General features: G+C 41.5%; 3 protein-coding genes across 26 annotated transcripts; 1 reads left to right on the top strand and 2 right to left on the bottom strand.

Moving 5' to 3' along the window:
- Window positions 1-22,100: 22,100 nt before the first annotated feature.
- Window positions 22,101-40,818, bottom strand: LRRC42 (leucine rich repeat containing 42). Of its 2 annotated transcripts, XM_067726216.1 has the most exons (9): window positions 40,608-40,818; window positions 39,314-39,346; window positions 34,515-35,001; window positions 30,474-30,605; window positions 28,959-29,077; window positions 27,630-27,718; window positions 27,344-27,457; window positions 23,974-24,058; window positions 22,101-22,601 (listed from the first exon to the last, which is right to left on the bottom strand). In XM_067726216.1, exons 3-9 carry the CDS (start codon window positions 34,985-34,987, stop codon window positions 22,327-22,329), a joined length of 1,287 nt encoding a protein of 428 aa, XP_067582317.1. In that variant the 5' UTR covers window positions 34,988-35,001; window positions 39,314-39,346; window positions 40,608-40,818; the 3' UTR covers window positions 22,101-22,326. The 2 variants fall into 2 exon arrangements, with proteins under 2 accessions (XP_067582317.1, XP_067582316.1); XM_067726215.1 differs by lacking the exon at window positions 39,314-39,346 and having other exon boundaries at window positions 40,608-40,817.
- Window positions 40,819-40,857: 39 nt separating this feature from the next.
- IFT25 (intraflagellar transport 25) lies at window positions 40,858-75,844 on the top strand. 22 transcript variants are annotated; one of them, XM_067726225.1, is made up of 8 exons: window positions 41,246-41,434; window positions 42,085-42,158; window positions 55,545-55,615; window positions 56,314-56,426; window positions 69,243-69,349; window positions 70,963-71,031; window positions 73,221-73,264; window positions 74,469-75,104. In XM_067726225.1, exons 4-8 carry the CDS (start codon window positions 56,329-56,331, stop codon window positions 74,691-74,693), a joined length of 543 nt encoding a protein of 180 aa, XP_067582326.1. In that variant the 5' UTR covers window positions 41,246-41,434; window positions 42,085-42,158; window positions 55,545-55,615; window positions 56,314-56,328; the 3' UTR covers window positions 74,694-75,104. The 22 variants fall into 22 exon arrangements, 20 of the variants coding, with proteins under 20 accessions (XP_067582330.1, XP_067582339.1, XP_067582332.1 ...); XM_067726229.1 differs by lacking the exons at window positions 41,246-41,434; window positions 42,085-42,158 and adding an exon at window positions 40,858-40,922; XM_067726231.1 differs by lacking the exons at window positions 41,246-41,434; window positions 42,085-42,158 and adding an exon at window positions 40,946-41,005.
- Window positions 75,845-86,329: 10,485 nt separating this feature from the next.
- On the bottom strand, window positions 86,330-103,577 carry DIO1 (iodothyronine deiodinase 1). Of its 2 annotated transcripts, XM_067726214.1 has the most exons (4): window positions 102,635-103,474; window positions 94,525-94,668; window positions 91,362-91,561; window positions 86,330-89,560 (listed from the first exon to the last, which is right to left on the bottom strand). In XM_067726214.1, exons 1-4 carry the CDS (start codon window positions 102,969-102,971, stop codon window positions 89,492-89,494), a joined length of 750 nt encoding a protein of 249 aa, XP_067582315.1. In that variant the 5' UTR covers window positions 102,972-103,474; the 3' UTR covers window positions 86,330-89,491. The 2 variants fall into 2 exon arrangements, 1 of the variants encoding a protein (XP_067582315.1); XR_010940840.1 differs by lacking the exons at window positions 86,330-89,560; window positions 91,362-91,561 and adding an exon at window positions 98,449-98,668 and having other exon boundaries at window positions 94,559-94,668; window positions 102,635-103,577.
- Between the last annotated feature and the right edge of the window lie 1,470 nt (window positions 103,578-105,047).

Raw genomic sequence — 105,047 nt, 5'->3', positions numbered from 1 at the left:
CATTCACTGCCACGTTAATTCATTCACTCACACACTAAACAGTCTCTGTACGCCTGCTCTGTGCCAAGCCGGGCGCCAGGCACCCAGGAGTGAGCAGGCCTGGGTCCAACACTGGAGGAGCACAGGGTCCCACGGAGGAGGCACCTCACACTGGGAGGCGGGATGGGACAGCAGAAAATGCTGGGCTGAAGGCGCCAAGGAGGGGCCTTCGGGAGCCAGGACACAATCGCGTTTGGGGCTCTGATGACCTGAAGATCAGTTCCCGGAACGGGATGCCTCAGTGATCCTGCCTGGGGGAGGCTCAGCAATGGGCTCTGGCATCTTCGGCTGAGTTTCCCTCCAAGTGCAGCACAAGTGAGGTACTACGGGCACACTCAGGGCATCCTTGGTTCTGAAGACTGACCCAGAGCAGCCGCTCCTTCCCAGAGGAGGGGCATTTGGGCTGGCTCTGGAGGGCAGGAGAATTTCCGGTGGTACAGGTGGAGGAGAAGGCATTTCCGGCTGAGGGGCCTCCGGAAGAAAGGCGTGGGAATGCCCAGCAGACCACATGGCCAAAGCAATAGAACAGTAGGAGGTGAGGCGGTGGGCAAGGACATGGTCCTGGAAGGGCATAATGCGTCACACTTCATCCTAAGGGCAGTGGGTGTCATCAAAACATGGTAAGCAAGGAAGTCACCTGGAGCTAGTGACCTTTAATTACAAAAGTCCAAGAAGAACATGCCAGGGCATGACCAAGTGGGCAGAGAAGAGAGGATGATCAAGGGCTATTTACTGGTGGAACATGTGTGTGTGTGGGCGGCGGGGGAGGGAAGTAGGGAGAATGAGGACAGCAGGGGCCCCGAAGCCTGAGAGAGGACAAGAGAGTTGAGCTGACTGACCCCTGAGGAACAAGAAAAGTTTCAGAAACGCATTCCAGCATTCAAATACCAACATGTTCCTGACACCCTGAGCATCAGTCGTTGAAAACAAGGTCACTGGGGAGAGGCCAAGGAAGAGGGAGCCTATGTTTGCTCATGCTGAAACTGCACCACTCACATTGGGATTTGAACCCTCTGTCTTTTCATTGTGATCGCATACCTGGTCTCAGGACTTAACGAAACTCAGGTTCTTTATGTCTCTTGGCAGAAAGAATTCAGTGAGAGACAAAGTGATAGGTAACAAGTGGATTTATTTAGAGAGATACATATTCCATAGACAGAATGTGGTCCATCTCAAAAGTTGAGAATGGCCCTGGGAGAAGCACACTCCACAGACGAGTGTGGGCCATCTCAGAAGGCGAGAGGCCCCGAAATATGGGGTGGTTAGTTTTTATGCGCTGGGTAAATTCATAGGCTAACGAATGAGAGGATTGTTCCAACTATTTTGGGAAACGGGCAGAGATTGGTATCGGGCCACCGCCCACTTTTTGACATTTTATGGTTAGCCTTGGAACTGTCATGGCGCCTGTGGGTGTGTCATTTAGCATTTGCTAATATATTACAATGAGTGTATGATGAGGCTTAAGGTCCACTGGAAGTTGAATCTTCCACCATCTTGGACCTAACGGTTCTAACCAGTGTTTGTTCTATCCTCAAGGGCTATGTCAGTCTATTATAGGTTGTGCCCTGCCCACTTCCCTGCTGTTTCAAGATCAGTCAGCCTCGGTGGTTCAGGTGTAGGAGAGGCCCAGTTCCTGCCAGGGGCTGGTGGTGCTGCAGTTGGTCCCCGCAAGAGAGACAGGGAGACCTCAGTGGTCATCCATTCCTGGGCTTCTTCACTGGGCTGTGGCTTTCTCAGAAAAATGCCCAGAGGCACTGGCACCACGGGTTGCACATAATTCTGCCCTCCCCTCCCTACCAAGCCCATCTGTGGGCCTGTTGCAGGAAGGGGACCCCTTCCGGGGCCTGAGAGTGGGCCTCTTTTCTAACACTTGGAAATGAATTGTCTGAGGAGACATGTGTACTTGGAATAGGAGGGAAGGGGTTAGGGCACAACCTTTCAAAGAACAACATAGCCCAAGGACATGACATAAACTGATTAGAACCAAATGGGTCCAAGATGGAGGACCAGTCAACTTCCACTAGACCTTGAGCCTCAGTATACGCTCACATCAGAAAGCTAAATGACACACCCACGGGCACCATGACAGTTCCAAGGCCGACCATAAGGATCAAAAAGTGGGCGGTGGCCCAATTCCTGGAAATCCCCGCCCCTTCCCCAAATAGCTGGAATACTCTTCCCACTCATTAGCCTATGACATTGCCCAGCCCTATAAAAGCTGACAACCCCATACCCTGGTGCCTTTCTCACCTTCTGAGATGGCCCACACTCTGTCTGTGGAGTGTGTTTCTCTCTAAATAAATCCACTTCTTACCTATTCCTTTGTCTCTCACTGAATTCTTTCTGCGATGAGACATCAAGAAGCTGAGCTTCATTAAGTCCTGAAACCAGGTGTGTGATCTCAGTTGGAATACTATGGGTTTTGGCTGGGTTTGAGTCCCGGCAGTGTGGGTTCAAGTCCCAATCTGGGTTTTGGCAGGGTTTGAGTCCCGGCACATGGGTTCACATCCCAGCCTGAGGTGCACGGTTTCATACTGACAAAGCAAAACACTTTATTGGGAAGGGGCGCCTGGGCGGAGAGCAGGAAAGTAAGGGAACCCAGGAGAACAGCTCTGCCACGTGGCTCACAGTCTCAGGTTTTATGGTAATAGGGTTAATTTCAGGGTTGTCTCTGGCCAGTCATCTTGCTTGGCCCATATTTGGTCTGACTCAGGGTCCTTCCTGGTGGGACCTCTTGTTGTGAGACAACCCATGAGTAGTTATCACCGTGTCTGGCCAAGGCAGGCGGTTTCAGTCAACGGTTCCCTAACAGGCCCATGGGGTTAAGATTCTTCATTTTACAGGATGGAGAAACCAAAGCTGAGACCAACTTTCCCCAAGTCCATTCAGCGTGTCAGTAGCAGGGGGAAGACCAAAAGCCAGCTTTCTAGGTGCCCACAGTTGGCCCTTGCTGAGCTCTTACTGTGAGCCGGGCACTATGCTACGTAGGAGCTTTACCTCTCATCCTCCAACAAGGCTCTGAGGGTGGTACTGTGTTTCTATGAGGCTTAGAGAGGCCAGGCAGCTTGTGCAAGTGTGTATGGCTGGTAAGGGGAGAGCCAGGGAAACTGAGAAGAACCCTGCAGGGCCTCCCAGGAAGGGGAGGGGGAACCCTTTCCATGCCCCGCCCCCTCATTTCTTGCTTAGTCTCCTAGGCCTTCCCTGAGTTCCAAAGAGCAGATTCCAGCAGTTACTAACTAGGGATGTGTGGGAATATAGAAACACAGGAAAAGCAGTTAAACAGGAAAAGTAATGATAATAGTTTAGTGAAAACAGAGTCCTAGTTCCTCTTCAAGGAATATACGTAACAATCTGCTGCATATCTTTAAGTTGTTCTGCAGGAACTGAAAGCCCCCGAGCACTCAGGTGGAGGATGGCGACTACCTGCTGAGCACAAGCACTAGACCCCAGACTGTTCGGAACCAGAAAGTTGATGATTAGGATTCCTAAAACACCACACTGCTGCTTCACAACATATCAATGAGAAGAAAGTCATGAATCCTGCAGGCTTCACCCCCAAATGTTGCCTTTAAAAATGCTCCCCTGGGGCTTCCCTGGTGGCGCAGTGGTTGGGCGTCCGCCTGCCGATGCAGGGGACACGGGTTCATGCCCTGGTCCAGGAAGATCCCACATGCCACGGAGCGGCTGGGCCCGTGAGCCATGGCTGCTGAGCCTGCGCGTCCAGAGCCTGTGCTCCGCGACAGGAGAGGCCACAACAGTGAGAGGCCCACATACCGCAAAAAAAAAAAAAAAAAAAAAAAAATGCTCCTCTGAAAGCCATTGGGGAGTTTGGGCCTGGAGCATGAGCTGCCTGTTCTCCTTGCTTGGCCCTGAAATAAACCTTTCTCTGCTCCAAACTCTGTTTCCATTTGTCTGGCCTCACTGTGCCTCAGGCACATGGACTTGGGTTTGACAACACCAGGAGTCTGGGCACTTAGCCACGGCAGTTGGCTATTTCATGCTATGTCTCAGGAGGTCTGGGAAGCTTCCAGTGGCAGTGATGTCTGAGCAGGGTGATGAAGGAGCCAGGGACTGGGCAGACCAGGCTGAAGAGCCACAGGGGCCAGTGGAAGAGGGGCACCTAAGGGCACGTGAAGTTGTCCCCCATGGCTGGAGTATGAGGAAGAGTCTTGGATTCCGGGTTCTGGCCGAGGTATTCAGCAGGAGAAACACATATGATTCCTCCGTCTGAGGAGAGGCTGCAAAGAAGGCTCTCCTCTGTACAGCAGGAATAAGGATGTCATGATCAAACTACTTTGCAGGCATTAGGGGGAAAAGTGATGTCCAAAAGGTGAATGCCACTGGGAAACAGTAAAGCTTCAAGCAGAAGAAAGGAGAGGGCCTTTAATGAATATGACAATAGAAGAAAAATGCACAACTAAAAGTTGCAAGTTAAGTTGTATCCAGGGACCTTACTGAGGACTATAGCCCAAGAGACAGCCTCTCAGACAGTTCTAGGAACTGCTCTGAAGAGGGAAGGGAGGAACCAGGATATATAGGAGGTTTTTGCCGAAAAAACAAAAACATGTAGTCTAACACCAAAAGATTACTGCTAATCACAAAGAGCAGACATCAAAAATGAAAGATTTTGGCACTTTTCTATGTATGGAAAAATGAAAGGATCTGCGTTCATTGAAATTATTCTTTACATATGTATCTTAATTCAAAGCACAGAATGCTTTCTGGTTTTCTCCATCCTGAATTCCCCTCAGGGTACACCATTGGTGGGAGGTTGCCGTACCTAATGGCTTGATCTTTATAGGATTGGGATGGTGGGCAACATTCTTTTTTTACTGCACTGGCAGGCAACAGTCCCTGTTCACAACTATCATCAGGCAATATTTAGTGAGCATTTGGTACATGTCTTAGCTCTTGTATCCCATCTTCACTTATCCTCACAACCATTCCAGGAACCTGGTTTGGTTATTTGTACCTCACAGGGGCTAAGAGAGATGAAGTTGCTTGGCGAAGATCACACAGTTTTTAAAGGGTGGAGTCAGGATCAAAGCTTGATGGGCTCAAACCCAGAGCCCACCATCCCCGCTCCTTGATGGCTCGCTCTTTCTTAGCCAGGACGCCCTAGAAGAGGAAGCTGGAGTCCAGGCCAGGGGGAGGCAGCCTGCAAACAGGAGGTGGCTTATGCTGGCAGAAGAACGGTGTTTGTTCTCTTCTGCTTTATTGGTTCTTCCTTTCACAAAGAAGCAGGTGCTGTAGCAACCTCCCAAACAGCATTCCATAAGCTAGGTCCAGGAAGACACAGAGCCCAGGGCAGCCAGCCAGGCCCCTCCCTTGGTTCACATCAGCAGAGCAGGGGATTTAATGCCACAGCCTGCAGAGAGAACTTAGGTATAGAGCGTCAATATTTGCCATCTCCCAGCCTCCCTGGTCTTTGCGCCAAGATCAGTACCTTAAGTACAACAGGTTCTTTGCTGTGCAAACATGCAGGTACAGATGAATGGAATTTAAAGTGACTCAGGCTTCACCGCAGGGTTTGGACTGGAAATCTGGTCTGGTTTAACCTTCTGCCATCACCATTTCCCAGGACTCTCCATTCATCCTTAGACTAACGAAACCACAGACTTCAGAGAACTGGCGAGGAGCTCAGAGCCCAGCCAGACTTTTGATAGGCGGACATTGCTTCTCAGAGAGGCAGAGAGGGAAGGGACCAGCCCAAACTGGCACTGCCTGGTAGCTGTCACTGGGATTCTGAGGGTCACCCAGCAACTCCAGGTCAGGTAGAAGCGATTTCTTTGATTCCATTTTTTTAAAAAAACATTTATTGAGTTGTAATTTACATTAGTGAAATACACAGATCGTAAGTGTATATAGTTCAGTGAGTTTTTTTAAAACAGCTTCATTGAAGTATAATTGACAAACAATAAGCTACACATATTTAAAATGTACACTTTCATAAGTTTTGACACATGTATTGATAAATACCCATGAAACTATCACATAGTTTCATGTCCATAGTGAACATGTGCGTCACCCTCAAGAGTTCTTGTGTCCCTTGGTAATCCTTCACTCTCACCCCGCCCCGATCCTCACTCCCATACTTAGACAACCACTGATTTTCTGTCAGTATAGATTAGTTTTCACTTTTCTAGAATGTTATATAAGTGAACTCATACAGCATATACTCTTATTTTTTGGCCTCTCTGACTTCTTTCATTCAGAATAACTATTATGAGATTTATCCAAGGACTTCCCTGGCAGTCCAGTGGTTAGGACTCTGAGCTTCCACTGCAGGGGGCATGGGTTCGATCCCTGGTTGGGGAACTAAGATCCCACATGTTGAGAGGTGCAGCCAAAAAAAAAACATATAAAGATTTATCCATGTCGTAGCATGCCCATAGTCATTCCTTTTCATCGCTGAGTAGTATCTCATCGTGTGCATGTACCATGATTTTTGAATTCCAGGCTGAAGAAATGCATTCTTCACTTATCCATTCATTTGTTAACAGATTTTAGGTTATTCCAAGTTTGGGCTATTACAAGTGAAGCTTCTCTGAACATTTATACACAAGTCTTTACATGGTCATGTTAGGGGAACCGCTGACTGAATTCGCCCACCCTGGCCAGGCACCACAGCAACCGTTTGAGTTATCTTGCGACAGGAGGTCCTGGTAAGGAATGCGGAACTAACAAGCCACCACCAATCGGAAGAATACGGAAAAGGTCAAAAGGAGAAAGGAGAAGCCAGTCCATATGTCCTACCAACCTCTCAGATCCTCCTCACTGGAATCCATCTTGGCTGAGCGATGCGTGTGCCACCAGGAAGGTCCCTGAGTCAGAAAGATTGGCCAGAGGCAACCCGGAAACTAATCCCATCACTATAAAACCCGAGACTGTGAGCCACGTGGCAAAGCAGTCCTCCTGGGTTCCCTAACCCCCCTGCTCTCCACCTGGGCGCCCCTTCCCAATAAAGTCTCTTGCTTTGTCAGCATGTGTGTCTCTTTGGACAATTCATTTCTGAGTATTCGAGCCCAATCTCGGGCCCTGAAAGGGGTCTCCCTTCCTGCAACAGACATAGGCTTTCATTTATCTTGGAAAGTAAATGGCTGGATGTGGTAGGTGTATGTTTAACTTTTTATGAAACGACTTGTTTTCTAACGTGGTTGTATCACTTTACATTCCCATCATTGGAGTAGGAGAGTTGAGTTGCCCTATATCCTTGTCAACACTTGGTATAATCAGTATTTTTAATTTTAGCTATTCTAATAGGTGTGTGGTAGCATCTCATTGTGATTTTACTTTGCATTTCCCCAGTGACTAATGATGTTGGGCATCTTTTCATGTGCTTATCTTCCTTGGTGAAAGGTTTGTGTAAATATTTTAAAATTTTATTAGATTGCTTGTTTTTTGATTGTTGGGTTTTGAGAGCTCTTTATATACTCTGAATACACACACCCTTTATCATATAATGATTTGCAAATACTTCTTCCAGTCTATGGCTTGTCTTTTCATTCTTTTGACAGTGTCTTTCAAAAAGCAAAAGTTTTTTATTTTGACGAAGTCCCATTTATCAAATTTTTTCTTTTATGGATCATGCTTTTGGTGTTGTATTTAAGAAATAATTGCCTAACCCGAGGTCACAAAGATTTTATTTTATATGTTCGTCTAGAAGGTTTATAGTTTTAGGTTTTTTTTTTCCCTTTCCAATAAAAATTCCATTTTATCATGGAATGTTAACAATACTCCATTCTTTTGTTTAGATAAATTCCAATAGTGTTTATGCTGATTTCTCCACAGGGAGAAAAAAGAGACCATTTATCTGAAAAGCAACTGGCAAAAAAATATTCAAGTTCAATTTGGTTTCATCCTGAAGGTTTGAAGTCAAACAGTTCTTTGTAAGGATTTATAAATAAGACATTCATTAATTAAACTTCAAAATATTACTTTGAAGTGAATGCTACTGAATTCATTTAACCAGTGGTGAAATTCTGGCAAAGAAATAGAGTAATTAGACTTGTTCAGTAAAGCATTTTTAAAGCCTAGAAAAAGAATCCAGAAGTTTCCAATGCCTCATCCTCCATGTTGAATTACTCTGTTTTGGAATCAGATACTCGGTGTGTAGTTGCAGTAAGGGTATTCTGCTGTGACCTAGATAGAACTGTAAGTATAGTCTAAACAAACTGCTTAAAGTATCAGTATTTCCTATTTGGAATGGCTATCCAATACATATCACATCTGGAAGAAGAGGCTTCTGGGAAGTCCATGAGTGCTTTCAGAGTCTTTTCACAGAGCTGAACATCTGTCCTGACCTCTCTGCAGTTATGAGACAACCTTGGTGTTTTAGGTTTTGAAATTAGGTCTGTGATCAACTTTGAGTTCATTTTTTATATGGTGCAAGTAATGAATCAAAATTCTTTTTGTTTTTCTTTTCGCACATGGAATCCAATTGTTCCAGCACTATTTGTTGAAAAGACGATCCTTTTTTCTTTTGTGGTACGCGGGCCTCTCACTGTTGTGGCCTCTCCCCTTGCGGAGCACAGGCTCCGGACGCACAGGCTCAGCGACCATGGCTCACGGGCCCAGCCTCTCCACGGCATGTGGGATCTTCCCGGACCGGGGCACGAACCCGTGTCCCCTGCATCGGCAGGCGGACTCTCAACCACTGTGCCACCAGGGAAGCCCAGACGATCCTTTATTGAATTTTTCTTGCATCTACGTTAAGAAAAAAACGGTAACTCATATATTTGTGGTCTATTTGTCCCATTGACTTATTTGTCAGTCTTGTTGCCGATATCACATTGTCATGATTCCCGTTGCTTTACAATAAGCCTTGAAATCAGGTAGTGTTAGTCCTCCTACCATTTCCCTACCCCCACAAAGCTGTTTTGGCTATTCTAGCTCCTTTGCATTTCCATATGAATTTTAGAATCAGTTTGCCAATTCCTATAGAAAAGTTCTGCTCGAATGTTGATTGAGATTGCATTGAAATTACAGATCAAGTTTGGGGAGAACTGACATCTTAACATTGTTGAGTCTTCTCACCTGTGATTACATATCTCCCTTTATTAGTTCGCCTTTAATTTTTCTCATAAGTTTTCTCAAAACTATAATGTTTATAGTTTTATAGTGTACAGTTTTGTATGTCCTTTGTCTGATTTATTCCTATTTCATATTTTTTGACAGCAAGTCACATTTTTAAATTTTAACTTCCCATATTTCATTGCTAGTATATAAAAATACAGCTAAATTTTGTACCTTCTAGTAGATTTACATTCTAGTAGATTTTCTTTTTTGTAGATTTCATCAGATTTTCTATATATATAATCATATCATCTATGAGTGAAGACGGTTTTCTTTCTTCTTTCCAATCTGGATGACTTGCATTCAGTCTTTCACCATTAAGGATAAGTTAGCTGTAGGTTTTCATAAATGACCTTTATCAAGGTAAGAAATTTTCCTTCTTTTCCTACTTTGCTGAAAGTTTCTACCAGGATTGATGTCATATTTTGTCAAATGCTCTTTCTGTGTCAGTTGAGATGACCTATGTTTTATTTGTTTGTTAATGTGGTGAATTACATAAATTGATTTTTAAATGTTAAATTAATCCTGCTTTTGTGGGATAAACCCCACTTGGTTGCAATGTATTAAGCTTTTTATATATATTGTTGGATTCAATTTGCTAAAATTTTATTAAGAATTTTTGCAGGGCGGGAAGGGATAAATTAGAAGTTTGAAATTAACATATACATATTACTTATACATAAAGTAGATAATCAACAAGGATCTACTGTATAGCAGAGGGAACTATACTCAATATTTCATAATAACCTCTAAGGGAAAAGAATCTGAAAAAGATTCAGTTATATACATATATAACTATATATATATATATATATACATATATATATATAACTGAATCATTGTGCTATATACCTGAAACTAACACAACATTGTAAATCAACTATACTTCAATAAAAAATAAATAAAATTTTTTTTAAAAAGAATTTTTGCATCTGTGTTCATGAGGGATATTGGCCTGCATTTTTCTTTTTTTGTAATGTCTTTGTCAGAGTAACACTAGCCTCATAGAATAGGTAGGGAGCGTTCCCTCCTCTCCAGTGTTCTGGAATAGTTTGTGTAGCATTGGTATTATTTCTTTCTTAAATGTTTGGTAAAATCCATTAGTGGAGCCATATGGGCTTGGAATTGGGGAGGTTTTGAACTACAAATTCAACTTCTTTAATAGATACAGGAATATTCAGATTAGCTATTTCTTTTTGAGTGAACTTTGGTAATGTCTTTCAGGCAATTTATCTATTTCTTCAAAGTTGTTGAATTTATTGGCATAAAGTTGGTTGTAATACTCCCTTATTATCCTTTTAATAGCTGTACAATCTGTAGTAATACTGCCTCTCTCATTCTTGATATTGTAATTTGTGTCTCCACTCTTTTTTTCCTGATCGGTTTGGCTAGAGGCTTATCACTTTTACTGATGTCTTCTCTCTCTCTTTTTTTGTTGATCTTGGTAGAAATATACCATTCTGTGTGCACTTGAATAGAATGTGTATTCTGCTGCTGTGGGATTCTGTAAATCAGGTTGGTGGTGTTACTTACAAATTGGCACTTGCCATCTACCTCTACAAGGATCAAATTATGAGCCGCTGAAGCTGCTGACCTGCAACACCCCCTGAAAGGAGCTTAGGGTGGAGATCAGGAATGAGGCACTCTGTGCTCTGGGAAAAACTGGCAGAACAGGTCTTCAGATAGTTATTTTTAGGAGAGTATTTTATAAGCCCGATTCTTGCATCTCCTCATATCTAGAAAAGCACTAAAATCCTTCATGGTGACGTCTGCTCCTTGTGACTAGCAGTAACCTGTACGAGACTAGCAGAAACCTTCTGCAAAAAAATATGTGCTTGATTGCATCCCCTTCTCCAAAATCACATATACTGACTTTCCCCCCCACCTCTTTGGAGCAGTTTCTCAGAGCTATCAGTAACGCTGTCTCCTAGGCTGCCGTCCTTATTTTGCCCCAAATGTCAATAAAACTTAACTCACAGCTCTCAAGTTCTGCTTCTTTTTTTCAGTCGACAGTGGATAGCGTTGTTCAAGTCTACTATAAACTTGCTGATTTTCTGTCTACTTGTTCTATCATTTATTGAGAGAGGGGTAATGAAATAGCCAACCAGAATTGTGGGTTTGTCTATTTTCCTTGCAGGTTTATTAGCTTTTGCCTCATGCATGTTGAAGTTCTGTTATTAGGTGCATAAACATTTAGGATTGTTATATTCTCTTGATGAACTGACCTATTTATCACTATGAACTGATCTTCTTTATCTCTGGTATATTCTTTGCTCTGAAATCTATTTGTCTAATATTAATTTAGCCATACCAGTTTTGTTTTGTTTTGGTTTTTTTCTTTTTCTTTTTTTTTTTTTTTACATCTTTATTGGGGTATAATTGCTTTACAACGGTGTGTTAGTTTCTGTTTTATAACAAAGTGAATCAGTTATACATATACATATGTTCCCATATCTCTTCCCTCTTGACCAGTTTTGTTTTTAATTAATGTCAGTAAGGTACATTTTCCCATTCTTTTACTTTTAGCCTATTTGTGTATTTATATTTAAATTAAATATTAAATATAAATGTGTTTCCTTTAGTCAACATATAGTTGAGTCTTGCTTTTTTATTCAATCTCACAGTCTCCTCTGCCTTTTAATTGGGATATTTAGACCATTTACATTACATTTATTGTGACTATTGATATGGTTGAAATTATATTGCTATTTGTTTTCTGTTTGCCCCATTTGTTCTTTCTCCCCTTTTTCCTTTTTTTCTGATTTCTTTTGGATTAAATACTTTTTATGATTCCATTTTATCTACTTTGTTGGTTTATAAACAAAATTGTTTTGTTATGTTAGTGGTTCCTTTAGAGTATGTAGTATACATCTTTAATTTAGCACAGTCTACTTTTAAGTGATTTTAAACCAATTCACTTTTTCTTTTTTATAGTTTTTTTTTTTTTTGGCTGTGTTGGGTCTTTGTTTCTGTGCGAGGGCTTTCTCTAGTTGCTGCGAGCAGGGGCCACTCTTCATCGCAGTGAGTGGGCCTTTCACTGTCGAGGCCTCTCTTGTCGCAGGGCACAGGCTCCAGATGCGCAGGCTCAGTAGTTGTGGCTCACGGGCCTAGTTGCTCTGCGGCATGTGGGGTCTTCCCAGACCAGGGCTCGAACCCGTGTCCCCTGCATTGGCAGGCAGATTCTCATCCACTGTGCCACCAGGGAAGCCCACCAGTTCACTTTTAAGAACCTAATAGTACCAACAGTATAATTCCATTTCTCCCCACCTGACCTCTGTGTGCAATTATTGTCATACATTTTATAATACATTGCTGTTATTCTCATTTAAATAGCCAATTGCCTTTAAAGAGATTTAAATAGTAAGAAAGAGCCATTATGTATTTAGCATGTAGTTATTTCCATGTGCTCCTTATTTGTGTGTGTGTGTAGATTCATATTTCCACCTCATATTATTTTCCTTCTGCTTGAAGGACTTCCTTCAACATTTCATGTACTTTAGGTCTGCTGGTGATAAATTCTTTCAGTACTTTAAAAAGGTCATTCCACTGTTTGCATTGTTTCCCATGAGAAACCTACTGTCATCTTTATTTTTGCTCTTCTGTGTATGAGGCACTTTTTTTCCTCTGACTGCTTCAAGATTTTATCATTACTTTTGAACAATTTGATTATGATATGGTGCTTGGTGTGGTTTTCTTCACGTTTCTTGTGCTTACGGGACATTGGGCTTCTTGGCTCTCCTTTCATCAAATCTGCAAAAATTTTTACCATTATTTCCTTAAACATTTTTTCTGTCCCCTTTTCTCTTTTTCTTCTGGATTTCCAATTACACACATATTGGCTGCTTGAAGCTGCTTTGCTCATCTTTTTGAAGTTATTTTTCCCTATGTATATTTTGTTTTGGATAGTTTCTATTTTTATGTCATCAAATTCACTGATACTTTCTTCTGCAATTTTAAACTGCCATTAATGCCGACAATGCGTTTTTCATCTTATACAATGTTATTTTCATCCCTGGGAGCTGGACTTGGGTTTTTTCTGTATTCTCCATGTCTCTACTTAACTCTTTCCATACATGGAACACAATTATGACTTTTAATGTCCCTCTCTGATGATTCTAATATCTGTGTCAGTTCTGGGTAAATTTAGATAGATTTTTCTCCTCACTATGGATTATATTTTCTTTCTTCTTTTCATGCCTGGTAATTTTATTTTCATATACTGTAACAGCTATACTGTAGTATAATTTATATACTATTCAATTCACTCCTTCAAAGTGTACAATAGTCTTTAGTATATTTATAGAGTCGTGCAACCACCACTATAATCACCTTAAAAACGTTTTCTTCAACTGAAAAAGAAACCCCACACCCATTAGCAGTCAGTCCCCATTTCTCCCCGACCCCCCATCCCTAGGCAACCACTAATCTACTTTGTCTCTATAGATTTGCCTGTTTGGGGCATACTGTATAAATGAAATCATACAATATGTACTTTTTGTGGCTGATTTCTTTTACTTAATTATTTTTGAGGTCCATTTATGTTGTAGTATGTATCAGTACTCTATTCCTTTTTATTGTTGAGTAATATTCTATTGTATGGATATATCACATTTTGTTTATCAGTTCCTCAGTTGGACGTTTGGGTTGTTGCTACTTTTGGGCTACTGTGAGTAATGCTGCTATGAACATTCATGTATGATTTTGTATGGATGAACATTTTAATTTCTCTAGGAGTGGGACTGCTGGGTCATATGGTAACTATGTTTAACCTTCTGAGGAAGTGCCAGATGGTTTTCTACAGTGGCTGCATCATATTACATTCCCACCAGTAGAGTATATACAAGGGTTCCAATTTCTCCACATCCTCACCAACACTTGCTATTGTTTCTTTCTGATTATAACCATCCTAGTGGATGTGAAGTGGTATCTCATTGTGGATTGTGATTTTGATTTGCATTTCCCTGATAATGACGTTGAGCATCTTTTTATGTGCTTATTGGCCATCTGTATATCTTGCTTGGAGAAATGTCTACTCAGATATTTTGTCCATTTGTTTTAGTAATTTAACTTTTTATTGCTGAGTTGTAAGAATTCTTTATATATTCTGGATACTAGATCCTTATCAAACATATGCTTTGCAAATATTTTCTCCCATTCTGTAAGTTGTCTTTTCACTGCTGCCCATTGAAGCATAAAACATTTTAGCTTTGATGTAGTCTAACCTGTCTTCTTTATCTTTTACTTTTGGTCGACTGTGCTTTTGGTGTCATACCTAAGAAGACTTTGCCTAACCCAAGGTCATGAAGATTATGCCTATATTCTCATCCGAGAGTTTTACAGTTTTAGCCCTTACATTAAGGTCTATGATCCATTTTTCGTTAAATTTTGTATATGGTATGAGGAAAGATCTAACTTTCTTCTTTTGCTTGTGGCTATCCAGGTGCCTGACATCATTTGTAGAAAAGACTATTCTTTCCCCATTGGATTATTTTGGCACCCTTGTCAAAAATCAATTAACTGTAAATTGAGGATTTATTTCTAGACTATATATGGTAATTTTTTATTAGATACTAGACATTGTGAATTTTAATTTGTTGGGTGTTTGTTAGATATTTTTGATTTCCTATAAATATTCTTGATACTGCTCTTGGATGCAGTTAAGTTACTTGTAACACTTGATCCTTTAAGGTCTTGCTTTTAAGACTTACTGGGCAGGACTAGAGCTGTTTAGTCTAGGCTAATTACTATTTATGACTAATTATTCTCCACTACTGAGGTAAGACTTCTCTGAATTCAATACCCATGGATAATGAGGCTCTCCAGTATTCCCAGCCCTGTGTGGCCATCAAGCACTGTTTTCTCTAATCCCTCTGGGTGGTTCTTCCCCTGACCTGAGGTAGTTTCCTTACATGCATGTGCTGATCAGTACTCTACTGAATACTGGAGGGGCGCTCTCTGCATATCTCCAGAGTTCTCTGTGTCTGCAGCTTTCTCCTCTCTACTACTCTGTCCTGTGAACTCTAGCTGCCTTGCGTTCCCTGAACTCTAAGTTCCAACTCCTCAATGCATGGATTCTGTTAGGCTCTGCCTGGACTCCCTGTCTTTGTGCTGCAGCCTGGGAACTCTCTCTAGGCAGTAAGCTGAAGCAGTCGTAGGGCTCACTTTGTTTCCTGTCTCTTGGGGATGACTGTCCTTTATTGCCTGATGTCCAGTGTTTTTAAACTGACGCTTCATATATTCTGCCTGGTTTTTCGGTTGTTCCAGGCAGAAAGGCAAAGCTGGTCCCATTACTGCCTTGTGGCTGCTTTCTGAATCCTTTGAGCAAGGCAGAGGGAGACACTTTCCCAGAGTGCCCAGATTTGTTCTACGTCCTTCATTGAGAAGACAGAGTCCAACCATCATTATTTCATTTTAAAGGTTGGGAGACTTAGGCAATGACTCAAGTGGTGTTGAGTGGTATCTCATTGCAGATTCTATTCTCTTCAGATGGGAATGTGGAAGTGAATGAGATTAAGGCCTGCAAAACTCCATTTAGCCTGCTCAATGCCGTGGGGAAATACTGAACCTGAGAGTCAGTCTGAGATTACACCTTGACTTTCCCAGCAAGCCCCAATACCTCTGAGACTAGTTTCCCATCTGCAAAGCACACTGAAATTACAGAGCACTTCACCTGGAGGATCCTTGTTACCCTCATTCCACACCTTCATTCAGTTTCTCAAAGACAGTCCTGGGATCTGCCACATCAGATTCTTGGGAGGGGTGGGGATGTGTTGCTTAATTAAAATGCATTATCTCAGTGGTTCATAATTGGCGGGAGGGTGAGGGGGAAGCACACGTCTTCTCCCCTTTGAGACTGTCATGACGGCTATGGATCTACTGCACAGGGAGGGGGGAAGCCCACATGATCCAAACACACAGCATTTCTGCCTACAATTCCTGGTTCTTAACCTGACGTCTGCTCTTCCTGTGTGACTTCATTCCCACCCCCAGCTTCTTCCCAATCTTTCTCCCAGGCCCAAAGCTCTCTTGCCCTGCAGAATAACAGATCAGTAGTCTCCCGGACAGTTTCATCTGGCTGTACCACCTCAAACTCTACAAGCTCCAAAACTGAACTCATCTGACCCACGAACTTCTTCCTGCTCCAATGTTCCCATCTCAGTGGTTACTTACTTCAGGCTAGAAACCTTGAAGTCCTCTTTGACCCCTCCTCTCCTGTAAGTCAGTACCAAACCCTTTCAGTTCCACACCAAGCTCCACAGCAGCAGAGTCTGTGTCCATTATGGATCCCCATCGCCAAACAAAGTACCTGGCTCGGAAGAGATGCTCAACAAGTATGTATTGAGTGAATGATCACATCTCACGGCTGCATCCCTACGCCTTGCCTTAGGTCTCTCTCGGCTTCTCACTGGACTTCCCCTCCTGGTCAGCTTCCACCTAGTAGCCAGAGGCATCTTTCTAAAACACAGACCTCTGTCAACCTACTTTTTTTTTTTTTTTTTTTTTTTTGCGGTACGCGGGCCTCTCACTGTTGTGGCCTCTCCCGTTGCAGAGCACAGGCTCCGGACGCGCAGGCTCAGCGGCCATGGCTCACGGGCCCAGCCGCTCCGCGGCATGTGGGATCTTCCCGGACCGGGGCACGAACCCATGTCCCCTGCATCGGCAGGCGGACCCTCAACCACTGCGCCACCAGAGAAGCCCTGTCACCCTACTTTAATCCCTGCATGTCTCCCTATGATTTTCAGGATCAAGGTTTTCCCCTAAATGTTTCCTGCTCACTGCTCTGGCTTCATCACTCAACTCTCTCCAACTCCCATTGCTCCAGCCACCCAGAACTCCTAAGGGACTCACACGTGGAAATGTTGTCACTCTTTTCCACACTCTATAGAGCCCGAAATGCCTGGTCCCTCTCTTTGCTAACTCATATTCATCCTTCAAAACTCACTCAAGCATCATTCAGGAAGCATCTCCTGCCTCACAGGTCTTGGTTACCCATTTGAGCATTCTTTCACTGTGGTCCCAAAGCTCCCAAAGCACGCCCAAATCACAGTAATGATCACACTAAACTGTACTTGGGAAGTCACTAGTCTGCTCCCTACTTGAGGGCAGCGACCCTGTCTTATTTGCTCTAACAAAACCCACAGTAGATACCCAATAACTGTTTGTCATATGAATGAAAGAATGAATATATTAGTAAGAGTCCTCCAGACAGACAGAACCAGTAGGGTGTGTATGTGTATATGTGTATTCCCAAACAGATGGAGAGAGAGAGAAAATTTTATTCTAGGGAGCTCAGTCTTTTCTCTTAGGCCTACAACTCATTGAATGAGGCTCATCCCCATTACGGAGAGTGATCTCTTTTATTAAAAATCTACTGGTTTAAATGTTAATCATATCTATAAAGCACTTTCACAGTGACACCTGGACTGGTTTTGACCACACAACTGGGCATCACAGCCTAACCAACTTGACACATAAAATTAACCGCCATAATGAATAAGTTTCTTCTCTCTGAGCCCTAGCTTCCCTATCTGTAACATGAAGAGCTGTGGTAATGTTTTAGGATTCTACAAAGAAATAAATAATTAGATAACATCTGAATTAGACTCTATAGTTTAAAGCACTTTCACTCACATTATATCATTTAATTTCTATAACAATCCTATCAAACAAGTAAGTTTATTACATTCTTTCACAGATGAGGAAATCAAGGCCCAGAGAAGGGAAGAGATTTGCTAGTAAGCGACAGATCATGGACTAGAGCCTGGGTTTTCTGACTCCTAGTCTAGAGCTGATCCTTCACAGCCCAAAGAACCATCTTTGAGAGTTGATAGAGAGAGGAAGTTGCCAGGAACAAGAGGCTGAAGCAGAAGCAGAGGGGAAATTTTTGCTATAGATACTGAGAGCGAGACCGTAACAGCAGGATGTCAAAATCATCCAGGTCAGGCCAATCTAGGAATTCCAGGATATAATTTCTCTTCTCCAATTGAGAGGATACAGGTATGGCCAGGGCTCAACACTGATATATCAAGAACTAACTCAGGTTTTAGGATAAATTTCAAAAACTAAGGATGGCCAAAGACACATGGTTAAAGGTGGCCAGAAAAGCTGTGTCACTGCTCTTTACTACCCAGAAGTCATACTGCATTTAATGTTGCCAGAATATTCTCGTATAAATCTATTGCAAAGTTAGGCCTTCATGTTATCCCCAAAGGTATGGAAAAACCTTCAGTGGAAGGACTAGAAACAGAGCAAGGCCTTCTGGTAAGATGTTCTATTTATTTTGACATGGTATTACTTACAGGACTCTAGAAGATCAAAGCTAAGTTTAACACTAAAAGGCAGTGGGGAGAATCTCAAGACCAGAAAGAAAGCTGCAAGCTAACTCTGCAAGACTTGCCAAGAAGCTAAGTGTCCCAAGCACTTCCATTATTAGGAGAGCTAATTCCTTGCTCTTGAGCACTCCTCATGGTTTCTCATTCTCATGTATTTTCCCTCTGTCTGGAGGCTTCAGGGGAGAATCCATTTCTCTGCCTTCTTCAGCATCTAGAGGCCGCCTGTCTTCCTTGGTTTGTGACCCCTTCACTGTGTCACTCCAACCTCCTGGATCCGTCGTCACAACTCCTGCTTTTTACCCTGATCTTCCTGCCTCCCTCTTAGAAGGACCCCTGTGATTACATTGCCTATCTGGATGATCCAGGATAATCTCCCCATCTCCAGATCTTTAATTTGATCACATCTGCAAAGTCCCCATTACCATGTAAAGTAACATATTTCCAGGGGTTATGACCTGGACATTTTTTGGGGGCTATTATACGCCTATCACAATGAGTAACAAGCATGCTCTATTCTCTCTACTTTTAAATGTTTGAATAAAAATCTACAAAAGAAAATACTTCTTTGACCCCAAGACCCCAGTTACTACAAGAATTTGGAATTTATACTCCTTTACATAGTACGGATAGAAAAGAGACATGGTCTGAGGAATTTTTTCTGTGGTTCTTATTTCCGCTTCCTCATCTCCCATTCTCTTTAATCCACTCCGGTTGGGTTTTTAACATTCACCTCTCCCCCAAACCTAATCAAAGCCACAAACAACCTCCAAATTGCCAAATCACTGTCCTCATCCCATGTGAAGTACTTGACACAACTCACCACTCCCTTCTTACCGTAACATTTTCACTTCTAGGCTTATACTCTCCTGGTTTTACCTCTGTCTTCAACACCCATTCCTCCTTCGCATGATCTTAAGTGTGGGAAGGCCCAAGGCCCCGTATCTCTTTTCTATCTACACTCTCCCTAGGTGATCGTATACAGTCATGGGCTCCAAATATCAACTCTATACTGCGGAACCCCAACTTTATATCTTAGTCCTGATCACTCCCCTGAGCTCGAGTCATGTGTCCAACTGCCTGTTTGTGCATCTCATTAGGCCTCTCAAGCTTGTCTAAGACAGAAGTCTTGATTTCCCCACCCACCCCAAACCTACTCCTCTCCTGCATTTTACCATCCATTCAGTTGCTCAGGCAAAACCTTAGGAAGGAGTCACCTTTGATTTTACTCCCTCTGTTCCTTTACTCCCTGACACCAAATGCATCAACGTGACCTGTCAGCTCGACCTTCAAATTAGCCCCTGTATCCAACCTCTCATCATCACTACCATCGCTACTATCTAGTCCTAGCTGCCATCGTCTCTCAGTAAATATGGGTGGCGTACAGGAATTTTCATTTTAACAAATACCCCAGGAGACTCTGGGGCAGGGGTCCACAGACCATACTTTTGAGTAACACTGATTTATTCATTCTTGCAAGCATTATGTAGGTAGGTGGCCTAGTTTTAAAGAGGTAAATTGAGTGTTAGCAGAACTGAGTCACTTGCCCAAAGTTCATAATGAGTCAGAAAGTGAATTCTAAGAAGAAACAAGAAATTCTAATTAAAAAAATAAAAAAGTTAATCTTACATGTAAGTTAAACACACACACACAGATTACCTCACCTATTTTATACTAGTCATAATTTCTTGACCTTCATCATTTGTTTCAATCATTAAAACAAAGACTAGACTTTCATAACTCCATCTGAATGACTACAATGAATTGTTCAGATCAAACAAGAAATATTTGCTTAAAGGACTCACCAGCAGAGGAAAATGAGAACCTTGAAAGAAAAAAAGGATTAAAGAAAATGAAACCTTAGCTTCAAAAGTATACTGTGTTTATACGAGAGAAGTAATCATAAGTTGCTTTGAAGGAAGATTTGCCCTCCAAAATGATCAGAACAGGTGGGATGTTTGAAGAGTAATCAGATGCCACTTTCTGACATAGCATTGCACCACAGCAACAAGGGGGTGGTGATAGTGGGGGGTGATCAAATTAGACTCAGGTTTGACTAACAATATATGCTAAGTTTGACAAGTAAGGCTGCCTGTACTAGGAATTTGGCAAGCTGTGCTCCTGTTCACCCAAATGACATTTTAAAGCTCAACTCTACTTCCACAACAAAAAACAATCTTCACTGAATCTGCTTTTTCATTGGATAAATTTCAAAAATCAGAACTTCTGAGATGATCCTGGGCAACAGGCCACACTTACAGAGTAGCACCTTGACTAGCTCTGAATAGCAAATAGAACACATATCAGATCCAAGATCTACTTTTATTAAAATCCTGGTTAAACTCCAGAGCATTTCCAGATGTCAGATCTACCACAACGATGCTCTCAATTCCTCGAGGCCTTCTCTCCCTTCCTTTTACTTGCCAGTAAGTCTTGCTTTAAGCTCACCTTTTATGGATGGAATATGGTCTAGCGCAGCACTGTTCAACAGAAATATAATGCAAATCACGAATGCAAGCCACGTAAATATTGTAGTAGCCACATCAGAAAAATAAAAACAGATGAAGTTAATATTTTAACCCCCAAATTACCATTTTAACATGTAATCAATACTTTAAAATGGAGATTTTTTGGGCTTCCCTGGTGGCGCAGTGGTTGAGAGTCCGCCTGCCGATGCAGGGGACACGGGTTCGTGCCCCCGTCCGGGAAGATCCCACATGCCGCGGAGCGGCTGTGCCCGTGAGCCATGGCTGCTAAGCCTGCGCGTCCAGAGCCTGTTGGTCCGCAACGGGAGAGGCCACAACAGTGAGAGGCCCGCGTACCGCAAAAAAAAAAAAAAAAATGGAGATTTTTTCATTCATACTTTTGGACTCTGATATCTGATATCCAGTATGCATTTTACAGCACATCTCAATTTGGACTAGCCGCATTTCATGTGTTCAGGGGCCACATGTGAGCAGGGGCCACGGTACTGGACAATGAAGGTCTAGAGCCTTGCTACTCCAAGTGTAGCCCACAAATTAGAAGCGCTAGCCTCATCTGGAAACCTGTTAGAAATGTTCAACGTCAAGCCCAACGCCAGATTTACTGAATCAGAATCTACAGTTCAAAAAGATCCCCAGGGGACTTCCCTGGGGGTCCAGTGGTTAAGACTCCTCACTTCCAATGAAGGGGGCGTGGGTTCGATCCCTGGTTGGGGAACTAAGATCCCACATGCCACACAGTGTGGCCAAAAAAAAAAAAAAAAAATCCCCAGGTGATCTGCATGCACAATAAAGCTTGAGAAGCACTGGTCTAAAGTGAGTCGTTGGTCTCAGGTTCTTCATCTGATAAATGGACGTGATAATCCTTACTTGGCAGGACTATCGTGAAGATAATTGGTGGTTTACTTAATAGACCTAATATTTGAGATTTTAATGAATGGTAACTATTATTTAAGAAGGCCATGTAATAGAGTGGGCTTTACAGCTGGACAGAAAGAAATATAAATTCTGGTTCTTATAAGCTCCGGACCTTAAACAACTCACTTAACTTGAGGCTGGGCCAAACCGGAGTAGTAACAAATGACGCTAAGCTGCCTTGTTAGTTCACATGGCCTTTGTCCCAAACCAAAGTGTTACTTCCTGTGGCTCCAGTCTATTTTTCACAAGGAGAACCTAAGGACAGCAAAAACGTTTATTTGAAAAAATTACTATGTATTGAAAATATACATTAGAAATTATTACATACTTCCATAGCATTCCCCTCCCCCACCACAAAAGTAGAAATATCCGCTTGCTATGCTAATGCCATAGGTAAATTCAAACGAAAAGGAAAACATCATCAGCCCCCTTTCTTCGTACATTAGAGTTGGAGGGCAAAATGGTCAACTTATATCCGCCAATCAATAGGAATTTAACAAGTCCCAGTCTTCCACAGCAAGACACACATATTTCTGCTTTGAAGACTGTGAAGAGTTGCTCTGTTCCTTCTCTGGCTCCTCGAAAGCTCTCTTCTTGCTCTTCTTTGACTCCTGGCTTGAGAGGGCTTCGTGTTTCAACAGTGGTCCATGGCAATCTGGGGCTTTCTCTTTATAGAACTGGAGTTTCTCAGAAGAATTCATGTGGGCGTCTGCCAGGTGACACTTCACTGGGGCTTCTGTTCGAGCCCGCTTCCCATCTGTAAGGGTGACAAACGGAAGGGCAATGAGCTTTCCTATGCCACTGCTAACGGCTGCCTAAGTCCAGAAAGATGATCCAAGGAAGTGATAAGAGGCTCAAACAGGGTGAGGTTTGGATTAATTTTATTCCCTATTGAGTGCCCTGTAAAGTAACTTACAGCAAATGCACCAGCACAGGTTGAAGGTATGCACTCACATGAGAGTATCACAGATTTGGATTTAAATCTCAGATCTGCCACTTGCTGCATAAATGACCTTGAGCAAGTGACTTGTCTGAGATTCAGTTTCCTCATCTTTAGAGGGATATAAAACCTATTTCATAAGGGTGATGTGAAGATAAAGTAACATAAGGGGCTTAGCACAATGCTTGGCACAATAGTAAAAGCTTGAAAAAACGTCAGCTATTATTACTCAAAATCTGGAGTTGACTCTGTCTTCTAAAAACAGCCAAGTTTGCGGCACAACTCTAGCAAATGATACAACCTTATCCTATATTTTTTGGTTTGCCCTGAATTTTTCTTATTTTTCTACCTTTATTTTTCCTTCACTTCGATTTCATCCTTTAACTCCTTAGAGAAAAAAAGTACGGTAAAATACACATAACATAAATTTAGCATTTTAACCATTTTTAAGTGTATAGTTGTGGCATTAAGTACATTCACATTGTTGTGCAAACATCACCACCATCCATCTCCAGAACTTTTTCAGCTTGGAGAAACTAAAACTTGGTATCCGGAAACTAAAACTTGGTATCTATTAAATAGTAACTCCCTACCACTCCTCACCTCAGTCAGTCCCCAGCAACCACCATTCTACTTTCTGTCTATATGAACTTGACCACTCTAGGAATCTCATAAGAAGACTCATACAACATTTGTCTTTTTGACTGGCTTATTTCACTTAGCAGAATGTCTCTAAATTTCAGCAATGTTATAGCATGTGTTAAAATTTCCTTCCTCCTTAAGGCTGAATAATATTCCATTGTATGTAAATACTACATTTTGTTTATCCATTCATCTGTCAATGGACACTTGGGTTGCTTGTCCCTTTTGGCTGCACTTTTAATTCCTTTTTAATGTTCGATATCCATCTACTTTTGTACCACTGCAAATTTTTTCTGGAACAAGATGGGATGTCAATAAGCACATATGTACATACATACATACATTTAATAAGTTATTTTCCTGGTGCTGGTACTCAAAGCTAAGTGTGAACTTACACTGTAAGCTGTGTTGACAGAATACAAGTCTCAGTGATCTAATTAAGTCAATACTATCATAATTAATTTTCCCACTGAGTGAAGATGAGCTAAGTGCTTTAAGGGCAAATAACCTAAGGGCAAAACACTCCAAAGGAAAGGGAATTTCTCACAGAAATGCTGAGCAGCTGTTCCAGGCTCCGAGGTTTCTCGTGGCTTCACAGCTTCCGAAGTCACACGCTCCCACTGCAGAACAATCTAAAATGTATTTGGAAAGATTTGAATCCAAACAAAGTCTCAAGCTTTCCTTGGTCCCCACCCCTCTCTTTCCATAAACACAAACCCCCATGGTAATCTTACTTCAGATGATGGTGATAAGAAGAACCAAGTCAAGTCTGGATTTTCTGTTTTAAGGCATGAGTTGGTCAGAATACAAACATGCTGGATATACATACTTGCATGACTCAGAAAAAATCTACAAAGCTGACTCCCTATTTTCATCTCTATTCCAATCTAGAAATAAACTGCATATCCTTAAACTAAATACTAAAATTTAAAATCTTAGTCATAACACTTTTCACACATTCCTAGACTCACTTTCATGCCTTAAACTATACCAACTATAACTCACTCTTGTACGTGTGTGAAAGGACCATGTTTCCATATTCTCATGACACTTCATGATCAGTTTCCATTTTTTTAAACTGCTACAAATGTATTTTTATTATAAGCTACTATAAATTCTTTTGAAAATTTGGTTTAGTATAAACTACACATAAATAAAGTAAACAATTGTTTCACATATAGCACAAGTAGCAAGAACTTTAAATTCAGCACTTCTCATGGTATGCAATGAAATGATCATAAAAGAAAGTCAAGACAAACATTTTCAGGTCACAGAGGCAGCACAACACATAGTTTAAGAATATTGTTCCAGAGTTAGTTCCACCAATACTAGTCAGGGGACCCTTGGCAAGTGATTTAATTTCTGTCTTTCAATTTCTTCCTCCGTAAAATCGGGATTAATAATAGTACATAGCCCACTGGGCGGTTGTGAGGATTAAATGAGATTAACATACATGAAGGGTTTAGCAGTGTCTGGAATATAGGAAGCACTCAATAAATCTTAGTTGTCAGCCCCTCTATGATACCTCCCTGAGCATGGAAAATGGGGACAGATCTAAAAGAATGCTAAGATGAACTGAATCTGGTGGCTCAGGGGACAATAAGGAAAACTGTGCTTCTACTAACAGAAATAAGAATGTCAATTAGGAAGAGCTGTTTGGGGATGGGGAAGAAGAAGACAAGCCTGGTTCTGGACAAGCTGAATTTGAGGTGCCTGGCAGAGATTTATGGAGAATATTTAGGAACAGGTCTAACATGTAAGAGAAGGTGATATCATTCCCGCAGGGACAGTAAAGGCTCTGAGAACAGTTCAGATCACCAGGAGAGTGGGTAGAGATAGAAGAGAAGAGGAGAAGAGGAAATGGGGAATCAGCAAGAGCTAAAGGGAGAAGTGAGAAAGTTAGGGGATACTGAGCAGGAAGGCCAGAGAGAAAAAGCATAAGGCATGCATGTTTATATCAGAACTGCAGAAAAGCCAAGGAAGGTGAATAATGAGATCACATGCCACCTTCAGGACGACACCTGCAGCAGAGCCGTGAGGGCCAGAACTAGCTTACAAGGGATTAAGAACTGAGTAGGCAGTGAGGAGGTGGGAAGATAAGAAAAGAAAACAGCTCACAATCGCAATGGGGGATAACGAACATGTGAGAATAGAAGTAACATGTTTATACACATAAAGAAAATGGCCAACAGACAGTGAGATTGAAGATGTAGTGGTGGGGCAGTAGAGGGAAATAATTATTAGTAAAATATCACAGAGTGAGCTGGAGATCTCAGGGAACAGAACTGAAAGGAAAAGAGGCCACTAAAGGGCTTATCACTGGAATAAAGAGGCATACCTGTTCCCTTAGATAGGAGGGAAGTGGGGTATGTTGCAGAATTGTAGAAATTTTGAGACAGAGGGAAGTAAAGGACTCCTGTTAGATGGCCTCATTTTTCTGTGTCACCTTCTGAGAATGAGGCAGGAGGAGGATGGAGTCAGCCTGAAACAGTTTCAATAAGGATCAACAAAAGATAGATAAAGCACTGCTGCCAAGTCCTAGGGCCCAGCTGAGACTGCACGGTGCTTTCAGTCCAGGCTGTTAGGTATTTTACTTCATCCTTAGCTCTGCAAGAAAGGTGTTGGTTTCTGCATTCTACAGATAAATAAACAGAGACTCAAAGTTGCCTTAAGTCATATCCCTATTGGGTTGCTGAGCCAGGATCCCAAACTCAGGCCTCTGACCCTACAGCCTATGCTCTTTCCACCATGTCACCTGCTACCATAACCAAACTACATCAAGCCCTTGTAAGACCATCCCACACCTGCCCCAAGTCTACTGGATGTATCTAGGATTCTTCCAGCACTATAAACTTTGTCTGGCAATGAACTGTTGTAATTACTTCAGCATGCATTTTCACAAACTTCAAAGTGCTTCACCAGGACCCCTTCTTGCTTACTTATAGGGAGGTGATGCTACAATCAGGTGGTTGGATAGGTCCACAACCATGCGTTATTGCTTGGAGCCAAGGAGGGATCCAGATCAAAAAGTTTGGTGGTTCCTCTAGGCCTCCAGCAATAAACATTGGTTTAAAGCATCTGAAGGAGAAAGGCACCAGCCACAGGGAGGCTGGCATCTACTGGTGCTCTACTACTTGGTTACCTTCTGACTCTCTACTTAAGTCTGTACTTTACCAACTTAAGGAAGACCATCAAAAAGACAAGAGAGCATCAAAGTTCAGCTAAGAAGCTGAATATGGAAGGGCTCAGTGTGCTCAAACTAGCATAGTCTGATCTGGAAATATGGCCTCAATATGTGTCACCCGTGTTTCTGCCAGTACTTAGAGGATATCGGCTTCGTTGAGTTGGACTAAGTGAACTTCCTTGAATGGTTCATCCAGGACATCTACCTTTCCAAACAGTCCTAGTTCTTTGTACATAATTTAAAACTTCAAAAAGAAAGAAAGAAAATGGGAGAGCTCAGGATAAAAAAAGGTTTCTTCACTAAGAGTTAAGAAATTTGCCCCCCAAAAGGGAAAGAGTTAGATTTGAATTCTTATCAGTGTGACTTATTCTCTTTCCAGTATACACACACTGCTAAGAGAATCTGTCCTTGTGAAGTTGGTTCACACTGCTTTTTTGCATAGCAAGCAAGAATTCATTTATTTTCTGAGTCATTTATAAGAAGGCGTTTTCTTCCAGGTCCCATACGGATGAAGCACAATCTAGCAACCAGAGCATGTGATTTAAGGACTGGCACCTAACACCTTTTCTTAAGTAACTGGGTTAGTTACCAGGCCATCAGTATCTCGGATTCGACTGAAGATGACAATTCAGCCAAGGAATACCAAGAGGATTAACATTTGTTCAAGTGTTGAATAAGACACTTGGAATTAAAATGAAGCCACATTAACTGTAGGAGAAAATATCTGCCTTACCTGGTCAGCCCAGCCCTCTGTCTTGCAGTTACTGTGATCAAATTCCTTCAAAGGCACTTTGGAGTGAATGAGACCTATGTGGGTCTGAAGCTTGTGTTTGACAGCTTTGACGTCCTAGTAAGGGAAAACCAGAACACTAATGCACACACATCTGGTTAACTCCTACTTGCCTTCAGTAGGAAATAAACACCATCACAGATCCCAGTCCTTTCTAAATGCCAATTAGCAGAAGCAAAATATCAAATTGTAAGTCTGGAAAAGCAAGAGAAGGGAGTAGAAGTCTTACCTTGAGTCCCGTCCCAGAGATATCTAAGCAGTTTAGTTTTCTAAAAGAAAAGAGGTATCCAATTCCTGCATCTGTGATATCAGGGTTACCTAAATGTCAAAACATAGATAGTATTCTGTTATAGTTATAAGTATTGCTACAATGCCAACAATAAGCTCAGGAAAAAAGCCCAAACAATGATAAAATAGAAAATACTGAGTGAACAAGCTTTTCAGAGTAAATTGAATGTAGAAATCTTATCTTTCCTATTGTAATGTGAAGGAGCTACGCTGGATGATCCTTAACATCCTTCACAGCTTTAACTTTCTAGGAGCTGGGGGTTAGCAGAAAAATTAATGAACCAGATAGTTATTCCAAAGGGTTTAATTTGGAACCACATGAAAACAACATACGTAAACATGTATTAGAATGGTATATTAGACTTTGTTCACAGCCGTTTTACGTCCAAAGTAAAAGATTTCTTTTAAAAAGATTTTCAAGGATACTGAGGCACAAAGACTATTAATGTCTTACTAACCTGCATTTTTTTTTAATCCTTTCTTACATATCACCTTCTCATATCAGAGAGTACTGCATTTAGCACTGAGTCCTAAAGACCATGAGCACAGTGCCTGGCACATTGTAGACACTCCAAAAATATTTGTTAAATGAATAGACTTCCCTGGGAGGAAGGGAGGGCATTCATTATTATCTTCATTTCACACAAGGCAAAACCAAGGCTCAGAGAGGTTAAATAACTTGCACAAGGGCACACAGTAGCAGAGCAAGGAGTGTCCTCTGACCTCAAACCCCTGCTCTTTCTATTTTTTTGACACCATACCATCCTGCCACATATTTAATAAATGCTCAGTTAAATCATAAATGATCTTACCCTCTTTCTACTACTGGAGTCAATAACTGGTTCATTCTGTGCAAGTTATCAAAACTGTGAATTTCATCCTGATTTTCACCAAGCAATTATTGATAAAAAATGACCTAGCTGACAGACACTATAGATCAGCAACTCAAAGAAAGTAAAAATGAGCCAAACGTCCTTCATATATGCTGTGAATATGATGAAAGGTTGCCCTGTCTGCAGAGAGTAAGTGGCATGGGTGAATCTGTAAGGTCTTTTACTACCTTACAGAGGTGGCACCATGCCAGGAAAGGTATTTGGCCAGGAGTCAAGAGCCTCTGGCTTTAGGTCCTGCTCTGCCGTTAACTTGTTGTGGCACCTAAGAAAGTCACCTCCCCTCAATTTTATCACCTCTCAAACAAAGAGGAAGAACTAAATGATTTCTAAGTCCATTCTTCCAACGTTAATCATCTATAACTTCTAATAAAACTTACAAGATAAATCTAATAATGTTAGATTTTCAAGGCCTCTTTTCATCACTCGAACTGGTGCCGTCATTTTCCGCACCCCGACATCAGATAAACAATTATCCTTCAGGTGGAGTTGAGTTACACTAGAAAACAAAGTCCATAAGTAAATTACTTAAAGAGCATTTGAGAAAGTCTAGTCACGAGAACATACTTTCATAAACTTCATTCAAAAATATATCTCCTAACCTCTGCTATTTCATACATAATGCATTTAATAAAGTTAAAGATATTTTGGTGCTACTTCAGTTGCTAAGTGAGGGTTAACTTACTGATCAAAGTGTCATGTAGTACTAGTCTCAGATGGCAGAGGGCACTAAAGGTATATGATGGAATGAGGTAAACAGGGACTGCATTAAGGATATAAATACACTTGTTTATCACAAAAGCTGCATTCCTGACAAATGCTGTGTGAAAACCAAAACCACTCTAAATATACTGGGAAAGTCTGCTAAGAACTCCTATGAGAATTCTTTATGCAAAGCACAATTCTTTCATTCTAATTATTTTATAAATCCAATTCTCAGATTGGGTTTATAAGGTACAGACATAACCCAATCCATTCAGCTAACCTGTAACTGGTGTTATTAATGTGTTCCACTGTCCCACACTCAAGAAATCCGAACCTTTACTAACCTTGTACAAAAATACCTTTGTACAAGATGAACCGGTTTGCAGGGCAGAAATAGAGACCCAGATGTAGAGAAGAAACACGGACACTGAGGCGGGGAAAGTGGCGGGGGTGCGAGTGTGGTGCTGGTGCTGGGATGAATTGGGAGATGGCGATTGACATATATACACTAATATGTATAAAACAGATAACTAATAAGAACCTGTTGTATAAAAAAATAAAATTCAAAAAAAAAACAAACCTTTGTACAGGGCAGTAGGTAGGTGTCACTGTCCTAGGCAGGCCCCAAGAAACAGGTTAGACTCAGGTTTGTAGTACTGTTATCCTTCTGGGTGTTTATTAAACCACAAAGGAATCCATCTGCCTTGTCTCTGCTGGCCATACTGAGATCAGTCGGACTATTTGTGAATGGTATGAACTGGATGATTTCTTTAAATTAAGGTTCTTGAAAAGGATTTATTTGGCTGTCTTTTAATAGTTCACATTTTAAATAATTTACAGTTCATTAGCAGTTAAAATAGAAAATGATAATGATTGTAGAAACTGTATAACTTCTCATCTCTTGCTAGAATAAACCACGGCAAAATCATTTTTCAACACAGGTAGCGTCAAGTATTATATGTTGAAATAAAGTTTATTGAGGTAAAGAACCTAGTGACTTACTTTCCTAAGAGTTGTCCAATCTATACTGCTTGTACCAAGTAAATGAAGATTGAATCGTTTTAGAAAAAAGAATTAGCAAATAAACACAGGATTGGGAAGTAATCAACATTCTTCAAGATGATCCCAATTGATCATCCTTTAAAAAAAGAAACAAAACAATTCATCTACAAATGGTGGCAGGTCAATACCTAGACAGGGCCTCATTGGTGAGATGTTCTAGAAGTTCATGCTCATCTCCAAGCTTGCAACAGGATAGATCCAGGCAGGTCAGCTCCCGGAAAGACTTAATCTCCTCGAGTTTTTCTGAAATCACCAGATATCTGTGGGGCGTGGAGAGCAATCAACAGCTTTTCTTTTCCTTCTTTTAAAACGTCACGATTTGTGGCTTTGTGACACATCAACATTCCATCAGGACAAGGTACTATGTAATAAGCAGACTTTACTGATTACTATGTAGGCACAGGTTGAATTTTTTAAGCTAAAAATCTTTTTATGTGATGGTGGAATAAAAACTTTAAATAAATAAATAAAAACATATGAGCAAAGGCAGGACACGAGAGAAAAAATCTTCTTTGTTATAAGTCAGACAGACCTTGGTGTCAGTGCTGGGATTTCATCAGAGAATTTCCAAACTTTAGAATACTCGAAATTTTAATCACTCATTCCTTTAAGGTTGCTTTTTATCTAATGCTCAGTATCTAGTGCTTTGAAAACTGGAACAGGCCAACAATTCTGGGTTCTAACCAGCACATCCCCAAGAACATACCAAGATATATTTGACAGTCAGGTTTTATCTTTTCTATTCAAACACAAGTTTGAGTAGCTGCCCACGTCACTGTGCCACTGTTATCCTGCTAACTTTACTCCAAAAGTATGTGCAGCATGACTATTATAAGAACTCACTCTAAACTAGATGGTTATTAAGGCAAACCTGTGAGCATGAACACTTTAATTACACTGGGGCACCTTGCCAATCTGCTATCGGGAAGTATCAGGAGGCCTCTGGAGAGGAAAAGAAGATCAAAAAGACACTGCACAGCCCAGGCTATGGCCTCCACCCTGCTTTCTAGTTGTCCATCTATTTCATATGATGTCAGTGAGAAAAAATGAAAAGGGATTAGAAGAGACAGGAAACAGGAGAGGAGTCTAAGAGAACAGGGAAATGCTTGTGGGCAAGAGCATGCCTTTCTCATCCACTTTTCTCATGGATGTCTAGAAGTTTCCACAGCGAGATGGTAAGCTAGGATCAGTGGGGTTATACTTAAAAGTGTTCACATTTCTCTACTGTTGCCAGAATCATAATTACCAAAAACAGCACTGAATAATCCAAGGACAAGAAGGGAGTTAGATCTCTTTTCTTCCTACTTCCAATCAGAATAAGATATACTGAAGCTGATCGCTGGCCTGACTGCTGGGTACAGATGGCCTGGGGCACCGATACCCCCTCTAAGCTGCCTGGTGACTGAGCTCAGCTGGGTACACAAATGAGCCTTATTTACTCAGACATATTTTAATTGCATTGTAAATAAAGCTGCTGTTTTCCATCTTCCAATCACAGAGTTGAAGTGGGTTAATGGGAATTTGGGGAATTACTGGCAATTACAGAAAGGAAAACACACATCCTTTGATCAGTTAACCAAAAGATATTTAGTAATTCTGAAACAAGGGTTATCTGGGAAGGACACAAAAACGTATAACATGATTAACAAACATTACAAAAATCAAAGCTGAGAAACGAACATGCAAAACCACAGACACTACTACATGCTTATCTAGGACGTAATTGAAGCTCTAGGGTCTCGCTCAAAATTAGTCTTACAACTTGCCCCTTAAAAAGTTCAGAAGAGTATAGTGGAGAAGCAACAGAAACAGCACAGATATTTTAGTGTCAGACCTGAGTTTGGGTTCCAGCAATGCTAATTACTTGTATGATTGTAAGAAACTTACTTAACCTCTGTGAACCTCAATTTCTCCAGCTAGAAAATGGAGCTGATGATCACTTCCTTTAAGGACTATTAAGAAAATCAGAAAAAATGTTCCAAAAGTAAATGGCATCTCATAGGCCCTCATTAAATGGTAGCTATTATAATTACTTCGGTTACACAGGGTGATATTTTAAGGCAAATACTTGCCTCCCTGTGACCACCGGTGGGATTAAAAATCACAGGGAGGAGACAGTTTTGTAGGGTTGAAACCCAGTTGCACTGGCTTCTCCTTTTGGCAGGCAGCTTTGTGACCCAACCCCACAAAGCAAGTGCCTGTACCTACACGATTATCTTATTTTTCAATTATTTTCTCAAGCTCTTTCCCCATGACCTGAACCCTTTCATGCTGGTAAAACCTTTGCTGCTGCAGCTTCAGCTGAGAATTGCAAATGCAAACCCAAATCTCCTGCCTTCTTTCTATTTTCCTTTGAGAATTCAAAAGAAGGAAAGTTTTTGATCACAACTGAAAAATCTTACTCTTATATCTGAATAAGGCAGCATTGTCTTATTTGTAATTGTTGCAATAAAATATGAGCCAAAAGATTGCTAAAAATGTTTCTTATATTTTTCTGATTATAAAAGTAATACACATTCCTTGGAGAAAAAAATTAAGAAAATCTGGAAAACTATAAAGAAAATTAAAACCAACTTCAATCTCATTACCTAAATTACATTTCAGTGGGCTTCTCTTTTCCCCCCCCCATATATGCAATACATGTAAATTTTCCTATTTTTTTTACAAACAAAATTGGGATCATACATATTATTTTTATTTTTTTCATTTATTATATAATGAACATTTTACCACACCATTTTAAATGATCTTTGGATATTATCTTAAAAGTTATACACTATTTCATTATATGAATGTACCATAATTTATTTAATTAATTTCCTCTTGTTGGATATTCAGCTTTCAGATTTTCACTATAACAAATAGTACTACAATGAACACCCTTATGTAAAGTATTTGTTCTCATATCTGATTATTACATTAGAAATTAGAACAGACTCTTAATAAATGGAATTAATGGGTCAAACAAAAGATATGAATATTTTTAAAGCTTTTGATACATATTGCCAAGCTTCTTTCCAGAAATGCTACATTAATTTATGTGCTCATCAAATGTGAATGGAAGTGCTATTCTCATCCAATTTGACCACTGGAACAGTGTGCAGACATCACAAACGGATAAAAAGCATCTTCCCTATTGTGAGAAATACTTAAGGTATAATGGTACGTGGAGGAAAAAACAGAATACAATTTATAGATAGAGTATATTCCCAAATGTATAAAGATATATATAATGGTATACTATACTGCTATCTTAAAAATCTACACATATTGATGGAAAATGATTTTCAAAATATGTGAAGAAAGCAAAGTGCATACCAGTGTGAGCACTGTGTGTGTGCTGCCGTTTGTATAACAAAGGGGACAGCTATACATGCATGTGTATGTACAGAATTATCTCTGGAATTATGTAAAAGAAATTGATAACAGTAGTTGCCTCTGGGGAAGGGAAACAGGAGAGAGATGGGAGGGAGGCTTATGTTCCACGTTATACCTTTTTGTGTTTGTGTTTAAATTTTCTGTGTATTTTTTCAAGTTTTTCTTTTTAATTAGTAGATGCCTTGAAAGTCATTTTACACGATGGTGGTATAAAAATTTTAAATAAATCAATAAAAGTATATGAGCAAAGGCAGGTGATAAGAGAAAACATCTGCTTTGTTAGAAAATAGACAGACCCTGGTTCTGGTGTTGGGACCTTACTGAAAATTTCCAAACTTTAAGACACTTGAAATTTTAATCACTTATTCTTCTAAAGTTGCTTTTTATCTAATGCTCAATATCTAGTGGTCTGAAAACTGGAATAGAGACAGGAACTTTGGTTACTAATCTTCACATTCCCGAGAGCATACCAAGAGATATTTAGCAAATCACATTTTCTTTTCTATTTTCTCTTTCTAGAAAAGTTGGTAGAGGAGTATTTACTACCTAATGGAGGAGCTGTGGCAATTAACTAATCCTTGTAAAGTGTTTACAAAATAAACCTAAGTGTTGTCTGGGAGGGTAAGGGAGAAAGACAATGATTTTTCTCAAAATGGCCTACCACTTCGTGTATGGAAATTCTGAACTCAAGGGCTGTTTGATGGGGAAAGTGCCCAAGCCCACTAAGCCCCATAGCTTGACAGAATTCACACACCCAATAAAATACTCACTATCGTAATCAGAACACCCACCTGTTTCGCAAACACAAGGAGCAAAGCACCAGACTTCCATAGGCCTCTGTAAATTTCTGTAAAGCCCTGAGCCCTGCACCTGGCTCTGTGAATTTCTGTCTGGCTTCAGCAGCAGAGAACAGCTTTTCAGCAATCTGCTCAGGGAAGCCAATAAGGGAATCAATGTGATCAACATTGTCAGAGATGAAGCCCAGGACGAGGCTGAAGAGGGATTTGGCAGAGTACCGAAGATTCCCCTCCCGGGTGTATGTGAAGATGAAATGATCAGTCTTCTCTTTCTGTGCAGTATCATCTTCCCTGTTCATGCAAAGCTCCACCGAAAAGCCTTTGGGAAACAGTCTGAAAGGCCTTGGCTTCTGCAGGCTACTCCTGACACCATCCAAGGCCAGATTGACCATGTGCAGTTGCCCATTTTCTCGCACGTAGACAGGCCCTGGGTCCAGGTGGTTTTCTGAGTTGAGGTAGTAAGACATTGCCTTGGTTGCAACTGTAAAAGCAAGGCACAAGGAAATCAAATCCAATTAAAATGCCATTTGTAACGTGTAACTTCATCTTGCTGTGCCCAGAGCTTTATGAGCTTTCCAGGCAGGCCCTGTAGCTGATTTGGGGAATCAAAGCTTACCAGTTGCCTGTGAACTATGGCACTGGAGGTTACCTCTATTACCTCAACCTGGAAGCCCTTTCCTATGCTTCCCCTTTTCTTGTCTATCTGGTGAACTCTTATTCATCTTTCAAAAGCCAGCTCAAATCTCATTTCTAAAATTCACTCTAAGGGAGTTATCACAGAAGTGGTCAAAGAGTCACCTACAAGGAAAGTCATGGCAGCACAGCTGATATTAGCAAAACAACCGAAAATAACCTAAATGTTCAACAAGGGTGTTATTATATAAATGATGATACGTCCATACCATGGAATGTTATGCAGCCATTAAAATGATAAAATTTTTTATTGATTTGCAAATTACAAATTGTACACGTGGAATTTACTATTTCTGTTTTTTTTAACTAATTTATTTTTATTTATTTATTTTTGGCTGCATTGGGTCTTCACTGCAGCACGTGGGCTTTCTCTAGTTGCAGTGAGCGGGGGCTACACATCGTTGCGGTGCACGGGCTTTTCATTGCAGTGGCTTCTCTTGTTGCGGAGCATGAGCTCTAGGAGGCGAGCTTCAGTAGTTGTGGCACATGGGCTCAGTAGTTGTGGCTTGCAGGCTCTAGAGCGCAGGCTCAGTAACTGTGGCACACGGGCTCAGTTGCTCCGAGGCATGTGGGATCTTTCTGGACCAGGGCTCAAACCCGTGTCCCCTGCATTGGCAGGCGGATTCTTAACCACTGCGCCACCAGGGAAGTCCAACTATTTCTGTTTTTTAAAACATGTTTACACACAGAACAAAGGCTAGAAACTAATAACTCCCTTGCTACCTTGGCACCTTCCACACATTTCTTTATTGCATTTGGCTCACAGTTCTGCTACTGATTTATTTCTGGGCGTGTTCTGCTGATTTGAGCTCCTTGAGAGCAAGGATCATGTTTAATTCATCCACCCTAACAACATAGTGCTCTGGCATGTAATAGTCCCTGAGTAGATATTCATGGAACTAAAGTTTACTCCTTTGCTAAACCTTACACAGACCACAAGCAACATGGTTTTTTGGATCCACAAATAAAGACCTCCACCACAAGAGCTAACTAAAAGCTATTAAGGTGTGATGCTTCCAAGGGCTAGAATAGCTTTTAGTTAGCTCTTGTGCCTTAACTTCTTCAGTTAGCTGGCACTTCCGAAGTAAGGCAACATATCAAAAACAGCAGGGTAAAAAAAAAAAAACAGCAGGGTATTTATGCAATCATATGGGTGACATTTTGTGTCCAAGCGCTAACTGAAATAAACACTTGCTTTCCTGAGGAACTGTGAGGTTTCAAAATATTCGAGAAATTGCCAAGTTAAATAAAATGAAAGTATATGATTATTATTGTTACAATTTTTAGGTAAAACTTAATATAATATAGGTCAAAAAGCCGCTATTATCTCTAAAAGACTCTGACTGACTTTTAGAGTGAACAAACCCAGTTTCTTCTGCATCAATGCAGGGCTACGATGTAGCTCTGAACCTACTTAAAAGTGTCAACAATCAATCAAGTCAGTGATCAAAAATGCTGAGTCTCTGGAGATCAAACACTGATCCTGTTTGTGGGTATCAGTATGATCCATGTTTCTCCTGAGGATAATTATGTGTATAAAAGCACATCAGAAAAGAGGGCCCTGCCACGCCCGAGAGCCTCACTCTTCCCTGCTCATCTCCTTATGCCCTACTCTCTGGCTAAGCCATACGACCCAGGCAAGTTGGCTGTGTTCTCGTCTCACTGGCCCTTGCACATCCTGCTCCTTTTGGCTGGAACATCCTTCTCTGCTTCCCTGACCTAGCTAACTCCTAGTTACCATTAACACTCAGCTCAACCACCATCCCTCTCCTGAGAAAACTTCCTAACCCCTGCACTAGTGCACACATCTGTCTGGTTTTCCCAGAGCACCAATGTCTCTTTCTACATAGCACCTCGCACTGTGTACTGTCCGTTCACTTGCTAATATTCCCAAAGCTGTGAGCCCTTTGAGTACACGACACTTAACTTGATTCATCTCTTTTCTTTTCCAGGCCCAACAGAGCCTAGCTTGAATAAGTCCTCAACAGATATTTGCTGAACCAAATGAAGAGGAAGGGTGAGACCTCAAAGGGACAGACTTAGTACTCTGAGCTGCAAGCCCTGCTGATACTGTTGCTAGGAGCCAGCTCCTCTACCAGGCAACAGCTGCAGACTCCTCCCCCACTCACCAGACCCTTTTGCAGGTGGTAGAAGCAAAGAGGATGATGGGAGTATATTGCTACTGGTACTACCAGGGAGGAAAAAAAAATCTAAAAACCAGAAAAAAAAAATTGGCTGGCTCTCATAACCCATACTCTCGCCAGTATTCAGTGCCTGCTGCCGAGGAGATACTTCACTTATTCTAAGCTTTTCTTCCAGGGGTGAGCACCTGGCCCCTTCAGTCTCACAGAGTTTAATCTTGATAAGGAGATAAAGCAGATCCCTTTCGGTCTTTATCTCTGGATTTGGACATTCAGAGTCCTACTCTACCTGTAGACCAGAAAGTAGATACCAGATATGGCCCCAAACAAGAATGACTTAATTTTAAAAGTAGAAAGACAAATTCCATGGAAGATAACATATTATAAGTAATCAGCACACTATAAACTTCCTGGCAACGAAATAGGGTCTGCCTATCTGTAGTACCCCTAACCATCACCTGCAATAGTGTCTTCCATAAACTTTGGAGTAAAATGGACAAATGCATGAATGGATGACCACTTCCGGTGAAAATCAGAAAAATCTGATTCCATCCAGCAGAGGGCACAGGCAGCTTGGGACCAAAGTGAGGACACTTACCCAGGCTGCCCCAAATCCTGGCAGCTCCGGCTTCCATGGATCATTTTCAAAAACGGCACAGTTCTGGCTATATTTTACTTTTAAATTACTCATCAAATGCTAGTTCTCTTTCTAAACGATGAAAAAAATCAAATATTTCCTGAAGAGTAAGCCCACATCATCTGTCCAGAAACCCCAAGGGCTCTCTGTTCTTCAACTATGATACTTGAGGAACTGACCATGGTCAGGAAATCCTGGTGACCTTTGATTTCTACTACTAAATTTGTGCATCTTGCACTCTCACAATAAGGAGCTTCCTGAGAGTTTGTGAAGTACTATAAAATGATCTAAGAATTGAATTAATGTTTAAGCCTTTCAAGGTTAAGAACCATAAAGGTGAGAAAATTCCAAACAAAGCTTCTGTAACTTGACTTTGCTTGTGCCTGGCTGTTACACAGAGTGGTCTATTATAAGGGAGCCCCTCAGGAGACAGGGCCTACTCTATACCATGGCACAAATACTACACGAACTGGAAAATTTAAGTAATTGGTATGTGAAAGAATAACAATGTCCAGTGGAGATCTGTATTAGCTATACTTCATATTAGAGCGACAGAGTAACAGGGCATTCTGATAGCCTCTAAGCCTGTCTCCAGAGAGGGAGTTTTGTAACCCATAAAACCTCATAGAAAACTATTACAATAGTGCATGTTCTAGTATTTGGTCACCACAAATGAGCCAAAGTTACCATGAAGCATGTCATTTCATCAAATGAATAAGATGTAGCCTTACTACATTAAAAACTCAGTTCTCTTCAGCCTCTTTGAATAAGAGGCAAGATAAAATAATTGATAACTAAACAGCTTTTTAGATCTTGAAGCCAGTTTGCCAAGCAAGACTCATGACTATCCAGTCAAGTGGACTGGAAGGACAGAGTCAGGGAAGCAGACAATTAAAATTGTGAGCTGAGTCTATGGATACCTAATTTGAAAAGAAAGAGAAGAAAACGCCTAACTTTAGTAGGTAAAGTAAGTTAACAATCCCCCAGGAATATTAATCATAGTAAGATTATGATGATAACAATAGTGGGTGTGAGAGCTACCACTGAGTTGCCAAGCACTGTTAGGCACTATATTAAATGATTCCTGTAATTCTCAACAATCCTATGAAGTCAGGATCACCATTTAACAGATGAAGGCGCTCAGAGACGTAAAGTAACTTACTTAAGAAACAGAACTAATAAGTGGCAGAGCCAGAATTCAATCTCAAGGCTGTATCACTCCAAAGCTCAAGCTCTTGCCACTGCATGATGCTGTCTCTCAAGAATAAAAATATGACATCAGCCTTAAGGATAAAAAAATGTTAAAAATTAATCTCACCCACCTGTTGGATCCCTCTGGTATTCACTGACTCAAGCTGGGGGGGAGGGGTGAGAGAGGGAGGAGATAAAAAAAACAGTGGACAACTGAGGAAAGAGTTGGTGGGAACAGAGCCAGGACAGAGCTACACTGAGGCCTCCCCTCTTTCCTCTGCCAGGGCAGAAATTACCCAAATCCACACACCAAGAAAACACCTGTCAATCCATGGCCGTCATCCCAAGGCTGCAGACACCCTTGGTTTATTTGAAAATGCAGTATTCTGAAGAAAGTTTCTAACATAAAAACCTGAACAGAAACTAGTTCCAAACCACCAATAACCAACTAACAATCTCAAGTTTATTGTTCTGGGTCACCACCATTACCCAGTTTTCAACTCATTTCTGTTGTCCTATAACTTGCACTTTCCTACCTGCCTTCTCACCATACCTAGCTCCTTATTTCCCCTTAGAACAGGCCAATCTCTCCTACACCCTGACATTTCACAGCTTTTCTACCTGCCAACTCTAAGCTTCTCACACAAGATCCAATCTCCACACCAAAATTCCTAATCCACCCCCTTCACCCACGCCCAGCTCCCCTGCCCCCACCTCTCAAACCTCACGCCCTTCCAATCCTTCCATCCCTTCTGAAATACGGCTCCCTGTCGCCCAGCTGCAAGCCCACCTCCACCTGGCTCTCCTTCCTCCCCCCCACACCATTCCACCCGCGCCCTCTCTAACCCCCATGCACTCTTCCTCTGTCCTTCACCATGTACTCCTCCCTTCCTCCCATTCTGAGATTCCCTCTCCCAGGACCCCAAACTCTCCATCTTTTTCCTTGTCTTCTGCCCTCAACCTTCAAAATCCTTCACGCTCACTATGCCCAACTTCACAGCCCCAACAACTTCTCCCTGCCCCCAAAACCCCACCCCTTCTCCTATTCCCATCCTAGATCCTTTCCTCCTTGCACTCCTCTAATCCCACTTTTTCCCCCTCCCCAGTACTGCAATTCTCCCTCTCTCTCTAAATTCCCACGCATGTCCCTCCCCAAATCCACCCAAGCTAATCCTGCTCCCTTTTCCCACCCAGGCCCCGAACCCCAAGTCTCACACGCCCCCATACACTACCCCAGCACCCCAACTCCACCCTTAAACCCGTCTCTGACAACCCTAGACCCTCACACCTTTCACCCAACCACACCCCAGCCCCGTCCTTCTCGGTCTTCCCCTCCCCCTATTCCACCCCTCCCTCAAACCTCACACCCGCCCCTACTCGCAGCCCCGGGCTCGGTGAGCGGCCCAGCCCGCGGCCGCCACCTACCTGTGCCCCTGCCTGGGGCAGCCAGCAGCAGCTCCTCGCTGACGGCTCCCTCCTCCCGCGGCGCGGCTGAAGGGGGAAGCGGCTCCGCGCCCCCGGCACAAAGCTAGGGAGGGTGGGACAGAGAGTGTGCGGGTGAAGGGAGGGGGCTGGGGGCGACCTGCGCCTTGGGACCGCGGGGCCGTCGGGGGCGGGGGGATGGCTGGGCAGGGGAGGCGCGCTTGCGCGATACCCGGCATGAGGGGCGGGGTCGCGCTTGGAGGCGGGGCCGGACCCGGGGCTGGCGACCTGAGGGCCTAGGGCTCTGAGCAGGGAGAGGTGGGGACTGCGCGTGCGTGCTCTTGCGAGGGCGGGTCCCGTGGGTCTCAGAAGCCCCAGGGAGCCAGCTTAGCTGGGGGAGGGTAAGCAGCGTATGCTCAGGCGCTTGCCTAGGGAAAGGCCCTTGGGCGGGGCTGCGGAGCTCAGCCCGCGCAGTAAGGAAGAGCACGGGGGCGTGGTCTGGGGGCGGGGCCTGAGGGAGACTGGGCGCGTACAACCGGGGGTACAGCTGTGCGCGACTGGGATCTCGGAGGAGGCTGGGCGGGAGCGGGGCGGAGCTGGGGACCTGCGCGCTGCGCAGGGTGGGGCGGGACGGGGCAGAGCCTGTGGGCGGGGTGGAGCGAAGATCCGGGAGTAGGATTTGAGCGCCCGCGAACTCCGCGGAGGCCTGCGGGAAGGGAAGGGGGCGGGGCGGTAGGGAGACCTCGAGGCCCGACAATCAGCGCGCTTAGAGCTAACCGGAGGCCCAGGCGAGCAGGGTGGTTCGGCGGGCTCGGCTGGCACCGGGGGAGGTGGGAGCCTGGCTGGGCGAGGCCGACGGAGGTGGGGGATGCTGGTGGAGGAGGGAGAGAGCGAGCGTGGCTGGGGTTGTGAGGAGACGCGCGGCGCGGAGGCGGACGGTGGGCGGGCGGTGAGGTGACCGGGATGGTGGAAGACTGACGCATGACGCAGGTCTGTTCACTCCCCTGAGTCCTAGAGACACTAGTGCCAGCCCACGAACTTTCTGGAAGCCAGAAATAATGTTTTGACCCCCAAAAGGGAAAATCAGTTCCAAATAGAAATTAATAAATGTATCCAAATGTAACCTATTAACTGGAACGTAACCCATATACTTAAGAATTATATTTGATGTAGGATGTGGGTTCATATATTTTATGTAATTTGGGCCGGGCGTCCAAAAGTATGTGTTTAGGGCCCTTGGAGCTATTGAAATGGTCTTGAACTGAGTAGAAGGGTGTGGGACGGAGGTGAAAGGGTAGTGTCAGGGCTGGTTGCCTTTCAAGTGATACCAAGCTATAGGCCCTGGCCCTGGGGAGGCAGAGGATGGCCGTTTTCTAATTTACACAAAAGTTCCCAGTGGATGATGTTATGGGAAAGGGTTTGAGGAGTCTGGTTCTAAGAGTACCAGACGCAAGGGGTACTCTTTCCTGACCACAAGAAGAAAGTGAACTGAAGGCTTGGCGCAGAAAGCTTTTTGGAAAGAAAGGTTACGTGAACTGGAGGTGAAAGGGTTGGGTAAGTGGCACTGGGTTTAGAGGAGGATAAGGCATCAGGGAAGTCCAGGGTCAGGGAGTTTTAAAAATGCAGAGGATGGCACCCCAGAGTGCACCACCTTTGATGAACTGAGGCCCTCAGTGAACACGTGTGAGTTAGGTAAGGCATCCCAGGATGGGGGGTTAGATTACATCCTGAACCTGCATTTTGGAGTTAAGGAAGCAACATACCTGTTGAGTTGTGTTATGGGTTTCTTCGGGATTGGTGTGCCTCTTTCGCATTAAGCGCAACAAAGAAACCTTAAAGTGAACCCAAATTCTGCCGCTTCTTGTTATTTAAATAATTCCATCCAACACAGGAAAAAGGAAGGGTATTGGTGGCTATAGGAGGTATGAAATGAGTTTTGTATTAAAGTACATATTTGCTTCCTTCAGATAATTTAGGTGGTAAGAATGTGACGTCAGAAAAGAACTGAACATTTGGAGAATACATGCTCTTATTTATCTACTACACATCAATGCTAGATATATTTCCCTAAAACATATTACTTTTTTAAAGCAAATTCTGTCCTTAAGTCTCCACCCTCCACATTTCCACTGCCAAGTAGGTTACCACAGGGTTTTTCTACCTCTGCACTATTCAAAATTATTTGATTTGGGGGACTGTCCTGTGCATTGTGGAATATTTAGCAGCATCATGAAATGCCCACTAGATGCCAATAGCATCACCCCCCCACCCCCAGTATGACAGCCAAACTGGCTCTAGACATTGACAAATGTCCCCTGGGGGGCTGAATCACCCCCAGTCCAATTGAGAACTACTGGACTACAGGCTAAAGCCTACCATCTTTACCTGGCTTTCAAGTTTTTTCATTATCTGTTCCTAATCTACCTTTCCTAGAATTTCATTCAGGCTAAAAGAACCCCAGTGCAAGAGTTCTTTCTCTGGTTTCCTCCGTAGGTTATCACCTAGTCTTCTTCTTGGACACTTTCAGGGATGGAAAAGATTAAAAATCTTTACTTTGCTGGAAAGTTCTTACATCTATGATGTCTTCCTGCTTACAGTTCGTATTTGTTGAGTCCAGTTAAATCCTTTTTCCATTTGTGAAGACTTGTGATATTAAAACTTGTCATATTTCTCTCACTAAAGTATCTCTTCTTTAAACGATAGTCTTTCAACTCCCTCCATGTAACATAGTTTATAGATCGTCATGAACGTTCTGTTCTCTGAACAATATCAAGCCTGATAATGTCCTACTTAAATTATACTACCTAGAACTGAACACAGTATTCTAGATGTGGATCACACTGTTTGCACATAACAAATTATTAGTTTCATGTTTGTCCATTCTCCTTGACTCTGAACTTAAAGGCAGAAACAATTCTTAAGTCACCGTCTTTGTCTTAGGTTTACATAGTCAAAGATTACTACGTAGTGTCTTTGCATTACTAGCACAGTGCCTGGCCCTTAGTTGGTTTTCACAGATTTTGGTAGAATTTAGTTCCTTCTTAGCTACATTAATGTAATTTAAAATAACATTCCTTTACCTTTGGGGGCAGATATAGTACACTCTTGCCTTATAGTGACTTTGCAATCAACTAATCCTCTGCATGTTATAGATGAAAGGTTGGCAAATTTTTTATGGGCTAGATAATAAATATTTTAGGTTTTATGAGCCTTATAGCCTGTCACAGCTATTCTGCTCTGTCACTATAGCACAAAAGTAGCTATAGACAATATATAAATGAATGAGTGTGGCCATTTCTAATAAAACTATTCCTGGACACTGAACTGTGAATTTCATATTTCATATAATGTTCATGTGCCACAAAATATTTTGATTTTGAAAACATATTTTAAAATGTAAAAAACGTTCTTAGTTTATGGGCCATACAAAAACAGGTGTCAGGGTAGATTTGGCTCACAGGCAGTAGTTTGACAGTCCCTGATCTAGGCCGTTCCTTGTGTGATTGATTTTTTAAGTCTGAGTATATTAAATATCTTATTGCAACCTATCTTTCTAGCTTGCTCAGATTTTTTGTGTGCTAATTCTTTCATCCAGTATATTAGCTGACATCACAGCTTTGTGTCATCTGCAAAACTGATAAACATATTTTTTCCTTCCTTAATTAACAATAATCTTGAATGGGATAAGGGTAGAGGTCTTACACAGTTCATTTTGTTCCATTAATCACCATTCTTTTAGTATTACCATTCCAAGAATTATAAATATCTACCTAAAGTACTGCCTATCACCCATCCCATATTTATTCATCTCATCCACAGGGTGTCTTGGGATGCTTTGTCTGAAGTTTTGTTGAAATGTTCAGGAATATCCCTAATAGGTAGTAACTCTATCAAACAAACAAAAAGAAATATGTAGGTTTGGTATAACTTGTGAATTAATGGTACTGTTGCTTTCCAATTTTACTACTTTCTTGTTTAGATTTTCAAAGCTATCCTTTTAATAATAATGAAATTCAGTAATTTTAGAATTTTGTTGAAAATTCACATCCAAGTACATCAGCCTCTATTTCCAGGAATTCACCGTATTTTTTTGTCTTCAAACTAAATGTTAACAGTGTTCATATAACACCTGTTCTCTGGTATCAGTAGTATTAAAAGCTGTAGTAAGATTGGCAAGAAAAAAGGCAAAATAAAAGCATATTCGAATATATACTTTTTTCTGAACCACTGCTTTTAACACTTGACCAATCTTACCACAGCTTTTAACACTATCAATACTAGATTTTAAAATTACAATAGAAAATGCACTTTGTGCCAATAAATATAAAATCTAGGAAGAAAGAATTTTCTCAAAATACAGATTTCAAAATTGACTCAGGAAAGTGTAGAAAGCCTGAAAAGAACTACTGAATTGAAAATGGTCAAAAATCTACGTACAAACACTTTACTAGGCTTATAGGATCCAATGACCCAGCAAATAGAAAAATAAGGGAAGCTCTCCAGCTTCTTTATGTTCAGGGTACAGTCTAAATTCCAAATCCAGACATAGACTAAATAACAACAGAAAAAATTATAGGCCAATTTCACTTAGAAATATATTTGCAAAATTTCTAAAAATAATAGCAAACTGAATCCAACTATGGATAAAAATACCAGTACACCTTGGCTGTGTAGATAGAGTTTATGCTGAGAACTGGGGATGCTATAACATTAGAAAATCTTGATTTAATTTATCACATTAACCTGTAGAAACATCTATGTGATCACCTTAGTAAATGTTAGAAGAGCATTTGATAAAATTCAACGTTCATTTGTGCTTAAAAAATAAAAGCTAACAAACTAAAGAGAAGGGAATTTCTATAACCCAATGAACAGTGTCTAACAAAACCTTCACTGAGCATCACATTTAATGGTGAAATGTTAGAAATATTCCTTGTAAAGAATAAGATTTTAAAAAAAATAATGTTATTTTTTTTGAAGATCTCATTTATAGTAACAATGGAAATGATAAGGTATCTAAGAGTGAATCTAATGAAAGAGGCGAAGATATGTTCCTAGAAAACTGTAAAACAACTTAAGGACTTAAAAGAAGTCTTAAGTTAATGAAAAGATACTCCAGATCCATGGATTTGAAAACTCATTATAAACATGTCACTTCTCTCCCAATTAATCTATAACGGAATTGAATTATAATTAACATCTCAGAAAATGTTTTAATATAATTTAACAAAACTATAATAATCAAGTATAAAGCATAAAACAAAAAATTTTTGAAAATTAAGTAGGGGAATTTACCTTACCAGATATTAAGATTTATTCTATCTTATTCTATCCTTTTAGTTTCATATTTAGAGTGTGTCTCTTGAAAAGAGTACTTAGGTTTTTTTTTTTCTTCAGTCTTAAAGTGTTTAGTTTACTAACATTTAATGGAATAATCTGTGTGTTTGTGCTTAAATCTGTCTTCTGGATTTTATTTTCAATTTGTCCTAACTGACTTAATTCTTTTTTTCTTCCTTTTCTACCTTCTTTCAAATTTACCATGTATTTTATGGTATTCCATTTTTTCCTCTCTGTTGGCCTCCTTCCTATAACTCTTTATGTTTTTTAGTGGTTGCTTTATCCTAAGTCTAGGATTATAACATGTATCCTTACTGTCTTTTTGTTTTTAACATCTTTATTGGAGTATAATTGCTTTACAATGGTGTGTTAGTTTCTGCTTTATAACAAAGTGAATCAGGTATACATATATAAATATCCCCATATCTCCTCCCTCTTGCGTCTCCCTCCCACCCTCCCTATCTCACCACTCTAGGTGGTCACAGAGCACTGAGCTGATCTCCCTGTGCTATACGGCTGCTTACTACTAGCTATCTATTTTACATTTGGTAGTGTATATAAGTCCATGCCACTCTCTCACTTTGTCCCAGCTTACCCTTCCCCCTCCCTGTGTCCTCAAGTGCATTCTCTACGTCTGTGTCTTAATTCCTGTCCTGCCCCTAGGTTCATCAGAACCATTTTTATTTTTTAGATTCCATATATATGTGTTAGCATACGGTATTTGTTTTTCTGACTTAGTTCACTGTATGACAGACTCTAGGTCCATTCACCTCACTACAAATAACTCAGCTTCATTTCTTTTTATGGCTGAGTAATATTCCATTGTATATATGTGCCACATCTTCTTTATCCATTCATCTGTCGATGGACACTTAGGTTGCTTCCGTGTCCTGGCTATTGTAAATAGTGCTGCAATGAACATCGTGGTACATGACTCTTTGAATTATGGTTTTCTCAGGGTATGTGCCCAGTAGTGGGATTGCTGGGTCATATAGTAGTTCTATTTTTAGTTTTTTAAGGAACCTCCATACTGTTCTCCCTAGTGGCTGTATCAATTTACATTCCCACCAACAGTGCAAGAGGGTTCCCTTTTCTCCACACCCTCTCCAGCATTTATTGTTTGTAGATTTTTTGATGATGACCATTCTGACCGGTGTGAGGTGATGCCTCATTGTAGTTTTGATCTGCATTTCTCTAATGATTAGTGATGTTGAGCATTCTTTCATGTGTTTGTTGGCAATCTTCTTTGGAGAAATGTCTATTTAGGTCTTCCACCCATTTTTGGATTGGGTTGTTTGTTTTTTTGATATTGAGCTGCATGAGCTGCTTGTATATTTTGGAGATTAATCCTTTGTCAGTCGCTTCATTTGCAAATATTTTCTCCCACTCTGAGGGTTGTCTTTTGGTCTTGTTTATGGTTTCCTTTGCTGTGCAAAAGCTTTGAAGTTTCATTAGGTCCCATTTGTTTATTTTTGTTTTTATTTCCATTTCTCTAGGAGGTGGGTCAAAAAGGATCTTGCTGTGACTTATGTCATAGAGTGTTCTGCCTATGTTTTCCTCTAAGAGTTTTATAGTGTCTGCCCTTACACTTAGGTCTTTAATCCATTTTGACCTTATTTTTGTGTGTGGTGTTAGGAAGTGTTCTAATTTCATTCTTTTACATGTAGCTGTAGTTTTCCCAGCACCACTTATTGAAGAGGCTGTCTTTTCTCCATTGTATACTCTTGCCTCCTTTATCAAAGATAAAGTGACCATATGTGTGTGGGTTTATCTCTGGGCTTTCTATCCTGTTCCACTGATCTATATTTCTTTTTTGTGCCAGTACCATACTGTCTTGATTACCGTAGCTTTGTAGTGTAGTCTGAAGTCCGGAAATCTGATTCCTCCAGCTCGGTTTTTCATTCTCAAGATTGTTCTGGCTATTCGGGGTCTTTTGTGTTTCCCTACAAATTGTGCAACTTTTTGTTCTAGTTCTGTGAAAAATGCCATTGGTAGTTTGATAGGGATTGCATTGAATCTGTAGATTGCTTTGGGTAGTATAGTCATTTTTACAATGTTGATTCTTCCAATCCAAGAACATAGTGTATGTCTTCATCTGTTTGTATCATCTTTAATTTCTTTCATCAGTGTCTTACAGTTTTCTGCATAGAGGTTTTTTGTCTCCTTAGGTAGGTTTATTCCTAGGTATTTTATTCTTTTTGTTGCAGTGGTAATTGGGAGTGTTTCCTTAATTTCTCTTTCAGATTTTTCATTGTTAGTGTATAGGAATGCAAGAGATTTTTGTGCATTAATTTTGTATCCTGCTACTCTACCAAATTCATTGATTAGCTCTAATAGTTTTCTGGTAGCATCTTTAGGATTCTTTATGTATAGTATCATGTCATCTGCAAGCAGTGACAGTTTTACTTCTTTTCTGATTTGGATTCCTTTTATTTTTTTTTTTCCTTTGGTTGCTGTGGCTAAAACTTCCTAAACTATGTTGAATAATAGTGATGAGAGTGGGCAACCTTGTCTTGCGCCTGATCTTAGCGGAAATGGTTTCAGTTTTTCACCTTTGAGAACAATGTTGGCTGTGGGTTTGTCATATATGGCCTTTATTGTGTTGAGGTAGGTTCCCTTTGTGCCTACTTTCTGGAGAGTTTTTATCATAAATGGGTATTGAGTTTTGTCAAACGCTTTTTCTGCATCTATTGAGATTATCATATGGTTTTTATCCTTCAGTTTGTTAACATGGTGTATCACATTGATTGATTTGTGTATATTGAAGAATCCTTGCATTCCTGGGATAAATCCCACTTGATCATGGTGTGTGATCCTTTTAATGTGCTGTTGGATTCTGTTTGCTAGTATTTTGTTGAGGATTTTTGCATCTATGTTTATCAGTGATATTGGCCTGTAGTTTTCTTTTTTTGTGACATCTTTGTCTGGTTTTGGTATCAGGGTGATAGTGACCTCATAGAATGGGTTTGGGAGTGTTCCTCCCTCTGCTATATTTTAGAAGAGTTTGGGAAGAATAGGTGTTAGCTTTTCTCTAAGTGTTTGATAGAATTCGCTTGTGAAGCCATCTGGTCCTGGGCTTTTGTTTGTTGGAAGATTTTTAATCACAGGTTCAATTTCAGTGCTTGTGATTGGTCTGTTTATATTTTCTATTTCTTCCTGGTTCAGTCTCAGAAGTTTGTGCATTGCTAAGAATTTGTCCATTTCTTCCAAGTTGTCCATTTTATTGGCATATAGTTGCTTGTAGTAATCTCTCATGATCCTTTGTGTTTCTGCAGTGTCAGTGGTTACTTCTCCTTTTTCATTTCTAGTTCTGTTGATTTCAGTCTTCTCCCTTTTTTTCTTGATGAGTCTGGCTAATGGTTTATCAATTTTGTTTATCTTCTCAAAGAACCAGCTTTTAGTTTTATGGATCTTTGCTATTGTTTCCTTCATTTCTTTTTCATTTATTTCTGATCTTTATTATTTCTTTCCTTCTGCCAACTTTGGGGGGTTTTGTTCTTCTTTTTCTGATTGCTTTAGGTGTAAGGTTAGGTTGGTTGTTTGAGATTTTTCTTGTTTCTTAAGGTAAGATTGTGTTGCTGTAAACTTCCCACTTAGAACTGCTTTTGCTGCATCCCATAGGTTTTGGGTCGTCGTGTTTTAATTGTCATTAGTTTCTAGGTATTTTTTAATTTCTTCTTTGATTTCTTCAGTGATCTCTTGGTTATTTAGTAATGTATTGTTTAGCCTCCATGTGTTTGTATTTTTTTAGTTTTTTTTCCTGTAATTATTATTTAGTATCAGAGCGTGTGTTGTCGTCAGAAAAGATACTTGATACGATTTCAATTCTGTTAAATTTACCAAGGCTTGATTTGTGACCCAAGATATGGTCTACCCTGGAGAATGTTCCATGAGCACTTGAGAAGAAAGTGTATTCTGTTGTTTTTGGTTGGAATGTCCTATAAGTATCAGTTAAGTCCATCTTGTTTAATGTGTTATCTAAAGCTTGTGTTTGCTTATTTATTTTCATTTTGGATGATCTGTCCATTGGTGAAAGTGGGGTGTTGAAGTCCCCTACTATTATTGTGTTACTGTCAATTTCCCCTTTTATGGCTGTTAGCATTTGCCTTATGTATTGAGGTGCTCCTATATTGGGTGCATAAATATTTATAATTGTTATGTTTTCTTCTTGGATTGATCCCTTGATCATTATGTAGTGTCCTTATCTCTTGTAACAGTCTTTATTTTATTTTATTTTTATTTTTTATTATTATTATTTTTTTGCGGGATGCGGGCCTCTCACTGTTGTGGCCTCTCCTGTTGCGGAGCACAGGCTCCAGACGCGCACGCTCAGCAGCCATGGCTCACGGGCCCAGCTGCTCCGCAGCATGTGGGATCTTCCCAGACCAGGGCACGAACCCGTGTCCCCTGCATCGGTAGGCAGACTCTCAACCATGCACCACCAGGGAAGCCTGTATTTAATTTTTGATAGTTTGATTAGTATGTGTTTCAGCATGTTTCTCTTTGGGTTTATCTTATATGGGACTCTCTATGCTTCCTGGACTTGGGTGACTGTTTCTTTTCCCATGTTTGGGAAGTTTTCGACTGTAATCTCTTCAAATATTTTCTCAGAACCTTTCTTTTTCTCTTCTTCTTCTGGGATCCCTATATTTCGAATGTTTGTGAATTTAATGTTGTCCCAGAGATCTCTGAGACTCTCCTCAATTCTTTTCATTCTTTTTTCTTTTTTGTGCTCCCTGGCAGTTATTTCCACCATTTTATCTTCCAGCTCACTTATCTGTTCTTCTGCCTCATTTATTCTCTTACTCATTCTTTCTAGAGTATTTTTAATTTCAGTAATTGTGTTTTTCATTACTGTTTGTTTGCTCTTTACTTCTTCTAGATCCTTGTTAAATGTTTCTTGTATTTTCTCCATTGTGTTTCTGAGATTTTGGATCATCTTTACTATCATCACTCTGAATTCATTTTCAGGTAGGTTGCCTATTTTGTCTTCATTTATTTGGTCTTGTAGGTTTTTACCTTGCTTCTTCATCTGTAATGTATTTATTTGTCATTTCATTTTTTTTGTTCTCTTGATGGGTGGTGCTGTATTCCTGTGTTACTGGTTGTTTGGCCTGAGGCATCCAGCACTGGAGTTTGCAGGCAGTTGGGTAGAGCTGGGTCTTGGTGCTGAGATGAGGACCTCCGGGAGGCCTCACTACGATTGATATTCCCTGGGGTCTGAGGTTCTCTGTTAGTCTAGCAGTTTGGACTCAGAGCTCCCACCACAGGAGCATGGGCCTGACCTCTGGCCTGGGGACCAAGATCCCGCAAGCCAGTCGCTGGGGGTTCTTCCCATCCCCTTAGGTGTCCACGGTCCCTCACTGGTGCCTCGTAAGTGCCCTAGATGTGAGGAGACGCGAATTCCGTATCCTCCTAGTATGCCATCTTGACTCCGCCCCATCCTTACTATCTTACTCTACTTTGAATTAATAGCATATCACTTCATGTTCAACATAAGAACTTTGCAAAAGTACTTCACAGAAAACACAGTGTCATTTACTTTTTTATTGCCTTTTGTGTTATTATATTTATTACTTCTACATCTATTAAATTTCTACCATTCATTGATATTGTTTTCACTTTAGTCAGTAGTCTTTTTTTTCTTTTTTTTTCTTCTGGCCACACCACGCAGCATGTGGGGTCTTAGTTCCCTGGCCAGGGATCAAACCTGTGCCTCCTGCAGTGGAAGTGCAGAGTTTTAACCACTGGACTGCCAGGGAAGTCCCCTACTCAGTAGCCTCTTAAATAAATTTTAAGAATATTCTTTTATGTTAGCAATATATTTGCCATCTCCAGTGCTCTTCATTCCTTCCCACAGATCCAGGATTCAGCTTGTAATCATATCCCTCCAGCCTAAAATACTTCATTTAATATTTTTTGTACTGTGGGTCTACTGGTAACAAATACTTTCAGTTTTTGTTTGTCTTTATTTTGCCTTCATCTTTTTTTTTGGCCGTGTTGGGTCTTCGTTGCTGCATGCGGGCTTTCACTAGTTACGGCAAGCAAGGGCTACTCTTTGTTGCAGTGCACGGGCTTCTCATTGCAGTGGCTTCTCTTGTTGCAGAGCATGGGCTGTAGGCGCACGGGCTCAGTAGTTGTGGCAGGCAGGCCCTAGAGTGCACGGGCTTCAGTAGTTGCAGCTCGCGGACTCTAGGGCATGTGGGCTTCATTAGTTGTAGCTCATGGGCTCTAGAGCGCAGCCTTAGTAGTTGTGGCGCACGGCCTTAGTTGCTCCATGGACATGGGATCTTCCTGGACCAGGGATCAAACCCATGTCCCCTGTATTGGCAGGCAGATTCTTAACCACTTTGCCACCAGGGAAGTCCCTGCCTTCACTTTTTAAGGATATTTTTGCTGGGTATAGGATTCTGTATTTTTTCTTTCAGCATGTGAAGGACATCATTCCATTTTCTTTTGGCTTCCACTGTTAATGATAAGTCAGTTTTGATTCTTCTTGTTTTTCTGCATATAAGGTGTTTTTTGCTCGACTGCTTTTAACTTTTTTCTTTAATTTTCAACAATTGACTAAGGTGTGCCTAGGTGGGATCTTCTTTGTACTTATGCAACTTATGGTTCACTGAACTTCTTGGATCTGTCGGTTTATGTCTTTCATAGATTTTGGAAAATTTTCAGCCATATCTCCTTAAATTATCCTTCTATATTATTCTCTTTCTCCTCTCCTTCTGGGATTCTAGTTACATGTATTTCAGATTAGTTTGATATTGTTTCACAGGTATATGATGCTCTGTTATTTTCATTTTTTTCCCCTCTGTTTCATTTTGGATTATTTCTATTGACCTATCTTTAAATTCACTGACCTCTTCTTGTGCTGTGTCCAATCTGATGTTAAACCCATCTAATGAATTCTTTATTTCAGATTTGGTATTTTTCAGTTCTAGAATTTCTACTGTGTTCTTTTTTATAGTTTCCATTTCTCTGCTAAAATTCCCTTTCTGTTCACCCATTTTGTCCATCTTTTCACTGAATTCTTTAATCAATTTATAATTCCCACACCTGGGTCATCTGTAGATCTGCTTCAAATGACTTTTTTTTAAGTTTTTAATTTTTAAAAAGTTTTTATATTTAAATTTTTTATTGAACTATAGTTTCTCTACAATATTATCTTAATTTCAGGTGTACAGTATAGTGATTCAGTATTTTTACAGATTATACTCCACTAAAAGTTATTAAAAGATAATGGCTATAATTCCTTGTGCTATTCAGATGACTTTGCATGTTTGACATTGTGTTTAAAAGAATGGTAGACACTGAAGTAGATAATGTTTTTTTCCCAGAGAGAACACACGATTTTCTTTGTCTGCTAGCTAGGATAAGGGGCAGATCATTTCAGTCCAACTAGGGGTTATGCTGGGATTGTAATGAGTTGTAGTTTTATTTAAATTGTTTCAGTTTACCTCTGATTTCACATATTTGAGAGTGAGATCAGTTCTTTCCTTCATCAGGGCTTTGGGATCTAAGTACCCAAGACCATAGAAATCTTTCTTTGCTTTTTAGCTCACACCCAGTTTCCTGTGAAACTCCACTTAGGGGTTGATTTCCTTGATCTGATTAAGAGTTGAGCTGGGTGGGGGCTGGGTTACTTAGTTGCACTTCAACTCTGCTATACATAACAACATGGATAAATCTCAAACACATAATGATGAGTGAAAGAAGCCAGATACAAATGAGTACAAACTGTATTATTTCCATGTACATGAAGTTCAGGTGAAATTAATCTGTAGATTAGAAATAAGAACCACGCTACCTTTGGGAAGGAGAGAGGGGTAGTGACTAGGAGGGGTCGTAAGAAGGGCTTGTCTCAAATGCTGGTGATGTTCTGTCTCTTTACTTGGGTGGTGGTTACCTGGGTGTGTTTACTTTGTGAAAATCTATTGTACCATATACTTATGATTTGTGTTCTTTTCTCTATGTGTGTTATAGTTCAAAAACAAAAAAGAAAGTGTGTATGGTGGGGGAGGAGCTCTTGCACAAAAAAACAAAGTTAAAAAGAAAAATCAAGCTATAGAATAGAAGATATTTGCAATGCTATAACAAAGGACTTGTATACAGGTTATTTTGTTTTAAATTTTTCTACAAATCAAAAAGAAAAGGACAGAAGGAGAAAAAGCAACCCAATAGAAAATGAGCAAAGGATAAGAAAAAGCAAATAAGAGAAGAAGAGGCCTGAATAGCCCATAAACATGAAAAGGTATTCAGCCTCACTAGTAATCCTGGAAATACAAATTAAAACCTTATTGAGGACTTCCCTGGTGGCACAGTGTTTAAGAATCCGCCTGCCAGTGCAGGGGACATGGGTTTGATCCCTGGTCCAGGAAGATCTCACATGCTGCGGAGCAACTAAGCCCATGCACTACAACTACTGAGCCTGCACTCTAGAGCCCACAAGCTACAACTACTGAGCCCACGTGCTGCAACTACTGAAGCCCGTGTGCCTAGAGCTTGTGCTCCACAACAAGAGAAGCCACCGCAATGAGAAGCCCACGCACCACAATGAAGAGTAGCCCCCACTTGCCGTGACTAGAGAAAGCCCGCATGCAGCAATGAAGACCCAACACAGCCAAAAATAAATAAATTTATTTTAAAAAGAAAAATAAAACCTTATTGCGATACCATTTCACACCAATGAGATTGACTAAAGCTAAAATGTCTAACAATATCAAGTTGGTGAGAATATGAGGGAGCAGAAAGTTTCATACACTGCTAATGGTAATTTAAATTGTTATAATTTAGAGATCAAATAGATCAATTATTGACTTGGAGATACATTGATTCTAAATTTTTACAATTCTACTTCTACAAAGAAAGATACTCTTTATTATAAAGATCTCCTACATTTGCCAATGGATAGATGCACAAGGATGTGCATTGCAAATTTGTTTATAATAGCAAAAAATTGGAAACAGACCTAAATATCCATCATTAGAGAAATGGAGAAATACCTTACAGCAGTTAAAATGAATAAAGTAGATTTACATGTATCAACATAGTAAAATCTTGAAAACATAATATTGAATGAAAAAAGCAAGTAGCAAGGGGTATATACACTGTGAAAACATCTAAGTTTTAAAAGAACAGTACATATTGATACATATATGGTAAAAGTATAAAACTATAGTCAGGGACTTCCCTGGCTGTCCAGTGGTTAAGACTCTGCACTTCCACTGCAGTGGGTGGGTTCAATCCCTGGTTGGGGAACTAAAATCCCACATGCTGCGTGACTTGGCCAATAAATACATAAATAAAAATATAGGAAGGTTATTCACCAATTTCAGAATAGCTGTTACCACTGGGCAAGGAAGAGAATAAGGACAGTAAGGGGCTACTTATTTCTTTAAAAAAAAAAGTACCTATGGAAAAATGTTAACATCAAATCTGGGAAGTCAGTACACAGCTGTTTAGTAAGTGTAATATTCGCTCTACCTTGTTTGTTTATTTGAAATAGCTTTTTTTTTTTTTAAGTTAGACTGGGGCTAGGCTATGAGGTGTATTAGAAGCCTTTCTTCCTTTTCCAAACACTCTTCATCTTTTAATTCTTTATAGATACAGCTTTCCCCATCACTTTGCATCTATATTTTGGTTTGTGCCTTATCACCAGTAGATCAAGGAGAAGGGTGAGTTCTGATGTAATCTTCTATGGTCTTCCTTGTGTCTTACCCTCCAGGGTTCATAGTAGAGCTCAACAATATCTTTTCATATGCTTTTTATCAGACTTAAAATATTACTCTCCAACAGAAATGTGTTTAAGTTCATGAACCAAGTGACTGATTTAGACTTTAAAAATAAGTGAAAAGTTATCTTCTCTCATTTCACATTTCTGCTCAAAAAAAAAATACCGATCATAAAGTATTTTTTAAGATTTAAATAATATTGCTTGCTATTTCAATTGATAAGTGTATGGATAAATAGTTACAAAGCGTCTGTTTTTATACTCTTCATTTTTTTAAATTTCTGAATTATAACTATATAAACACTTTTTAAAAACTTACCTACTAAGTCATGTCACTCTAGCGTATTAACTGTTTCCATATAATTGTTGAGGGTTTTAATTTTAGAAACAGAAAAATTATGTTGGTGTCAGGGACTTCTTTTGTGGAGTAGAGTAGTGCAAATACTCATATCTCACAGATTATCCCTGGGAGAGGTCAGAAGTTTACCTAAGTAAATATGTTAAGAGTCCTTCCCACTTGTTGAATAATTTGGTTGGTAAGCTTTGTGCTAGGCAACAGGCTTTCTCTCTCTTCCTTTGCTCAAGATAAAATTCAGAGAATAAAAAGATTGCTTTTGTTGTTCTGTTTTGTTTTCCTTGCAGGTTAAATACTTTAAGATGAGAAACATTGATGTTTGTTTGAGCTCTGAAGGGACTGAAGTGATTTTAGCTACATCAAGTGATGAAAAACACCCACCTGAAAATATAATTGATGGGTAAGAGTTACTGTTCTTTCTTCCTTAAAGTCTTAATATTAAGTCAGTGAACCCCCTGAGTACTGAGATTATGTGTTTTACAACAACTAGCACTGTTAAACATAGTTTAATAAATGTCTGGTGAACTAAATTACCTGACTACCCACTTTAGTACCATCCCTGGAGCTAATTCAGTTGTGTATATTTAGGGTTTTGATCCTTTTTTTAAAAAATTTCTTTATTTAATTTATTTTTGGCTGTGTTGGGCCTTCATTGCTGCGCGCGGGCTTTCTCTAGTTGTGACGAGCGGGGGCTACTCTTAGTTGCGGTGCACAGGCTTCTCATTGCGGTGGCTTCTCTCATTACGGAGCACGGGCTCTAGGTGTGTGGGCTTCAGTAGTTGTGGCACGTGGGTTCAGTAGTTGTGGTGTGTGGGCTCTAGAGCACAGACTCAGTAGTTGTGGTGCACGGGCTTAGTTGCTCCACGGCATGTGGGATCGTCCCTGACCAGGGCTCGAGCCTATGTACCCTGCATTGGCAGGTGGATTCTTAACCACTGTGCCAACAGGGAAGTCCCTGATCCTTTTCTTTATGAATTCCTAAACTGAACTTTTTAGAAAAATAGTTTTTAAAGATGTGGTCTAACAAGGCAAAACTTCAAACAACAGCTACCTCATTTTATGGAAGTATACATTTTAATATCTGGTTATGGTTTTATTCCAAGTTTTTCTTGGTAAATAGGAATATAAACAGTATGACTTACTATGTACTGCCTATTTTCTTTCTGGTCTAAGCAACATCTTTGCTGAACTGAATGCTTCGCTTCTTGCTATCCACCTGCATTGTTTGGTTCTCAGCTTCTTGATATTCCAGTCACCACTCTTCACTGTGCTAGAGCTTATTCTAGGTAGGGATAGATATCATTCTCAGACTTTTAAATTCCAGGAAAAAAGTAGTTAATGGAAGAACTTCTTTTTTAAAAAAATTGAGGTATGTGGGACTTACCTGGTGGACCAGTGGTTAAGACTCTACACTTCCGTTACAGGGGGCGCGGGTCCAATCCCTGGTTGGGGAAGTAAGTTCCCGCATGCCGCAGCCAAAAAATTTTTTAAAAAAATTGAAGTATAGTTGCTTTACTTTAGTACCATTCCTGGAGCTAATTCAGTTGTGTATATTTAGGGTTTTGATCCTTTTTTTTTTTTAATTTCTTTATTTAATTTCTTTATTTTTGGCCGTGTTGGGTCTTCATTGCTGAGCGCGGGCTTTCTTAAATATTATGTAAGTTTCAGGTGTACGCTGTAGCAATACACAATTTTTAAAGGTTATACTCCATTTATAGTTATTATAAAATATTGGCTATAATTCCTGTGTTGTACAATATATCCTTGTAGCTTAATTATTTTATACATAGTAGTTTGTACCTCTTAGTCCCCCAGCCCTACCTTGCCCCTCTCCACTTCCCTCTCCCCACTAGTTTTTTCCCCTTATCTGTAAGTCTCTTTCTTTTTTATTATATTCACTAGTTTTATTTTTTAGATTCTGCATATAAGTGGTATACAGTATTTGTCTTTCTCTGTCTGACTTATTTCATTAAGCAAATACCCTCCAAGTCCACCCAAGAAAAACTCCTTTTTTAATAGTTCTGGCAATTTTATTACCCTCCTGAATTCTCTTTCTTGGTATTTGTACAGTGATCTGAGTTTGACTCATAGAATCATATAATTTTAGAGCTGGAAGGACTTATGAGTTCATCTTATTGAAACCTTTCATTTAGACTTGTGGTAAGAGAGATCTAAAGAGGTCAGGTACTAGTTTTAACTATTGAAGGCAGAGCCAATTGTAACGTAGATCTCGTGGCTCTTTGTGTTCTATTGTGAGGTCCACGTATCTGTATAAAATTCTAGCAATTGGACCTGTTCCTTTAAGCCCAGTTCTTACCTCCTCTCTGACTGACATCTGTCCCTTTCCCTCAGGTAGGATAGTTTCCCTTTTTGGTGGGCTCCAGTAGAATTTGATATATATACCTCTATTATCTTATTTATTCCTTTATTATATAATTATTTATTTTTAATGTATGTCTCCCCTCTCAACTGGAAATTTCTAGAAGTCAGAGACTATGACTTCATCTTTGACTCCACAGTGTCTTAAAATATTTGTGGAGTAGCTTGTGAATTAGACCATCAAAGATTAGTCATATATACACTCAAACATGTACACATATACATACATACATACATGTATGCATCTGTTAATATATATTTGCATAGGGCTTTATAGTTTTATAGATGTTATGTCATTTGACCCTCAAAGTAAGCTTGGGGAGTAAGAGGCCAAAAAAAAAGTATTTTCACCCTCGTTATAAAGATGATGAAAAAAATGATTAGAGGTAAAGTGACTTACTCAAAATCATACAGATAAGCAAGTGTCAGAATCAAAACTAACACTCATGTCTTCTAACTCCCAGTTTCTAAAACTTAAGATTTGAACAAAAAACTTAATATATGTGCCTCTTAATCCTTCTTAGTTTTTTATTTCCTGAAATTCAGGTAATAGTTATTTATCTCACTCTGCCTTAGAGTAGAGATATAAATGTGGGAACTGCTATGAGGATCACAGACCTATAGAGATGTACCTTAAATCATTTGCCAGAAATAGAGATCTTTCCAAAAATACTCCTTGTATTTGATTGGAGATAAATCAAATTTTCAAGGCAAGATCAATTTACCTTACACCCTTTTGGTGACCTTTCTTTCAAGGGAATATGTTTATAGATCATTAAAATTGGCTGTTATATGTAACATAATACTTTAGACTTTATCAGTCCATACTAATGAATAAGTACATAATATTTTTTAGATTAGACCAAAACCCTTAATACAGAAAACTATATGGAGTAAAGTAGTTACTGACCCGATAAACTGAACAGAGCACATCAGAGACTTTTAATTCATATGCATTTCCAACAAACAAAATTAGATTTTATATAGTAGATAGTAAAATTTATTCTTTGCTCATAAGTTGATTTATCTAAATGGAAATAACAATAGAATTATTTGGAGAAAACAGTGCTATAAATTTGCCCCTAATGGATAGTGCTCCCAATTCTCAATTTCCTCAGAAATAGAGTTTTAAAAAGTGATTATATTTCTACTTCCTCTTGACTCTACTTTTGACCCCTGGTATTTAACATGTCAATGAAAAAGGAGAAAAATTTTACACAAAAAAAATGAGTTAGAAAAAGTAGAAGAGAGAGAGAATTGGTTCCTTTGGCATAATGTAAAAGAATGAGAGATTTACAGTTAAAATTCCTGGGTAAGTGAACTGTGTGTGTTACTTTGGGCTAAGAATATATGTGTTATTCTTTGAGCCTCAGTTTCCTGGTCTGAAAAGTGGGGATAATACCACCTTCCCTGACTACCTCAGAGTTGTGAAAAAATTACATGACTTTTTTTATTATCACATGAGATGATAGATGTTGAACAGTGAATGGCTATAAGGCCTTGTTTTAAAGGAAACTACTATTTTGATGACTTCATTTTACTTAATTATAGGAATTCAGTTATTTTAAAATCCAAGTGCATCTCTATATATCTTTATGTTATTACTTTGATCATGTTCATTAAAAGCACCCAAGAAAAAACATAGGGCAAGTAAAAGTTGTTTAATTTATTTAAATAAATAAAATTTTAAACCATATAAATATAAATAAAAAGAAATTGTGAAATAGTAAGCATAGTATAAAAAAATCAAGAATTGTGAGTTAGAGACCTGGATTCTGTTTTTTTCTTTTTTGTAACACCTTTATTGACATATTATTCTCATACCATAAAATTCAACCATTTAAGATATACAATTCAGTGGCTTCTAGCATATTCCGAGTTATGCAGCCATTTGCACAATCCATTTCAGCACCCCAAAAAGAAACCTCACACACTTTCATTGTCATCCCCTATCCCCATGAGCCCTAGACAACCACAGATCTACTTTCTGTCCCTACAGATTTGCTTATCCAGACATTCATATCAATAGAATAATACATATGTTGTCTTTGGACTGCCTTCCTTCACTTACATGTTTTCAAGGCTCATCCATGTTGTAGTATGTATGTATCAGTGCTCCATTCATTTTTATTGCCAAATAATTCCATTGTATGTATATGGCAAATTTTATTTACCCATTTATCAATTGATGGATATCGGAATTGTTTCTACTTTTTGGCTGAATTTTCCCCAGTTTTATTAAAGAATACCAACTCACAGATCCAAGGAACTCAGCAAACCCCAAGCAGGATGAATAACAGACCATATCATAGCCAAACTGCTGAAAAACAAAGATAGAGAAAAAAATTTTTAAACAACTGGAGCAAAAAAATACATTACATACAGGGGTACAGTGGTACCAGTGACAGCCAACTTTGCATCACAAGCAATGGAATTCAGGTGACAATGGAATCATATCTTTAAAATGCTGGAGAAAAAAGAGAAACAAACAGACCTGTCAACCCAGAATTCTGTGTCTAGTTAAAATATCGCTAAAAAATATAGGATATAAGAAAGACTTTTCACTTACCACAAACAGACTTGCATCACAGGAAATGCTAAAGAAAGTTCTGCAGGTTGAAATGATAAAATACTAGATAGAAATTCAAACATTCAGGAAGAAAGTAAGTGCATTGGAAACGGTAAATATTTCAGTAAATATAAAAGACTATCTTTTCTTTTAATAATTTTTTTAAAATTTTTTGTGGTATGCGGGCCTCTCACCACTGCGGCCTCTCCCATTGTGGAGCACAGGCTCCGGACGCGCAGGCCCAGCGGCCACGGCTCACGGGCCCAGCCGCTCCGCGGCACGTGGGATCCTCCCGTACCGGGGCATGAACCCGCACCCCTGCATCAGCAGGCGGACTCTCAACCACTGCACCACCAGAGAAGCCCTCTTTTAATAATTTTGAAAGACAGCTAACCACTTAATGGCAAAAAACATTTTGTATTGTGGGATTTATTATATATGTGTGTATAAAATATATTAAAACAATGGCACAAAAGTGGAGTTCAGTGCAAATTGACTGTCATGAGGTTTGATAACCTTGAGAGCAGCCACTAAAAATAAGAGGTATAGTTAAATAACTAATAAAGGAATTAAGCAGCATTAAAACTTTTGTTGATTCACTCAAAAGTAGATAGGAAAGGAGGGAATTCCCTGGTGGTCCAGTGGGTAAGACCCCACGCTCCCAATACAGGGGGCCTGGGTTCGATCCCTGGTAGGGGAACTAGATCCCGCATGTGTGCTGCAACTAAGAGTTCACATGCTGCAACAAAGAATTCTGCATGCCGCACCTAAGAAGTCTGCATGCTTCAACTATAAGCCCACGTGCTGCAACTAAGAGCCGGTGCAACCAAAATAAATAAATAAATACATATATATTTTAAAGTAGGTAGGAAAGGAGAAATGGTACAAGAAAAAATAGATGGGAGGGACAAATAAAAATGAATAGCAAGACTTAAACCCAACCATATCAATAATTATATTAAATGCCAGTATTCTAAACACTTCAATTAAATGGCAGAGAGGGTTATACTGGGTAAAAATGAAAGACCCAAGTATATGGTGTCTGCAAGAGATGTACTTTAAATATAAAGTCATGAATAGTTTGAAAATAAAAGGATGAAAAAGATTCACCCTATCAATAGTAAGCATGAGAAGGTGGCTGTGGCTATAGTCATATCAGACAAAGTAAAATATAAGGAGTATTTCCAGATATAAAGGGGACATTTTATAATGTTAAAATATCAATTCCTCAAGAAGAAATAACAATCTAAATGTACGTTGACCTCATAATCGTTATTAAAAATACATAAAGCAAAAACTGACAGATGGGAACTTCCCTGGTAGTCTAGTAGCGAAGACTCCACGCTCCCAGTTCAGGGGGCCCGGGTTTTATCCCTCGTCAGGGAACTAGATCCCACATGCTGCAACTGAGTGTTCACAAGCCACAACTGAAGATCCCACATGCCACAACTAAGATCCCGCATGCTGCAACTAAAGATCCCGCATGCCACAACTAAAGATTCCACATGCCACAACTAAAGATTCTGCATGCCACAACTAAAAGATCCCGCATGCCACAACTAAGGATCCTGCATGCCACAACAAAGACCTGGCACAGCCAAATAAATAAATATTCTGACTTCCCTGGTGGCACAGTGGTTAAGAATCCACCTGCCAACACAGGGGACATGGGTTCGATCCCTGGTCAGGAAGATCCCACATGCCGCAGAGCTACTGAGCCCCCGTGCCACCACTACTGAGCCCACACACCGCAACTACTGAAGCCTGTGTGCCCTAGAGACCGTGCGCCACAAGTCCTGAGCCCATGTGCTGCAACTGCTGAAGCCCACGCGCCTAGAGCTGACGCGGAGCAACAAGAGAAGCCACTGCAATGAGAAGCCCACGCACCACAATGAAGAGTAGACCCTGCTCGCCGCAACTAGAGAAAGCCCACACGCAGCAACAAAGACACAACACAGCCCCCCCCCCCAAAAAAAGAATGTTTTAAAACCAATAATTAGGGCTTCCCTGGTGGCGCAGTGGTTGGGGGTCCACCTGCCAATGCAGGGGACGCTGGTTCGTGTCCCAGTCCAGTAGGATCCCACGTGCCGCGGAGCGGCTAGGCCCATGAGCCATGGCCGCTGAGCCTGCGCATCCGGAGCCTGTGCTCTACAACGGGAGAGGCCACAACAGTGAGAGACCCGCGTACCGCAAACAAAACAAAACAACAAAAAACAATAATTAAATTTCTCCCTTAGGAAGCTAGATAACAAAGAACAAATTGTACCAAAAGAAAGTAGAGGACAATAAATGACAAAGGTAAGAGCAGAAATCAATGAAATAGAAAATAGACAGAAAAAATTATCAAAGCCAAAAGTTGACTATGTGAAAAGGTTTATAAAAGTTATAAACCTCTAGCAAGACTGACTAAAATAAAAAGAGAAAATGCAAGTTACTAGTACCAGAAATGAAAGAAGCAATATCACTACAGATTCTAAAACAATAGTAAGTCAGTATCAAGAACAGATTTAGGCTAATCAATTTGACAATTTAGATGAAATGGACAGATTCCTTGAAAAACTCAACCTATAAAAATGACACAAGATGAAATTTAATAATTTGAATAGTTTATATCAATTGTAGAAATTATGTAAAATATTTAGAGAAAAAATAGTACCAGTCTTTTAGAAACCCTTTCAAAAATAGAGGAGAAACATTTCCCAGATTGTTTTATGAGAACAGCATAACCCTGATACCAAAGCCTGACAAAGACTTTACAAGAAAGGACAATTAAAGAACAGTATCCTTTGTAAACATAGACCCAAAAAACCTTATAAATTGAATTCAGCTAATGGAGTTTATCATAAGAATGCAAGATTGGCATATTCACCACATTATCACAGGAATACAGATTGAGTGTAATTTACCATATTGCCAGAACAAGGGAGAAAAAAAATATGATCATTCCAAAACATCATTTGACAAAATTCAGCATCCATTCATGATAACAACTCTCAAAAAATTAAAAAGAGAAGGGAATTTTCTGTTTGATAAAGGCATCTACTAAAAATTTTCAGCTTAATGATGAAATAATAAATGCTTTCCCAGTAGAGCAAATGAGTATATATAACAAAACAGAAACAGACTCACAGATATAGAAAACAAACTCATGGATATCAGTGGGGAGAGGGAAATGGGGAGGGGCAAGATAGGGGTATGAGATTAAGAGATACAAACTACTACATACAAAATAGATAAGCAACAAAGATATATTGTACAGCAGCGGTCCCCAGCCTTTTTGGCACGAGGGACCAGTTTTGTGAAAGACAATTTTTCCATGGACCAGGGGGTGGGGGTGGGGTGGTTCAGGCAGTAACACAAGCGATGGGGAGTGGCAGGTGAAGCTCCACTCACTTGACCACTGCTCACCTCCTGCTGGGCGGCCTGGTTCCTAAAAGGCTGCAGACCAGTACTGGTCCGTGGTCCAGGGGTTGGGGACCCCTGTTATACAACACAGGGAAATATAACCATTATTTTGTAATAACCTTAAATGGAGTATAATCTATAAAAGTAGTGAATCACTGTGCTGTACACCTGAAACTAATATAATATTGTAAATCAACTATGTTCGGTTAAAAAAAAATGCTTCCCCTCCAGTATTGGAAACAAATCAAGGATGTTTGTTCTCACCATTTCTATTCAGTATTGTCCTAGAGGTCTTAAACAATGCAATAAGGCAAGAAAAGACATAGAAGTCATAAAGATTGGAAAGAGAGCAAAATTATCTTTGTTCAGTATAGTATGATATCACTTACGCGTGGAATCTAAAAGACACAACAAACTAATGAATATAACAAAAAATGAAGCAGACTTACAGATCTAGGGAACAAACTAGTGTTTACCAGTGGGGAGAGGAGAGGGGGAAACTATTGGGTGTAAGATAGGCTCAAGGATGTATTGTACAACATGGGGAATATAGCCAATATTTTGTAATAACTGTAAATGCAAAGTAACCTTTAAAATTATATAAAATTAAAAAAAATTTTTTTAAGAAAATTAGTAGACATAATGAGGATAATGATCAAAATGCACCCTTGTGGTATTTCCCCAAAGAGCCTTCCCCTTCCAGATGGCAACAAGGAAAAATAAGCTTTGGAATGAGTCCTCTTTACATATCTTGTAACCAAGTAGCCTTTTGAACTATTCATAATATTTATTTGAGTTTCAGTTTCTCCAGGTGTGTGTGTGTGTGTGTGTGTGTGTGTGTGTATAAAGCAAGAGCTATTGGCCACTAAAAAATATTGCCTTTGTTCGCAGATTATGTGAATCTACACAACCCTAAGGAATCTGCAAAAAACTGCTAGAGCTAATAAGTAAATTTAGTGAGGTCAATACACAAAAATCAATTGTATTACTATATACTAGTAGGAAGCATTTAGAAAATGAAATTTTAAAAAATTCCAATTACATTAGCATTTAAGACGTGAAATAGTTAAAAATAAATTTAATAAGACATGCAAGACCTTTACACTCAAAACTATAAAACGTTGCTGAGAGAAATGAAAGAACTAAGTAAATGAAAAGATATACTACATTCATGATTGGAAAACTCAATATTGTTACAGTGGCTGTTTCTCCCTTAAATGACCTATAGATTCAGTAAATCTCGATAGACTTTTACATAGAAATTAACAAGTTGATTCTGAAATGTGTATGGAAATGCAAACTAATCTTGTCAGACTAATTTTGAAAAGAAGAAATCTTAAATTATCTGATTTCAAGATTTAAAATAAATACACAGTAATCAAAACAACATGGCATTTTTGTAAAGATAGATCTATATAGATCAGTGGAACAGACTAGAGAGCCCAGAAATAGACCCACACATATAAAGTCAATTACTTTTTGACAAAAGGCTAAGGATACAGAAACAGATCAATGGAATAAAATGGAGGGGCAGAAGTACATACACCCATAGACAGTTCATTAATTTTAGGAAAAGACACTTAGGTGATTCAATAGGAAAAGGAAAGTCTTTTTCTTTTTTGTTTTTGGCAGCATTGGGTCTCCATTGCTGTGTGCAGGCTTTCTCTAGCCGTGGTGAGCAGGGGCTACTCTTCATTGTGGTACACTGTCTTCGCATTGTGGTGGCTTCTCATTGCGGAACACGGACTTTAGGTGCACGGGCTTCAGTAGTTGCAGCACACGGGCTCAGTAGTTATGGCATGTGGGCTCTAGGGAGCACGGGCTTTAATAGTTGTGGTGCGCAGGCTCAGTAGTTGGGCTTAGTTGCTCCGCGGCATGTGGGATCTTCCTGGACCAGGGATCAAACCCGTGGCCCCTGCATTGGCTGTCAGATTCTTAACCACTGCGCCACCAGGGAAGTCCAAGGAAAGTCTTTTTAACATGGTGCTGGAATGACTGAATAAACATGTGGATTAAAAAAAACCCTCAACCCCTGCCTCATACTAAACACAAAAATTAATTCAATATGGATAATTGAACTCAATTCAAAGCTAAAATAATTAAGTTTCTAAAAGAAAATACAAGAAAGTACTTTTGTGACAATGAAGTAGGCAAAGGTTTTTTAATAAAGACACAGGGCTTCCCTGATGGTGCAGTGGTTAAGAATCCTCCTACCAATGCAGGGGACATGGGTTCGAGCCCTGGTTCGGGAAGATCCCACATGCCGTGGAGCAACTAAGCCCGTGCACCACAACTGCTGAGCCTGCACTCTAGAGCCCGCGAGCCACAACTACTGAAGCCTGCACACCTAGAGCCCATGATCGGCAACAAGAGAAGCCACCGCAGTGAGAAGCCTGCACACTGCAACGAAGAGAGTAGCCCCCACTCACCGCATCTAGAGGAAGACCACGCACAGCAATGAAGACCCAACGCAGCCAAAAATAAAGAGAGGGAGGGAGGAAGGAAGGAAGGCAGGCACAAAAATTACTAAGCATAAATGAAAAGAGTAATAAAACTGGACTTCACCAAAAATAAAACTAATACTCATTGAAAGACACAATTAAGGGCTTCCCTGGTGGCGCAGTGGTTGAGAGTCCACCTGCCGATGCAGGGGACGCGGGTTTGTGCCCCGGTCCGGGAGGATCCCACATGCCGTGGAGCGGCTGGGCCCGTGGGCCATAGCCGCTGAGGCTGTGCGTCCGGAGCCTGTGCTCCGCAACGGGAGAGGCCACAACAGTGAGAGGCCCGCATACCGCAAAAAAAAAAAAAAATTTTTTTTAATAAATTTATTATTTATTTTTGGCTGTGTTGCATCTTCATTGCTGTGCGGGCTTTCTCTAGTTGTGGCGAGCGGGGGTTACTCTTCGATGCAGTGCACGGGCTTCTCCATGCGGCGGGTTCTCTTGTTGTGGAGCGTGGGCTCTAGGTGCATGGGCTTCAGTAGTTGTGGCGCACAGGCTCAGTAATTGTGGTTCGTGGGCTCTAGAGCACAGGCTCAGCAGTTGTGGCACACGGGCTTAGTTGCTGTGTCGCATGTGGGATCTTTCTGGGCAAGGGCTCGAACCCATGTCCCCTGCATTGGCAGGCAGATTCTTAACCACTGCACCACCAGGGACGTCCAAAAGAGCTTTTTTAAAAATGAGAAAATACTTAACAGACACTTCACGAAAGAAAATATATGAATGGCCAAAAACACATGAAAAAGGGCTTAGAATAATTTGTCATCAGGGAAATGCAAATTAATAACATAGTCAGATACCATTTCACATCCACTAGAATGGCTAAAAAGCCTAACAACAGCAAATGTTGTCAAGGATGTGGAGCAACTAGAACTCCGTCACATTTCTGTTAGGAATGGAAAATGGCACAACCACTTTGGAAGTCTGACATCATCTTATAAAATTAAACATACCTTTACCTTATGACTCAGCAATTTCACTCCTAGTAATTATCCAAGAGAAATGAAAACATATCCACAAAAACACCTGTACAAGAATGTTTATAGAAGTTTTACTCACAATAGTAAAAAATTGGAAGCAATTCAAATATTCAACAAAAATATCAAACAAAAAATGAATAAACAAACTATAGCATAGTCTATGGTGATAGGAATCAGAGCAGTGGTTGCATAAGGGAGGTTGTTTGGAGGGAAGAGAAGGGAAGTTTCTAGAGTGATGGAAATGTTCTTTATCTTGATTAGGGTATTGGTTACCTTTGCGATATTGGTTACATAAGCATATACATTTATCAAAACTTTGAATTGCACTTAAGAGAAATTCCACTGTAGGTAAATTTTACCTCCAAAAGAGAAAGAAAAACCTTATATAATTAAAATAGAAGTGATTATTTCTGTAGTCAATACTATATATGTGTGTGTGTGTCTAGGTATATATGTAATTTTACATAGTATATGACCAACATTGAGTGCATGTTTTAATTTTTTTCAACAAACATCTGTTGTGTATCTGCTGTGGGTCAGCCATTGTGATAGTTGCTGGGGATATAAAGGTGACTAAGAGAAAGTGGCTGGACTTATAGAGGGTGTAGTTGGAGCAATAAAAACACAAGAGGAAAGTGCTAATGTAAAAATGGATGCTGTGTGTGAGGTGAGTGCAAAGGAGGGAGAAAGTTATTGTGATTTGTTGGGGTTGGAGAGATGTGACCAAAAAGTGAATAAACTTTTGCACGGGAAGAAGGGCTTTTTTAGGTCAAGAGAACCTCATGAACTAAGGCACAGAGGCATGAGCCTACATGACGTGTTTGCAGAATTTTAATTGGTCCAACGTGACTACAATAATGGGAGATGATATCACGATGGGGGACGATATACTTAATGATGGGACCAGATTGTACAGGGTCATAAAATGCCATACTAAGGAGTTTAGATTCATAGGCAGTAAGGGGTCACTGCTTTTAGGCAAGAGTGACATCAATTCCATTTTTTTAAAAATGTATCTGGTAGTAGTAAAGAATTATTAAAGTTGGGGAGAGATTAGAGGCAGAATGAACAGTTAGAAAGGGGTTGTGGGACTTCCCCGGTGGTCCAGTGGTTAAGACTCTGTGCTCTAAACGCAGGAGGCCCAGGTTCGATCCCTGGTCAGGGAACTAGATCCCGCATGCCACAAGTAAAGATCCCATGTGCCACAACTAAGACCCGGTGCAGCCAAATAAATAAATAAATATTAAAAAAAAAAAAAAAAGAAAGGGGTTGCAAGAATCTGGTGGTCGTTTATTTTTTTAAATAGTTATTCACTAGAATTTTGTGATTAAACATTTCTAAACATTTGGCTATTTTTTTCTCTTTTTCTTTAAAATTAACAATAGAAATCCAGAAACATTTTGGACCACCACAGGAATGTTTCCCCAAGAGTTCATTATTTGTTTTCACAAACATGTAAGGATTGAAAGGCTTTTAATCCAGAGTTACTTTGGTAAGCATGATATTTTCATTTCACTTCATTTCATTAATTTTCATCATCTTTCAGTTTTTTCATAGGCAGAAGGCACATATGTAAACTTTTGGCAAAACACTGATTTTTTTTTACCGCATGGAATCCAGTTTTCTTGCTGGGGTTGATGGGTGGGGAGTATGGGTTAACTGCCTTGAGCACAGTTAGCCTCTCTGAAACTGCAAATTTGAAACCCTTCCAAAGCACATAATAATTTCCATGCAATTTACTACGTGAAAGCCTTTGGCAAAAGACCGTGTTATGAATGTAAGAAGCCAGCTTGCCAGAACACTAGGTTTCTTGACATCTTTATTCCAGATTCTTTTGGCTAAGGGTTCTCTGTCAAATTTTTTCTGACAATCTGATAATCCTGATTATTTGCATTTGATAATTTTGATTCTTTTATTAATAATGGCATTTTCTGAGGGATTCAGGAAGACTATCTCCCACTGGAACATCATCCTAATCCTGTCTTATGTTTATTTAAGGATAAAGTATGTCAGACAAAATCATGGCAGGAAACAGGATATACCCCAGATGACTCAAATGAAGAGACATTATTGATGGGACTACTTACAGAATTACGGCCTGGGTTAAGGGAACAACTAGGGATGGTGAGACACCCAGAAAGTGGCTACAGCAGTAAGCCATTACCTCCCCTGGGCCAAAGGAAGGAAATAGTATTGCTGGAGCCCAGTGAGTGCTGGAGCCCGTGCATAAGAGCCTGCCCAACAGGAGCTGTAACCAATGAACGGACATAACAACTGTCAGACACGGCACTGAAATGGGAAGGGCGCGGAGAAAATACAACCTGATGTCACTTCCCCACTGCTCTTCAGTTTCCTTCCAGTGCCTCCAGTTGGCCAAATCCAACCAGTAGTCAGTGGGCAAGTGAGTCCAGGTGATGCAGTCCCCAGGGGTCCTCCCCACAGGGCACAGAACACAGAAGGGGAAGAATGGATTTGGGGTGAAGGGAACTGATTTAGGGGTAAAGGAAAAAACAGTGCAGAAGGAAGATGACTGCATTTTCTCTTCTGTCATTAATTGCGAAGGCTCTGGAGTCAGACCTAAAGTCTGAATTCCAGTTCTAGCACTTACTAGCTCTATATCATTGAACACTTCACCTGGCTTCTCTAAGTTGCCTGATTTCTTTAAGCCTGTTTCCTCATCAGTAAAGTAAGTTAATAATACCTTTCTCCTAAGATTGAAGTCAAGAGTCAATGAATATGTCTGACTCATAGTAGTTTCTCCATAAAGTTTTATGATCAAGACCACTAATGGTATTATTTACCAGTGTACAAAAAAACAAAAACAAAAATCTAAATAATTCCAAATGCAGAAAGGCCCTACTAGCTTTGTGTTGTATGCTTGCAAACACTTGTAAGATTACAATTACACAGTCTGCATTTTACTGTAGGGACTTAAGGAAAAACGGAGTGAGTGAGTGATTTTCAGAACATGTTGTTCCTGATCCCAGTACTTTGTGCAGTCCCACCAATGCCTGACGGTCTCAGACAAAGGAAAAAAGGAATACAGGACAGCAACATAGAATTAGATAGATATTAACACTTTATTTTGTTTCTTTACAATGTCAGTACGGACCTTGAGGATTGAAAAGAGCACTTCTAAAGAGCCAGTTGATTTTGAGCAGTGGATTGAAAGAGGTATGTGCTGTTTCACCAACATTGTTCTGATCATGAAGAAGTAGAGAATTGTCCTTTACTCTGTATTTCCAACTGGGCTGCATTTTGGTGAAAAAAGATGACTTGAATGATACTTGTGACATACATATATATATATTTAAAAGGACCCTAGGTACCTTCTCCCCTATAAAGCTAGTGACCAGTCTTTCCTCCCACAAACCACCCCCAAGAGGTGACTAGGAACATTGAATGTTGAGGCTCAGGACTCAAGGAGACGAGGCATAGTAAAGAGAGTGAGTGAGACACGGAGTAGAAAACAAGGGATTTAAGTGGAAGCGTACATATTGAGTGGTGGGAACTCCAGCCTCCTTCCTGTGCTCTGCTCAGCGACCAGGAATATAGCCCCAGCCAGGAGATTGGAGGATTCATCTTTGGAGAAACTGAATGGTCCCAGAAGATCTGTGGATACTGACACAGGCTAGCTCATTCCTGGTCACCCTATCAAAGTCCAGTAGTCAACGAGTCTGGCTCATGCACATTTTTCAAATGATCTATTCATGAGTAACAGAAGCCAAAAATCACCAGACATATGATGAAGGCCTTAAAACCTCAATATAATCAAGCCTTTAGCTCTAATTCCAATCTATAGGAAAAGGGGATAGAGAACAAATTAAATGAAACCACGAGGAGGCAATATGAGAAAATGAGGGACATTTACAGGACAACTGACCTCCTCTCTTCAGTAAGTCAATGGTGTGGGAAAAAAGTGTGTGTGGGAGAGAAAGCAGTTCAAGATTAAAAGAGACTTAATTCTGATTTGAATAAACCAACTATAAAAAGACAGTTAGGGGGACAATGGGGAAATTTGAATATGGACTGGATATTAAAGCATTTTTTATTGTAATATGATAATGGCATTGTAGTTATATAAGAAAATATTCTTATTTAGAGATAGATAACCAAATATTTAAAGGTGAAATGTAATTATGTCTTAGACTTTCTTTAAAATACTTTAGCAAAAAAAATTAGATAAATCAAGTATGGTGAAATTTTAGTAATTGCAAATTCAAGATTATGGGTATATATAGGAGTTATATCCTGTCTTTTTTATGTATGTTTGAGATTTTCCAATTTTTCATAATTTAAAAAAATGAAGCAAATGAAAGAAGAGGTTATTATTAACTTCTAGTAGAGAAGGAGTTGTCTAAGAAAGAAAATGTGTCACAATTTATTACTTATTTCAGCAGTAAATAATGTTTAGATAGATAATAGTATAACCATCAAGTATTGATTTCAAAATTGAGAGGATGACAGGAGGGAAAATTTGCAGGAGGAGGAGGAAGAGGATATTGGTCCAAGAGACATAAATTTTACCTACCATAATATAAAGTCAGTAAAAAATTGATAAATCAAGAAAAGGAGTATAAAACATAATTCCAGGAAAAACAGCTTAAAGTGTTGAAAACATTTGCCTTTAGGGAGCAGGACTGGAGGAAAAGGGGTCAAGCAGGGAATTACTATTTTTCATTACTTCAGAGAAAGGTTAGGAAACAGAAAGTCATACATAATCTTACTTCCCAGAAACTTCCCTTTTTGTACTACATGCCTTTTAAAATTATGTACACTATTTTGATACAAACAAAATTAATTTCTAAATAATGTCGACATTATTATATCAATTAAATATTTCATGTTTCCAAAAGAATGTTTAATGTGATTAACTCATGACCAAATAAAATAATCTGTCCTAAAATTACACAATTAAAGGTTTTCTAAAGCTGGACACCAGAAAAGATCAATTCGTGGGTGGCATAACTCAGCATCATAGTGAAAATTCATTGTGAGAAACTGAGCCCTAGTCTGTACCCATGAGAATGGTAAGATGGCTCCTTTCAGGCCTGCAATTACTCTTAGTAACTTGATCCTTAAAAAGGACTTTCACATTTTATCAATTCTTCACTTTATATTCCTTTACTGTAATTTACATTTACTTTTATTTATACTCACTAGAGATATTTTATAGCTCATAGTTTATCTTTCATACCTTTTATATCAAATATCTCTATTTTTATATTGAATTTTAACCCCCAAACACTGGTAAATCTGGTCTGACTATAGTTTACCAGATATCCTGTGTTGCTGAATATAAATTTCAATATGTCCTCATGCATTTTGAGCCCTACCTCAATTCTGTTGAATTTGTGTTTTAGATCTGGTACATACAGAGGGGCAGCTTCAAAATGAAGAAATTATGGTAAGTAAATATACTTTGAAGAGATAAACATTATCTTTAGCCAGCACAGCATATTTAAATTTTATACCTAACTCCATAGTCATAAAGTTAATAAATACCCTCATAATATTATAGGTTCTGTGTCTCATCAACCAATAGAGATGGTTATTCTCAATAATATATGACAGTATAATAATAATATGACAGCAAGGATAGAACAGAATTCACTTGTTTTTGTTTTATTTTGTTTATTCATTTATTTTGAAGTATGTACTTGCTTTCCTTTCACTTGATTCTGTAGGCCTTATAGAATAGGAATCAAAAAAGGTTGAGATGCCAAAATCGGATGTTAATTTAAGTATGAAAGGACAAGGGAGATTCAGATAAGGGAACTGGAGCATAGGATCAGCAACAAATAAGCCAAAGAGAGATGAGGTGAAAAGAGAACCAGCAGTTTCCAACAACATTCCATTGGGCTTTGCTTGTCAAGTGGAATGAATGCCCATTGATGAGGAAGCTGCTGCCTCATCAGGAGTTTCTCTGTTCCTGCTAGTTTGTCAGGCCCTGGTTTTAGACAAACACAAAAAGCCAAACAACTGTGAATATGTGTTTTTTAGGTAGTAGTGTTTATTTAACTAAGGTGTCTCTAAATAAGGGTTAAAGAGGTACCTTGTCCATTAGGTTTCCTTCTTCACAACTTACTGGCAGCTGCTATGAAATCGGTGTTTCAAATGATTCTCTAGGAGTTTTTGAATCCTGTTAATTATCTTCTCTACCACCTAAGTGTGCCCAATGACTGGGGAGGCCAGTGGGGACCAGAAAAATGATTAATTAGACTGAATTTTATCTTCCTGTTTTTCTCCATCTTTATTAATGGGTTATGGTTAGTAAGCCTCTGCTGAGTATTTTGTTTTAGGACTCACTGTGGATCAGGGAGGGTTGCAGCATCATAGAGCATTTGGAGAAAAGTAAGGGGGAATGGAAGGCTGTAAATCACCCAAAGTTTAGTACCCTCTCACAACAGCTTTTACTATACTTATTTTCTTCTAGTTGTTAACCAAATGCATTACATAGTTATAATAGTATGTATGAAAAAATTTGTATCTTTTAAAAATTTAATATTGTATCAAAAGCTTCATAATTATAATTTAAAAATTAAATGTATGCAGATAGATGTTAACTGATTTCCTTTTTCCTGTCTCTGTCATTATAACTAATACTACAGCGGACATCTTATGCCTGTTCCTGCTACCACAATGTTCACCTTTTTAATTATTTTCTAAAATTAAATTTCAAGGAATGGAATTACTGGGTCCATGGGTATAGACATATTTATAGCTTCTTATATATACTGCCAGATTGCTTTTCGGAGACTTTTTTTACATTTTTATATAAATGTAAAAGTATAATATTCAGGGTAGTGTATTCTGAGGCATCATCCAACAAATGAAATCTCTTATTATGAAAAATACTTCAGAAAAACACTTTAAAAAAATTAATCAGGGCTTCCCTGCTGGCACATGGTTAAGATCCGCCTGCCAGTGCAGGGGACACAGGTTCGAGCCCTGGTCCAGGAAGATCCCACATGCCACGGAGCAGCTAAGCCCGTGTGCCACAATTATTGAGCCTGCACTCTAGAGCCTGTGAGCCACAACTACTGAGCCCTTGTGCCACAACTACTGAAGCCCGTGTACCTAGAGCCCGTGTTCCGCAACAAGAGAAGCCACAGCAGTGAGAAGCCTGCACACCGCAACAAAGAGTAGCCCCCACTCGCCACAACTAGAGAAAGCCCATGTGCAGCAACAAAGACCCAATGCAGCCAAAAATAAATAAATAAAATAAATTACTTTAAAAAAATTAATCAGAATTGTACAGTGCAATTTTTAGCTCCACCTGCTATTCTTCCTCAAACCAAGGCTGATATTTGGCTGCTACATATCAGAATAACTGTACTGTTACATGTGGCTGGCTTCTCTTCTGAACATTATATCTTATAAATCATTATATATTTAGAATATTATTCTTGCATCAAACACTTTCTTCTGCTAACTGCTTGTTTAACAGTTACCTAGAATTCTAAATCATCTATATTGATTTTTCCCCTACAGGTACATGATGGCCACGCCACTTACTTGAGATTCATTATTGTATCAGCCTTTGATCATTTTGCATCTGTGCATAGTGTTTCTGCAGAGGGAATAGCAGTCTCAAATCTTTCTTAATAATTATAACAAAATACTCTTGCACTATTTTTTAACAATATATTTATTTAAACATGAAGTTGTTATTATTAAAGGTATTTGTATCAATCTGTTTCAGTTTTTATTTATTTTCTCTTCAACATTTTGTAGGAATTTGGTTCATCAGACAGCAGTGACGGCCACCGTGTAGGTCATAAGAAAGCTTTTGCTTCGGTATACAGCTTAATCAAGGACGTGACTATACATGAAAACAACTGATAATACATTGTGTCCCCACAGTATCTAACATAGTACCCTTCAGATATCAGTGCATTAATTTTTAAATTTATTGATTGATTGATGCAAAGGGCTAAGGGAGCAATATGGAAAATAAACAATGTACGAGTTCAAAAAAGAGAAAGTATTTATGGGATGGTTTCTTTGAGGTCATGGAACTTGAACTGGGCCCTGTAGGACAAATCATTTTATTTTTTTCTCTTTATTTTATTTTGTTTTGATTTCAAGACCTCAGAGAAGAGTTAGGAAACATATAATCTTACTTCCCAGAGACAACCATTATTGATATTATTTGATTTTCTTTATATTTTGGGAAGGAAAGGAACAGGATAGGACAGATTCGGGTGGGGATATAAGACTTCTCTGAACATATTATACAACTTGAATTTGAAAACATAAATAAATAATATAGCCAAAAGTTAAAGAGCAATTCCAGAATGTTGAAAACAACAGAAATGCATGAACCTAACTCTGTTACAATTGATAAACCCACAGGAAAAAAAAAATGGCATTAGAATATAGTATTTTATCTATGCAGTCTATGTTAGTCTCTTTTTTTTTTTTATTTTTTTTATTTTTGACTGTGTTGGGTCCTCGTTTCTGTGCGAGGGCATTCTCTAGTTGCGGCAAGTGGGGGCCACTCTTAATCGCGGTGCGCGGGTATGTTAGTTTCTTACAGCTGCTATAATAAAGTACCACAAACTTGGTAGCTTAAAACAATAGAAATCTATTCTCTCAGTTCTGGAGGCTAGAAGTTGGAAATCAAGGTATTGGCAGGGTTTGTTCCTATCAGAGTTCTGAGGGAGAATGTGTTCCATGCATTTCTTTTAGCTTCTGGTGTTTCTGGCAGTCCTTGGCATTCAGTGACTTGTGGCACCATAGCCCCAGTTTCTGCCTCCATCGTCATATGGCATTCTTTCTGTGTTTCTCCACATCATCTTCCCTCAATGCATATTCTCTCTTCTCCTCTTCTTATAAGGACACTGTCATATTGAATTAAAGGTGCACCCTACTCCAGTATTATCTCATCAACTAATTACATCTGCAATGATCCTGTTTCCAAGTAAGGTTGCATTCACAGGTACCAGGGGTTAAGATTTCATCATATCTTTTGGGAGATGCAGTTCAAGCCACAACACAGTCTTAGTGAAATATATATGTGATAGTTAATTTTATGTATCATATTGACTGGGTCACAGTGCCCAGATATTTGTTCAGACACTATTCTGGATGTTTCTGTGTAGGTATCTTTGAGATGACAGTAACATTGGTGGACATTGAGTAAAGCAGACTGCCCTCCATAATGTGGGTGAGCCTTATCCATCAGTTGAAGACCTTAGTAGAACAAAGACTGACCTCCCCTGGGCAAGAAAGAATTCTGCCAGCAGATGGGCCTTCAGACTTGTATTGCAACATCAGCTCTTCCCTGGGTCACTGACCAACCCTACAAATTTTGGATTTGCCAGCTTTCTTGTTATCACATGATACTTTCTTACCAGTCTCAGCATTCTAAAAAAGTAGCAAAAGAGGGACAGCCACAAAGTGCCAACACTTTGAGTCTCTGCTTGTATCATATTTGCTATTGTCCTGTTTCCCAAATCATGTTATATGGCCAAGCCCAGAGTCAGAACAAGAGGGGTCTACCCAAGGGAATGGATATAAGGAGGTGTGACTAAATTGGGAGTGGGGAGGAAGTGGTAGCCACTACTGCTAGAATCTACTACAATTAAACATGGTGCCTCCTGATATGATGCAATATGAAGCATATAGACCAACCTATGAAGTGCTCTTGCCAAAATTACTGAGCCTGAATCAAATCAAGTTCTAGAGTTATCTTTCACTTTCAGGAAGTTCAAGAGAGAGAGGAACAAGTAAAATGACACCACAAGGAAGCAAATAGACTTGTAGCCATTAATGCAGCTCAGTGAAATGCCCAGATCTGTGCCTTCTCTGCCCATGGTAAGATATACTTCCTGGCCTTCTTTGGGTAGGGCCATGAGACCAATTCTGGCCAATGAGATGAAGGGTAGTTGAATTCCAGGCTGAGCATTTAATTGCCTTCAAGAGACCCTTCAAAACTCTTTTCTCTCTCCCACAATGACCAGCAATGTTATTCTCCACAGTAACTACTTCATCATTCTAGGTCTGGGAGTGAGACTGATGATAACAGGTAGCAGAGGTCCCAGTCAATCTGAGGTACACATAGAAGGAGAAATAAAGCTTCATTGTTTTTTTTGTTTTGTGTGTGTGTGTGTTTTGGCCGTGTGCGGGATCTTAGTTCCCCAACCAGGGATCAAACCTGGGCCCCCTGCAGTGGAAGTGCAGAGTCCTAATCACTGGACCACTGGGGAATTCCCAAGTCACTGATACTTTGGAGCTGCTTGTTACCCCAGCATAACCTGGCCTATCCTGGCTGATACACAGACAAATCTAGAATATGGCTTATCCTACAGGACAAGTGACCTGGTTTCTTCAACAAGTCAGTGGCATGAAAAATGCTAATTAATTAAGGAAGGGGATCCACTCTAGATTCAGAGAGATGTAAGAGCCCCAAAAAGCACATGCTATGTGTGGATTTTATTTGGATGCTGGTTTGAGCAAACCAACCGAAAAAAACATTTTAAAGATAATTGGGGAAATCTGCTTATGGACTGGGTTTTATTGTTCATTTTGCTAGGTGTGATACTGGCATTAAGCTTATCTAAGAAAAGGCCCATATTTTTCAGAGATGCATTTAGAAGTATGTAGGGTAAAATAACATGGTATTTGGGATTTGCTTTAAAATACTTGAACATATTTTTTTAAAGGAAAAAGTGTTCGTTGAAGTAAATATAACAATAAATTGTTGGACCCAGGTTATGGATATATGGGGCTTCATTGTACTAGTCTTTCTACTTTAATGTATGCTTGAAATTCTTCATAATAGACAAATAACAATAAATAATGCTACAGAGGATATCTCTGTGTATAAATCTTTGCCTACCCCTCAGATGATTTTTTTTTTTTTTTTTTTTTGGCCATGCTGCGGCATGTGGGATCTTAGTTCCCCAACCAGGGATCGAACCCATGCCCCCTGCAATGGAAGCACAGAGCCTTAACCACTGAACCACCAGGGAAGTCCCACCGATCATTTTTTTAGAAGAGATTCCCAGAAGGGAATTAGACAAAGTTAGGAACAGTTTTAAGGCTTTTGATACTTTCTGATAATTTGCTTAACAAGATTTGTTGCACAGATTTACTTACTCTCAGAACCGTAAGTTTTAAATAAATGGAGGAGAGTAGAAAAGCTACTTCAAGAGTAACGGTGCCATCAAAGATATGAAGGTGAGTACTCTCATAAAACGTATTTAGGGAGTGATGAATACATACGTCTGACTAGGGCAAAGGAGAAGACTAAAACCAGACATTGCAGCCAGATCAGAAAGAGCCTTTAATGCTTTCAGATATTTTCCCATGACACTGGAGCCATTTAAGGTTTTTGAAAAGGAAGGTGACTTAGAGCAATTGTGTTCATGTTCAATAAAATCAAACACTGAGGATTTTCCTTTCGCCATCTTCCTAAACTGGAATGTCAGTAATTCTTTGTTTAAGAAACACTGTGTTAATTTGTATGGAAACACAAAAGACCCCGAATAGCCAAAGCAACCTTGAGAAAGAAAAACGGTGCTGGAGGAATCAGGCTCCCGGACTTCAGACTATACTACAAAGCTACAGTAATCAAGACAGTATGGTACTGGCACAAAAACAGAAATATAGATCAATGAAACAGGATAGAAAGCCCAGAGATAAATCCACGCACATATGGTCACCTTATCTTTGATAAAGGAGGCAAGAATATACAGTGGAGAAAAGACAGCCTCTTCAATAAGTGGTGCTGGGAAAACTGGACAGCTATAGGTAAAAGAATGAAATTAGAGCACTCTTGAACACCATACACAAAAATAAACTCAAAATGGATTAAAGACCTAAATGTAAGGCCAGACACTATAAAACTCTTAGAGGAAAACATAGGCAGAACACTCTATGACATAAGTCACAGCAAGATCCTTTTTGAGCCACCTCCTGGAGAAATGGAAATAAAAACAAAAATAAATGGGACCTAATGAAACTTAAAAGCTATTGCACAGCAAAGGAAAACATAAACAAGACGAAAAGACAAACCTCAGAATGGGAGAAAATACTTGCAAATGAAACAATTGACAAAGGATTAATCTCCAAAATAAACAAGAAGCTCATGCAGCTCAATATCAAAAAAACAAAAAACCCAATCCAAAAATGGGCAGAAGACCTAAATAGACATTTCTCCAAAGAAGATATACAGATTGCCAACAAACACATGAAAGAATGCTCAACATCGCTAATCATTAGAGAAATGCAGATCAAAACTACAATGAGGCATCACCTCACACCAGTCAGAATGGCCATATCAAAAAATCTACAAACAATAAATGCTGGAGAGGGTGTGGAGAAAAGGGAACCCTCTTGTACTGTTGGTGGGAATGTAAATTGATACAGCCACTATGGAGAACAGTATGGAGGTTCCTTAGAAAACTAAAAATAGAACTACCATATGACCCAGCAATCCCACTACTGGGCATATACCCTGAGAAAATCATAATTCAGAAAGAGTCATGTACCACAATGTTCATTGCAGCTCTATTTACAATAGCCAGGACATGGAAGCAATCTAAGTGTCCATCGACACCTAGAGGGGTGAGATAGGGAGGGTGGGAGGGAGACCCAAAAGGGAGGAGATATGGGGATTATATGTATATATGTATGTGTGTGTGTGTGTATAGCTGATTCACTTTGTTATAAAGCAGAAACTAACACACCATTGTAAAGCAATTATACTCCAATAAAGATGTTAAAAAAAATAACAACAACAAAAAAGAAATACTGTGTTAGACTGTGTTAGGCTTACAGATTGCTGGAAGGGATTTCCAGAGGTTATCTGATTCATCTCTTTGGCACAAGCCTAGTAAATTATCTTTAAGTCTTTTTCTGTGTCTCTCTCTTCTGTGAATGCAGAGAAGAAGTTCTCAGTGCAGTGCTTGTAATACCACATTATGATATTTGAAAACAGCATCCTTTCACCTTCATTTTCCTAGGCTTTAAAAACTCATTTTCACTTGATAAAACCACTCTAAGTCTCAAGCAATAGATACAATAATATGTGGCTTTACCTTTTGTTTTTCACTGCTGAACCCATCATCTTTTTAAAGTCTCATTTGTCCCCAGTTGGCTTGCTTCTATCCCCCTCATTTGGCCTTGTCTCCACCTGCCCACCAACTCCTGACTGTGATTCAGACCTTTGTGGGGTTTTTTAAAATTTATTTTTTTGGCTGCGTCGGGTCTTAGTTGCGGCAGGCGGGATCATTGTTGCAGCACGCGGGCTTCTCTCTAGTTGTGGCATGTGGGTTTTCTCTCTCTAGTTGTGGCGCACAGGCTCCAGAGCTAGTGGGCTCTGTAGTTTGAGGCATGGGGCTCTCTGGCTGAGGCGCCTGAGCTCAGTAGTTGTGGTGCACGGGCTTAGTTGCCCCACAGCATGTAGGATCTTATTTCCCTGACCAGGGATCGAACCTACTTCCCCTGCTTTGGAAGGCGGATTCTTTACCACTGGACCACCAGGGAACTCCTGATTCAGACCTTTGAGTTTGCTGTTTCCTCTGCCTGGAAAGCTCTTTCCTTAGGTATCTATACAGCTAGCTTCCTCATTTATTTCAGATCCTTACTCAAAATCTTCTTCTCAGTGAGGCCTTCCTCACAAATTACGGAGCCTCCCTACCCTCACCACCAGACTCCCACCCCCAACCCTGCCCCCCTGCCCATGGGTTTAGGCAGCTGAGGTAGCCAGCCTGTGTCCTGTGCTTCAAGCGTTCTTGTACCTTATTCCTCTTTTCTCACTACTTCTAAAATTCAACTTAGATTCTTTTTCCTTTAATGATATCCCAAGCATACTATGAAAGAGGGCAGTGCAGCCTCCTTTCAAGCGTGAATATCTTGGGTCGGGGGCTCAACTGAATGAATTGCCCTTGGCTTCCATACCCTTTTAGGGACAGCCCTGTTCATCACTATCTGTTTTGTCTTACTTATCCTGTATATCATGTTTATTGTCTCTCTGCTTCACTAGAATGTAAGTTCCACAGGGCAGGGAGTTTTGTTGTTTTTGATCACGACTGTATCCTCAGGACGTAGAAAAGTGCCTGGCACATAGCAGATTTTCAATAAATATTTGTCGACTAAATGAACATTGTTCATTTATTTGCATGTCTTTATCTCTTTATACTTTAAAATCCTTGAGGAATTTTTAATAAACCTAGCTAATAATATATACATGTTTGGATCACTTACTGTGGGCCAGTGCCTGTCACAATGCCTTGCATAAAGTTAAACAACCAATCAGTATTTATTTAAAGGATTGGATAAAAAAGTAAAAATCTAATAGCTTTTTAACCATGTACTCAAGCAAGGCAAAGAAATATTATACAGATGAAAATTGTGTCTATCACTTACTTATACAGACTTTTTTAAAAAGCACTGTGCTGTGAGTTATATCTCAGGAATGCCTCTCTGTGTGAGGCATCTTTTGGGACCTTCACCTTCTAGGTGATGTTCCAACAGCCATTTGTAGCTTGACCCCGGTAACAAGCCTTCTAAAATCTAATGTGTGGCAGAATGCATCAAAGTTTTAAACATGTGTATAGTCTTTGACACAGAAATTCCATTTCTAGGAATCTATTCTAATAAAATAATCAGATAAGTGACAAATGGACAAAGATGTCTAGCAATGCTGTTTATAAAATGGGAATCTGGAAACGACTCTGCATCCATACATTAGTAAGTATGATATGTACAGATATCATATATCATACTTTATAATGGGATATAAATCATATATAAATATAGAATGGTTACTTCTGGTTAAAGATGGTAGAGTAAAGGGATTTTTACTCCACTCTTCCTCAAAAGTCATTCACAACAAAAAAGATTATAAAGAGGAAGAAAAAATTTTCTCTTCAAGGAAGTAGGTACAACCTCTAACTGGGAAGCGTACTCGCTAAGTACTGTGAAATCAGGATTCAGTGAAGGAGGAAGATGAGACTTGACATGCTCTCCCAGAGCTAGACACTTTCTTAAACGTGTCACAGTTCTGAAAGGTTTATCCAACGATCCTTTGATTAGATTGAAGCGATCTTGGTCTGTAGGCAGCTTCAGGATGGAGAATGTCCCCACAGGGCTCAGGTTAATCATTCAAAATGGCGGAGGAGGTGGAGCTGAAGGAGGAGCCAGGCAAGATACACCAGCGGAGGCTGCTGGAGGTACCGCATGGTGAAGGAAGGCGTCTTAGATACCTCGGGCTGCCGTAAAAAATACCATAGACTGAGCAGCTTAACACACCTTTATTTTCTCACAGTTCTGGAGGCTGAAAGTCTAAGATCGGGGTGTCAGCATGGTGGATTTCTTGTGAGATGTCTCTTCCTGGCTTGTAGATGGCCACTATCTTGCTGTGTGCTCATATGACCTCTTCTTGGAGCAAATGCAGAGGGAGGGAGGGAGGGAAGGAGGGAGGGAGAGAGAGGGAAAGAGAGCACCTTCTGGTATCATTTTTAATGTTTATTTTTGGCTGCATCGAGTCTCAGTTGTGGCACGTGGGATCTTTCATTGTGGCATGCGGGCTTCTTTCCTGCTGTGGCGCAGGCTCAGTAGTTGCAGTGCACAGCCTCTCTAGTTGTGATGTGCAGGCTCCAGAGCACGTGGGCTCCAGAGGATGTGGGCTCTGTAGCATGTGGGTTGCAGCATGTGGGTTCTCCAGTTGTGACCCACGTTCTCAGTGGTTGCGGCATGTGGGATCTTAGTTCCCAGACCAGGAATCAAACCTGCGTCCCCTGCACTAGAAGGTGGATTCTCAACTACTGGACCACCAGGGAAGTCCCTCTGGTGTCTCTTCTTATAATGACTAATCCTATCATATCAGCCTCCCCCCCACCCCATGAACTCATTTAACCTTGAATGAGTCCTACCTCCAAATAAAGTCACATTGGGGCTTAGGGCTTTAACATATGAATGGGGTGGGGGAAGGGCACAATTAAGTCCAGAGCAGGTGGTGAGAAGGCAGCTCACCTTGGCTGTATGAGCCCCATTGCAAAGGAAATAACGAGAGTATTCAAGACAACCAATCTAAATCAAAGTTGCAGATTGCCCTAGCTTACAGTTCCTCTTTCTATATTATGTTTCAGCAAATAACAAGCCCTATTTAAAAAGAGCAATCAGAAAAGATCCAGAAGAGGACTGCTTTAGGTCAGGGTCTCTAGAAACAGAGCTTTAGAGAGGAATGGTTGCAAGAGTGATTTACTGAGGGAGTGCTCTCCGGAAGCAGAATAGGTCAGGGGAGAAAGTTAATCAAAGATGGCTTCAGCTGAAGTCTGGCCTCAGCCTAATGCCACAGGGAGCTTTGGAGCATGAACGACACCAGAGAGGTATGCTCTCCAACTTGGAGGCAAGGGACCAGGCCTTTGTGCTCTCAAATCCATCAGTCATTGGCCATGGGCCACCCTCAGGGGAACATAACCTCTCAGGCATTGTAGCTCCTGTCACTTAGAGCAATTCTCAGGAGAAAAGACACTTGTGAACCATTAGCAGCCAACACTCACAGCAGCTGGCAGATGGATGCACTGATGTGGAAAAGGGATCTGGGCAGAACACTGACGGCATCTATAGTAACAATAGTTCTCAAAGTGTGGTCCCTGGAACAGCAACCTCCTCCTCATCGGAGAACTTGTTAGAAATGCAAATTCCCTAGCCCAACGCCAGATCTATTGAATCAGAAATTCTGGCGGGGGAAACCCATGAATCTGTTTTAACAATCCCTCCAGGTGATTTTGATGCATGTCAAAGTTTGAGAACCATTGTGCTATAGGGACCTATGACTAGAAACTATAAGACAAAAAGATGGGAGGGGGGCCCAGAAAAATAAGGCAGTTACAGGACACTCATTGCAACAGAAATTACACAAAGGACACATCAAGAATGGAGACCCAATAGTTATCTCTCAAAAAGTCAAAAAGAGGGATGTCCCTGGTGGTCCAGTGCAGGGGATGAGAGTTCAATCCCTGGTCGGGGAACTAAGATCCCACATGCTGCAGGGCAACTAAGCCCACGTGCTGCAACCACTGAACCCGCCCGCTCTGGAGCCCATTCGCCACAACTAGAGAGCCTATGTGCCACAACTACTGAGCCCGCATTCTCTAGAGCCCACGTGCCACAACTAGAGAGAAGCCTGCCTGCCGCAACAAACAGCCATGAGCCGCAACGAAAGATCCCACATGCTGCAACTAAGACCCAACACAGCCAAATAAATTAATTAAAAAAAAAAAGACAGAGAGCTCAAAGAGGTACGAAGATTTAAAGAAAAAGAAGACGCAGAAGATGAAAATTGAGCTGGCAGAGCTGAGAAAAGAAGTGGAAGAGAAAAATAAACTGTTTCAGAGGTGAAAGCCACATAAGAAGCAAAGGGATGATGATGATAATTGTAGCAGTCAGCATTGAGTTAGGAAAACTGAAATCAATCTAGATATTTAGTTAAAGCTGGGAAGGAAATAATGCAGGCAATTTGTTACAAAGTATTGAAAAGTCTGGGAAAACAAACAGAAGATGAGAATGTAACCCAGAGCTGAAGCCCATGGGCCACACTCACTGTTGATCAATGGAAGCACCATTACTGCCTCTGAACAGAAGCCACTCCACCACCATGGCTGGTGATCCTAAAGCAGCTACCATGCACAGTCTCCTGCAATCCCTGCAGCCAGAGATGGAGAAAATGACTTCTGCCTTCTGCCCACCTTCGATCTCCACCAGTGCTTTGCATTGGCAGAACCTAACCAGAATGCAGTGTTCAGGCTTCTACCTCCTGAAACCCAGAGGAGAGTGTGGAAGAGTAGGAAAGAGTGAAAACCAACAAGCCGTATCTGGAACAATAACAAACCCAACTTAAGAAGAATCAGGATCAGAGGAAAAATTTTGAGAAAAATCACAACATGGAATCGAAAAGAACAAAAATTTTAAAAGTTATGGAGAAGATAATAGTTATGGAAGAAAAAAGGATACAACATACCCATAATTATAGTCCGTGAGTAAGATAATAGAACAAAAGCAACAGAGAAGATGTTCAAGGCAACAAAAAATGTCCTTGAAATTTAAAAAAAAAAAAGAAATCTTAAGATCAAAAGAGGATATTGTATTTACCTTAGTCCTTTAGGTCTACTATAACAAAAATAACATAGACTGGGTGGCCTATAGATGACAGAAACATTTCCTATAGTTCTGACGGCTGGAAATCTGAGATCAGGGTGTCAGCAAGCTCAGGTGCGGGCCCTTTTACAGGGTTACAGACTTCTTGTATCCTCAGATGGTGGAAGAGGGCAAGCCAGCTCTAATCCCATTCATGAAGACTCCACCCTCATGACCTAATCACCTCCCAAAGGCCCCACCTCCTGACACTATCACACTGGGCTTTAAGATTTAGCATATGAATTCTGAGGGGACACAAACATTCAGACCACAGCAGTAAATTGTGACATAGAACAACCAACACTAGACTACGTCTTGGTGAAGTTACTGAACTTCAAATATGAAGAAAGAATCTGACAAGTTTCCAGGCAGAATAAAAGCAAGTAAGTGCCAGGGGAAATAAATGAGGCTGGCCTCAGACTTTTCCTCTCATGACAGCTAGACAACAGTGGAACAATGTCCACAGATCTCTGAGGTCGAGACTGAAACATAAGAATCTGAAACCCAGCCAGATATCCTTCAGGCTTAAGGACAACAGCTGGTCATTAGAAGCATGTAAGACTTCAGGGAATACAGGATCCACGAGCCCTTCTTCAAAAAACTGCATACTTGAGACTTTCAATGATGTAATCTATATGGCCAATTGGATATCCTGGAATCGAACATCTAACAATGCTGGATAAAATATTTTAATACACCTTTTGAAGTTAATGGCTGAACTTAGCAGAAATAAAGTTTTCTGTGGCCAGGAACCAGTTGAGAGCCTGACTCTGGGGAGTTGAACAAGCATTAAAGTCACTGGGCCACTCCGAGGGCATCTGCCAATTTCTGAGAGTCAGAGCCTGAGTTTCCTGGGCCTCCTGCCAGGCACATAAGGCAATGTCTTGCATCAGCTAGAATGGGGTATAGGCTCAGAGTCCCACATAAAGCCAGGTACCACAAAGGTCATCACCCTTAGAGAACAAGTGAACTAAAAACGTAAACCCTCCCACTGAAAGCAGACCGGCATGGTATTTTGAAGAAGATTCTTCAAATCAGTTGAAGTTCTGAATGCAAACTGTACTCAGAGTGGGACAAGACATTTTAACAAGCTTCTTTTACTTCCTCTGGATAACAAGATCATTCTTGTTATCCAGACCCAGAGAGGTCACCTTCAAATAGAAAAGCCCTTTCTTGATCATGAATTAGAACTGAATTCAAACCTCTTGCAGTCTCCTGGGCAGGTTGTTTTCCCACCTTTGCCCATGCTGTTTAGCCCACTTGAATGCTCTTCTCCCTTCCCATACTCTTCAGGCTCCCATCCCAGATTATAGAAGTCCTAGGGATTCTAGAAGGCCAAGCCCAGAGGCTCCCACCCCCACAAAGCTTTCCTAGACGCACCTAGCTCAGAAGGGCTGCTCTCTCCTCTGTGCTCTCTGAGCTTTAGTCTTCACTCTAACCCATCATAGTCCAGCTTGAATTATGGTTATTGCAGTGCATGTCCACCCCCATCCCCCCTGCCCTAGGAGGTTAAGCTACTGGAGGACCAAAGCTGGACTTTGTCATCTTTGCATCATCACTCAGCACCCAGAAAAGAATCAGTGCTCAATTAATGTCTGAAGCATTACATTGAAGAGAATTGAATTGGAATGTTTGGGATCTATTTTAGCTTTCTGAAAACTCCTCAGTTCCAGCTACTATTTGTTTAAAACCGGGATATTTCTATGCACTTATAGACGTGAATTGAAGGGGGCCCAAGGAGGCAGTTGTGGAACAATAATGATGGTAACCATAAGAGCCAACACTTCGATGGCATTTTCTCCAAGTCAGGCACAGTTCTGAGTGCTTTATTTATGAGTCCTCTGTGGGGTAGGCCCTATTGATACCCTGTTTTGTAATAGTTCAAGATACAAAAGCAGCTTAACCAAAGTCACACAGCCAGCAGGGAGCACAGCTAGGACTCTGGTTTGAAGTTAGAGATGGGGTTTGAATCTCAGCTTGTTACTTACTGGTTCTGAGACCTTCCACAAGTTACTTAACTCTGAGCCTTGGTTTCCTCATCTCTAAAACGGGGCTAATAATCTCCTCTTTGCAATATACAGAGATATTAAATAAGACTACGTATCTGAAAGTGCCTGTGCCTGATAGATGATTAACAACTATTTTTTAAAAAGTAAAATAACGACATTAATAATAACATGTGGCAACTAAGGCAGAGCCAAGGAGAATGTGTTTTCATGTTAGAAAAAATGCTTCCCAAGTCCATTCTGTTATGTCATGTGAACCTAATATGACTCCCACATGGATGTTCTCCGGCAAGGAGCTCACAAGACAAAACCATGTTAGACAGGTAACACATAGAGACTGAGTGTTCTTCCCTCCAAAGGAGGGCCTTCCAACATATGTTATTTTTTCTAATCAGATTACATTGGTCTATAATAAAAGCTAGAACAAGCTGACACACATTAGAAAAGACAGTGTAAATATCGCACTGAAGCCATCTGAACTAGCCTGATATTTTTTAATGATTCTGTATTAGCTTGCTGCATCTTAAAACATTTTCTTTCAAATCAAGTCACAGCTGTGTGTACTTTAGGCTGTGGCCATCATAAACAAATATGAAAAGAGGCAGAGTTAAAACAGATCAATACCAATGGTTATTCATTAGTCTGATGTAATCTAACACAAATGACCATTAGGAGACTTGTGAAGAAATCAGAGAAGCAGAATTTCAGATATGAGCTTCTGCATAACTGAATGACAGCTCTGTATTGCCTGTGGTCTAGTTTGGTCAAGGTTATAATGTTTTTAGGAAGCCAGTCCTCCCCACAAGTGGCTCTTGGTAAGTGAAGATAGTAGAAGATTCCCGGGTATGGAGAGCCAGACTTCTATGAAATATATTCAAAGATGGTAAAGTGAGTACCCGCCTCTTCTACAGTAGAATTGAAGACATATTACCAGGGAAACTCACCTCTCATCACCCCCACCACTTTCTGGTTTAAATCTTTTGGCAAGGGAAGCGTTCCCATTTGTACTCTCTGCTCCCATTCCTACTCCTTTCTCTTTAAATTCCTCATCTCTCTCTAAACACCTGGAGTTATCCCCATGCTTAGTTCTAAAAACCAATCTAGTTATTAAATTATCAATTCCATAAATGGCAAATTTGGTAAAATGAAGTTACTTCATTTAAGGAATGCCATAGTGGAGTGGCTGGATGTTCAGAAGGAAGCCCAGGGAGTGCGCCTGCTCTCACGCTGAGACGTTGTGCAATGAACAAGGTCTCCACGGTGGGGGCAGTGTGGAGTTGTACCTTCTTTAACACTCAGCTCACTTGCAGCTTCATTTTCTCATTGTAACAGTTGTTTGCTTGGATAAGAAAAATCTGGGCTAGTGATTCTGCTGGGGACACAGGTCAAGAGGTAAATGTCAGCTGGGATGGGGGGCAAGCCAAGCCTTGAGAAGACCTCTTGTTGAGCACCTAGAACTGGGGGATCTGTCCAGATTAACTGTGGAGCTTTTCCAGAACAGCACGAACTTCTTCTGGACAGTAGTTCCAAGGGCCAGGTTTACCCTGCAAGAAAAATGAGTCAGCATTTCCAGATTTCCACCTTGCAGGAATATGTAGGTCTGGAGCTTAACTGAGAAATCTGGGCTGGTGATATACATGTGGGAGTCATCAGGATGGTATAGTCAAGGCAGGCACCCATGAGGTGGTTGAGATCACCCGTGTGGAGTGGCACCAACACTTAATGGGAAGACTGGACAGAGAAGCAGGAGGAAAACCAGAGCAGGTAAAGTGAATAGTTTTAAAAGGAGAAAAGGGGTCTATACAAATAAGCTCCTCTTCCACAGTCAGACCTTCAGACCAGCCTTATCTACTTCTCCACCTCTCATCAAGTTCTGCCCACTCTGCATCAAACTACCTCTGCCTCTCCAGTCCCACAGCCCCAGTTCAGCCCTCTTCATCTTCTGTTTGGGCAGCTGCCACACCTCCCCCCACCCCCAGTCCTCAGCCCCTGCTCTCTCCAGTCCATTCTTCACCCAATAGGCCATGATCTTTCTAAAGTACCGATCTGATTGTGCCTCTCCCCTGCTCAAAACTCTTCAGTGGCTCTCTTTTGCCCTAAGATGTAGGCCAAACTCCTTGGTCCAGAATGAACCCTTTGTAACAGAAGTGTCCCTGATTCTCCATTCACACCCTTCCCTAATGTGTCTCAGTGCCTCTCCCCACCCTCTCCCCTATATTTGCAATGGTTTTCACTCACCATGTTCACGTGGCTGGCTTCAGTTGTCACCTCCTCTGAAAGGCCTACCTTTCCCCGACATTCAGAAAATTTATAGTCTGAGAGCTAAATCTGTCCTGATGTCTCACACCCTTTCATTTACATATTGTCTGTGCTGGTTTTGTGCTATAACAGCAGAACTGAACCATGTCGACAGGGATTATTTGGCCCACAAAGTTGAAAATATTTACTATCTGACCCTTTACAGAAAAGCTTTGCTGATCCCTGTTCTGGAGTCTCACAGCACTCGGGCCAAGTTAACGTTCTATTTGTGTCTTCCTTATCACCTCAACTGTGAGCACCTTGAAGTAAGATGTGGGCCATTTTAAATTTGTGTTTGTGTTTACAGCGCTTTCCAGGGTAGGGACTCGGTACCTAGCTTGCCTCAATCGTGCCACTTTACTACCATGTCACAGGAGAGAGGAAAGGAAGAAGGACCTGAATCCTCATGCTGTGACCCTTAGCACCCTGAGGATTCATCTGCAGGTTGTTGCTTGTTTCACCCGTGTGAGTAGGGCCTGTCCGACCACGTGAACATGGTGAGTGAAAACAGTTGCACTGCGGCATGATCGCGAAGGGTGTGAATGGAGAATCGGGGGCACTTCCATTACAAAGGGCAGAGGAGCATCCACGTGACTGGGCTGCATGTGCTTGCCAAGGCTTGAATCCCTTCAGCAGCTATAAAACTTAATTTCCATCCTCTCAGGGGAGGCTACCAGTGCCCACAGGGTTGGAGGCTATGCTTACTCCCCTCACCCTCGCCAGGCTGGAAGCACTGAAGGGTGGTGACACAATCACCAGAAAAGAAGCCTGGACGTAATGCCTGTCTCGAATTCCTGCTTCAGCATTTCCAGCTCCTAACTGCAGAGTTGGTTCTCTTCTGGCCTCTACACCCCCTTCCACGTTCAGACCTGTCTCAGGGATTAGCAGCTTCAAACCCTGCCACTCCTATCCCATCCCAGAGGATTTGGAATTGAAATCAGAGCCTGTGCAGTGTGGCCTTGGGCAAGGCAGTTTCCTTCTCTGAGCGTTGATACAAAGTCCTGTCTTTGTCCTCGCCCTCCCTGGCGCCCTGCCCCCGGTCACCACCTTGTACAGGATCCTGCCGTCCTGGAGCACGTACAGCCTCTCAGGCAGCGCTGCGTAGAGCTGACTGCTCTGGTTCTTCATTGTGTCCACCACCACGGGGCACTGGGGGCTCCTGTCCAGCAGCAGGCGGGCTGCCCGCAGGCGGTCCTGGAGATGCTGGTGATTCTTGATGTCCACGTTGTTCTTAAAAGCCCAGCCATCTGTAAGAGAAAGGCCGGACAGCAGCCCCACAGGCATGGCACCTACTTCCTGCCGGCCAAATACACCCCCGCCACACACACTTTTAACTGAGGGTTGCAGATGGAGGACTTCTCCACTTTGGCACTATTGACAACTTGGGCTAGATAATTCTTTGATACGGGGGCTGTCCTGGGTGTTGTAAGGCACTGAGCATCATCTCTGGCCTCTACTCACTAGATGTCAGTAGCGTCCCCCTGCCTTCAATTCGTGACAACCAAAAATGTCTCATACATTATCAAATATCCCCTGCGGGACAAATATAACCCTCAGTTGAGAACCACTGCTGTAACACCATCTCCTCCAGGAAGCCTTCCCTGACACACCCAGCTGTGTGATATTGGGCGAGCTCTTTAAATTCTCAGTTTTCCCATCTGTTAAATGGGATTAACAGAACCTACGTTGCAGGTGGCTGTGAGGCTTACATGAGAGAACATTGCAGAATTCCCAGTACTCTGCCTGGTTCATAGTAGATGCTTGAAAGATATTGGTTTGTTTTGCCTCACTGCCCCCAAATAGCAGACGGGTGGGAAAGAAGCTGGTTTTTTTTTTTTTTTTTTTTTGCAGTTTTCATTCTATACTGCAGGTATTCTACTACTTTGCTCTGGAGATGCCCCACCCCCACCCCCAAACCAAACCCATTTAAGCTGCTTCACTTTAAATGGAAGGGGATTTTCAATTGGCCTCATTTGCGAGGTGCCCATCTGCCTACTTAAAGAGAGGGTACTCATTAGCTAATGGGCCCACAGGTTGAAAACATAACCATAAACTGCTACTGGCCTTGCCCTTCTACTTGGGTAGAAGGTTCTTTCAGAAGCCACGTGGCTTGCATTTATACTAATAGTTGCCTCCCAGGGTAATATAAGTTGCTGAAGTCCATCAGCAGAACTGGCCCCACCTGCTCCATGCTTCTGAGTCCTCTCTGCTTAGTACCTTTCCCCTAGGAAACCCAGCTTTCAGGAGAAATTTCTCAGTGGCTTGAGGTGGACAGCCCTGGGTCCAGGAAAGGGTTAAACCTGCTAGTCTGATTCCAGGAGAATGGGGGAGGAGACAGGTATCAGGACCAGAAACAATTTCTGGGAGGATCCAACCCCTTTTGTTGCAATGTGTACTTTTAGAGATCAAAGCGGGATCCTCTACCACCTTATTACTCCAAGTGTGGTCCCTGCGCTAGCAGCCTCAGCACCACCTGGGGAGCTGTGTAAAAATGCCAAGTCTCAGGCCCCTCCGCAGCCCCACCGGGCCAGAATCTGCATCTTTATAAGATCACCAGGTGACTTAAGTGCACTTTAAAGACTGAGCAGCGCTGACCCCACAGGTAAATCAGCTTCAGCAGCGCTTTGGCCATCAGCTATGAGAACATCAAGGCATTGCCTCTTCTCAACGGTGGAGACCACAGACACCTGTAGGTGCCCAGGTTCTCTTTCTTTACTTGACGGCAGCTGCTCTCCCAAAGCGTATTTAACAAAGAGGCACATTGTGCTTGCCTTTGCTCTCCTGATACCTATGCTGTTTGTTTTGAATTTTATTTTGGAAACGTTCAAATATACATAAAAGTAGAGAGAACAGTTTAATGAATCTCCATGTACCTGTTACCCTATGCTAATATTTTAAGTTGCCCCAAAGCCTTACATGAGGATAGAAATGGGCTGCTAAATGAACACAGTGTTAGGGTGAAAGCAGTTCTCCAACCTCTGGGTGCATAGGAATTAATATGCAGTGGGCCTAGGGTGGGGCCCTGAAATATGCATTTTCAACAAGCAACCCAGTTGGATCAGACATGAGGGATCTAAGGACCACGCTGGGGAAAGGGCTGCTGGACCAGCTTTGCTGAAAACTAATCAATAGCAATCTCTACACTTACAACACGTGGATAAGCCAGCAAGGCTAATACTGGCCTAAATGCTCACTTATTCACCCAACTATTACTGAGCACTGACTCTGTGACATGTACTGTGCCAGGTGCTGGGTGGCAGATGATCAAAACAGCCTCTCATCTTGTGGGGAGATGGGTGAGTAAATGACTCGACCCCCTCAGCCACATGAGCCTTCTTGCCTTCTCCAATCTCTGGGTTTGAGACTTGGGCCAAACTCATGTGTTCAGTCCCCATGAAAATCAGGGAGACAGGGATGTGTCTGACCATCTTATAAAGTTCAAGGGGCTTAGACCAAGCTGTAGAAGTTTCAGGAAGGGACATGTCTGCCCATCGTAAGGAAGGACTTTCTCACAAACAGAGCTGTGCAGCAAAGGAACAAGATTTCCCATGAGGTAATGAAGATGAGTCATCACCTATGAGGGGCTGAAGAAAGGATCCCAGCCCCAGGTAGAAGCTGGCCCAGAGCAGTGGTCCTCAAAGTGTGGTCCCCAGTCCGCAGCTTCAGTGTCACCCGGAGCTGGTTAGAAATGGAAATTCCCAGGCCCCACCCCAGATCTAACTCAGACTCTGGGGTGGGGTCCGGAAGTCTGCTTTAACAAGCCCTCCAGGCGCTTCTGGTGCTCGCTGACGCTTGGGAACCACTGTCTGAGATGAACCACAAAGGCCCTTTGAGCTTGGAGAGGCTTGGAATGGATTTCACAGGTTGCTATAGAGCCGCCATTTCACTTGTGACATTTCAGGTCTAAATTCCTTGTGACTGTGCTCATATTAGCTCCTCTCCCTTGGTTTCCCTATTTATCCATTCAGAATGTTAGATGCTCTCCCAGCTAGACCTGTCGCTCCAGGTTTTCTGCTCTGTGTGCCTAGTTGAGAGCACAGACTGTGGAGTTAGCGAGTGGTGGGTAAACCTAGCAGGGACTGGGAGATGGTAGGTCCTCAACAAATAGCGGCTCTTTCTCTCTCTCCTCCTCTTCTCCCTACCCCCAACCTTGAGCAAAGGGGGGAGAGAGAGAGGGAAGAGGTGGAGGCAGGCAATCTTTCTTTTTTACCTGATGCGTGTGCTTCTTCAATGTAAATGATGAGAAAATCTGCTATGGAACTAAAATCTTCAATAAGTCTCTTGAATTGGTCAAACTTGAAAATAAATGAAGGTCAGGTGCAACTTCCAAAATTCAGCACCAGTGGCCTGTTGCCTGAAACAAATAGAATCACGATCACCCAATAATCGACACACAGCATTTCTTTTGCAAGCACCATCTTCACTCCCGCTTTCATTCTATTACCTTTATTTCCCCTCTAAGATGGAGCCAGGGCACAGTGCGGGATGGAAGCCTGGAGCGCGTGATTTAGCAGAGGCTGGAGCCAGTTTACTCCACTCCAAAATGAGGGGATTCTATCAGGTGGTCTCAGCAGACCACCTGCGCTCACTGGGTGGTAATTAAAATAAGGACAAGGAGAGTCCCTTTCATGCGGTTTAGAAGGCAGGCACACATCTATTCTCTCATTGATGTAATCAGTATACTACAAGGTGGGTGATTTTTTTCCCCTGGTTTATAGCCTGGCTCCATGTCACACAGCAGGTCAATGATGGAATTAACATTGTGGCTTCTAGATTCTCAATTTGGTGCTCTTTCCATTCAAAGCACCTCAGTTTCCTCACCCACAAATGGACATAATACTTACCTTACAGGATTGTTCTGCATCTTTATAAGATCACCAGGTGACTTAAGTGCACTTTAAAGACTGAGCAGCGCTGACCCCACAGGTAAATCAGCTTACCTTATAGGATTGTTCTAAGGATTAAATAAGTTAAAACAGAAAAGGGCTTAAAATGGTGCCTGCCCATAGTAGGTGCTCAATAAATGTAAGCTCTTATGTTCTTAGCTCTCATCTCCTCCCTGTGAAGTGGGGAGCCATGGAGGAGACTCCACAAAGGGGAGTGAAGCGTGGGGACTGGCCACATAATGGGCTGGGCCAGGGCAAAATGAAAATGCAGAGTCCCTTGTTCAAAAAGTGGGAGAAAGTGCCGTTAAATGCATTAAAATATAAAGTTTTATTGTGCAGTATCTCTCTTGCCCTGGCATGCTGCTTTTCAGTTGCTGTTTAATGTCATGCTCCCCTGGACACAGGGATATTCATAGGGCGAATGCAGACTCTCACAGTCACCCAGGAGCCCCCAAACTCTGTGCACGTGTGTATGTGTGCTTGTGGCTGCTGGCTACCAGCTTTCCTTTCCCTCCAGCCACCAGACCAATACACCATGCCCCAGCCAGGAGCACAGAAACTGAGCCAGACATATCATTTTCCTACCTGCCATCACCCCAACCCACAGACTATTGCAACCTCCATGCAGGGACATGCTAGGTACCTTGATGAGGGGAGAGGGGGCAAAAAGCTTCTCCCGCCAAGTCACCCCCAGTCACTTGCCAAGTTGCTTCATGGCGCTGTCAGCCCAGGCTAGGGATGACCACCTCCACGCCCTAGTATGAGATGCGGTGGGATGCCCACACCTGACCCTAACCTTTCCCATACCTTGGTCCAGGCCCCCTCTGGGGCCAGAAGGTGGTAGCAGTCACTGGGTGGGAGCAGGAATGAGGCTGGATAGGCTGGGGCACTGGGAGCGGAGGAGTGGGCCTTAGAGAACGTGTTGGGGGCAGGGAGGCTGTGGGAAGCAGGAGCCTGTGTGAGCCAAGGCTCCAAGTGTCCAGGGCATGTTCCATTGTGGAAAAGTCTTCTCTTACAAAATGCAAATTAAAGATAAAGCTATTGGACTTCCCTGGTGGCGCAGTGGTTAAGAATCTGCCTTCCAATGCAGGGGACACGGGTTTGAGCCCTGGTCCGGGAAGATCCCACATGCCACGGAGCAACTAAGCCCGTGCGCCACAACTATTGAGCCTGTGCTCTAAAGCTCGTGAGCCACAACTACTGAGCCTGCATGCCGCAACAAGAGAAGCCACTGCAATGAGAAGCCTGTGCACCGCAACAAAGAGTAGCCCCCGCTCGCTGCAACTAGAGAAAGCCAGCACGCAGCAACAAAGACCCAACACAGCCAAAAATAAAGAATAAAAAAATAATAAATAAATACATTAAAAAAAAAGATAAAGCTATTAAGAATTTCAAGACAGCTACTGCAGAGCATTCAGCCCAAGCTCAGGGCCCTTCTGAACATGGCACCCTGTATGATTCATTAGTCCCGCGCCCATGAAGTCAGCCCTGGTGGGAGTCTTCTGTAACTCCCCCAGTCTAGACTGGGGGTAACTCTAGGGAGCTGCTAGCACCCTGTGGCTACTTATGACCAAAGCTGACATCGCTGAACCCTTACCGTGCACCTATTAGAGCATGGCAGGTCCCGCAGTGTGACATGGCCGGTTTGTGTCTGTATCCCCCAGGCTACTCATTGCACCTGAGGGTAGGGCCTGTCCCTCATTCTTCTTCATGTCCCCAACATCAAGCACACTCTCATTCCATTACAAGCATTTACTCAGCGCTCATAATGCGCAAGGTTCTCTGCCGCACACTGGGGGTTCAGCAGAGAGCGAGAGCAGCAGGTCTCTGCCTGCATGCAGTTGGGGTTCTGTTTAATGGGGAGACAGGCAGGAAGCAAGCAAAAGCATCAATGAAGTAATTTCAAGTTGTGATAAGTGACACAAAAGAGACTCTAAAGGAGTGACCTCCTTGAAGACAGGTGGGTCAGGGGAGGCCTCTGAGGAGATGCCATGTATCCTGAGAAACAGGAAAGAGCCAGCTACATATGGGCAAAGGCAGGAGAAGAGCATTCCAGGCAAAGGGGCTCCATGTCCAAAGGCCCAAAGAAGAACAGAGCTTGGTGTGTTCAAGGACCTGCAAGGCCACTGTGACTGGAACCAGGCCAGGGGCAATGAGAGACGTGACTGGAGAGGTAGGTATGGGCCAAAGCAGGCAAGCTCTCCTATGCCTTGTATAGCAGCTGGATTTTCTTCCAGGTACAAGGGGACATCATGGAGATAAAGTAAGGATGCTGGATATTTGTTGCAATTTTGGCTGCTCAGTCTCTAGCCCTCCTTCCTCCTTGGAATTTATATTTTGTGCACTATTAATGGAGGGAGCGCGCCCAGCCTTGCTCTGTAGAAGGCAGGGGGGCCAGGTCCATTCTCGCTCCCAGCAGCCAGGGCACAGGCAGTGACCCAGGCTGATTGGACTCTCTCACATAGCTCTTTGATTCTGGAGTTACTGAGATGGTAGAATTCTTCCACGGCCCAGTGGTAGCGCCCCGTCAGGGATGGTGGAGTCCTATAGTGGTGACGAATTCCCATGGCAATCACAGTGACAGCAGCTTCCAGGCCCAACTGTTGATGCTAAAAGATGGTCCAGGCCCAGTGCTCCAGCTGTGGTTGATTCTGGGGAGCCTGCAGCATCTTTCAAATACACTTTGTACATGTGTAAATGTGTATGACTAAGAAAATCAGAGTGAGTTTCTGTTGCTTGCAAGGCAGAACTCTGACTGCTACAGTAGGCTGTGAGGTGAAAAGTGGGCAGCTTACGCTTGAAGATCACTCTGGTTGCTCAGTGGCAAAAGGACTGAGGGTGAGAATGGAGGCAGTTAGGGGGGGTTGGTGGAATCCACATGAGAAATAATGGGAGTCTGGGCTAGTCTGTGTGCAGTGGGGAAGGGGAAAAGGTAGAACTGACAGGACTTGTTGATGGATGGGGAGTAGAGGGCATCTTAACTCACTTGTGGTTTATTGGGTTAGTTATTCCCTCACCTCATTCTGCAAAGGATTTGAAGCAGCTTATACATATAATAAATAAAATTATTTATTTATACATATGATAATAAAATATCAAATAAAATGTAAAAAAACCATGGCACTCTGAGAGGCACAGAACAGGTCTCACGCATTCATTATAACTGAGCTAGTATTTGACTCCGAGTTTCCATGTGGCCAAGGAAAAGGAGAAACATGATTACTTATATATTCCTCATTTTTCAGTACCTGAGGAGGAAGTAGGCCAGTTTCTCTGGAGATACAAAGCTCTCCTCGTCCTTGTCTCACAGATTTCCTCATAGGAGGCCCTAGGAGGCATTGAGAGGGCCTCCATTGGTCGCATCCTCACCCATGTGCAGGGTTTGCCCAGGTCACAGCAGGAGAGGCTCAGAGGCCAGTCATGGCCAAGTGGCCGGCCACTGGCCTCCAGTGACCCCAGGGAGTCACCCTTCAGATAAGAACAGAGGAGATTTAAGGTCAGGACCTGTGCAAAACGTGAGCTGTCTGGAATTTTGTTCTCAATTGGATAAAAAAAATGCACCATCCACTGGTTAGGACACTGGAAGAAGCAGAGCCATTTGTTTAATTATTTATAGTGTGTCTGGGTGCAATGGCCAGTAGTGAGGGCAAAGTTTAAACTTAGTTCCCTGCTTTCCTGCTAGCAGAGAGAGGAAGGATGGGCGCAAGTGGGTGGCTGTACCGGGGGCTGGCAGCCTGCCCATGTCCACAGGCTGCAGTGCAGAGGACACCAGTTCAAGAACATCAGGCAAGACTGGCAAGTCCAGTTTGTTTGCATAAGTGGGAAAACGGCTCTGTGGTGGCACTAGACTCGAACCCACCATTGGTTAGCTTACTGGTTGACCCCCAAACCAGTAAATCAACTCTCTACGCCAGGCTCTCTCAGCAGAGAAAGCTAGTTTATAGTTGACCCCTCATAAGTATACCTGGAGAGATTCTAGAAGATTTTAAACGGGGGCTGAAATAAATCCTGTTTCAGATTAGCTGCTAGGTTCCAAGAAAAGAAATCATCCGGACTTGCCTTCTACCCCAACGTGCCACTTAATGTTTTGCGGTACATGTGTGTCTGAGAGTGTGTGTATGTCTTGTGTGTGCACATACATGCAGAGGATAAGAGGTGGCTGGGAATTTCTCTGAGCCTCTGCTGTTTTATCCAACAACAGAATGTGCACTAGCTGAGAGTCCTAAGGCTCAAGTCTGGTTCTCACTCTACAGGAACTCTCTGTGTGACTCTGAGCAAGTCTTTTACCTTCCTGGGCCTTTGCATCTGAAAAATGTAAAGGTTGCTTTAGATTATCTGTAAAGAGTTTTCCAGACTTTCCAGTTTGTGGCTCTCAAATGAGTTCATATTTATACCTAAAGCATACAACAGAGCTTTTTAGTGAACTGGTGGGTTTCCAAAACACATACAGGATGTCTTTCTAATAAGCAGAACTGATCATGTTAACTTCCTGCTTGAAAATCTTTCTAGAACTCACCAATACAGGATAAAGGATACCCTCTTTGCTAAGACGCATGAGGCCCCACAGCTCTGATCCCTGATGATGTCTCCAGCCTCATTCTTCACCCCTTCATACCTCCCACACCCCACTTCTGCCAAACTGACTGAAGCCCCTCCACATATCAGACCTCTGCTGCTCCTCCCCTCTGCGTGGCTCTGGTCACCACTCTCCTCTTCCTCACCCACCTCAAGGCTTCGGTCCCTAGACCATCAGCTCACCATCCTCTTCTCCAGGAAAACTTCCCCTGGCCACCTTCCTACCCCACCTGACTCCTCCCAGAACTGCTGGGTCCCCTCTCCCACTCCATCATCTCCCTCTGTGAGTCATGAGATCTTCCAGTTGTGTTGATTTCTGTGTTGTCAGTATCTATTATTTCAGGGGACTCTGGGCCAATGTGCTGAAAGCCAACTCTATTTTATAAATAGAGTTTTCTTTTGTCTCTCAGACTCCTTCTCTCTCCATCTTCAGTTTCAGGTGTAGCAGCAGGGAGCAGAGACAAATAGAACAGTCTTTAAAACGTACACTGGAAAAAAAAAAACGTACACTGGCTCACTGGAAGGTAAACAGTTAAAATAAGCAAGTCAATGCTGTGAATTGGCCGTGAGGCAAGTTGGCTTTCATGGAACCGATCACTAGACCGTCAAAAGTCAGCAAATTGGCCTGGTTCTATCACAGTGCTTGGCACGAGGTAGATGCACAGTAAAGATTAGCTATTACTCTCATTGCTCTTATTATCAGTGGTCACTTAGTGAATTTTTATTGAATAAATAGAGGTCATTTCAGCACAATGGTTTAAAGTCATCAGCAAAAAACTCTTCCCCTTCCGTCTGATTGCAACACTCTTTTCAAGCTATAAAAATCTTACTCATTCTTCAAGGCCTAACTCCAAAGCCACTTCCTCCAGGAAATCTTCCAAGCCCTGCAGGCAAAGTTCATACCTTTGTCTGCCCGCCTCACGGAACTGTACGGATTTGTTTATTACATCTGTCTGTTCCGTGGAACCATACATTCCTCAAGCAAAACAGCAAGCTCTTTCCTAGCTCTGGCTAGGAAATTCAGAGAAATTCCCAGCCACCTCTTATCCTCTGCATGTATGTGCACACACAAGACATACACACACTCTGGCATCTAGCTGAGGGTCTGGCTCCTAGGGAATGCTCACAAATGTCTGTTGAGGTGTATTGAAAAAACAGGGTGAAGAAGCCCTGAATCTGGGTCTGACTTGGTCTCTCACTGGCCCTGTAACCTTTGCTCTCAGTTTCCTCCATTTCCGTTTTAAAATGAAAACATTGGATCAGGTCAGCCTTTCCCAGAGGTGGTTCTTTGGAACCAATATGATGATGATAAGATTTTCCTCTGGTGGAGAGTGGGGAGTTGTATGTGTATGTTAGGAAAATCAGTCAGTGCTGTGTTAAAGTTTTTTCAAGTTTGGTTTGTTTTTAAGCTTCAGGGTGTCTTGGAGCCTTTTATATGTTCATGTGCACGATGAACTTCCAGGAGGAGAGTATAGTATGCAGTGTTTCCCAAACTATTTTGACCAGGGAACTCTATGTAGTAAAGCACATGTGTGGGATTTGGGTTCCAAAACACATGCTTTGAAAATCACTAGATTAGCCAGCTGCCTCAGGGGCCTTCTCTACTCTGCTGTGTCTATACCCTGAGAATTCAGAGATGAATCAGACACAGCCCTGTCCCAAGCCTCCCCACTGGGCGGAAGGATGACACTTGAGCTTCAGTAGCCGGGTGCTGGGTAGGAAGGATCAATGTCCAGGAGAGGTGCAGGCAGAGATCCATGAGTTCAGAAGGGAGGGAGAGCAGGCCTCAGTGAAGGGATCTGAGCTGGCTTCACAGGGAGAGGCACGAGAGCAGGACCCTGACGATGAGGAATGTTGGTGACAGAGGGGAAGGGCCAACACACCAGCAAAGGCAAAGAGAAGGGAAAGCACAAGGCATGTAAAGAACCAGCAGTTCATCTGGAGGCAGTGGGCCTGAGGGGAAGCCTGCAGGTGAAGTTGGGAAGAAAAGCTGGAGTCAGATCAGGAAGGACCTTCAGCACAAGGCTGAGCCTGGGTTTCATCCCAAATGCAGATGGGGGCTGCTGAAGGTTGGTGAGCTGGGGCACCAGTCATCCAGGAATGTGCTTGTGGAAGGGGAATCTGGCAGCCATCCACAAGTTCGGTGGGAAGAGATGGCAAGACGGGGAGGAGGAAGGACAAAAAGGGAAAACTGACCAGAGAGGCCTTTAAGAACCCAAATAGAGCTGGTTTGCCTGGAAGAGAGAGAGAGAGAGAGAGAGAGAGAGAGAGAGAGAGAGAGAGAATCTTCAACAGATATTTACTGAGCAACTACCATGAGCCAGCAGCAGCCAGGGGGACCCAATAGCGAGTTAGAGGCATGACCTCCACCTGCACAGAGCTTGCAGGGTAGTGAAGGAGGCAGACATTAATCAAATACCCACACATAATTACAAACCACAATGGGTGTGATAAAGAAAAGTTTAGGATGTTAAGCATAGAAGAGGGAGTAGGCCAGGGGACCGGGGGTTGGCTTGTCTCAGGAAGTGTCACTGGGCAAGAGTGGACCAGGTGTGGGGTGGGGGGTAGGGTGGGGTGGCAGTGAAGAGCATCCCAGGCAGAGTGACTGTGCAGTAAGAGAGGTGCTGAAGGAGCTGACAGCCAGTGTGGATGGTTTGCGGTTTGATTGCCTGGAAAGGGGACGATGCCACTTAGAAGAACAGAACCCAGGAGAGGTGCTAGTTTCAGGAAGTGGGAAGAGGACAGGAAGCCAAAAAAGAAGCAGCTGGATTAGTAGCGTTCAGGCTTTCCAACCCACCTGCCCACCCCCATCAAGCACCCCCATCCAAGCACCTCTCAAGCTTGGACCAGCCTCCTGACCTTGCATGAAGTCCCAGATGTTGCACCTCTGTCCTGACAGGCGGACCACGGGGCAGTTTGGGGCTCGACCCCCTTGCTCCGTCATGTCCTCCAGTCGCTGCCAACGGACCTTCAGGATGAACCAGAAATACTGGGCACTGAAGAAAGTGGGTATCCAGTTTTCATAGGAGAAGTGGGGATTCTTGGCCATGCCAGTCTTCTCACTCATGGCCAGGATGTTCTGCTTGACCCTCCTGGGAAACAGTGTCAGAAGCACTTTGCCCATGGCCACGTGCAGGCCCACCTGAAAGAGCACCCAGAGCCTCTTCAGCCACAGCCCTGGCAGGGGCAGCCCCATTGTGGCAGAGCCAGAGCTGGCTCTGAGGCTGGTGGGCAGAGCAGAAACCGCCGGGCCACAAGGGGTGGAGCTGAACAAAGGTGCAGGGTAGCAGCAGCCAACCCGGATGTGAAGAAGGTGCCAGGACAGAAGGTGTTTGCCTTCCTGTCAGTGGAATGGAAAATTCCAAGCCAGGTGCTAAAGGTCTGTTCTAATGATCATTTCTGATTCTTTGCCTTAGCCTTTGAGAGATACTTGGACCGGGAAACTTCAGATCTTAAATTCTCCCTCTGATAAAGTTTAAAAACAAACACTTTAAAAGGTCACACTTAGAGGGACTCTGTGTTTCTTTAGAAAGGCTCTGCTATAAGTAAGTTCTAATGTTAAGTAGTCTTTTAATAACGTCAATTGTTCTTTCCTACTGAAGGATGCTTTTCCCACTCACAGCTTCTAGCTGGTGGTTGAGAGTTTCTGGAGGCATAACCCTTCCCAGAGGATCTGGGTCTGGAAGCTCTCCAGGTAGACAGAACTGGGAAATCTGGAACTGCGCCTCCACTTAGCACTGGGGGTAGAGTAATAAATACAACACTCTGCTCTCGGCAGGGTGCAGTGTAGAGCAGGGAAGGGTCAAGTAAACAGAAAATTACCATTTAGTGTGTTAAGTACGGAGAGGGAGTTGAGTGGGGGCTATGGGAGCATGGAGAAGGGGCAGTTTATTCTGTTTAGAGAGGTCAAGAGGAATTCCCCAAGGAAGTGATGTCTATGCTGAAACCAGAAAGACAGAAGAGCAAGCAGTAAACCAGGCAAGTGGGGTCAGTGGTCCTGGTGGAAGGAGCCACACGTCCAAAGAACTACAAGCTAGAGAGAGCCTGGCTCATTGGAGAAACTGAGAGAAGAATCACAGAAGCTCAGAGAGGGAAAGTGTCTTAGAAAACATCGAAAACCACTTTCTTTTTTAAGCAGGGAAACTGAGGCCCAGAGAGGGGAAGTGGCCTCAGGCCAGTTCTGCCATTAATAATTTCTAAGGAGTTAATTCACAAAGTTTAAGTTTACCCCTCCTGAGACATTTACATAGCTGTGTGTTAGGGCAGAGGGAAGAATGAAAGGAAAGTGGCTGTCACCTCTAAAAAGTGTCAACCTTGGCCTCTAGCACACAAACTTTATTTAGAGAAAGAAAAACCGTCTCCAAAAGATGTTCTCTTTCTGAGCATAACAATGCAAATGCCACATGCTGTGCCCGCAAAGTGCAGGCACCTGCCTCTTCAAGCCATAACAACCCTCATGTGTATGTAGCATTTTGCCAGGTACAAAGCAATCTTATATCCCTGGTGTCACTTGTTTTTTCCTGTTTTTGTTTGTTTTTAAATAGGCTATTTTTTGAGCAGTTTTAGATTCACAGCAAATTAAACAGAAAGTACAGTGAGTTCCCGTATACCTCCTGCCCCTGCACATGCACAGCCTCCCGCACTGTCCATATCCCACCAGAGTAGTACATCTGCTACAACTGATGAACCTATGTTAACAAATCATTATCACCCAAAGTCCATAGCTTACATTAGAGTTCACTCTCGGTGGTGTACAATCTATGGGTTTTGACAAATATGTGATATATACGTATCCACCATTATGGTATCATAAAGAGCAGTTTTGCTGCCCTAAAATCCTCTATGCTCCACCTGTTCATCCCTCCCTCTCCCCTGGCAACCATTCATCTTTTCAGTGTTTCCATAGTTTTACCTTTTCTGGAATATCATATTGTTGGAATTATACAGTATGTAGCCTTTTCGGATTGGTTTCTTACACTTAGTAATTTGCATTTAAGAAACCTCCATGTTTTGGGTTTTTTTGCTGTATGCGGGCCTCTCACTGTTGTGGCCTCTCCCATTGCGGAGCACAGGCTCCGGACGCGCAGGCTCAGCGGCATTGGCTCACGGGCCCAGCCGCTCCGCGGCACGTGGGATCTTCCTGGACCGGGGCACGAACCTGTGTCCCCTGCATCGGCAGGCGGACTCTCAACCACTGAGCCACCAGGGAAGCCCACCTCCATGTTTTTTCATGACTTGATAGCTCATTTCTTTTTATCGTTGAATAATATTC

This window comes from Pseudorca crassidens, chromosome 2 (genome assembly GCF_039906515.1).
Source record: "Pseudorca crassidens isolate mPseCra1 chromosome 2, mPseCra1.hap1, whole genome shotgun sequence".
Lineage (NCBI taxonomy): Eukaryota > Metazoa > Chordata > Mammalia > Artiodactyla > Delphinidae > Pseudorca > Pseudorca crassidens.
The sequence above is the reverse complement of the archived record's forward strand: the minus strand, read 5'-3'. Positions and strand labels throughout refer to the sequence as shown.

Excerpts from the sequence above, each read along its gene's own strand:
- LRRC42 (XM_067726216.1), bottom strand. The coding sequence starts at position 34,987 with ATGTCTTACTACCTCAACTCAGAAAACCACCTGGACCCAGGGCCTGTC. Across the intron at positions 29,078-30,473 it reads ACCAATGAGGCCCTGTCTAG|TGTAACTCAACTCCACCTGA; the intron begins GTATTGACCTGC and ends TTTGTTTTCTAG. Across the intron at positions 24,059-27,343 it reads CAGAGGGCTGGGCTGACCAG|ATTGTTCTGCAGTGGGAGCG; the intron begins GTAAGGCAGATA and ends AATACATTTTAG.
- IFT25 (XM_067726217.1), top strand. The coding sequence starts at position 50,309 with ATGTGGGATCTTCCCAGACCAGGGCACGAACCCGTGTCCCCTGCATCG. Across the intron at positions 69,350-70,962 it reads TTTAATCCAGAGTTACTTTG|TACGGACCTTGAGGATTGAA; the intron begins GTAAGCATGATA and ends TTACAATGTCAG. Across the intron at positions 71,032-73,220 it reads TGAGCAGTGGATTGAAAGAG|ATCTGGTACATACAGAGGGG; the intron begins GTATGTGCTGTT and ends TTTGTGTTTTAG.